At 41.5% G+C, this 144,179-nt stretch overlaps 1 protein-coding gene across 3 annotated transcripts; it reads right to left on the reverse strand.

The window, feature by feature from the left end:
* Window positions 1-39,576: 39,576 nt before the first annotated feature.
* TMEM260 (transmembrane protein 260) lies at window positions 39,577-107,089 on the reverse strand. 3 transcript variants are annotated; one of them, XM_021701485.2, is made up of 16 exons: window positions 106,830-107,089; window positions 101,901-101,932; window positions 101,024-101,175; window positions 83,558-83,735; window positions 82,267-82,380; window positions 70,880-71,059; window positions 69,313-69,353; window positions 66,364-66,447; window positions 64,763-64,784; window positions 63,219-63,388; window positions 60,438-60,609; window positions 56,671-56,819; window positions 49,169-49,345; window positions 47,617-47,670; window positions 45,809-45,899; window positions 39,577-41,885 (listed from the first exon to the last, which is right to left on the reverse strand). In XM_021701485.2, exons 1-16 carry the CDS (start codon window positions 106,987-106,989, stop codon window positions 41,631-41,633), a joined length of 2,031 nt encoding a protein of 676 aa, XP_021557160.1. In that variant the 5' UTR covers window positions 106,990-107,089; the 3' UTR covers window positions 39,577-41,630. The 3 variants fall into 3 exon arrangements, with proteins under 3 accessions (XP_021557160.1, XP_021557158.1, XP_021557159.1); XM_021701483.2 differs by having other exon boundaries at window positions 64,670-64,784; XM_021701484.2 differs by lacking the exon at window positions 47,617-47,670 and having other exon boundaries at window positions 64,670-64,784.
* Window positions 107,090-144,179: the final 37,090 nt, after the last annotated feature.

Below are 144,179 nucleotides of genomic sequence, written 5' to 3' on the forward strand. Positions count from 1 at the left end.
GCTTGTGAGTCACCTCCAGCCTGAGGCCTCAAGAGCACCTCACACTCTGCAGCATCCCCCCATGGCTGCTCCTCGTCCTGAGTTTCCATCTCTGTCTATGATTCCAGTCATCAAATCTAGAAACCTCAGCAAAGCCATCGACTCGCATCTCCCCGCTGCTCCTCCTCCATTCCATCACGTACTGAGTTCTGTTGATTCAGCCTCGCGTAGAGCCTTCTATCTACTAGTATCATTCAACAGGGCATAGTGGATACGACGGTTCTTCATTCTGTAGGGCTGTCCTCTGTATTGCAGGTCATTTAACATTTCTGGCCCTGCCCACCAAATGCGAGGAGTGCCTGCCTGTCACTGGGGCACAAACAGCCCTAGGTGTCCCCATGTGTCCCCCAGGCTCAGTGTCTCCCAGTTGAGAGACACAGGAACTTTTCTTCTGTCCCTACCTTGGATCCTGACAATTTGCTTTTCATCGGAGATGTTGGATTTTTGGATGATCTAATTGGCCTTCTCACTCCTAATCTCTCCCTTCTCCAAGCCATTTTGCACAAAGCTGTTAAGTAATGTTTCTAAAGCACAGCTCTGATCACATTACTCCCTGTTCAGATCACTTAGTATCTCTCTACTGCCCGTGAATAAAATCTAACTCCTTAGCCTGGAATTCAAGACTCTGTACAAACTGGTCTTAATACCTCTTCCTCTCTACTGCTCCCTTTTCAAGACCCTTATGTTCTCAAAGGAATGGTGAGTGACTGAATGAATATTTGACCAGAGTGCCGATGTCTTTTTGCAAAGGCGAGCTAACAGTGGATGATTTGTAGGTTGTCCTGTTAACTAATGCTGCATCATAAACCACTAAAAACTTAGTGGCTTACAACATCGACCGATTTTATTTTTATTATAAATTATTGGATCAAGAATTTGGGCAGGGTTCTGCTGGGTGATTTGTTTATGCCAGTGGTGTCAGCTGGGATATTTGGTGGTATCAGCTGGGCCGGTGGCTGGTCTGGTCCGAAGAATCCAAGACAGCATCACTTGGACGTCCCGGTACCTCAGTGTAGACATTGGGCAGGCTGGGCTCAGCTGGTTCCCTCTAGAGGGGGTGGGATTTCTTCCATGCTGGCTCAAGGCTCTAGGCTGGAGACTTAAAGGCTGGGCCCAGAACTGGGAGGGCAGTCAACGAGCCTGCCCAGACTCGAGGGGTGGGGTGCTGGGCGGGCCGGGGGCACAGACGCACCTTCTGATGGGAGGAGTCTTGAGGATTTGCCACTGGCTCGAATCCTCCACAACACGGTAGATTAAACTGTATATGGGTATAATAGCACAGATGTGAATCTGTGGCTTCCACTTCTACAGTTCTACGAATTTCTTTTAGACACTGCTGTTAGCCTAGCCTGAAATGGAACAAATCTTCACTTCACCTGCTTTACCTCTGTCCTCTATCTAGTCTCCCTTAGTCTGACTGGTTCCCATCTTCTGCTTTGGAAAGCCTTTAACCAACAAGGCATCATGGCCGCACCCAGGACCACCACTGGACAGCAGGGTCTAGAGCAGCTCTGTCCAACAGAAATAGAATGCAAGCCACTTGAACTTCACATTTCTTAGTAGCCACACTAAAAAATAAAAGGAGGGGCACCTGGGTGGCTCAGTTGGTTAAGCATCTGACTCTTGATCGAAGCTCAGGTCTTGATCTCAGGGTCATGAGTTGGGTCATGAGTTGGGTGCCATGCTGGGCATGGAGCCTACTTGATACAAAAAAAAAGGGGGGGAAAAAGAGGGGCGCTTGGCTGGCTCAGTGGGTAGAACGTGTGACTCTTGATCTCAGGGCTGTAAGTTCAAGCCCCAAGTTGGGTCTAGAGATTACTTAAAAATAAAATGCCAAAATAAATAAACAAACAAACAAACAAATAAAAAGTAAAAAGGAACAGGTGAAATTAATAATACATTTTATTTGCCCCAATGTATGAAGAAATGATCGTTTCAAGAAGTAATCATTACAGAATAATATTGAGATATTTTATATTCTTTTTTCATATAGAGTCTTCAAAATCCAGTGTGTATTTTTGTGTAAAATACACATTCAGTCCAATGCAGTTCAGTCCAATGCGGTCTGGCCACCTCTCAAGGGCTCCACAACCACATGTGGCTAGTGGCTACCACATTGGATAGCAGTGGCCTAAAGCTCTGTCACTCTTATTTGTCCTCTCCTCACTACCATCAAAAACGTAACAACAACAACAACAACAACAACAACAACTACTCTAGAATAAACTAGAATAAACACTCAGGCATCCCGGAAGGGGCCAAGCCACCCAAGGATCTCCAGGTGAAGGAAAATTCTCCACTGTCACTTAGCCGGGAGTGGGATAGAGAGAGCCCGGTTGGTACATTTTTCTGCCCTCTGCAGACCCATCCCCTTCTCAGCGGTTGTCTTTCCAAGTCAGATCCTCAGTCTCCCTATCTTGAGTAAAGCACGCTACATAAAAATTCAGATTTGCCAAGGAGCTAAGTGGCTATTCAATTTTAAGTAAGAGTCTGCTTTACCAAAGGATTCACTTCAGAATTGCTAAAGCTAGAGCATTTCTCTTGTGTATTCCAAATACATCCATTTAATTTTAAAAGATTTAATCACATTTTACTGACATCTATTGAATGAAATAAATTATCCCTACACATGAAGTCTTCCTGAAGGTTGATTTTGGGGATGAGCATGAGCAGAGAGGAAATACTCTAGAATGTTAGGGCTGTAAGAAAACTTCGAACTCACAGACTCTAGTCCACAGATGGCTGATGCAAGCGCCTGGGCCAACCCTTCTCGTGGGAGACAGCATGGCGGCCTGCCCTCATGACTGTCCAGTGTGGCCCCAGGCATCTTGTCCCCAGCTCTCTCTAGGCCCCTGCTACCAAGAGAACTGCAGCAGCACTGAGGTGAAATTGCTATCTCTGTTCTTACAGCAGATAGGACAGCTGTGGGATTACCTGCTGGGCCTCTTCCAGTATTCTGAAATTCAGCTGGGCTCCCATTCAGGGTTGCCTAGTTTGGATTGGGCACCTGACCTAATCTAGGCTGGGGAGGCCCTTCCCAAGAGTTCACATTTAGGAGACTGGGGGAACAAGTCAGTGAGTGTCTCTGGTGGTTGAAGCTATAAGACAGAAAACTGAGGAACGGTCTGGGCTCTGCTTTTTCACCAGGGTCGGTGATGGCCCCTTATTTGTTCAGCTCTCCCTTGGCTTCCATAATAACACAGTAACCGTCCACTAAGTTATCTTTCTGAGGTGTGAGTGTGACTTGGTTTCTCTCATTTGGAAGCCTAGAGTCATAACTGATGTATAGGACTAGCTTCATGGGTCTGAGACCTGCACCTTCGCACAGGGCTCTGTCCTTAGAAAGGCACTGTGCTTGGTTTAATGTTCTGCTGTCGCCATCTTGAAATTCTTAATTTTTGAATAAGGGGCCCTGCATTTTTATCTTGTATTGACCCCCCAAAATTATGTAGCTGGTCCTATGAATATACCTTTATTCCATAAGACGAGGTAATTAAGACTGAGATGATGCCAGTAATTCACCCAAAGTTGCAGAGCTGGGTACAGAATCCATGTTCAGTCCAGTGGAGTCCAGCTTGGGACCTGGAAACTGACATAAACAAGTGAGAAGGGGGAGAGGGAAATAATTTGATTTCTGTTGCTTTTTCCATGACGCAGAAGCTCCCTAACCCCAACCCCCCCTTTTTTTAAAGATTTTATTTATTTGTTTATTTGAGAGAGAAAGAGAGCACAAGTGGGGGGTGAGGAGGGGTAGAGGGAGAGGGAGAAGCAGACTCCCCAATGAGCAGGGAGCCCAACTTGGGGCTCGATCCCAGGACCCTGAGATCCTGACCTGAGCCGGAGGCAGACGCTGAACCGACTGAGCCACCCAGGCGCCCCCCTCACCCCAAACCTTAATGACTATCGTTTTGCTTCTCTGTTTCCCCATAAATAAGCAGGAGAAAGGGTAGGTAGGAAAAGGTGGCCAGTGTCACAGACCAGTTGTTCTGAGAGAAGGAAACATTTCCCAAGTTCCCAAAGACCCAATTTCCCCAGCTGCTTTGTTGACATAGCAACAGTGAACTCTGAAAGGGTTGTTATAATATTAATATAGATTTCATGGTGGGCTTGCCCTGTGTTCTTCCCTAACCTTGTGATCCAGGCCTGAAAAGAGGGGCTTTTGGCATCTGGCCACTGAAAGTCAGAAACCTGAGGCCCAATTCTCTGAGTGGGATGAGAAGTAAGTAAGGAGCAGGTGCTTCTGTCAGCACCTCAGAGAACTGGTGGAAAGGTGGGGTACCCCAGCCCCCCAGGCTTCCCAGCCTTCCCCAGAGTGAAGGGGCTGACTACGTAGATAGTTTAAGTTAAAGCTGCACCTTGGCATACACTTCCAGCCTCCTACTCAGGGTGTTAAATGTAGCACCTGTGAGTCCTTGTGTAGAAAATCAATCATACTTTGGGCCCAGTGATAAGAATTCATCCCCCTCTGAGCTCAATTTTCAAAAGGCTTCAAAAGGCCTCCCACCTCTTCCCTTTTTTCCAGTGCAAATGAGCAACACTCAGGAAATTTGCATGCCAAATTCCAACAAGGGTTTCAAGAGAGTAAATGGTCATATTTATTAGTAATAGCAGTAGCAGATGAGTAAGAGGTATTTAATAAATGTATGTTCAATGCGAAGCATTTTTGTAGCACTTAACAGTTTTCAAAGCATCTCCCCTCCCTGTGCATCATCCGTTTGATTCTTAAACAAGCAAACAAACAAACCTAAAAGCCCTGCGATGAGGATAGAAGGGGGAATTAAGAGCCTCATTTCCCCGATGAAGAAAATAAAGCTCGAGGAAGATTTTATCTTGCCTAACGTCACATAGCTGATTCATAATGGTCAGAGTTATGACTGGAAGTTGAGGGTGACTTCGGCTGGTACTGCGTCACCACTGTGCCGTCGCCCCATGGTATTTCAGGAGGGACAGAGGGACAAAACAGAAGTTGTATCAAGTGACTGTGGCAAGTGCAATCAAGAATAGCTAAAATCTGGGGCGCCTGGGTGGCTCAGTTGGTTAAGCGACTGCCTTCGGCTCAGGTCATGGTCCTGGAGTCCCGGGATCGAGTCCCGCATCGGGCTCCCTGCTCAGCGGGGGTCTGCTTCCCCCTCTCACCCTCTCCCCTCTCATGCTCTCTTTCTCTATCTCATTCTCTCTCAAATAAATAAATAAAATCTTTAAAAAAAAAGAATAGCTAAAATCTATTAAAGACATACTATGTGTCTGTCATGGATATCAACTCATTTAATTATTTTAAGTAAAGTTTTTAGTTGGAGATAATTGTAGCTTCCCATGTAATTGTAGGAAAAGAGAGAGAGAGCCTGTGTATCCTTTACCCAGTTTCTCCTGATGGTAATATCTTGCAGAACTATAGAACAGCATCAGACCCAGGATATCGACATTGATACAGTCCAGATACACAGTATTTCCATCACCACCGGGACCCACGTGTTGGCCTTTTACAAACACACCTACATCGCCCTCCCCCTAGCAACCACTAGTCTGTTCTCCGTTTCTATAAATTTGTCGTTCATATAAATGGAATTATGCAGCAGATAATCTTTTGTGGGTTTTTTCCCCACTCAGCATAATTTTCTGGAGATTCATCCAGATTGTTTAATGTGTCAATAGTTCACTCCTTTTTAGTGCTGAGTACTATTCCGCAGTATGGACGTGTCACTGTGTGTCTAACCATCCACCTGGGGAAGGACGTCTGGGTGGTTTCCAGCTTTGGGCTCTCACAAATAAAGCTTCTATAAACATTCCTGTGGGTGCCTGGGTGGCTCAGTTGGTTAAGCGACTGCCTTCGGCTCAAGTCATGATCCCGGGGTCCTGGGATCGAGTCCCACATCGGGTTCCCCCTGCTCTGCAGGGAGTCTGCTTCTCCCTCTGCCTCTGCCTGCCACTCCCCCTGCTTGTGCTCTCTCACTCTTTCTGTCAAATAGATAGGTAGAATCTTTAAAAACAACAACAACAACAACATTCCCGTAATGGTTTGTATGTGAACATAGGTCTTCATTTCTCTGGGGTGAATGCCCAGGAGTAATTATCAGGTTGTATGATAGTTGCATGTTTAGTTTCTGAAGCAATTGCCAGACTGTTTCACATTCCCATGAGGAGGTGTAGGAGTGATCCAATTTTTCAACATCCTCACCAGCATTTGGTGGTGTCACTATTTTTTTATGTTAGTCTTTCTGGTAGATGTGTACTGATATTTCATTGTTTTATTTTACATTTCCCTATTGATGGTGAACGTAATTTCATGAGCTTATTATCATTTCTACATACTTTTGGATGAAAAGTCTCTTCATTTTTTTTTATTTTAAAAGATTTTATTTATTTATTTGAGAGAGAGAATGAGATAGAGAGAGAGAGCATGAGAGGGGGAGGGTCAGAGAGAGAAGCAGACTCCCCGCCTAGCAGGGAGCCAAATGCAGGACTCGATCCAGGGACTCCAGGATCATGACCTGAGCCGAAGGCAAGTCGCTTAACCAACTGAGCCACCCAGGTGCCCCAAGTCTCTTCATGTTTTTTGTTCATTTTCTATTGGATTTTTTTTTTTTACTGTTGAGTTTTGAGTTTTTGAGTTTTATATATTGTAGATACTAGTCTTTTTTTGTTGTTTAAAGAAGTTTATTTACTTATTTTTTAAGTAATCTCTATACTCTATGTGGGACCTGAACCAACAACCTCAAGATCAAGAGTCACATGCTCTACCGACTGAGCCAGCCAGGTGCCCCGATACTAGTCTTTATTGGAATATTTTCTCCCACTCTATAACTTGTTCTTTCATTGTCTTAACAGGGTTTTGTGCAAAGCAAACTTTAAAAGTTTGATGAAGTCCAATTTATCAATTTTTCCTTTTATGGATCGTGCTTTTGGTGTCAAGTATAAGAACTCCTTGCCTAGCCTCAGGTCCTAAAGATTTTTTCCTTATGTTTGCTTCTAAAGATTTTATTTATTTATTTGAGAGAGAGAGAGACAGAGAACACGATTGTGGGGGGTGGGAAGAGGGAGAGGGAGAAGCAGACTCCCCGCTGAGCAGGGAGCCTGATGCGAGGCTCGATTCCAGCACCCTGGGATCATGACCTGAGCCAAAGGCAGATGCTTAACCAACTGAGCCACGCAGGTGCCCCTATGTTTGCTTCTAAAAGTTTTATAGCTTTCCATTTTCCATTTAAGGCCAAGGTCCATTTTGAGTTAATTTTTGTATGCAATGTGAAACTAAGGGAGGGCCTCCCCTGCACCCCACACCCAAAGGATGTCCAGTTGCTTCAGCACCAGCAAACTTGAAAAGACTATTTTCCTCTATTCAATTCCTCTTGCATCCTTGTCAAAATTCAGTGGGGCATATTTGTGTGGCTCTGTTGCTGGGTTCTCTGTTCTTTCTTGTTTCCTTTTTAACAACCTCTTGCAATAGATACTATTGTTATTTCCATTTCACAGATGAATAAACTGAGGTGGCAGCAAGGTTTCTGTCATCCAATACTTGCTACTGTAAGGGGCAAGCAATGAACATTAGCAAACACTTCTGCTTATAAAGGGAGAAAACTATATTAAACTGTATTAAAAATGGGCTCATTTGCATTAAAAGTCATTCTACAATAAGTCAAAGTGTCATTCAGAAGTGTCCATGCTTCCTTTGGAGACCTCCTCATCCAGCTTATCAGAAAAGCACCAAGAAACAAAATAACTAATCTTAGACACAATAAAGTGACTGCAAACTGGATTTATCATACTATTAGGTTCAATAAACATCACTTTGTTTTCCCTCACAAGCTAATGAGACCCGTTATTTGTTCAATAAGGTAACCATCAAGTGAAGAAAAAACAGTGTCCATAGGGGTCCCTCTACCTGTTGACAGGCTGTTGTGATGGGAAGCCTGGCACTGTGTCGTGACTGCTTGAGAGACTATAAAAATCCAGATTCCGGAGCCACATTCTACAGCTATTCAAGTGGAGTCTCCAAGCTGGAGCTGCTTCTATTTATACTTACTTATTTACCTCTTTCCCCCTGTTTGTGCAAGGCTTTAAAATTCTCCTGAGGAATTCGAATGCAGCTGGTCACTGGATGGGCAAGAGGGCTAAAAGAAGTTTTAAAAAAATGTGGCAGGTGCTACCTTTTAAAGAAGAGTTCAGTCCCAATTTGGGAAATTGAGGGGACATGACATACCCTTTTATGGTGTCCTAGGTTTAGTTTTGTAGGAAAAAAGAGCTTCCAAAAGTTGCCCACTCACTTCTTTCTCAGGTCCAGGACTGGATATGATTGCTAGAGATTTAATAGAGTTTTATTTTAACAGAGATTGCTCTGTAGGGTCCAAAAGCATATTTTATGGACTCTCAAATAGGCAGTTGTGAAGTGCAAATGAACACCGATGTCAAAAAATCTGTATCTCCTGATTCAAATTGTTTAGGCAGAAGGGAATTTTCAGGTAGAGGGTGGTGGTGTGTTTAGGTAAGATCCTAACACAGGTAACTGGAATTGTCATTCTTTTCTCTAATGATCAAATCGAAGATTGGGTAATCAACACATGGTCAATCCAGAATGACTTGCTCTTTGATTTCTGTGTCATTTTCAAGAATCTCAAAGGTTTATATTTGTTGTCTCGTTAGTGTTCAAACCACCTGGAATTATGGTTCAGTCCCTAACACCCATCTCACTCTAGATCAGCCTATAAACACTGCTCGCCTCTCTCCCACCCCCTCGCAAGCTGGGAACAGAGACTTTCCAGCATCCTCTGTATTTGGTTCTATAGTCCATCCCTAGGGCATGGGAAGATCACACTTCATCCCCTTGCAATTGGATGGGGCCATATAACTAATGGGCCATGAAGGAAAGTGACAAGTATGGCCCCAGGGTTCAGCATTAGATTGTTACACAAGACCTTCCACCACTCTCTTCCTCTGCCACAGTGATTGTGGAAGAATGTTTGGAGATGCAGGCGCCACAAGATTTCTGAGCGAACCCATGGAGATCACCATCCTGGAAAGTCTTTCAACTCACAGTAGACTTTGCATGAAGTGAAAAATAAATGTTTGCTGTGTGAAACCAGTGAAATTTGGGGATCCGTCCTCCCTCCCTTTTTTCCCTTCCTTCCTTCCTCCCTCCCTCCCTCCCTCCCTCTTCCTTTCTCCCTCCCTCTCCCTTTCTCTCTTTCTCTTTCTCTTTCTTTCTGAGAAAGGCAGGCTGCCACATGCAGCATCTCATTTGGATGTATCTGGAATCTTAGAAGCTTGACTGACCTCACCTTCTACAACTGGACCTTTAGAGCTTGTTTGGACGTTCTAGCAGGGGAGTTACCTGAATACCTTTGCAGAACAACCCTCCTCTATCAGATAAGATTGCCCTCTTCCACTGAGTGGGCTCCACACATGGAGCCATGAGGGAGAAAGGGGACACTCACCTAGGCAGCCAGATCAGCCAAATCAACCTTGGCCATCAATGGGGTGACAGATGTTACAACCAGGTCACCCTCACATCCTGGGGATTATTTCTTACTCGAGTATAATTTAGCTCAAGCTAAGACCCTTTTCTAGATATGAGATATGAAATGAAGTCAGATGGGGTATCTTTGGGAAATGTTTCCTTTCTCCTAAAAGAAACCACTGGATGGGTAGTCTTTCTTTTTCTCTGGATTCTGGGGTCTGGGTGTGAAGCTGGGACTGACTGCTACAACCTTCTCACTCCCAAAGGTGAGGCCAACACTTACCCTGGTGGAGTAAAGAGAACGTGGATCCTTGATGACATCTTTGAGCTGCTGACTCCACCAGCCTGGGGAACTTAACGTACCTCTTTTCTTTCTGTTATGTGAGGTAATAAATTTCTTATTGTTCAAATAGGCTTGATTTGGAGTTTCTGTTACTTGCAATCAAAAGCCTCCTAACTGATAAACCCTGGCTGTTAGCAAGGCAAGATGAACCTCACTTCAGTCTGCTACAACTACCACTCTCATAGCAGACGTTGCTATGAGCTCAATTTCTCATTTAAATGGGAAACTAAATTTAAAGTAAGATCATGTACAAACCTGCAGTTGTTTCAAATGCTTCATAGTAAGTAAGGCTCTAAGACTGCACTTAGGCTAGTGAGAGAATCTGCCTTCCTGCTGCGGGGACAAGGGTGCTGAGCCTTCCTGGCTACAGAGGGGAGCGTGGTCACTCCAGCTTCATTCTCCCATAGAGGTCCCGCCTCCGCACCTGCTGGGCTCTGCATCTCCCCAGGGGGAATACAGGTCGCAGAGAAAAATCATCACAGTGACACAGGAAGTTTCAGACAGAGGGTAAGGGAATCTGAACGGAGCTTGCTGGCACCCTGAGACGCCTTTCAAGATGAGTTTCTCTTCTTGGTGCCAGCTTCCCAAGATGGGGTGGTCTTTTATTATAGGGACCCAGGTAAAATATGGGGACTATGTGCCTTGTCACTCCAGTTCTGAGGGATCCTAAAAACTCATAGAAGATCTGAAATTCTTGATATGACTCCCTTATCCCCTAGAGGAATGTCTGAAGGAAAGTCTATGCAGAGCCAAATGATACCTAAAGGATCACCTGGAAAGGCAGAAAAAAGGGATCAAGTTGGGACCGGCTACTCAGTGGCTACAAAGCAAGAGGCTCAGGAATGATGACAAGGGAGGGGTACAAGTGATGACAAAGATGTTCTTTGTGTGTGTGAGTGTTTCTTCCTCTAAAATGTACCTTAATTCTGTGAGGTTATTTTTATGTTATGTTTGTATTTTGGGGGGATGTAGATGTGGTTAGGTAGGGTGAATTGCTAACTACGATAAGTGACATGGGGCCACCATGGGTCCCTTGCACTCACTCCTTCATTCATTCTTTCATCCGTTAAGAATATGTTTATTAAGTATCAACTCCATGTCAGACATGGTGTTGGGCACCTGGAGACAGAGGAGATACTGTCCCTGAATTCAGTATATTGGAGAGACAAACCAGTAAGCCGGTCATGACAATATAACATGACAAAAGCCATAAGAGATTATGCCTTGGTGACTATGGGTTAGGAAGAGCACTGCCCCCAACATGTATCCCACAGCACAGAAATTCTACCTGCAGAGGTGGACTGTCTTCGATGAAGAGAGTCTTCTCAAGAAGTCCTCTGTTAGAAAGGATGTTTTGCCTTGGGTTCTCCCAAAAAGGAGGGTCTGAGATAAGGGCCTATGTGCAGGCAGTTTATTTTGAGAAGTAAACTTGGGGATCTAGAGTGGGGGAACCAGAGAGAATAAAACAGGGAAGAAGGGAAAGGCAATCCAAGGGTGCATCTGGGAGCTGGCTACCATGGTGGGCAGGTGGATCAGTCCCCCAGGAGGAGCTTCCGAGGAACGGGAAGACACGGGAGAGGGGAGTTTTGCCCATGGGCTCCTGTCTCTGCTGGTCCAAGTGTGCTCGGGGGAGCGCCGAGTCTGGCACACCTGTAGGCTTGTGCGCGTGTGTGCGCGTGCCTGTGCAGACCTGCGTGTGTGTGAGCATGGCGGGCTGGCTCCCGCAGGCAGAGGGCTGAGAGGGGCCCGGGGGCAGGACGCAGAGGGAAGAATCACAGGTGAGAAAAGGGGCTCTGGGCTGCAGCAGAGCAAGGTGTTTCCGTAGTCACAGCGGGAGGAACAGGTGGCCTGAGTCCATGTGAGCCAGGGCACCAAACCTGTCTGGCATAAAAGAAATGTCATCTCTGGGGGAAGAAGTAACTATTACATTAGGCTAGCACCAACGGCTGAATGCAGGTATTCAATCCTAATCAAGCTTTTATTAAGCTTTCTCCTAGGGTGACGGAGGCTCATTCAGGGTCCTCCTAAGGAAATGGAGCAGGGGACAGGTAAAACTTGATACGTCAGTGGGAGGAGAACAATTTGGGGGCAGTGAGTGATGGTGGAGAGAGGAGACCCATGAGGCCGATTCAGGTCACCAACTGCCTGAGAAGAGCATGGCAAGAAGCCTAGGGTCTCCCGTGAAAAGCAGGAGAAAGCACCCAAAGCAAATCACTCCAACCTCACTCCAGAGGACTCCCTCTAGGAAGAGTTCAGATGAAGATGCTTAAAGACAGGACGGCGTTAGGGACTTCAAGGAGACGTAGGCTGACGTGTTTTTGAGAGGTCTGAGAAGCCTGCATCCTTAGCCTACTTTCTGAACGAACACCACATGCTTGAAACGTAAGACATGTTTCCCCAGAAGGCGAGGCCAGTTTCTATAAAGATTGGTCACGATGAATAGCCTTCTCATTGCTTCCCCAAACTTGGGTTTCATCGGAGTTGAGTTACTCCCCTGCTGCTTTCAACATACATAGCTGGAAGCTGACACACCATCTCTGTGGCCATAACTCTGCATTATAATAGAATGACTGTCAGAACCACTAGGCGTCAGTTCTGACTCGTCTTTCCTTATCGGTGTTAGAAAATACCTTAGATGTGTTTCAAAATAAATCCCTAGTGTTTTATCTTGGAAGGCTAAACTTAGTCTGGAATTCCTCAAGCAACCTGGGCCCCCCCCATACTCCCCTTCATGTGCAAACCTATAGTTACAACAATCTATGGCTGTAATTCCCAAACCAGGAGAGGATAAAAGAGAAAATGATCCACAAATAAGGAATCAGAGTTTCAAATCTCCCAAGCCATGGACATATTAGAGCTACTGTTTCTCGAACACTTACTCTGGGCCAGGCCCGCACAACTTGTACTCATCCCATTTGGCTCTCCCAAAACAGCACGAAGTAGGGTTAGTTTCCCTTTTTTTTTTTTTTTAAGATTTATTTATTTATTTTGAGACAGAGAGAGAAAGAGATAGCATGGGTGGGGGGTAGGGAGAGGGGCAGAGGAAGAGAATCTCAAGCAGACTGCCCACTGAGCGAGAAACCTGCCACGGGGCCACGGGGCTCGATCCCACAACCCATGAGATCATGACCTGAGCCGGAACCAAGAGTCAGACGCTTAACCAACTGAGCCGCCCAGGCACCTCATTTTCCCTATTTTACAATTAAGGAAATTCGATAAAGTAACTTGCCACAAATCACACAGTTTGAAGAGAAAGAACCAGGACTCACACTTGGGTCTGATTCTGAAGCCCAGGCTTTGGACATTGAGTTGGGAAAAAAGTGATTTTTATAAGCAAGAATAAAAATACAACCCATGAAAACACCCTCTCTCCAAAGGGATAGAGTTGAGACTTTTTTTTTTTTTAAGATTTTATTTATTTATCTGAGAGAGAGCACAAGCAAGGGAGGGGCAGAGGGAGAGGGAGAAGCAGACTCCCTGCTGAGCAGGAAGCCCGATGCAGGACTCGATCCCAGGACCCTGAGATCACAACCCAAGCTGAAGGCAGACGCTTAACCGACTGAGCCACCCAGGCGCCCCAGTTGAGACATTTCTAATAATCTGTCAAAACTGCTCCAGGTTCTTGGCTTCATGAGCAGAAATGTTAGTTACCCTTTCTCCTCCTTGATGATTTCTCTACAAAATGAGGCCACCCAGCCACCACCTCCCCCAGGGCTCCCCAAACTACAGCCAATTAGTTCTACACACTCCTGCTAATTACCCTGAATTATTCAGGTCCTTTTGGAGGCAGAGGGAGTGGTGGGGCCAGCTGGCCATAAAATATCTTTCTTCCATGAGGAATATTCCTCTCTGGGGCTGAAGACTCTTAGCTACCCAGAGCTGAGGACATAGTAATGTCGCTGAGCTGAGAGACTTTTCCTTCCTTTTTCGACTCTAAGGGATGTTTGATTGCATCCCATGGTGCTGAAAGGAGAACGCACCGGGTAGATCCGTTGTCAATTTTGACTCTCCCTGACAGGCTGTGGGACGATTGATTCGCCTCTCTTTATTACAGAGACTTCCTCTTTCACACACATGGATGCCTACTGAACCCTTTGGAGGCCACTTGTCAAGTAAAATGAGGCTCTTGAAAACGACTGAATGAACAACCTCCTTTTTCAAATTTTAATCGATTCTTTCATTTTGCCCTTGCTCTTGGTGGGGGACTTAGCATTTTAAATGCACACCTTTTCTCCATCCTACCCCCTTACCTGCTCTTGGTGCCTTTCACCTGCTTCTGGTGAAGCAGGATCAATAGTCTGTTATTCTCTGGCATTTGGATGTTACTTTGGCCGAGCAGTAGGGGTTTTTTGGTTGTTGTTGTTGTTTTAAATAACGTCAGGAGCTCTGCTCTCCACACAAATCAACAACAACGAGAAGCAAGAAGTGGATTACTACCGAAATCCTTTTTGTTCTAAATTGTAATCAACTATATTGGATGCGAGGGTTGTCCATTTTAAAAATTTAATAATGGGTTTTGGTCCTCTTGGTTCTATAAAAAGGGCATTTATAAATATTAATATGGAATACCAGGGAAAGAACAATACATAACAATAATGAGAATCACAAAATCCCATCACATTTGACACTGTCATATCACCAGCTTAAGGATTAGCAGGTTAACCTTAGAGTTAAAAATATTGCTTCGTGATTAAAAAAAAAAAAATCTCAGCATTAAAAAAGCTCCTTGTTGCATTATATATTCCTTTTGCCTTCCTTATTTTTCTTCAGGTTATGGGATCACTGCTTCAATTAACATTTTTGGGGAGAGTGGGCTTAGGGGAAGGTGGTGGGTTGAGTTATCTGCATTCTTTCTTGCCCACATCGTGCTCAGCTTAGCTTTTGTATAATTCTAACTCCTGACACTGCTTGAGTCAAAGGCCTGGCAACTAATACCCCCATTTTCGCGTTTTTTTTTTTTTTTTTATCCACCCGAAGCACCGTTTTAAATGATAAAGTTACCCAAGGTGTCAGTTTTCACCAGTATTTCTAAATACATCTAGTAAAAATGCAGCAATTTCATAGAAAATCCAAGCTATTGAGATCTAATCACGGCTTAAGCTGTGGCTTTATTCAAATCTGGATCACCAATATGGCTTAAGATGTAAATGAAGTGCAGAGAGAAATAAAGCAAGAAAATCTGTGATGGCCTTTCTCTCTGCTATTTGATGCCCAGCCCTTATCAGTCAATTAATGCCGCTCAACTTCAGTGGCAGCCTCAGCGGAACGGTCCCAATAGCAGCTGTCTTCCTCCAGCCCCAGCCAAACAAAACACACTTTCAGTAGCCTTAATATGAAACGGAAAAAAAAGGTCAAAATAGATGGGGTTTTGCCAAATAAATCCCGAAGATCCATTCTAATTTCCACCCGCGGATCTTTTAAGTCATCCTGGATGCTCTTTATGATACGTTGATCCACACTTAGTTTCATTAAAACTTTGTGTCTTGGTATTTTTCAACCTGATAGCTTCACTAAACTAGTTCTCAGAGTGTTGGCTAAGCCGCTATGCATAAAACTACTTTGCTGTCATGGTGGCTTCTAATATCACCTAAATGCAGGCAGCGGCCGTTCTGGAAATGAACCTGATCTACATGCATTCCATCTGAGCCTGGGAATTACTTTGCTTTTGCTTTTCCTGGATGTCTTATGAGGGAGAGGTGCTGGCCTCTGCAGCCCCCACCCTAAGCTCTCCTGAAACTGAATGCTAAATTATCTCCCACCCCGTATTTGTTCTGGAAGCAATCTACACGGAACACCACTTTTATCTGCTAAGGTTTCCAACTGGGATTAACAGATGCTAAAACATTTGGGGAGGAGGCAGAGAAGGAGGGGGCCACAGAAGAGAAAAGAATTAAAATGAAGGTCTCTTCCAACAATGGCACAGCAAATGTGGAGGAGATTCAGACTAAGCTTAAGAAGCAAGAGAGGGGTGCACCATGAACCTGGCTTCGCTGACATGAATTTTAAAAGGGCGAAAGGAAAAAAAAAACTGCTCTGGGCTCCCCTGAACATTACCTCTGGGCTGGTTGGGTGTCCCTCCTGATTAGTGCCACCTCGGCTTCCCTCTGCACCCTGACATCTGACAGAGGCCTTTATTTCTTTATCAATGGCCGTGGTCCATCTACGTCACTGCAGCTGACAGAACGATTGGCAAAGGGTTTCAAAAGAGGTGGAGATCATTTTTCTAGGGGGGAAGAGGGATTAAACATCAAATAAATAAATCAGCAAGGCAGGATAACAGAGTCCTGGCTCCAGGTGAGTGTGTCCTTGTCCTGTGTTCAGGTAACACAGTGTCCCCCAAAGTTCCACCCAGCACGACAGGAGGACGGCCTTGCTCGGCATCCCCTTGCTGGGATTAAGGGTGAGAAACCAGTCCTCACTTGAGTTGACCTGGCCTTCTTCCGTCAGCTTTGTCTCAGGCTGGGAAAGGTAGGGGCTAAGATCTGACACCAGGCCTGCATTTACACTGAGAAATTGTCAGGCTTTGCCATCAAATCAACCAGGATCGGAAACCTGACTCTTGGGGCAGCTAGCTTCTCCGAGAGACGACAAGAGCACCCTCTGCGAGGGGAGGTTAAATGAGATACTTTGCGGGAAGCACCTAGCCTGGTGGCTGGCACATGCTTGGTGCCTCTTACCTAACAGGTTATGTCATGAAAGTTCTTATTGTCCCAGTAGGACTCTGCAAGTACTGAGAGCTGGCCTGAGTGTGACTGTCCATGGGGCCTACTGAAGAAAACACACACACCCCGAGGCATAAAGCTCCACTTCGCCAAGGGTTGTGAAAGCCTCTCCCTGTAGCCACACCGCGCCCGTGTGCCCCCCTTGCTTGGAGCCCAGGACATTTAGTTCCCCACCTCGCCCATGCCCTGCCTCATGGCCGGATGGCATGTGGGAGAAGGAGAGAACAACCGCGGGGCGGGCTTGAGTGCCCAGGAGTCCCAGGACAGAGTGAACAGGCCCTTAGGGGAACTCCCAGAACACAGTACAGTGGGCTCTGCTGGGGAGACCGCGGCTCTGCCTGCCTTCTCCCCTCCGCTCTCCCCAGGGCGTTTTCCCAGATGGCCACAGGTGCGCGGCTCACAGGACCCCACGCGACCAACGGTTACGGACGATGCTCAGCTCTGCTTTCTTTGTCGAGAATCTGTAAGCTCTGGGAACCTGCTGCAGAAGAGCAAAGCCTTGCGACAAGAGACTGATGGGTGTGAAGGCCTGAGGGGGAGAGGAGGAATCAGCCGCAGGGTATGTTTCCTATAATCTGGAAGAATCCAGTTTGGAGCTATGACTTCAGGCTTCCAGAAAAGTGTGCTGATCACCTTTACTGATGCATGAGAAAGGAGTCAGTCCCCTCCTTGTTGGTGGCATCAAGAAGTTTCTGAAGACCTGGGGTGCTGCTAGAGGCCTCCTTCAAAGAGGAGTAGGTGGAAAGAGCACTGGGCCGAGGGGTCAGGGACCCCTGTCCTCGCTCTGCCACAGAATCACAGACTTCACCTCTCCGAACCCTAGTGTCCACATCTCGAAAATGAGGGATTATCTCTGAAGGGTAAGATTACACGAAGAGCTTGCACTCCCCACTTTGAACACCTCTACTTGTTTAAAAAAATTTCTTTTTAACAGCATATTTGTATTACTTTTACAATATAAACTTTTTTTGAAGGTTATTCATGTAATTTTTTAGTCACCTCTACACCCAGTGTGAGGCTCCAACTCATGACCCTGAGATCAAGAGTCACATGGTCTTCCGACTGAGCCAGCCAGGCGCCCCTACAATATAAACTTTCCATTGAAAATGAAACTAAAGTAAAAGGCTAGGACTAGAGGTTCTATGAGATCCAGGTTATGTGGTATGCATCATTTGCAGAGGTGGCCAAGTGGGACCGCTGAGGAAGCCATCTCTGAGCTCTTGTCAAGCTCAGGCAAGACAAGGTCTGGAATATTAGCACCAAGGTAATCAGATGAAATTGGGCCTATACAACCCAGGTCCTACTGAGACCCGCTTCTCGCAAGCTGGACAATCGTTTGACCAGTGCAGCCCCTCCCCTCAGTCTGCCAGTCCTTCCAAACATGCCCTGGCACCATGAAATGGGATTTTGGAAGGACGGGGAACAATAGGAGAGCAGCTGCCCGGCAGCCTCTCTTGGCTTGGAGAATTGCCCCTATTGCAGAGGCTGGGTTTCTAGGACGATCATTCAAGGTGAGGGTTTGCTTGTGCTTTGCAAAGACTGGCCCTGCTTCCCGGCAGCTTCAGTCTATACGCAGAGGCTGTGGGTCTAATACCCCGTGACAAGCCTTTTCTGGCCCCAGGTAATCTTCCTGGGTACCCCTGCCCTTCTCCCCACTTCATGCCCAGGCCTTTTCACTAAAAAGGTCACCTGGTGGTTTAGACCGGTCATTCTGCATATCAAACCTGGCCGAATAACAGAAGCACCTGGGTAGTGAGTTAATAGCATAGATTCCCGCCGAGTCCCATCCCAGGAGGTTCTGGTTCAGTGGGTCAGAGTGGGACCCAGACATCTGCATTTATTATGCAGTGTTCCAGGTATGTCTGATGCCACCAGGCCAGGACGGTAATATCCACTGTGACCCATTACCAGATGGTTTCTTTAGGGCTTCCCAGGTGCGGTGGTCTGGGCCTGAAAACACAGTCACCCATGGACAAACCATCTGGACAGGTGAACCTAAAGACTAATCCCAACCTGCCAACACACCACATACAGGTTGGTATTGGTGATGGGAACACCACACCGCCCACGGATGTTTTGACTCTCCTGAATACCTCTCCTCTACCCCCTCCACAGCGCATCACTCCCCCCCACCCCCACCTTTCCCCCTCCGCCCAATGGCAAGTTAACGCACAGATGGAACAAACCTCTGAAAGCAAGCTCTGCGTGAGGTGCCCTTGGCTTTGGAGAATTCAGTCCAATTTGCCACCAGTATCTAGGCTGGCTTTTGATTATGTTGATGATAAAGACTGTAAACAAAACAGCCTTTCTCTACTAATTAATTCCCTTCGAAGAACTCTGAAGATCTTTAATTACACAGTTTGAAAAGCAGCAGTTACCCGATTGGGCTGATGGGCCTCTGCCCTCCTCTCTCTGCCCACCTGAACGAAATATTTTCTTGTTTTCTCTGCTTCACACACCTAGGATGGGCTGGCAGTAAATCCTGTCAACTAAACGCCTGACAAAAGTGCTCTGCTGTCAAGTATAAAGAATGCCACCTACAGCTTAATGTCTGAAAAAAAAAAAAAAATCCCAAGGGCTGCAAACAATGAAGGTTTTTGTCTTCTTAATGCCCAGTATGCAATCGAGTGGAAATGCTACTTCCATCCGTAATTTACAAATGAAATTAAAGTTGTTGAAAGACACAGGGTAAACCAGAAGCTTTTGTTTCGCTGCAGAACAGGAAAAATTTAAACCACTAAATGTTTTAGCAGATTTACTAAATTTCCAATTAAATCATGAAATCTATTATTGCAGAGCTCTGAGAGGGCAGTGTGTCTTCGCGTAGCTCTCTCCCCTCCAACACTCACATATGGTATCAGCAAACCAAACTATGTCCCCCATAAACAACCTCATTCTGTTCTACCTGCGGGGAAACCGGGGTGCAGAGAGAGGCACACAAGCTCATAGGGGAGTGAGGCCGGTTCAGCAGTGGTTTGGGGGCACGGCCTCGGCCAGCTTTTGGAAAAAACCAGCAATGTGCCCAAGTGAGGGTTCCAGGGCCCCCAGCTGGTGGAGGCAGCCCCGCTGGAGCGGGAAAGCCCCGGGAACTCCTTCATGGGGAGGGAGTCAGATCTGCTATACAAGAGCACCCTCTGCCAGTTGGCACGGAGGGCTGGCTGGAGAGGCCGGTGGCCCAGAGGTGGGGGAAAGGGCACAGGACCCTGAGCGTACAAAGCCAGGCCCGAGAGAGAGAGTCCATCTTCCAAACTAGACAGAGCGACTCACCTCTGGAACAATAGCCAGTGCAGGCAGGGGGGACGCTGATTTTCCAAGGGCTCTCCACGTTAATCCACCCCACCAAATCCAGCCACTAGGAGCCTGAATGGTCCTCCAGACACCCATTCAGTAGAAAATGACGGGTGATTTTTGCCCTTGTCTCCCGAGATCTCTGGTGAGCACCGTGGCTCTGGCTGACATGTGTTTGTAAAGATAAAGCACCAGGCTACTTTGGGGGCCCTCCCAGGCTATTACAAAGAGGAAGTGGTGCCAACTCAGGCTCTGCATGGCTTTTCAGAATTGAGCTGTTAATTTTTTTTTTTTTAATACACACCTCTCTCTGAAAAGGATTTGAAGCAACTTACAATGAAGGCAAACACAATAAGGTCATTCGACTAAAATTAGAAAAGCAAAGCCATAGAAAGGAGAAAGAAGAAAGCATTGACTGTCAGGTGTAATAGAGTCACTGTGATTTAGCTTCAGATTAGGTACTGAGCTTCCTGGTAGCCAGGGCAAAAAAGGATACCCAATGAGATAGTCCACACAACCTACTGGAAGGAAGCAGAACAATTCTCCAGGAGAGTTATGCTTTTTTTTTCTGGCATTAAGTTTATTTGAGGGGACTTTGTATCCAAAAGCATCATACAGTGTGGGAACTCCAAAAGCATCATACAGTGTGTTTGACAATCAAGCAATTCTGATATAGCTATTTCTTGCTATAATCTTTTGGCAATTGTCAAGGGCACACATCAGTCACAACTCAATAATGGTAAATCTTGATGGGAGGAAACAAAGTGGGAAATGGGGAGTAGCTAGACAAATGTCTCAAATTTTGGCTCCTGAGTATTTCATTCACTCATTGATTCTTAGATATTTCTTTTTTTTTTTTAAAGATTTTATTTATTTATTTGACAGAGACAGAGTTAGTGAGAGCAGGAACACAAGCAGCGGGAGTGGGAGAGGAAGAAGCAGGCTTCCCCTCGAGGAGGGAGCCCGATGCGGGACTCGATCCCAGGACCCCGGGATCATGACCTGAGCCAAAGGCAGACGCTTAACGACTGAGCCACCCAGGCGCCCTCATTAGATATTTCTTAAATCAGGTTCAGATGTGGGGGTTAGAGCAGAAAACAAGCAGGCAAACTCTTACTCTCAGATACTAAGAAAAAACTTAGTATCCTCACAGGGATGGGTGGATAGCAGGCAAGCTTCCTGTAGCTTAGTTGCTGAATATGGGCAGTTTCAACAGATGGGTACTTTCAGATGTTCAGAAATCCCACCTCAAATTGCCTTAAACAATGAAGAGATGTGGTTTCCTTGACTCGGCAGCTCAGTGATGCTCTCTCTATGCTATCCCACCTTCACTGTTGGCTCCATCTTCCAGCTGATAGCAATATGGCTATTGAGTTCTGGGAGCCACAAAGATAGGACAACCTTCAGAGCAAATTACGAGACTATTTCTTCTCGTGGCTTTCACTTAGGATGGAGGAAATTTTTTTCAGCCTCTGTACCCACCCCATTCAGCAGACTCTCTCTTTTGTCTCATTGGCCAGAATTGGCCCCTTTGCACATTCCTGGTCAAGTCCTGGTGACATGGGTGAGGTCACCCTTAGACCAATTAAGCCACCCCTGGAGTTTGGGCTAGAGTAGGCTTCCCCTGTAGTACTTGGTAATGTGGGAAAAGAGGGTACTTGAGCAAAACTGGTATTGTGTTAGGCAGGAAAAGAGGCAGGGGATAAATGGATGTTGAGGCAGGCAGCGAACACTGCCATTTTGGTCTTTCAGTGTCACCTCCCTGGCATATCAAGATTAGTTTGGGTGAATAGTGATCAAGGCTGTTGGAAGGTCTGTCTGCTTGGTTTCCTCCAGAAAAGAAGATCCTTACTATTTGCCTTATTTCTTGAGCTAGACTAACCATTTCCCATACCTTTTGTCACTTCCTCGGTTTAGGTTTTTATTCTACTTGTACATGTTAAAAAAAAAAAACCCTCCTAAGTGGTCTTCCTATCTCCAGTTTTACTCAAATCAAATGTGTCTTCCATACTGTTAGTAGAACAGTCTTCTTAAACATAAATGTACAATACCACTCCCCTCCTTAGCAACTTCTTTCACTTCCTATCTTGTACAATATAATGTAAACGATCTTTGCATTAGCACACAAAAATGAAATATTTAGGTATTCATTTAACAAATATGAGGTATTCATTTAACAAATATGTACAAGATCTATAAGAAGGGAACTAAAACAACTCTAATAAAAGAAACCAAATAAGATCTAAATCAATGGAGAGATATTCCATGCTCATGGATAAGGAAGACTCAATATTGTTAAGATGTCAATTCTTCCTAACCTGATCTATAGACTTGATGCAATCCCAATCAAAATCCCAGCAAGTTATTTTGTGAATATTAACAAATTGATTATAAAGTTTATATGAAAGGCAGAAGATCCAGAAGAGCCAACACAATATTGAAGAAGAATGAAGTTGGAGGACTGATACTACTTGACTTCTAAGTTTACCATAAAGCTATAGTAAATTGAGACAGTATGGTATTGGCAAAAGACAAGGCAAATAGATCAATGGGACAGAATGGACCCACAGAAATAGACTCATACAAATATTGTCAATTGATCTTTGACAAAGGAGCAGAAGCAATTCACTGGAGAAAGGACAGTCTTTTCAATAAATGATGTTGGAACAAATGGATATCCATATGCAAAAAAAAATGAATCTAGACACTTTACACCATTCTCAAAAATTAACTCAAAATAGATCATTGTCCTAAGTGTTAAATGCAAAACTGTGAAACTTGTAGATGATAACATAGGAGAAAATCCAAACGACCTTGGGTTGGGTGATGACTTTTTAGATACAATACCATGGAAGAAAAAATTGGTAAGTTAAACTTTATTGAAATTAAAAACTTCTGCTCTGCCAAAGACATTGTTAAGAGAATGAGAAGGCAACCTACAGACTGGGAGAAATTTGCAAAACACATATCTGTTAAAGGACTTGTACCCAAACAAAGAGCTCTTAAAATTCAACAATAAAAACACATACAACTTGACTAAAAAATGGGCAAAAGTTCTGAACAGACATCTCACCAAAGAAGGTGTACAAATGACAAATAAGCATATGAAAAGATGATCAACATCATATACCATTAGAGAATTGCAAATTAAAACGAGCTACTAATACACACCTATTAGAGCGGCTAACCACTGACAACACGAAATGCTGACAAGGATGTGGAGCAAAGGAGGCGCCTGGGTGGCTCAGTCATTAAGCGTCTGCCTTCGGCTCAGGTCATGGTCCCAGGGTCCTAGGATCGAGCCCCACATGGGGCTCCCTGCTCGGCGGGGAGCCTGCTTTTCCCTCTCCCACTCCCCCTGCTTATGTTCCCTCTCTCGCTGTGTCTCTCTCTGTCAAACAAATAAATAAAATCTTAAAAAAAAAAAAGGATGTGGAGCAACAGGAATTCTTGTTCATTACTGGTGGGAATGCAAAATGGTACAGCCACTTTGGAAGACAGTTTGGCAGTTTCTTACAAAGCTAAACAAAGTCTTGACACATGATTCAGCAATTGTGCACCTTGGTATTTTACTCACATGTGCAGTACCATGTGAGTAGTGTGCCCATTCTACAGGGTAGCAAGTGAGGCTCCGGGAAATTCAGGAATGTAAGGACGGTTGCTAGAAGATGGCAGAATTGCTATTCAAATTCAGGTCTTTGGAAAAATAGAATTCCTAACATTTGTTGGTGGTTTCATCACAGACAGCCCAGAAAGTAGCCTGGTAGGGAGTTCATTTCAGACTGGAGGCTGGTCTGCCCAAAAAGGTGAGCTAAAACTCGTATGGACAGCCATAAAGAGAAGGATTGAAGAGACTCTCCAACCCTGTGAATAAATGGAGGCACTGGACCCACTCTCCTCAAAACCTTGATGTTGCAGAGGATGACGTTCTTAGGTTTCACACTATGGCAGCCTCTCTCCCTAGTATAGTGTCTGGCCCACAACAGATGCACTTTAAGTATCAGCTGACCAAAGAAAAATAAATGATATTTTATTTTCTAATATTTAGTAAGTGCTTATCTTTTTAAAGACACTTCCGCCTTCACTGTATCTGAGGTGCACATTAGCCGTAAGGACGGTGTCAAACAGAATTCACAGCTCTGTTGAGGCCAGAATCCAAGGCTCCTCCTGCCCAGGGCAGGGCACATTCCCTGTGTCTCAGAGCCACCCTTGAAGAAGCAAAGGCTCTGTGAGTAGAACAGGTCAAGGGAAGGAGGCTAACATTTCCTAAGCACCTGTTACTGTATTATATAATAACTGAGTCTCACCTCAAGTGATGACCTCCAATGAGACTCAGTTTTTGCATCTCTAAAATGGCGATATTGATATCTACCCCCCAGGATTGTGTGAATGTTAAATTATATAATACAATAACAACGTGCTTAGAGCCAATAAATATATGATTTCCTCTCACAATAAGGGCTATAAAGAAAATGAACTAGTTTCAACAAAGAAGAAAATATGAGAGAAATCTTCAATAATATGGCCAGGGAGGCCCTCCTAAGGAAGGGACAGGGCTGAGAAGGCCTTGGTGGTGTAAGGATGGGGTCTTCATTTCCTAGGGCTGCCATAGCAAATGACCACAAATGGGGTGGCTGAAGACACCAGAATTTTATTCTTATAGTTCTGGAGGCCAGAAGTCAGAAATCAAGATGTCAGCAGGGCCACGCTACCTCTGAAGGCTCTAGGGAAGCATTTTCCCTTGCCTCCTCCTAGCTGCTGTGGTTGTTGGCACTCCTTGGCTCCTTGGCTTGGAGAGGCACCCCTCCAATGTCTGCCTCCATCTTCACATGGCCTTCTTTGCTCTGTGTTTATATCTTTGTGTGTTCTCTCCTCTTCTTATAAGGACACCTGTCATTGGATTTAGAGCCCACCTGAATCCAGTATGACCTCATCTTAATTACATTTACAAAGACCCTACTTCCAAAGAAGTTCCCATTTCGGAGGTTCTGGGTGAATCTGATTATTTGGGAGCCACTATTCAACCGGTGCAAATGGCAAGATCTTTCTCTGGCAGGTGGAGTGGTTTTCACACAGGCCCTCAGGGAGGAAAGGGCTTGAAACAGTTGGGGCCAGTAAGGCTGAAATGTGGAAGGACCCAGAGGAGGGAGCTTGGAGAGAAAGGCAGAGCTGGATCCTGGAAGGAGGAGAAAGGGACAGAGACACAGAGACAGAGAGGGAATGAGACACCAGTGATGCAGAAGAGGCCCACAGGAGCGGAGTCCTTGAGAAGGCGGCCAGCACAGGATTTCAGGTCATCATGGGCTTGGTGTGTGATGGGAGGTCTTGGGAGCGCAAAAGGGCAAGAGAAGGGGCACAGAAGCAGGTGGGTCTGATGGTGAGGGAGAGAGAAACCCTTTCTAATGGCTTCTATTTTCTCAACTACACAGGAGACAGCTAAGAGGTGAGGGAAGGGGGCGGGAGTTGAGAGGAGAGAAGAAAGCTGGTTGTGTTGAGGGTGAGAGACCACACTTACGGGGGTTGCTGGGGGGCTTGTGGTTCTCCAGGACATGCGCCCTGCCATCCAGCACCATCACGCAGACACCTCTGCATGATGGCAACCTCCTCCCATGGGCTCCTTTTCTGCCCGCCCTGCCTCTGCTCCCAGGCTAGTCCCTCCACTGCTCTCACCCCATCACTAAACTCACAAGGCGTCCCACCCCAGTCTGCAACTTCCCAGAGTGCCCTTTGCCGTCAAGATACAATCCAAACTCTTTAATGTGGCTCCTAAGATCCTGCATGAGCCGGTCCATCACACTGCTTCCCAGCTTCATTTCTTGCCTCCTTCACATCCAATTCTGCCTCTCAACCAGCCAGAATTCTTTTAAGATCCTTAAAGGCGCCTTTCTCTCCCTCCCCTCCAAGGCTCTGCACTTGCTCTTTCCTCTTCTGGCAATGGCAATACTCTCGCTCCTGCTGCACGAGCCCCTCCCCTCCTCTGCCTGCTCACTCTCCTCCCTGTCCCCTGTCCCCTGTCCCCTCTCAGCCTGGCCTGCTCCCCAGGACAGTCTCCCACTTTGAGTCTGGGTAAGTGTTCTGCATAATCCTCTATGCTTCCCTTACTACCACAGTTACCACATTGTAATGTAATTGCTTCTTTACTGACCTGCGGCCCTCTAAAACTATAAACCCCCTAACGGACCCTACCTTTGTATTTCATATTACTTGACATATAGTGGATGCTCAAAAAAAAAAAAAACTGTTAAATAAGTAAAACAGTTCATGTCTATGATGAAGGTCATAAGTAACTCAGAGCCTTTTTTTTTTTTTAAGATTTTATTTATTTATTTGAGTCGGGGGAGAGCACGAGCAGGGGAGGGGCAGAGGGAGAAGCACACTCCCCACTGAGCAGGGAGCCCAATGCGGGGGCTCTTAATGGACGGAGCCACCCAAGGCGCCCCTAACTCCGAGCTTTAGAGCAGTTGATCTTGCTTCCCCTCCAGGCACAATGTGATTGCACTTTATACTGGTGACATCAGGGAACCCCACTCTGTGTGGCCGTCGGGACACTGCTGCCTGTTCGTGCTCTGGTTCTCAGTCAGACTTGTGACTGTCCATCTTAAATTGCATGAAGCTTTGTGAGGTTTTCCCCCAGGATAATTTCCGCTGTGTCTTGCTGCTCCCATCCACCTCCTGTCTCTTCTGCAATCCTTGGTCTCTTTTATTCGGTTGTATGTTATGCTTTTCTTTATAAGTGGCCTTCCAGCTTCTGAAAGCCTTGGGATGGTGTATTGTAGTCTCCTGGACATTTGAGTTCCCAGAAATTCTTTTTCTAAGCTGTTCTTTTGCTGCAGCACTGTCCAAGTTCTGACACGTGAGGGGCACTTCCTACTCTGCCTTCCAGCAACGTCTCAAGGATGGACTTCTGCTCACACCATGTTGTCCTAATATTGCTTCTCAAAGGACAGTGGAAAGTGGAAGGTGCTCCGGGTTCTGTTTTGTGTTTCTTTCCTATGGGCAGGCCCTCTGATCTTTCTGGAACCATGTTGATTCCATTGCTCATGCATGCACACCCAATTCCTACAGATGGCCATGACCACTTTATATCTTTTGCCTATTCCATTGATGATGCAGTCATTCCCTTTCTCACTTCTAGTCTTCACAGCAGGGAAGTTCCCACTAGCCTCCATGTCATTAGTGGGTAAAATCAGCTACCTCTTGCCCTTCTGCTCCGTGTTCTAATCATGTCCTGATTACCATCACAGAGAGACACAACACATTGATCTTGGCTAATTCCTCTATTCTATTGCTAGGACAGAGGAAATAAAATAATTCCCACCCTCCCCTGCCCTTTCTGTGTTGACCTCAGTACCTATAAATTCCTGTTGGAACAATCCTGCATTACTAATTTGCCCATTTCTGAATGCACATTTTTTTTTTTTTTGGTTAAAAAAACCTATTTATTCTTGTGTATGGTTTATAAATAAACTTCTTAAAAAAAAAGCAAAAAAATTGTTTGGAGTGTAGCAAATACAGTGTGTTAATGTTCCACATTTACTCCAACTACCTTCTAGAATGCTTTCTGTACTGTAGAGTTTGGGACATGAAAACTGCATTTCCCAGATGCCCTTGCAGCTGGAGTTTCAGATGTGAGCATGGCTCAGCCACTCAGATGCGCTCCATGGGATTTGTAAGGCAGGAGCGAGACCTAGCCCTCATTTCTGTTCATTTTCCTGGCAAGCTCATTCAGGTACATTAAGTTTCCTTGTGTCTGATCACTAGCTTTGCGAGTGTTGAAAGCAGTGGTGGGCCGGCCATTTGCTGGCATGGATTCCAGTGAGCACTTGGGTGGCTCTGGTTGGAGCAGGTGCAGGGACATCTTGAACACGGTGGCTTCCTGAGGATGACAGTGATGTTGAGGTTCTGGAGTTGCAGGCAGGGGTAGTAGCTTCCAATTTTGACAAAGAGCTTCCTGGTTGTAGAAGGCTATAGCTCTGATGGTGGTTAGGTTCTGCAGAGCAGTGCTGAGGTCATTCTGGAAGGTTAATGAGCCTGTCTCTTCAGACCTCCCTGCAATCCTGAGCGCCATTTAGTGCCTTGGAATTGTCCCCTTCTTGCTTCCCTAGGTGGCATAGATTCTGTCCTTTGCTAGGAGCCTGACTCATACACTGCGGGAGTACTTATTTGCAATATTAAATATGTTTCTGATTACAAAGATCTCAAGGCAGGAGAAGCAGCTGAGAAGATTTAGGCATTTTATTGGGCAGCTGCAGCTCTAAAAGAGCCAAATCAGGGCTCTTGCCATTTGGGGTGTGCATACGACTTGCTATGACAGCATCACCAATAGGATTTTGAGGCATGGATGGGAGGCAGAGCTCTGGAGACGCTAACCTTCACATTAACTTGAACTTGTCCTCAAACTCAACCCTAAATTGATAAGCCTGCAGGTCAAAATCTTCTGCCACTACCTTTCTAATGACGAATGGCTTCTCCCACTTTTCTCTCTGCTGTCTCTCTGTCCTTCCCTCCCCTCCTGCAGAAATCCTTCAGTGCCACCATCTATTGGCACAAGAAATACACACACACACACACACACACACACACGGGAGGAGTCCATTTGTAAAGAAACCTTGTGATATAAACGACACACCGATGATAACAAGATCTGCGGTAGAGCACATGCCTGGGAGAAAGGGCCAGTATTCCTATATGAAAAGCACAAGCAGGAGAAAGTACTTCCCATGGCAGGGGGGCGAGGCTGACAACAAGCACAGGTCTAGGAATGGGCAAGTCTCTCCTTATCTGTAGGTGTGGGTTGCATTTCGCTACAATTCTAAGATCAGGCAATTCTTGCTCAAGGTACAAAATTTACAGTTAAAAAGGACACACAGCAAGTCTTCTGCCACCCTTGAGCCTGTGTTCCTGATTCCCCCTCCAGAGGCTCGCTCTCTGGTGAGTTTCTTCCCCAGCCCATTTTCCCCGCAGAGCGCCTCTGCTCTGGGTTGGGTGTGGAAACCTCCAAAATGGTGGGGAAGAGCTCCGGAGGGAGAAGAGTCTTTGGCAGGGATTGGGGTGCTGACAATCAGGATTCCAGAACCACCGGCCGGTGCCTGGCCACGGATCGGGTCAGATCACGCATGTGGGCAGGACCCCGGCGCTTGTCCGCTCCTGGCCACCCCTCAAGAGATAGTGGATTTGCTGGCAGGAGGTGGGCCCACGCCCTTCCCCTTAGCACCATGTTCGGTTAGCTTCCATGATGCAGATCTTCATTCCCCCTGCCTTCCCTTCAGCTGCTGGGCCCTGGGCTTGTGGCGAGTGTTTGTTTATATATGTCATGTCGTTGTCCTTTTGGGTCGCAATACGTGCATCTGAGGCAGAAGGCTGTCTGGCTTTTAAACTAAGAGGGACTGCCAAACACCCTCTGCCTCCATCGTGGAACGCTGCCCTATTAGGAGTTTACACAAGAAAAATCTGTGCCAGTTATAACAGGTATTGAGAACGAGGGAGAAGAAGAGAAGAGGAAACCTGAATAATCCTTTGGCAATTCTGAGTGTGACACAAGATTCTCTTCCTTCTTAGCGATTCTGTGCCTCGTTCCTGATAATTTTAGGGTCTGCTATGTCTCTTGCTATGAGAATTAGCATCAGCAGCTTTCAAAATGACTTACCAGTTAACCCCTCCAGAAATCTTAAGACATTATTCTTTTCTTCTCCAAATTTCCCATCCCTAAGCCTTCTAATTCTCCTTCAAATTTCCATCTGTAAAGTTAATACAATCCAATAAGAAAATAATGTGCTCTTGAGACGCTGACATGCTCAGAGCCATTTTATCCTGCCCTAAAGCCTGGAAAGTTTGAATTTTCCTTAGGATAAAAAAGTAAGAAATAATAGAATAATTCACTGTACTGTAACAATTAAATCCAGCAATTTAACATTGCGCATTGGTAAATATAATGCTCGCAACAACCCAAAGTCTCCCATGTATTGACAGACAAAAACAAAGTTATAAATCTAAACCTCCTATTCCAAACCACATTCCTAAATGTAAATAAGCATCCAAGCATGTTGCTACATATCTTTACAGAAGCAATTACAAACAAGCCTTATCAGTCGCTAAGTCACCAACGCACACAACGCTTATCTGCTATGCCCTCTACTGGATAGAGTACACAAGGCAAGTCGCATTATTTCCAGTTAATTTTTGGCATCATCACACTGCATCTGCTTTAGGAATGCAAGGCGTGAAATTTATAGTAGCAGGTTTAATATTCCATCCAGCCAAAATTATTTCGCTACAAGGACTTACCTTTGGTGGAGTATTTTGGGTGGAATTTCTTTTTTAATACATAGATTGCTTCTCCCCTTCTTGCAACCCACTGTCCAAACTCTCAAGCTGTCACCAAACTCAGTACGTGGCAGGAATAATTTCATGCTGAGTAAAATGTGTTTCATTTCACATCCTGTAAGAATAATTACTTAGCATAATGCCACTTAAAATGTATTTCTATCTGCAAATGCTAATGAAGCTACAAAAACCTGAATCATCTTCGGAAAGAATTAGGGTATTAAGGGGGCTTCTCCTTCACTCCCTCTCCTCCTGTAAAGACTGCCTGAAGAGAGAAATGGGGACCACAGGAATAATCCTGACACTAGATCCTGCTGTCTTTAAACTGGGTGCAAGTCCAGTGGCTTGCGGGGAATTTAATCCCACAGACCTCTGCCGAGCCTCCCTAAGATGCTGGAAACAGAGCCAAAGGCTCCCTGGAGATGCCTCGTCCTCACCCAGGTCCCAATGGGTGGCCGCTAGGAGGGAACTCAGGTCCGGGGCCAACGAGGGCCACCTACACCAATGGCAGGGCTGGTGGCAGGCCTGTAACCTCTGGCCTTAAGGAACTTGCCTCTTGATCAGTGGTGTGCCCAAGTAGTAAAGACTACGGTTCTAACTACTGTTCATCTTGAGGCTTAAAACAGGCAACACAGAATGATGAGGAGCAAGAGGGAAAAGGAGTGTTTTGCCTTTAAAGAAGTTAAAAAAAACACACAAAACCCACAACCTTTTTATTTTGAAATAATTTTAGAATTACAGAAAAGTTGCAAAAATTGTTCGGGGCGCTCTTGAATATCCTTCGCCCAACTTCCCCTAATTTAAGATCTTACATGACCACAGTACGATGATCCAAACCAAGAAATTGTTAAGTACAATGCTGTTAACTACACTACAGACTTCAATTCAAATTTCACCAATGTTCCCCCTGATATCGTTCTTCTGTTCCAGGACCTGAGCCAGGATCCCATATTGCATGTAGTTGTCATGTCTCCTTGGTCTCCCTAATCCGGGACATTCTCCGTTTTTCCTTGCCTTTCATGACTTTGACACTTTTGAAGAGTACTGGTGAAATGTCCCTCCGTTGGGGTTTGTGTGATATTTTCTCACAAGGAAAGTGAGGGTATACATTTTGGGGAAGAATACTACAGAAGTGCCAATTTCTTCTCACTGCTCTGGAGAAGTGGGACCTGGTCCTTTCCTGCAGTGAAGTTCAGCGAGGGCCCGTGTGGAAGGCCTGAATGCATGTCTAGAACCCGAGTGGTGGGTCTCAGGAGAGGTAGGCACCGTGCCTAAGAGCACGTGACAGGCTTCTCACACCTGTCTACTCCTTTCTCTGTTACTATGGGTGGTGATGGGAGAAGTGAGAACATTTCTTTGCTATTGGTAGACAGCACTGTGTTTTGTTTTGTTTTGAAGTAATCTTCACACCCTACGTGGGGCTCAAACTCACAACCCTGAGATCAAGAGTCGCACGCTGTACCGACTGAGCCAGCCAAGCGCCCCGACACTAGTGTTTTTTTAATCCGGTGCCATTGAGATCTGTAGGACAAGGGGTAGGCAGGGAAGGCAGAGTATCATGGATGGTGGTGGGGAAAAGGGGGGGGGGGGGAAGACGTGGGTCCAGTGCAGCCCTTTGTGTACTCAACAGGGCTCTAGATAACCTGAAAATGAGATGCAGACCTCTCCATGGGTGGGAACTTGTTCATTTGGATGGAGGGAGTGGTGGCAAACAGTTTCCAATCAGCATTTGTAACAGTGAAGAAACAGGTGGGATACCCTCAGTGGGGTTAAAGAGTAGTAGTGGTGGCAAAAAGGACCCTTGGGCAGATTTGTAAGATTTGCATTTTGGCTTTCACCCCCTCTGAAAATGGAAACTCCACAGGGGACAGGCCCTTGTCTGTCTGGTTCCCTTCTTCCTCTGAAAACCTAAGACCCAGGCCTGGCACATTGTAGCAACTCACAAAATGTGTTTTGATGAAATGAATTAAAAAAAAAAAAAAACAGGTGAGTGGATGCAGTACTCATCTGCAGAACATACTGATGGGCACTCCACTCATCCCCACTGGGAAATCCGTGACTCTGTCCCAAGCGTGGTTTTAAAAGCCCAGCAGCGGTCCTGAGTTCAGGACTCCAAGCTTTCTAAAATTCTTTCCATGTCAGTCCTCTAAGTGCTCTGAGAAGCTGTGTCGAGGAGACCATTCTTCGAGAGGTCTCTGGGACCAACAGAATCCACGTTGTGTGGGGGAAGGTAGAACGAGATCCAGATCAAAATCTGGCAAAATCTAAGTTTGGGGAGAGAAGGCAAATGGTAGTAATGTTGAAGCTTCCTTCCAGGTGGACCATGCTTTGGGGAAGCCAACAGGAAGAGGGAAGGACCGTCATGGTACTGGGGTCACATGGAAGGGATCGTATTTGCGTGTGCGCGCGCAGGCGTGCATGTGCACGCGCTCGCAGACTGAGATGCTTTCCTTATTAAAGGGACTGCTTTCAGTTCATCTGCTCAGTGCTTCTTGGTTACTCTCTTCTAATGGCCAGTTCTCCGCATAAGTTAAGTAACACATTATTTATAATTATCATTGTAATTTAAATTGAACTATTTATTGAAGTTTTCCAGATGCGTATTTACCGAGGCCTTTTTTAAATATACAAGAGAGAGGCAAAGCAGCTGGCAGCAGGAGGCTCTTTAGACTTACTCAGGTGCATCAAATGGATGGGAGCTGGTTTTACTGGCATATTAATGAAAACAGCTTGCCCTGTGAGCAGTTGGTATGTTCAAAGCACTTTATACATAGCAACCTACTTCATCCTTCCAGACGTATCATCAGGCAAATCTCTTCTCTCCCCATTCTACAGAAAAGGAAATTAAGGCACAGAGACACTTGCTCCAAGTCATGCAGCTGGTAAATGGCAGAGCTGGGTGTCTAGCTCTGATCACGATACTATAGAGTGCTTCTAGTGCAATCCGCAAAAGGCCTGTGCTTTCTGGAACAGCCTGGAATCGGGGAGAGTGAATGGAAGAGCTGGAAAGGACTAAGTTCCTGCTCTTTGCTCTTTTAGGGACAAAATGAGCCCGGCAGGCACACATCCTTGCATGTTCTTCTCCATCCAGGCAATCGGCACTGGAACTGCCCTTTGCGGGAGGCCGTGGTGAGTTCCTGCAGGAGACCATGCACTGTGATGGGCACTTTCAGGGACGAGACAAAGGTTTTTGTTAGGGTATTTCTTTAATTCTGTAACAATCCTGCACTATAATAAAAAAGGAACATAGACTCTCCATCTTACCAAAATTTCATGAAATTGCTTTAAAACAAAGTTCTAGTTTTGTTTGATTCTTGCGTAGGTTCACACATTTTGCTTTGTTCACACATTACCTTGTTATTGGCTCATAATATTCAACAGCTTCAGGTTCTGTGGATCAACTGAGTGTTCACAAGGGACATGGAGAAGGAGAAAAGTACTGTCACATAAATGCTAACCCTGCGAAACGGGTCACCTTTACCTTTAGCCCAGAGTGTGTGCAGCATGGTTCGTGTGGTCTTTGTCTCAAGGGCTTTTGCCAGACGTATTTGCCTCCCAAAGATGAAGGGCCAAACTACTTCCAACTCTGACAGTAAATGCAGGACATTTAGGGGATTTCAGATCATTGAAGCCATTCAATGGCTACTAAATGGAATTAGTTGTTTTATCAACAACCATAATAGTTATTGATATTACCATTGTTATATATCTTTACAAATCATACATATGACTCAAGAACCAAATTTGGAAGTAATCACTATTACCTAAACACTGAATTGGTAATGTTCACAATTAGGAAACCAGACATTTAGGTCTCCAGAGAGGAATCTGCCTTTCTGGACACTTAAAAAATTTAATAGAGTGGCTGAACCGAACGGAAAAATCATGAACACTAGCTCTAGATGGCCTTGGTTTCTGGGAAGAAAAGTCTAATTCCAGTGGAGCTGGGACATATTTCCTTCTGTAAAACACAGAAATACTATTATGTTTTGAACCCCGCTTAGAAGGGGTAAGGAATATATAAATTAGTGCAACATTTTTCAAATGGAGTTTTCAGTAGCTGATTGAGCTGCAATATAATCTATGCCAGCAACTTCCAAGATTTCAATGTGACTTTTTCTTACCACACTTAAAGCGTTTTAATTTGGGTATATGTTCCTAAAACCAGAATGGGTAGGGAAATTCTCTGCCAAAGGCCAGGGATACAGGCTCTATCTAAAAGGGAAGGAAAAAAAGAAATTATATCCCTGAGGTTTGGAGAAGGGGAAGAAAGCAGCTCAGTGTATGGCTTTTAAACAATATCCTACAACATAGTTCTCGATTTTAGATACCATTTACCTCTAGAAAAGTCTATCATAATTTTAATATGGCCGTATTATTTGGGGACTTTAATGTGACACACAGTGGACAGTGGTATGTAGCTGGTTTTATTTAGCTATGATGTAAGTCACAGTTATTGAGCCAAACAGCTCATGCTCTGGTCCCAGTTCTGCTATTACCTAGCTATGTGACATAAATCAAGTCGCTTACTGAGTGTAGGCCCGTTTCCTCATTCACTAAACTGGAATCGTTGTGCTAGCTATACTAGATGATCCTTTACTAACTTTTTGGCATTCACGTTCAATAAAGTTGGAGAAAGTCTCCTCAGCCACTGGCTTTCCAATGTATTCTTTTCTGTGACCCACAATAAGAAATACATTTTATATGGGCACCTGGGTGGCTCAGTTGGTTAAGCGACTGCCTTCGGCTCAGGTCATGATCCTGGAGTCCCTGGATCGAGTCCCACATCGAGCTCCCTGCTTGGCAGGGAGTCTGCTTCTCCCTCTGACCCTCCCCCCTCTCATGTGCTCTCTCTCTCTCATTCTCTCTGTCTCAAATAAATAAATAAATATTAAAAAAAAAAAGAAATACATTTTATGTTATGACCTAGTTCACATACATGTATATATTTATATGCAAGTGTTTATATACACACACACACAAATACATCACACGATCTATGTGTTACACACGCAACCACACACACACGGAAGGAATGATACTGAAAGTCTCATGAAAGAGTACTTACCCCTGTTACCTCAGATGCATCTTGATATTTTTATTCTATTTCATTAAGAAAAAGATGGTCCCAATTTCCACTAAATTGACTCCATGACCCAGGCTGACAAACACCATAACCAGGCAAAATCCTGTACTCTGAGGAACAGCCTCAAGGGGAATGCAGGCGACTGTGTAGGTTAGTGGTTAGAATTCTGATCACTGGGGGCGCCTGGGTGGCTCAGTTGGTTAAGCGAGTGCCTTCGGCTCAGGTCATGATCCTGGAGTCCCGGGATCGAGTCCCGCATCGGGCTCCCTGCTCGGCGGGGAGTCTGCTTCTCCCTCTGACCCTCCTCCCTCTCATTCTCTCTGTCTCAGGTAAATAAATAAAATCTAAAAAAAAAAAAAAAAAAATTCTGATCACTGAGGGGGCACTTGGGTGGCTCAGTTGGTTAAGCATGTCTGCCTTTGGCTCAGGTGGTGATCCTGGAGTCCTGGGATCAAGCCCCGTGTCAGGCTCCTTGCTCAGCGGGGAGTCTGATTCTCCCTCTCCCTCTGTGCTCTCTCTCTCTCTTTCTCTCTCTGAAGTAAATAAATTAAAAAATCTTAAAAAAAAAGAATTCTGATCACTGAAAGAAAAATATAAAAACTGTGTAGCTATATAGTTGAAGGAATATTGAAGGAATGTATTCTAATTGTAGCAAACAAATTATGACACACTAAATAAAAACAACCGCTAAGTACAAGTGCTCTCCATCAGTGAACTTTCCCATTTTAAGTGCTGCATAGTTGAACTTTGGGTTTTCATTCTTTTATGAACAAAACTTTTGAAACTTCCTCTCACCTATTAGACTGTCTTTTAACTCTTCAGTCACAGGAACCCTAGTGTTCTGATAAATTAATCATCTTCCATTTATAAACAACCCCTTTTAAAGTTTCTGTAGCTTTTGCCAGAGTATTTTTTTAAAGATTTTATTTATTTATTTATTTATTTATTTATTTATTTATTTATTTATTTATTTATTTATTTGAGAGAGGGAGAGACAGCACGAGTGGGGGAAGGGTCAGAGGGACAAGCACACTCCCTGCTGGGTAGGGAGCCCCGGATGTGGGGCTCTGTCCCTCCACCCCAAGATCATGACCTGAGCTGAAGTCAGACGCTTAACCAACTGAGCCACCCAGGTGCCCTTGCTTGAATATTTTAAAAGAGCCCTTGTTTTTTGTATATTAACTTTTAAAAGCACTGTTAATAAATAATACAATTATATAATGTTTTCCTTCCACTTCTGGAACCTATTTTGAGGGGAGATACTGCAAGAAGATTCTAGTCCTTGCATCTTTTACCCTGTCCTCAGATCCTAGATGGCCCTCTGTTGCAGTTCTTGAGTTCACATCTTGGCATGCCAGGGTATCACTGGGATTTCTTGTGTCTTGAACGACACTCAAGGATCTAGGGTACCAGGTGACCCATGTAGGTCCCATCCCACCATAAGCCCACAATGAGCAAACTGGGTCTCACTTCCCAAGCAGTGTTCCCTTTGGGGTTCAATGGCTCACACTTTTCCATAGAAGCAACAACCACAGGTAGAAGGGTATTTCCAATGGTTCAACCATCCAGGGAATATTTCATTGAGATGAGAGAAATCTCAAAATATCTTCTTTAAAACGTTCCATTACAAAATCACCTCCTTTTAGGTAACACTTCTACATAGAAGATGATTGTGGTGTGCATATTTTCAAAAACAGGACATAATGTCTATTTATCAGTTTATAATCTAGAATACATAGAGATTATACTCCATCTATTGTACTTCTTTCCCCGATACTACTTATACAGATTTACAGCAAATTATAAACAATTGAAATTATGAAAGGGTTAAATCTTAGATTTGGATTTCTATTTATCTTTCATTAGAATGTTATTTAACATCCTCCTCACCTAATGGTGACTATGGACAAGGCAAGACTACTGGGTTGCTGGAGGAGCTCCATCCCTGGGATGGAAACCTGGGCCAGTTATGTGTTCGATCCGTATCTTGCAAGTTTCTCCACCTTATCAACTTGACTTCTCTAAAATCATCACAATACCTACGTCACTGAAAATTAACCCTAACCAATAACACTTGGGATCCTAGGAAAAGATCCAGGTGACTCCATTTATAGGTCAATAATTGAGGGCTTCCTATTTATAGTTTGGGAACTTCTACCCATCTCTCCCCCACTTTTTTCTTTTCGCAATATGACAAACGCTAACCCTTCTTGTACATATCCTTTGCACCAGATGTACATTACAGTGTTGAAGAGCAATCAGAATTTTTTTTTTTTCAGAAAAATCCCTTTCTCAAGATATATTCCTATTAGTTTGCTTTCCTATATCCAGGTAAGCACATTGTGTTATTCCTGAGGCTTTTTTTACACCGTCCTATGCTGATCCAAATCAAACAGACCTTTCGAGGGTACTGACAATGACATCTTTATTGAATATGATTGCTGCTAAAGCTGTAGCTCCCTGTTTGCTCTCTAATGTTGTGCCAAGATCTTGGCCTTTAGATGTTCCCAGAATCCCTGGAAACATTACTTATTTGTTTGTGAGTATAAGCTCTAGAATGCTTTTGCATCCACAACAAAATATGAGGATGAATAAAGCGTGTGAATCTTTTCCTGGGCTGGAATTTCTTTTCTTCACCTAACCATAGGACTCGGAGCCACTTAGAAGACCAGTAATACTCTACATTGGTGCATTTACAAAATATACCAGCATCAAAACAGAGTAAAAGGATTTGTTGTAACAGGATCCTTTTTTTTTTAACCTTTGGTATTAAAACTTTTTTCTGAATATTAAAAGTATTAACATTTCTTTTTTTTTTTTTAAGATTTTATTTATTTATTTGACAGAGCGAGACACAGTGAGAGCAGGATCACAAGCAGGAGAGGGAGAGGGAGAAACAGGCTTCCCGCGGAGCAGGGAGCCCGATGTGGGGCTCGATCCCAGGACCCTGGGATCATGACCTGAGCCGAAGGCAGACTCTTAACGACTGAACCACCCAGGCGCCCCAAAAGTATTAACATTTCTAAATTCCAAGGGATATTGGTAGGTACTGTGGTTAAGGACTCACATTGTTTAACTTTTAAAATATAAATTAAAAAAACTAGTCTTCATATATCCTAGCCTGATGACTTAAAGAAATCAGCTGGGTATCAAAAACTCACCCTAACACTCAATTGTTTAGATATCATAAAGGCTAAGTAAACATAACGGTTTTATCATCAGAAAATACTAGGAAGATGGACAGAGATAACATTTCACAATGTCTATCAGAAGATCTCAAGAAAGTGTACTAGTAATGATGCCTGTCCATTTGAGCTTTATTTTGAGTCATAGGACAAAAGCATTTGTTAAAATGGGACCTTTGAAAGCCACAAAGAGAAGAGTAGAGTCAACAGTAAGAACGGAGCATAGCTCCCATCATGGGCGTGGGGCTGAGGGTGTGTGTGGGGGGGTTGTCAGAGGGCACGGAGCCTCGGTCCCTGCACTCGTGTGCGCCAGCCTTGGGGCCCGGCAGGAGGGCACCGCAGCTCAGGGAGAGTGGCTGGCTTTGCCGGCTCCCACTTGCTCCTCAGGCCAAAGTCCAGGCAGAAGTTGGCCTTGTGGGGTTCCTGTCGTCCTGCCAACCCGCGGCACTCCGGGGACATTGCTAGGAGAATCCTGGCCAAATCCTGCATGAGAAGTCACCTCCTTCACATGTTCTCCCATGTCAGGGGGTTAGACTAGAGGAGACCCCTTCTGTCAGCGTTTGTGGTGTTCGTGCACCAGCCAAGGAAAAGGAAGAGAAAGAAAGAGAAAGCAACCTCTTTAACCACACACAAGAGAAAGGAAAGAATGCTTCAGAATAGCTGATCTGGGAATGAAGCCCAACGTGCCCAAGTCAGCTCAGCTTGCTGTTTTTTGCATGTACTGAAGGTTTTCAGCAATTTAAATAATTACGATCCTATTGACTTCGGGCCATCATATATGTATCAGTGCTTTCTCAAACAGAGAGTGGTCCAAAGCCACTGTTCACAAAGTACCATACAGAAGAATCTATGCAACCTTTGACCACAGTCAATACACGAAGTATATTCAGACATATATACAGAGCGCCTCCATATAGACACAAATGTAATAGGCAGGTACCCTCAAAAAGAGGCCTTCACTTGCCATCCTCAAGGCCATCAATAGGAAATCTTCCTTTCCATAAGGTCCTTCCGACGCCACGTGTATACAGATGCCCAAATGCATATTCACGCCCACGTACCTACTGATGCTCCGTCACCTCACCCATGCACGCAATCTCTCCTGAACCAAGAAAAACAACACATGTCCCGGGAATGTTCACTTGAATTTTATTGTACTTTTCCTCTTTAAGAAAAGTGGAAATCCAAATCCAAAGAAATCTCACACGATTTCTTTCAAATGGATAAGCTTAGACAATTTATCAACGCTTCCTTAAATTTTTACACCACCCCGAACTCAACAGGTTTTTGTTTTAAGGTAAACCAGGTTTTTGGTTCTTCCCTGTGGAGAAGTTACTTTCAAGTCAGTGAAAGTTCTTGGCCCATGATGAAAAGTCTTTGCCAATTAGTACTCAACAACTCCAATTCATTTTTTTCTGGTTCAAGATGAGTAGGAGCCTAATAAGGCTGTGATAAAAGGGCAAAAGGCACCGAGAGCCAAAAGCGGATTAATGAGCTCCTCCATTTATTTGTCTTCCTAACAGCTGAACTGTTACAACTATTGACACTCTTCAAAAGGTTCCGCTCTGAACCCTGTCCAGGCGCTGCAGGCTCCAATGGACATCTTCAAATCCAGAGAATGGAAGGGCAAGGGCTTCCCCTGTGTGATGCCAAAACCAACAAAGCCCCATGGATCAGGTAATGAAACTTCAGCTTTTCCCCCTTTGAGATTTATTTACTGGCAGCTGACAAGGGGCAAATTCAGCTCGAATTGTGCAGTCAAGGCCCTGTCAAGCTTTGAGAGGCACCCTTGTCTTGAAGCACCTTCATGACTGGCATTTCACTCAAAAGCCCTCGGCACTGGTCCTTAACAGCTTATGACATCACAAAGGACACTCCAGACAGATGCCTACATGGCATCCTGCAGCATTTTAAAAGAGAATTAGTGGTTTTAATTATGGTCGTGGTATGAAAGGGAACCATGCAAGCTCCGCAGGAGACCTTTGATCAGACCCTTTTGCTAGTACAATGCCACGGAACTGTGACTATTCCTGGTAAGGGGCCTTTTCTTGCTGAATGACTCACCAGTGATCTTTGAATGCAGACAAGCTTCTAGCCCTCCCTCTTCATTAGTGAGCATTTCTATACAGGGGCCTATATAGCGCTTGGAGTCTAGGAACTATACAATTGGGGGGAAAAGAATCCCTACAGATTCTGGCCTCTACTTAGGAAGTGCTGAAGGACTCGGAGTGACTTTATTCATTAAAACAGGTTGCTATTAATTAACTGTCATAATAAAATAAAGAACTATTATTTGCATTTCTTACTATGTTCTCTTTAGTAATATGTATAAAAGATGCTTGTAACAGAAATGAATTTATTGAACCACTTCCCCATCCCCCCCCCCCCCCCCCTTTTTTTTTTCCTCTTTTTTTTTGCATTTTGGCAGCAGGAGCCTACTAATTATTGGGCCTGGATTTATGAGCCCAAACAGAAGTAAAACATAAATATAAAATTAACTAAGGAAATACAAAATCCTTTTTATTTGCCACTTTATGCAACTGAAAGAAAGCAAATTAGCAGCTTTATTTTTTAACGATTTCAGAGAATTATCAAAGACAATAAAACTCCCAACTTTTTTCAAAATATTCACTGGGTTGGTGTTTAGCTTAAAGTGTGAGATTATGTAACAACCAAAGCTACTTAAAAAAAAAAAGTATTTTAATTTGAAGCAGAGCAAGGTTCACTTTTTAAAAAAAAAAATCGCTTTTGAGAAACAGAAAATGTGTCTTTGGTCTGGTATTAATATTTTATGAATTTAATCTTCAAAACTAATCCCAATAAGCAATAAGCAATCTTCAAAACTGATCCCAATAAACGATTCACAATCGATATTTAAAGTACATGAAAATAGCCCATTCTCTTCTAGCATCTATTCAAGCAAAGTCATTAGGTGAAAGACAGAAGAAGTAGGAGGGTTTTCTGGAAGGTTCTCACTGAAATGCTAAGTGACAAGGGATACATAGAATTTGCATATGTAGCACATCGCAATCACTCAAACACCCCACTGAATAGTACTGCTGTACCCTATCTGGGAAATGACTGAGTCTTCAATTTTTTTTTTTTTTTTTACAATTTTTTTTCTTGGAGGAAAAACTTTTGGACTTTGGAATTCTGGAAGCTGAACGATGAGCAGGTTTTTTCACATCCTGCTGCCTCAGACATTTTTCCTATTTCTCAGACTTTGCAATTCCTTTCTCAGGTGCTTTAGAACAACGAAAATATCAGGCAGCTGTGGATCATTCCGTGCTTTCTGAGTGTAGAGACGGAAGTGTCTGATGGTTTCAGATAACAAGACTTCAGGGTCTGCACCTCTTTCCCGAAGGCGTAACATCCGCTCACAAGCGATAGCATAGTTCTTGTGCCAATTCACTGGGTGTTCCTTTTGTAAAGAGACGATCTCCTTATAAAGCTGAAAAACAGCAAAGATGTTGGTATTCCATTGTTATCCCCTGACTTTTTTTTAAAACACAGAAAACACAGAGGAATTAATCACACAAGAAGGAAAATCCACACAGCCTATAGTAAAAATCGAATCGTTGCTAGGCCATGCAGAAAATGCAAGAATGTGACTGTAACTATTACAGTGGCAGGAGGCAAATGTGCTTCATCTAAAACTGCTTCTGGGGTTTTTCGGATGTTGCAGAGGGAACCTAAGACACACTGTGTCAGGACAAAATGCTCTTCCTCCAGAAAGATGTTCTGGGAAAGGGATTTAGTTCTAATTCATGGAAAGCTATTTACTCAACAGGCAGAAAGGCTGAAACTCTAAATTTAGCCGTTGGAGAAAAAAAAAATAGCTTTCTTTAGAAAACTGCATGGAAAAAGAACTGGAAGGAATTTAAATTTTGACCCTCCTTTTCACATAAATTTCTCTCTTCATTAAAAACAGCAGCAGTAACAATGGCAACCATAAGCCAGCTCAAACAAGTCCATCATCAAATAGGCTGGGCGTAAAAGAATTTAAGAGACATCCTTAGAGCGAGATATTAAAAATCTTCAGGGCGCCCTATAATTACAATTTCGATAGTTAACATTTTGCCCACAGAAATCAGGAATTTTGTTTTGCAACATCAGAGGTCGTATGAATTTGGACAGAGTTTGAGTCTTTGATACTGAGTTTTCCAGGGAGAAACATTAAAATTTAACAAATAAAGCAGAGCCAAATCTGCACAGTGGAATACTAGACTTGCTTATGTGGAAATTCCACAGCCTTCTTGGGGGCTGGCAAATTGGGAGTCGGATCTGCAGGAACGTGAGGTTGTCCACAGACTCGGCGAGCGCACAGAACAAGGAACGATGCTTTCTCGAGGGACAAAGGGCTTCTGCGGTTAGAACTGTATCCATCACATCATTCAGTTGAAAGGGACCCAAGCTACTAGCTATTGCCCCAACTTCTACTCCAGGGCAGATAAATGCATCCCTACCTAACCTACTTTTAAATAGCATCCACAGGAAAAATCCCAGAATTCATGTTCCATGTCTCATTTCAGTATTTAATAAGTGTCAGTCTTCAAGCTGGCTTTTAAAGCAGTTTCCCCCTTCGCTTCTTTCCCTCCAGAACCAAGGGAACAGTCACCTCGCGCTTGCATGTACATCAAAGCTCTGAAGCTAGCCTCCTACTCTTCCGTTCTCTCAGTCAAATATCCAGTGTTTCTCTACCTTTCCTCGTGGTCTGTTTACTCTACTATTGCTTCCCTTCCCGAGCGCCCCTCCGATGAGGGATGTGTGTGAAGTGCACGGCGCGCTGCCAGGCACAGAGCAGGCACTCAGGACTGTTCAGGTTCTTTACTTTCCCAAGTGTTCGAAGTCCTACCAAGTTCTGGAGTTCAACACAGAGGCCAGCCCTTCCCCAATGGCTCAAGAGAATGAGAGGCTCAGTCGTGTCCTCCCCATTTTATAGTCTCTAGCTATCGGAACAAGCATACTAGCCGTTTCTAGAACACTTTGTTACTGACACATCGTCAACTTATTCGGGGTAGCCCATTAAGCCACGTGTGCTGTATCTTAAGAAGCCGGTCATTTCTCATCACGTGGCACTGTATTTCCTCCTCTATGGGTTACTGTGACATTTGTCTTAGCAGACTCTATCCTATTTACTGGGGACACCCATTTATCAAATGTATTCCTAAAGAAATAGGGGTATTCCCTGCTCCCCCACTACACCTGAACTTAAGGTCCCCCGAACTTAAAGTTCTGTATGAGCTATTGAGTGGAATACTATAAATAACAACAAAAATGTCTTACACCTAACAAGAATGTTCTTGAAAAACCAGTACCAGGGAGTGGATTTGTGTGGACCCATCAAGTATTTGACCTTATATGTCTTGCAAGCAAGGTCACACCTCTGGAGACACATGCAAAGAAGAGACCTATGGACTTGTGTCCACTGAAAAGAGTAAAGTTTACAGGCCCAAAGGGACAATAAATCCGTGAATCAGCTTCAGTACTGGCCTGGCAAATGACCACGGAATGGGTCACTGACGAGAATATGAAATAACAGTAAGCCTCAGATTTCTCCCCACTAAATACTGCTTGTTGTTCACACAGTCACAGGGTATTAGAGATGAACGGGCTATGACATGACAAGGACATGAGAGATAATCGATAAAGCTTAAAGTCTACTTTTATTTTTAGAAGAAATCGAGGCCTGGAAAGATGAACTGACTTACAGTTGGCAATTAATGGTGCAGCAGGCCTTGCACCTGGATCTGCCAACTGCCAGACAGAACTCCAGCTTGCGGTCTCCCATAATCCATCCCTTGCTGTCCCCGAGTGGGCACCTCGGAGGGTTCTGCCCTTGTCCCTGTGGACTGTCCTCCCTGGCCCACTCTCTCACTACTCTGCCCCACCAGCTCCTTCCGATCTTTCAAGATGACACTCCAGGGACGTCTCCTCCGAAGGCTCCCCTCCCGTCCTCACCGGCCCCTCTCCAGGAGGTGGATGCATGTACAGCCTGCTGTTCCTCACGGTTCCTCTGCAAACCCTTTATGTCTCTTACAAGACTAATGTAATTGATGACTCTATCTCCTGTCTCCCTCTGTAGCTGCTACCTCTTGGGTAGCAGGGACAATGCTTGGTTGTCTCCACCACAGTACTGGGTACAGACTGGGTGCTCAAGAAATGCTCTGTGAGTAAGTGAATACATGAATAAACAATGAGCCCATGACCACAACATTCAGGAGTAAGATGAGTCGTACTGATGGGACACAGTGCGATGTGGACTTAGCACTAAACCAGCGCTGGGTGAGTAGCCCCATAGCAGTCTAGCGGTGGCAGGGACACCTCAGTTGCTCACAGAGATGGCTCCGGGGCTCGGGGCTCACTGGTCCTTGCCAGGACATCTGTTTCTTAGACAGTAGGCTCCCAGACGGTCTCCGAAGGTGTTTGAAGAGCCCAGGACTATGAATCGCAGAAAAGCAGGGGCTCGTTACAACAAGGCAACAGCAAGCCTCTGCTCCATCCTCCTGTTCCCCACCAGCGAGGACCACCTGCACCAGAGCCACTCTCCAAGACCCTTTATCTTTCTCAGGAAATCCCAACCAGCCACGAACCCATCGCTTCAAGTGAGGCGAGGAGCAGGACGTTTGCATGGAGGGCAACCTGTTAGAACTTGTTTGGTGGGGGCTGTGTCCTGTTCCAATGGTTCCCTATGGGTTTCCTGTTGTTGTTGTAACAAATCACCACCAACACAGTGGCTTAAAACAACATACACATATTATCTTACACTTCTGGAGGTCAAAATACATAAAATCAAGGTTTTTGTAAAACCAGCAGGGCTGTGTTCTTTCTTGAGGCTCCAGAATCTGTTTCTTTGCCCTTTGCAGCTTCCAGAGGCTGCCTGGACTCCCCCACTTGTGGCCCCTTCCTCCACCTTCCAGGCCAGCCACCCAGCACCTTTGAATCTTTCTCTCTGCCCTCTGCTTGCATTATCACCTCTCCTTCTCTGCCTTGGACTCTCCTTCCCTCCTTCTTAGAAGGGCCATGTGATTACACTGGGTCCACCTGGACGATCCAGGATAATCTTCCTACCACAAGATCCTTAACTTAATCACACGTGCAAAGTCTCCTTCAGCATGTAAGGCTATCCGTCCATTCACAGACTGTGGAGATGAAGATGTGGGCATCTTGAGGGAGGGGGTATCATCAGCCAACCACACCATTTACTTTAGACATTATTTGTGGTACACAAGTAGTTTTCCATTTATACTGCTTTATAAAGCCAAATAAGACTAGAAACGACAAAGTAAAAACTCTACTGTGATACACACTCCCCATTCCAATCACCACCACCTTCCCACCAAACATATTTATAGATACAAAAGTGTAACGTACGTTATACGCGTGAGTGTAGAGTTGAGCCTTCACATTTGAAGGTATGTTCGCGGTTTCTGCCAGGTTAAAGATGAAGAACGGTGTTTTCATCCTGGGAATTGGGGCGGGGGGGGGGGGGAACCTTCATTAAAATCATGTTGTCAAATTCCACATTTAAAGCTATATCTGCCAGATTTCCCACCGATAAAGAACATACAAAACCCTTTATTATATACTTTTTCCTCTCTCATATTCATAGAAGTGTCCCCGCTGCCAACATGCTGCATTCACACTGCTTGCCAAAGCTTTTAGGAAAAAGCTTAAGTTCATCGTCACGATTATACATCAGATCTCCACCAGATGTACGTCACTGTCATGCGAGAGCAGCTGGGAAGGGGGGTACTTGCTGAGTTTGTCAGCACAGCCCTGGAGGTACCCATTACAATGGCTCATGCCATGTGTGACTGGTTCCTCAAAGGTAGCTAGACTCTTTGACCACATGAACACATCCAAATTGTCTTCAGCAAACCCATTAAATCAATACCTGCCTGAATAATGACCTGCTTTCTTCTTTTATGTGATTTCTTCCCCAGCTTTCCTACATTCAATCGCAGTGAAGAATTGTGCAAACATACGGCGCATCTTTGATCAGTTCTTCAAAGCAAGTGTTTGTCCCTATAACTAGGCTGATCACTTGCAATATGCTGTTTTCTGACTTTTTCAAGAACACTGCTGCATAAACCGCAGTACGGCTATTTTTGTAATTGCTATTTTGAAGCTCTATTTCTTGGCAACTTTTTAAAAACCTCCTTAAACTTACGTAAATCCCTTATATCATAACTCAATCCTCACTGCAAAGCAGTCTCTGGCTCAGAGTGGGCCCCCTTCCTTCCCTGAAGGAGGTGCTTCCCTTGTACTTGGTCTCCCCGTCTATATGCCACTGAGGACTTTTATATTATATTTAGGCCAAAGTCTGTGAGTGTTAGATATTTTAAATATTTTATTTATTTTTTTTGAAGATTTACTTATTTATTTGGGAGAGAGATTGAGAGAGAGTAGTGGGGAGAGGCAGAGGGAGAGGGAGGGAGTCAGACTCCCTGCTGAGGGTGGAGCCCCACGTGGGGCTCGATCCCATGACCCTGAGATCACCACCCCAGCTGAAACCAAGAGTCAGATGCCTAACTGACTGCACCACCCGGGTGCCCCAGTATTTTGAATATTTTAAAATAATGACAGGAACCAAGAGCATCCACAGCGTCCCTGTGAAGTGTTCCATACAGGAACAACAGGAAAGTATAGCATCTAGCACACCTGTATTCAAATCTCTTTTAACAAGTCCGTCTGCTCCATTAGACTGTGAGCTCCTTGAGGGTAGGAATTGTGTTGTATTCATAGGTGTAGCTTCCAAACGCGGCATGGTGTCTGGCCTCTAGGAAACACTGAGTAAGTGCTTACATAATTAACTAGCACATTACCCATGGATTCGGGGCCTTATCAACTTCTCCTCAATCACTTTGGTTTAGTTGAGGCAGGAGAGCATCGGAGCAGAGCAGTGTTCCTGGGTGGGGCAGACGCAAGTTCCAGACTCTCTCACGTGTCGCTATTTGGCTTTGGACAAGTAACTTCTCTACCTCCAGTTTGTCCTTTTGTAAAACGGGGATAATAGCGACTTCTTGATAGGTTTACAGGTTGTTTTGAGGGCAAAATGAGATTATGAATGTACAGCAATCAGCACAATGCCTCAAACAAAAAGACTGCTCGTCAATGCTATTTTATTATCACCACTGACCCCAAAACAGACTGCAAACACAAAAGTGTGGGCTAGTCACCTTGCTTGCCACATCTCTTCGTCGGCCACAGATTCCCAAGAAGATGGATCAAACCTGCAGTTACAAGAAAACAGTGACATTTTTCTGCTGGCTACGTTTATTGCTACGGACATGTAATCCCTGTTTATAATCTTACAAGGCAAATAAAATAGGTTGGATCTTGAAGGACTGATAGGGACCGAAATAATAAACTTATTCTCCTAGAGAAATCTGATCGCTAGGAATTTGAGCATTTGGTAAATGTGTTCTTAATCTGCATAATGAGCCCCAGCGCTCCATGGGAGTGGACGAAGGATGAGTGGGAAGAGGCTGGAGGCATCTGAAGAACCTGCTGTCCCTTAACAAGTGCTAGATGGGCAATGGGACAGAGGCGAGGCCTGGGTCGCTCTACGGACATGGCCAAGAGCCAAAGAGCTGGGAAGCAAGGCGGTAAGCCTGAGAGAAGGGGCTCCTGGCTTTGCTGACATCATTGCTGGAGCAAGGATGCCATCACAGGGCACTGGCTGAACCATCTGCTGAATTTTTCTTTCTCTTAATTAGACTTTCTTATTATGTGTCTCTTTTGATAGAATGGACATAGTGAGTGGTGCTGGGTACTTGTACTTTGGTCAGCTGCTTGCAGAAAAGGTTATATTCTTTCTTTTCTTTATTTTTTTAAGTGAGTTCTATGCCCAACATGGGGCTCAAACTCACAACCCCGGGATCAAGAGTTGCATGCTCCAATGACTGAGCCAGCTGGGTGCCCACAATAGATTATTTTCTAACTTTTCCTCACCATGGTCACCGAGTGCTTTGATATAGACCTACTTATCCATCTCTGGTTGGTGCAATGTGGTCTGTTTGCTCACGAATGGATCCAAAACCCCTTTGTAGCATTTTTCATATCATCTTGCCTGTTCTTGAATTATAAGCAATAATTATCGAATCTTTAAATAATCCATAACTTAAAAATAGGCAAGGGAGGCACATTTCTATAGATGGTGACTCAGTTTCCATATGGGAGAGAATCAGCTCTGTAGAGATGCCTATTGGAAGACTGATCATGCCCCAAACAACATGAGCAGGCTAATGACGAACAACTGTGAAGAACGAGTTACTCATCACAGGCCAGTGTCCCCCAGAGAGAAGTTATCTGCCATTCCTGAAGAACAACAAATAGGGTAAGTTCATGCATTGTGCAAATTATCATGGGACACAGTACCTCGTAAAGCTCTACTGCAGTTAATAGATGTCTTCCACTTTCAGGGTGCAAGACAGAGGATGACAGACAATACGGCATCACGAGAGTTGGAAGTGGAAGGTGCCATGCCCCAAATTGTTTGGAAGCCTACTCAACCACAGCCCCCCTTGCCCTCCCATCTCCCTACTGTTCTTCAAACACGAGGACAAGAAATACATGTTCTCTATTTAATGATTTGCATGGGCAGCAAATAACTAGTATTATAGTATTAATAACTAATACAAAAAAATCAAAAATATGCAGGGCATCTCAAAATTTAGTAAGCACACAAAACCGCTATGCTCTGATGAAAAATACAGCTGCTGTTCATACCTTCCATATTCTGCAGTCCAGTTATAGATATTTCTTGTAAGTTTAATCCACTCCTCAGGGTTGAATACAATCTCTGAAGGAACTAATTTGTCACAAGAGCCCCAAGGCCACAGTGAATAGTTCTTTTTCCAGGTTGGGTCACCTTCATGAATTCCTATGCAAACAAATGTTTTTTTTCTATTGAAAACAGAAAAATACATATATTTTTAATTCCAAGTTCTAAATGTTAATAAATACAATTCACGAAGGGTCATTTTTGACTCCTTAAACTGTTACCAATAAACCATTTGCAAAACCTTCTGGTTTATTTAAATCTTTCCTAAACGTGCTGTTTAGAATTTATATTAGTGTAAAAAAGCTATCTGGGGAGATTTGGGGGGGGAAGTTAACAGACATAAACGATAAAAACCGATTTGTTCATAACATTGTAAGAAATCACTTGGGGACAAGCATTGTCAGAGTGACGGTTTCTGTGGTCCTGTCTCACATGTAAACAGACACTTTATTTGACACCTTTTTTTTTTTTCATTTTACAGGTGGAAATATAAGGCTGCATTTGTTTCCCTACTTAGAAGTAATGTCTCCTTCCTCAATTCCCATTGCACTTTATTTTTTGTCTCTTTTATCATTATTGTATTGTGCTTATTGTTTCCATTCACAAATCTCCCCGAGTAGCCCAGAAGCATCCTGAGGATAGGCTCTCTATCTCTGAATTCACTCTGAATCGCAAATAGCACAATGCTTAGCTAATTCACAATATTTGCTGAATCAAATTAGTTAGGTTGAATAAACTATTAGGAGCTTTGAATCCTGCAAAAATTAGGAATAGAAATGGTTTAAATAAGCTTGGTTCAAACTCACTATAATTGAATAGTTCTATTCCAATTTGTGGTGTATGCCTGAGTAGCAATAGCTAAGTGGGGAGGTCAGGGAAGCATATTAGAAGAAATTACTTGAAAGTAAAAAACTTCATGAACTTTGAAACAAGATACTTTTGGCTTAGATTTTAGATTTTCCCCCCTCATTTATGACCTCTATGATTTGGAGGAAATTACTTCACTACCTGTGTCTAGTCTCCTCGTCTGTGAAATGGGTATAACCCATTTAAGATTAAATGAGGCATCTGGTACAAAGTACAGTATTCGAACATTAGAAGAGTTCTGGTTCTGGGGAAGATGGAGTAAGCACACTCTCCCCTGTCTCTCCCACTGCATACCAGATTTCCTGGACAGAATGCATGGAATCTGAGGACTCTGAAAAGTAAATGGTGTAAAGAAGGATGGGGAGAGACACCAGAATTCTAAGTTCTACCAAACCTGTGGTGAGTTTTCCATTTTTCCCCTTCCAGTATTGCCTTGCCTGGACTCAAGGGAAGCATAAAACCCGGAAGTACATACCAAGTGAGGACAAAAAGAGCTCCAAGAAAAGCCTGGGGAGGAGGAAAGGGAACTCTGTGGAGAGCAGAGGAAATGCCCTGGCTTGCCCCCATTCTCTTCTTCCCCAGGCCCCAGGCAGTACTGTGCCGGCAACAAGGCAGCAGTACGACGTGGGCTGGTTCCCACAGTTTGGAGGGAAAGGAACATTGCTCTCTAATCAGAGGAGCTATGGTTGCAAGAGCTGGGAGCAAATCCTCAGGGCTCTTTACCTCTCTGTGTCCTCTGGCAGCCTGGTCCCACATATAGACAGTCACAGGAAGTACATGGCAGAAGAGGGAAATTAAAGAGCCAGTTTTCTGCCCAGAGAGCCAGAAAGAAAGCTCCAAGGAGGGGGAAGGGCCAGGGTGAAGACAGAAAGGAGGGAGGTCAAGAGAGCCATCCCATAAAGTTGTGTATGAACTCCTGGCTTATCTCTGAGCTCAGCATGCATGGATCTGACCCTTAGTAGACTTTGAGAAATGAGCCACTGGACAGATGGCCACCCAGGTCCCAGACTGGGTAATGGGCAGCACACACAGGGATTGATTCAGATAGCACTGCAAATGCTTTGAAAACAGAACCAACACTGGAACTGTAGGCCTCAGACAGCAGGTCAGAACTTGCAGCCTGAGATTTACCTGACTGAAGGTCCGTTAAACAAACACAACAAACAAAATACCATTCTCCCTAGGATTTAAATAAGGCCCAAATGTTCAAAATGTCCAGGATACAATCCACAATTATTTGGCATATGAGGAACCAGGAAAATGTCAACTCACAATGGAAAATGCAATCAATAGATGTCAATTCCAAGATGACACAGATGTGAGAATTGTCAGACAAAGACTTTAAAATACCTATTATAAGCAGGCACCAACAAGTAAAGGCAAGTACTACTCTTGAAATGAATGGAAAAATAGAAAATCTCAACAAAGAAATAAAAGATATAAAAAGGACCCGAATGGAAATCATAGACCTGAAAAATACAATGATGGAAATTAAAAATTTGCCAGATGGGCTTAATATTAAGTCTGGAGAGAGAGAGAAAGAGACAGACAGCTGGCAGGCAGTGAACTTGAAGACAGATCAAGAGAAATGATATAATTTAAACCAAGAGCAAAAAGACTGAAAAAAAATGTACAGTCTCAGGCACCTGTGGTCTAATGTTCAAGTCATCAGAATCCCAGATGGAGAAGAGAAAAAATGTGAAGCAGAAAAAGTGAAGAAATAATGTCTAAAAAGCTCCCAAATTTTGTGAAAGACACCATCTTACAGATTTAAGAAGCTCAGTGAACCCCAAACAGATTAGATTCAAATCCATGCCCAGATACACTGTAATCAAACTGCTAAAAACTGAAGACAAATACTCTTGAAAGCAGCCAGAGAAAAACAACACGTTGCACACAGAGAGCAATGATTTGAATGACTGTGGGCTTCTCCAATAGAAACCATGTAGGTTAAAAGGATGCAAAATAACATTTTTGAAGTGCTGGTGGGGAAAAACAAAACAAAACAAAACAAAACGAACAACCCAGAACTTCCTATCTGGAAATACTCTTCAAAAATGAGGAAGAAATAAAGACATTTTCAGATAAAGGAAAACTAAGAGAATTCACTGCTAACAGTCTTGCCCTAAAAGAAACGTTACAGAAATATCTTCAGACAGAAGAGAAATGATACGAAAGGACAAATGGACTATCAAGATCAAAAGAAAGGCGACGGATCTGGTAAATATCTGCATAAGTATCTTGGACTATTTTTTTCTCTTAAATTTAAAAATGTATGTATGACAGTTGAAAACAAAAATTATCGCATGTCTGATATAAGATATGTGACAACACAACCAAAAGTGGGGAGGTTAAAGGGACTTATATGGCAGCAAATTTTCTATATTCCACTTGAAGTAGCAAAATATCAATCCTGAGTAGACTGTGAAGAGTTCAGTATGTATACCGTGATTCCCAAGATCAACTGTAAAAAAAAAAATTTACCAAAAGACATAGTAAAAATCTCAATAAATAATTTAAAATGCAGTACTAAAAAACCCAAATTTTCCAAAATAAGGCAGGAAAGGGGGAGCAGTGGGCTAAAAACCAGAGGGAACAAATTGGGAGCAAATCGTAAAATAGTAGACATATATCTAAATATGTCAGTATTTACATTAAATGCAAATGGTCTAAATACACCAATGAAATGATAGTGTCAGAATGGATAATAAATATGCTATCTACAAGAAACCCACTTTAAATATGATATAGGGCGTTAAAAACAAAAGGATAAAAAAAGATACACTATGAAAACACTAATCAAATTAAAACCAATAAAAAACCCAGAAGAATTCTTTTTTTGTAAATACAAAGAAAGATGCAAATGCCACTCAATGGCATTTTCAGCAACTATGAGGACAACTTGACATTTATATGCCAAAAAGAAACAACAATAAAAAATCCCCAAGAACCTTGTCTTAATCCCCTGCCCCTTATGAAAAGTAACTCAAAGTAGATCATTGATCTGAAATGTAAAACATAAAACTATTAAACTCCTAGAAGAAAACATGAGAAAATCTTTGTGACCCGACATTAGGCAAAGAGTTCTTGGATGTGACACCAAAAAGTATGATCCAAAAAAGAAAATAAGTATGATCCGTAAAAGAAAAAACTGATAACCAGATTTCATCAAAATCAGAAAACTTTTATCTGCAAAAGACACCTCAAAGAGAATAAAAAGTCAAGCTACAAACTTCATGAATCACATATTTGACAAAGAATTTCTACCTAGAATAAAGAACTCTTAAAACCCAAGAGTTAAGAAAACAAACAATCCAATAATCCCATCCATATTCACACACAAACTTGTACATGAATGTTTATAGCAGCTCTGTCCCCAAACTGAAAATAACCCAAATGTCAAATGTCTCTCAACAGGTGAATGGATAAAGAAGCTGTGGTACTACACCTCTACAATGGAACACTACTCAGCAACGACAAGGAATAGACTATCGGTACACACGACTTGGATGGATGTCAAAGGCATTATGCTAAGTGCAATATGCTGGCGTCAAAAGGTTACATACTTTATAAGTCCATTACATGACATTCTGGAAAAGGTAAAACTATAGCAATGGAGAATAGACCACACACAAGGGAGTTTCTGGGGTCATGGCTCTGTTCTGTATCCTGACTGTTGTGGGGGTTACACAAGTGTATACATGTGTTAAAATTCATAGAACTATACATCAAAAAAAGATAAATTTTACTTCATGTTAAAATAAAATAAAATAAAATAGTAAGTGTTAATATTAGCTTCCTTCCTTTTAAAAAGTACCCATTTAGAGAGCTTTCATATGATGCTGATGGTTCAATGCTTGGGGAAAAAAAATCTCTATCAAGTGCCTTTCAATTGTTCATGTCCTCTGACTTAGTAATTTCATGTCTGAGAATCTATCCTAAGAATTCAAACTTCTAGGGCGCCTGGGTGGCTCAGTTGGTTAAACGACTGCCTTCGGCTCAGGTCATGATCCTGGAGTCCCTGGATCGAGTCCCGCATCGGGCTCCCTGCTCGGCAGGGAGTCTGCTTTGCCCTCTGACCCTATCCCCTCTCATTTGTTCTCTCTCATTCTCTCTCTCTCAAAAAAAAAAAAAAAAAATTTAAAAAAAAAAAAAAAAAAAAAAAAAAAAAAAAGAATTCAAACTTCTACTTCCTCCAAAGAAAAACTATACACACAAAAGTCATTTAATGTAGTCTATAATTTTATGACAGTTAAAAATTAAGATATGTTAAATATCTACTAATAGTTCCATTCCTCTATGATTAAAATATAGTACATGTACCTACGAAAAATATTTACAAAAAGTGTGTAAAAACATTAAAAAATGGTTTTATGATATTTACTGAAAAAACAGGATTCTTCTGCTTTATGCTTTCAATTTTGTAAAAATATGCACTTTTGATTTATTTGTATTTCTGAGTGATAGAACCCATATTTTTTCTAGTTTAAAAAAATAATTTCTTATTCTATAATGAACAATGTTACTTTTTAAACTAAAAATTTTATTTAAAAAACTGATACCAATAAGCAACATTAATCTTGAGGCCTTGGTTAATCAGATTAATAAAAACTGATGGCCCAGAAAGTTTATCACCATGCTATATTATAATAGCCAAAGTCTAGAAACAACAAAAATGTCCAAAAATAGAATATTTGTTAAGTCATCGTGCATCTATGTAAGAATATTAAATAGTCAAGAAGTGACGGTAATAAAGGCACTTTTCGGAGTACATGGGGAAATGTTTATGACATGATATTAGGTGAAAAGAAACTGAACAGGAAACTAAGTATGATCCCAGCTAGCGCAGTATGAGTGTGTGAGAATGTATGTGTTCGTGTAAGTAAATAATTGATGGTACTGAATGGAATTCCAAAAATTTTACCAAAATGTTAAGACTATGACAGCTGTCTTAAAGACAGATGCTGCTCTTCTTTACACCAGAGTTTCCAAGGAGCATTCAGCATTTCCATAACGAGGCCAGGCCTCAACCCCGTCTATGGGATAACGCCCTTGACAATCTGGGCCCCGCCCTCCCTGCGCATCGTCCCTTCACCTAGCCCTCTAAGCCCTGTGCTCCACACTTACTGGGCCACCCCCAGTTTCCCTAGAGCTCAGCCAGCCCTTTCCAGGACTTCACACAAGCACTTCCCTTGAATCAGCCTTCTCCCGCCCACTTGGCAAATTCCTACCTCGTCCTTAAGTCTCTAACATTTTGTCCATACCAACACTGCCATGCTTCCCGGATGACAATGTAATTATCCGCTTCATACGTCAGGCACCGCCCAAAACCCTCCCTGAAAGACTGCAACAGCAAGAGGCCATGCCCAAGCAGCCGTAGCTTGTATAGTTGTTGGGGCATCTTGGCCACTCAATATTTATTAAGTAAATGTGGAGTGAATGCCCCCAGGCAGAATTAATTGCTTCTTCATCCATGCTCCCAGTTAAATCATCCATTCAGTAAACACATATTGAGCTGGGTATCACACTTGACAAAGCTTGGCTAATATAGAGCCCATTATATTATAGCGAGTTAAACGCATATCTCTGTATAGATGCAACTAGATTGTGGTCTCTTTGAATTTGGAACTGAGTCTCACTTTACTGCCAAGGCCTAACATGAGCTGGAACATAGTAAATCCAATAAATGTTTGTGGGGTTGAATTAAATAAAATTCACCCAAAAAAATGCCTCTTTACAGATGTTAATGGCTCTCGATATTTTATTCCAAAATAGAACAATTAAATGTTACTCTCATAACACATTGATATTGATTACTTATTACTTCATGAGCCACAGTAAACTTCAGCCTCTGAACACCACAAGTACCACATTACCATATTCTTAGTAAGGGATAATTTAACTTTGGAATTTAGAAAGAATTTTTCAAGTTCCCTTTATAAGAGAATAGAAATTACAAAACAAGTCTTCTTCACACTCTGGACAATCCAAAGCACTTCATGGCTAGGAAAAATGTTCAACACTATACCACTGAAGGAGTTATTCATTCTTGACCTTAACTATGAATAATTTTATATTCTTAAGTACAGAATTCACAATTCTCATACGTTATCTCGGCCAGCGTTAACTGTAGGTGTTTTTCTTATTTACAAAAATGCCTTATCCTTTATAAAAAAAAAATCCTTAAGCTATTTTTATATAGTGATTATTCCTGGAAAACATTTGCTTTACACTTAAAAGGGGGCCCTGGTGTTGATCGGGGGAAGCTATAATTGCTTGCGATCCACCTGCAATGATTTCAAGTAGACAGGCACATCTCCAATTTCTCTGAGTTGTACTAAGATCTTATTTGCCATTCTTGTTAATCTGTCTTTATTTTTCCTTTACCCAGAACAATAACATTTATTTCTGCCTGGCCTCATTTATGCACAGATATTCAATTTAATTACAAAGATAATCTCACCGGTGACAGGGAAATAGGTGTAGAAAATTGGTCTTTGGATGAGGCACAGCTGCTACATAAATAATTTTAGAAAAGCTTAAGATTTTAGAAAAGCTATTATATGAAAAGAATGCTTACTGTTTATTTATTTCAAGAAAATGATAAAGATTAAATGTGACCATTCCACCAGGTAATATTCCTTCCACAGGATTCCACCGGTCTCCAGGAAAGTTGACACCTGGTAAATGCTTTGCCATCTTGGGTAAATACCACTCATAAGTCATCATCTATCAGAAAAATAACAAATGATGTCATATTTTTTATATACTTCTTAAAAAAAAATCAGGTTTATCGAGTACAATGAAAAAGTTCTACGACGTGGATATACTCATTAAACATTAACATCACAACTCACATCCGTGGCACTGACTTCTCCTCTAATGACTTAAACCTTGGATTTCATTTCTTAAGCTGTGACTATTATTGGTAACGTAAGCACCTGGTTTGATCTCACCTCCGTGCATCTGGCGGACTACCCAGGATGACCTTTCCCCATTCTCCTAGCTAGAGAATGTGTACCCAACTTTCAGACCAAGCTGAAGTATCACTTCCTCTGTGATGCCCCCCCCCCGTCCCCCGCCCCCACCCCGGTCCCACAGCAGAATGATATGCTCCTACAGCACTTTGCACCTCACCTCTGCCACAGCTCTGACCCTACTCCTCGCTAGCCTGTGAGCTTCTAGAAGGAAGGGACTGTATGTTTTCAGCTCTGTGCCTCTGCACCTGGCACGGTGCCTGGCATTGAATGGTTCGCAAATTCTGTTTGCTGAAGTGAAATGTCTAAGGTGGCCAGACTAGAAGACCTGCGTGAGATACAAAGATGTGTCATTATTCTTTCGCTCACCATTTACTCAAGAAACAAGTATTGCTCACCTGCAGTGAAGAAGATAAAGTCTCTGCCCTTGAGAAGCTCAATGTATGATCATCTAGACCTCAAAGAGAAAACCCCTTTTGGCTAAATTATCTGAATTTACTAGTATGTCCAAATTAACTACATATCCTCACATGTTCTTTTGGTTAAAATAAATCATTAATATCCGGAAAAATCACTTTTTCTTAATTCTATACTTATCTATACTTTTATATGTACAGATTTACTTTTTTTTTTAAGAAAAGACTCCTATTTACATTTTCAAAGCTTTGTTAGTTTAGATAACATCTTTTGAACAATTATGCTTATGTTTTACTTGCTTTATATAAGTAATTTAACTAGGAATGACAAATTACTTTTAATCTAGGTGTACATTATAAATACTCAAAGATAATTACTGCATTAGATTTTATTAACCAACAGTTTCAATTCTTGGGGATATTAACATTAATTCTATACCTTCTATATGCTATGACCTCAATATTTCTCATATAATTCTCATAGTAACTGTACTGTGTGAGAATAATTACATTAGACACTGCTGATTGTCCACTGAACAGCTAATACCCTCCTCTTCCTCACTCACACAATCCTGACTTTGATCAGGTCCCCCAGGGCAGCTATATGCTTGCGTCTGGTCTTTCTCCTTTGCTAGAGTGTAGTTTAGGAATGGGCATATGACCCAATACTGGTTAGGGGGACCCGAGGGGAGGTCTGCTAGGGGATTCTGGGACACATGTTAGTCTCAACAGAGAGAGAGAGAGAGAGAGAGGACGGTGGGGGGAGAGAGAGAGAGAGAAGAGAATGGGAGGGGGGGGGGAAGGGGGGGGAAGGGAGGGGAAGGGAGAGAAGGAGAGAGGCACTTTGCTTCACTTTAGGCTGTGATGTTTGGAACTGGGCATTCAGCAGTTCAAGATGGATGTAGAAAAGTGGCCCCAGAGCACTGACATCATTGAACTGCTTATATTATCCATCCTAAAACCTCCTATCTTCAGACTACTTCTTATGTGAGATTAAAAACCCCATAGTTTAAGCTACTCTCAGGTATTTTGTTTCTTGCATTCAAAAGCAACCTAACTTATATGATGATCATTTCCATTTTATAGATCAGGAAACAGAAGCTCTGAGAGGAAAAATCATTAGCCCCGCGTCACACATCCTGCAAGTGACAGAATGAGGACTTGAATTTAGGTCTAATTAACTTTGAAATCCAGCCTTCTCAATGATAGTTGCTGCCATCCTAAACAGTATTTAAAATCACGGTGGGATACCATATTATCAACTAACAGCCTAGCTTTTGTCAGAAACTAGACTGAAGATCAAATTAATCAATTTGTATAGATGACACAAACGCAAACTGCTTATAAAAATGTGTAATTTGCAAATTTCCCTGTATTTACAAATCCGTTTATATGGTTTTCTTCCAAAAATTCGAATTACTCATTCATTCAACAAAATTTATTAAATATTGTGCTTAATAATTTGCTCAAACTATAGTATTAAGATTAGTATCAAGATGAGGAATTTCTCTTTCCCTGATGATTGCTCTAAAAACACCAGAGATAGATTTGTTCCCTTTTAGGTATTTTGGTTTAAATTATAAATCTTATAGCTTAAGTACATTTCTTCTTTTCCAGAAGACCGTTTTAATAGACCCGGAAATTTTCACAAGTCCTCTCCAAACATATTTTTGTCGTAAGACCAAAAAGTTTACAAAACACAAATTCTATAGCAGAATTGTGGTTAATAATTTGTTTTGAGTGAAATGTTTCCTCACCTGCAGTATGACTTATTTTATATTCAACCTAATGTATTTTAATCCTGGGACCAGTGGGCAGTATTAATTTGAATGGCTGGGTTGAAAGAACGTCAACGAACTATTTAAAAATAAATTTACAATACAGTACTTTCATGGTTTGTCATGTGAACTAGAGACCTAGATTATTATTTGATTCTAACACAAAAAACACCAATTCTTAAAACATTCAGTTTAGATGAGAAGGAAGCAATTCATATGGCTTATACTATTAGTTAAAGTAAACAAAAGAACATGATATATATTCTATCTACGAGTAACTGGGAAACCTGTACCAATCTGCCATTAAAAATTCGTTTAGGGCGCCTGGGTGGCTCAGTTGGTTAAGTGACTGCCTTCGGCTCAGGTCATGATCCTGGAGTCCCGGGATCAAGTCCCGCGTCAGGCTCCCTGCTCAGCAGGGAGTCTGCTTCTCCCTCTGACCCTCCTCCCTCTCATGCTCTCTGTCTCTCATTCTCTCTCTCTCAAATAAATAAATAAAATCTTTGAAAAAAAAAAAAGAAATGCAAAGTTCCCAGCCTCAGACACTCTGGGGTTAGGGCTCAACAGTCTGTATTTTTAACAAGCCCTCCAGATTGTGATGCTCAGTAAAGTCTGAGAACTATCCATCTGGTCTAAAAGTATGTGCCACTTAGATGGGAACAGCAGCAGCAAAAATAAAGACACATGCATTTAAAAAAAAAAATCAGGGGCGCCTGGGTGGCTCAGTCATTAAGCGTCTGTCTTCGGCTCAGGTCATGATCCCGGGGTCCTGGGATCGAGCCCCGCATCGGGCTCCCTGCTCGGCAGGGAGTCTGCTTCTCCCTCTGACCCTCCTCCCTCTCATGCTCTCTGTCTCTCATTCTCTCCCTCAAATAAATAAATAAAATCTTTAAAAAAAAAAATTCGTTTAGGGGCGCCTGGGTGGCTCAGTCGTTAAGCGTCTGCCTTCCGCTCTGGTCATGATCCCAGGGTCCTGGGATCGAGCCCCGCATCGGGCTCCCTGCTCGGCGGGAAGCCTGCTTCTCCCTCTCCCACTCCCCCTGCTTGTGTTCCCTCTCTCGCTGTGTCTCACCCTGTCAAATAAATAAATAAAATAAAAAATAAATTCGTTTAAAAAATAATTGTTTTAAAGTGATTACTGTTACTATAGTCTAAGTATATTTCTTATATACTTACTTCCTGATCCACTAGTGAAATATCTGGTCTCAGTCCCTCACAATAATGCATGTAACGGAGAGAATTGCCTGGCAAATCTCCTCTGAGTAAGATAATTGCATCACGAGGCATAGAGGCTAGAAGGTTCTTCGCAAATTTATCAATCACATAGTTGGTCCTTTGGTCACAAATGCTAAATAAAAGGATATGGAAACATTAAAATAGCAACATACTGCTACAGTTTTAACAAGAATGGGTTTATTTTCTGCTGCAGTCTTTTCCCATCACACACTCTACATGTAGTGCTTCAAAGTATTCTAATTTGTATCTTCTAAGAAGATGCATATATTTGAAAAAAGAATGCTATCATCTGAAAGAAAAAGAGAAGGGACTAATTGTGCAACTAAATAAAAATCAGTGTACTGCTTTATTTCTGGAATTTAACATCATTTCTATAAAAAGGGAATTGGTTAGTGCTCAAAAATAAGTCCTTTTTTTCCCCACCTAAAAGGACATCTAATTTCACTAAAAAGAAGTAAGGCTTCTGATTTCACTTGAAATTCAAGGTAATTGCATGTCAATTCCATTTAGACCAAAGGGATTTTCAGATGCGAAAGGAAATCTGCCAGTTTCTAGCATAACTTTGTATAGCATGGGTCTGACTCTCTGGCATGCAAGCCTGAGCCTTTCCACCACTTCCCCAAACCAGAGGCTCCCTGTGGTCCTCTCTCCCTTCTAGACGGAGAAATCATTAGGGAATGAGACCAATAAGAAGGAAGGGAAGGAAGAGTCGGCTGAGTTGTTTACTTCTCTCCAGGCATTTTTTCCTATTGCCAACAGCAGTGTACAACTCCTTTCAATGACAGAGTGGACGTTCTGACTTCAAAGAAAACTGGCATGAACTCTGAGAGCTTCCCACGAAAAAAGAAAAAGAGTACAAGAGAGTAAAAGCATCAAAAAACGGAACAGGCATTGTCCTTCCTGTTATTATCAGGTCTGTTACATGTAATGGTTCTGAGAAACAGTCTAAAGTTGAATCACTGGGCTAGCATCACAAAGCATCACAAAGCAAATGAACACTGCTAGGAACAGAATATTCACCCCGGTCCCTGTGATTGATGCAACTGCTTCCTACTGTGATTCCCTGCTTTGCAGGGTGGTGCCCCACATCCTGCCACCTAGCAAAGTTGCTCTCTATTCCCCTGGGACAAATACAGGCATCAAAACAAAATAAAACAGCCCAGCCTGTACAAGCATCCCTGGTGTTGAACCTGGGTTGCCCTAAAGACCCAAGTCAGAAGACTGGGATAAAACGAGCTTGGGAAACACGGTGGGCTTTGCAGGCCCTTGTTGAGCCAGCTATGGAGTTGCATCTCGGACATGTATCCCCTTTCCAACAGACCTCCTGGTGATACAGGCATCCTAACATGGGCTCTACCCTGCTATTATAAAGCACATCCGGGGGCGCGTGGGTGGCTCAGTTGGTTAAGTGACTGCCTTCGGCTCAGGTCATGATCCTGGAGTCCCGGGATCGAGTCCCACATCGGGCTCCCTGCTCAGCGGGGGGTCTGCTTCCCCTTCTGCCCTCTTCCCTCTCGTGCTCTCTGTCTCTCATTCTCTCTCTCTCAAATAAATAAATAAAATCTTTAAAAAAAAAATTAAAAAAGCACATCCGTTTTGGGCGCCTGGGTGGCTCAGCTGGTTAAGCGACTGCCTTCGGCTCAGGTCATGATCCCAGGGTCCTGGAATCGAGTCCCACATCAGGCTCCCGGCTCAGCGGGAAGCCTGCTTCTCCCTCTCCCACTCCCCCTGCTTGTGTTCCTGCTCTCGCTGTCTCTGTCTCTGTCAAATAAAATCTTTAAAAAAAAAAAAAAAAGCACATCAGTTTTTAAAGTTAAGTTGAAAGGGGAAATTCAAGCGCCTGGGTGGCTCAGTAGGTTAAGTATCCGAATCTTGGTGTCTGCTCAGGTCATGATCTCAGGGTCCTGCGATTGAGTCCCTGCATCGGGTTCCCTGCTGAGTGCAGAGTCTGCTTGGAATTCTCTCTCTCCCTCTGCCCCTCCTCCCGCTTGTGCTCTCTCTCTCCCTCAAATAAATAAAAAATCTTAAAAAAAAGGGGGGGTTATTGAACCTTTTAAAATACCAATAAAATCTCACTACAGTGAAACTCCAGTGGACTCTTCCGCTGCTGTAATGTTTACTCAATACTGCAGGAAATGAATGAACTATCATCTAAAACTTGGATATGTTTTATGCCAGACCGAGATTTTCATTGGCAAGGTTATTCAACAGATTTTGAAAAATATATATAATACTCATAATGCATAAGCGTTAAGAAACCTTTAGAACTTTAATTATTTCAAAATAATTAATATTCACTGCTATGGAGGGAACTAGATAAGGGCCAGGTGTCACTCAAAAGATGAAATCTTCGAAGCATAAAGGAGAAGTATTTTAGGACATACAAAAAGGCCCAAATGTCTTTACTCTCCATCTAAGTGGTATTTTAGATCATGGACTTTTATTATATCCTCCAGATCCTACCAAGTATCTCTAGGGTTCCTTAGAGGAAAATACACAAATAGTTTATGTGTCCCACCCAAGCCCTTGTTTGCAATGCCCTGAAACCACACATCGCTCATGCTGAGATTCTGTTCAAAAGTTTAAGCAGCGCTGCATTCAGACTCAGCTGTCTCACTCTGAAAACCAGGGGAGGTTAAAGGTGAAATAAAGCCCAAGACTCTAAATATCTAAGTGTTTCTTGCTTGAGTGCTACTTTTCATAAAAATAAGCATGAGTTACCTGAAATTAGAATATATTTGGTAAATTATAAAAAGAGTTGCTGAAAGCCATTCCAGACACTGAAGCCCACTGGTGTTCAGCACTCGGTTACTCTCAGAAGCCAGCGTTGCCAAACCGAGGCCAGCGAGGACGGCCACCACCGCGTTGCTCTGCATCCAGAATCTCTCCACCTGTGACAGAGACGTGCAGACAGGACATCCAGCTGACAGGCTGAGGCAGTCAATCGGGTACTTGTCTATTTAACAAATACATCGTGTACCCCTAGCCGCTCAGGCCCGCGATCACTCAGCTCTCGTTTCCGGACTTCCCTAATCCAACTCCATGTCACTTTATTTTTCAATTTTCAAATACTTCTCCTTTCCAGTTTGACACACGAACCTCCCTTTTTTGGATCCACACATTCTTTTCAATGCTATGGCGTGCACCTTGAACTCCTGCCACTTGAGAGGAGGAGGAGATGGAGAGACGGTTTTACTTTACTCCTGAGGTCTCCTCCCATGTGGGGAAGCTCCCCTGGTATAACAGCCCTCACTTCTTCCGGTAAGACTGCAGGAACTGAGCGGAAGGGGAGTCTGCGAGCTGGGAGTGGGCCTGCATGGCCGGGCCCTTTCCCCCTCTCTTCCTCTGGGAAGTGATCCGCCCACAGGACGCACACATCCAGCGGCCCACCCCGTCCCTGTGGCCAGGGGTGGGGTGGGGAGGGGCCCCCTGTGCAGCCCTGCCTGTGACCAGGGGTGCGGGTGGGGGGTAAGTCCGTCCATTCCGGGATGCAGCACGAGGAAGCCCCCTTGCCCACAGATAGAAACTACCTTCTCCATTCTCAGCATTCTCAGTATAAAGGGGATTCACCTGTTGTAGTTGTCCCGGTGTATCTCGTTTCTCAACTGACTCAGAACTCACATGATCAAGAAGGGTGTTATTATTTACTAGGCCTCTTGAACATACACATAGAAAAGAGCTGGCTTTAGCCATTGAAAAGGAGCTGTCTACATTTATAGCTTCTACTACAAAGAGAAGAAATACTCTAATCTCAGAAGTGGCAGCCAGGTGGTCATTCTTGCACAGGCCTGAGACTGCTGAGGTCAAAACCAGGGGAGTGTGTGGGTAAGAGGCCCAGCTATCACCTTTATTTCTTTATTGTTGTTTTAAAAAATTCCAGGAGATCTGCAGGAGTACTTATATCTGTAAGCACACACATGAAATAACTAACTTAAAACTACCTGACGTGTATTTTTCTCCCTAACTATTGTGTTAACTAAATGTTGCATTTCTTCCCCCTAAAAAAAGGCCTCGGTCTTACTGGTTCAAGAATTTAACTTCCGATCTGTAAAAATGTATACACAATGTTAGTTATTTCTGTGATCAGTTGCTCTTCTACAAGATTCATGAGGACAAATTTGTACACTCTTCACCAACTTTCTGGTCAAAGGATAAATCTAAGTAAAACTTACCACACCCATGAAAAGTGGTTTTGAAATATCTAAATTCGCCCTCCAAGCAAAGAACAATGAATAAATGCAAAACATTCCAGTAAAAAGCCATACCAATGATGGATTCTGTCTGTCCCTATAAAAAAATTAAATATGTCCAAATTATTTATGTGCATGAATATCAATAATAATATTACATAGGAAAATAATTAGATCTATAAAACTTTTTTTTTTTTAAAGATTTTATTTATTTATTCGACAGAGAAAGACACAGTGAGAGAGGGAACACAAGCAGGGGGAGTGGGAGAGGGAGAAGCAGGCTCCCCGTGGAGCAGGGAGCCCGATGCGGGGCTGGATCCCGGGACCCTGAGATCATGACCTGAGCCGAAGGCAGACGCTTAACGACTGAGCCACCCAGGCGCCCCAGAACTTTCCATTTTTAACTAGGGACAAAGAAAGATTTCCATTTAAAAAAATCTGAGCTGGAATAAATAACTGAAATGTAGGAATCAACTACACACTGTGCCATATTACAGACAACTTCACTTGGAACTATGCAGCAAGAGATAGAACGTTAAAATTCAGAGAAGAAATACAAATGATCAATCTTGTTAAATTTAAGATGTAATTAAACATATGCAAAACAAAAGAATACTTTCATGCCTCAAAATAATAAAGATTTTAAAACAGCAATTTCAATATTGGTGAGGATGCAACATAATGAGCACATATGTGGGTATAATACTCAAGAAAAATTAATTTGATAATATATATCAAGAGCCTTAAAAATAATCACACTCGGGGTGCTGAGTGGCTCAGTCGGTTAAGCAACTGCCTTCGGCTCAGGTCATGATCCCGGGGTCCTGGGATCGAGCCCCGCATCGGGGAATCTGCTTCTCGCTCTCCCTCTGCTCCTCCCCCCTCCCCCTACTTGTGCTCTTTCTCTCTCAAATAAATAAATAAAAATCTTAAAAAAAAAAAATCACACTCATTGACCCAGTAATTTGACATGGAGGCATAAATCTTTAAGCAAAACCAGAAATGTGGATAAAGATTAATCCATAAAAATGCTTTAATATTATTTATAATAGAAGTGGAAGCAATCTGAAGATTCCCAAACAGAAAAACACTTCAGTTAATTCTCCTAGGTCAGAGAATGGAATTTTATACAGACATTTAAATGACCTTCCGTCTTTTTATGATAAGGGTGAATGCTCATAATATAAAGTGTCAAGGAAACAGAACTATAAATGTGTGTACATATATAAATTTACATAAAACACTCAGGTTAGAGGGTAAATGGATAAAAAATAATTAATGGAGGTTAAGAGTGCTATATTTTCTAGGTTTTCTTTTATCATCAGAGGTAACTTTCTTCTTCCGAGGAATTCAAATAGTTGTTTACTTCTTGTGCAATGCAATAATAATGAGTAGCTGTGGGCACAGTTAGGGATCAAACCAGAAGTTTAAGACATCAAATGACTTGCTTACTTAGATTGTAATATACTGCTCAATCTTCCAAAATCATTAATTTATTATCAGGAAAAAAAAAAACCTAGGAAGAAAGCAATACACATTTGCTGTAACAGAAGTGATTAGAGTCATTAATTTGGAATATAAAATAATACTGGCAATGTTCTTCAATGGCATATTAAAAATATGAATCAAATTAACGAATATGGGAAAAGAATAGGAAAAGAAATTATATTACTCACTTTCTTGCTGAACATATATTTGCCCAAACTGCAAGGGCTTGAATGTTGAGTGAGAGTTGGGTCCTCATACTTGTTACTTGAGAACTGTAAAAAACAATCTAACTTATCATGGGTAGAAAACAAACTTGGTTAGATCCAAATACAACATTCTTTGTAAAATACATCTGATTATGCACTGAGTAGTTTTAAGGGCTGGAGGCAGATGTTAAAATTATTTTGTCTTCTTTTAAATTTGGGAGAAAAAGTACAATAAGAAAGAGTTAAACGGTTCTAAGATGTTTTCCAATTGTAATATTTGGTTACCAATTTATATTATTTGGGATAGGATCAGAGCAAGTAATTCTTCTGTATTTGTAATGCTGGTAGGCTGTATTGATAACATTTTGGATCCCCCGATTGGTTTGGTAAGAAGACATGTGAAATGAGTTTCTGAACTTCTGTCAGTACTGTAGACACGGCCTCCTGTGATTTAGCAATTGAAAACAAAATTAATGCAGGGGCTTGGGTGGCTTAGCTGGTTGAGCATTCATCTCTTGATTTCGGCTTAGGTCATGATCTCGGGGTTGTGGGATCGAGCCTTCTTGGGATTCTCTCTCTCCCTCTCCCTCTGCCCGTCTTCCCCAGTGTGCGAGTGGGCATGTGCTCTCTCTCTCTCAAAAAAAGGGCTTCCTTGTTTTCTATATTATTTGGTTCAAAAATGTTTAAGCCATCTCTGAGAAATGTATTTTTTTCCTATAATTAAACTAAATTCTTCCATTAACTAATAAGCATTTCCCAAGTGTTATCTGAGTTCTGAAATAGCTCTAGCAGTCTCCAATTTTTTAAAAAAGAAATGACTCTATACACCCTCTCGAAGAACTTTCTTCTCCCTGCTGGCAATTTTACTGGAGAAAATGTGATGCCATAATTATGGAAACCACACAATGTGTATTTTACTAATGGAGACTCATCTACTATGAGAAGATATTCTTACTCATTTTCAAATACACTTGAAAAATTGATTCCAGCATGAGGTCCATTTCAAACCATTCTTCAAAAGGAATGAAGTCAGTTTCAAAATTAATTCTTGGAGATCCGTTGCTTAAATGTAAGCTCTAAAACATGGTCACTGCCTAGGGTTAGATTCAATAATTTCCTTGTACAGGATTGCAATTTAGAGATATGTATGGGAAAAGAATTTAATTTGCTTGACTGGAAAAGGAGAGATGATTAGGTCCCATCATTTTGAAGGATTTTCTAGTAAGTTAATTATAAGTTGCTTTTCTCAACACTCCTGTCCTCCTGAAACAATTAAAGACTAGAAATTCTCTCACTCAGTCAGAGAGTGCTAGGATTATGCCTCCATTCTACGTTATGATTTGGTTCGAACAAATAGTGTGAGTGTGAGTGGTCATCACTTTTGTCAAGTCTTTTTTCTAGGCATATCACCTAACTGCTATTACTTCAATATAAAGGAGGCTTTTATGTTCCCCAATAGATGAGTTTTATGTGCAACTTATAATTGAGAATTCTTGAGAGTTCTTTGGAGTTCATGTGGGATTACTTAAGGCAAAATATACTGCCAATGTCAAATGTGATCACAACCCTATAAGGTAGGTTGAAAAGAATAGGCAGTGAGTCTTCTGGCCTGGAGCAGAGCAGAATAAAATAAAAGCCCACAGACATTGGTAAAGCTGTCTTTGTAACTGAGCTTCTTGATAATTTTCCCCAACCAAAAAGAAAAAGGAGCCACAAAAGTTTCAGTCAGACATTAAAAAAAAAAAAAAACAACAACATTTAAAATCAGTTGTGAGAACCAACAAAAGGTTACATAATAATTGGTGGCAGGAAAATATTTTCAAGATACAGTAAAAAATGAAAACCAGCGGGCTAATAAAAAAGTCTGCATATTATGATCCCATTTTTCAAAACAAAAATATGAAAAACATTGAAAGACACAGGCAGAAATGTTAATGGATTAACAAGAGTGGTTATCTCTACACATTGGAATTATAGTAATTTTAATTTTCTTATTTTTGCTTACCTGGATTTTCTAAACTTTCTATAATGATTATGTATCACATATAGGGAGCAGGGGAAAGGGACATTTAAAAAGAAAAGGAGGAAGGATGGAAGGAAGCAAACAAGCTAGCAAATTAACAAGACAGAAACTGTGAGAACCTATGAACTGCCTCATGTACAGAGTTGAAATATTCTCCCCATATTTTAAAAATGGTTTTCAAATAGTCCTGGGAATCCTAAATTAATAATCAGTTAGGAGATCACTTTAGTGTTATAGAAGACTATTCTTCCATAATTTTATATTGAAAATATTATAAAAATAGTACAGGATTGGTATGGATATTTTTCAAGTTGTCTTAATCTGTGTGGGTTTTAAAGCAAATAGTAACCCATTTTTCAAAGAACCCTAGTAGGTAATACAGATGAAATATATTTGCTTAACCGGCTCTAAAAAGATTGGATATTAGAAATATTTAAGTCAAAAATAGAGCTTAAGAACAGCCTAAAGAAAAAGTCTTAAGAGACATTAAATAAATGAAGCTCTAAAGACTTTAAGAACAGAGCTCAATCCTAAAAAGAAAAGAATCGAATTGCTAAATGCAATGTTCTAAAATGTCTCTAGAAAAAAGAGTCGAAACCAGAACAAAGGATAAATGATGTATAAAGCAACACTGCATCGGGTCATTTTGTATCCAAATGGAAGTGGAAACTTTCTAGTTTGACAGTCTACTAACTCACTGTTGTATTTATCCCTCACTCTCAGCTTTCTCTTCCTGGAGGAATGCTAGAATGTTTGACAGTCCACACAAACAACTAGTGACCATACCCGTGAGAGCCACTTCTGACACACTGCTTCACAAAGAAACAATCCCAGAAGCCCCCAAATCACTTAGTCTAGGAACTAATAGCAAATTCACTTAAAACCAGTTTCAAATATTTCATACTCACAGCAAAATTTTAGACATACTGGATCCTGTTTCAGATTTGGCCTAAACATAAAAGAGAGAAGTTTATTTGCGTAAGCCTTCAACTGCAGCTGTGTTAGGCTATTGCATTTTAACTATCCTGAGAATATACATGTTTTAAGTAGACAATGCAACATCTCTCCTCATTCAGTCTTTGCTTCAGAGCCTTACTGAGTTTTTGAAGTGAAGTCAGTGGAAATTAAACACAGACATCCCGGAGGAAGAACTGCAGAAATAATGATGGGCTAAAAATCAGTTAAACTAGTTCTGGCAGGAACAATTAACACACTGATGAATTAACAGACTTTACACTTTTGTCGTAGACTGTCTTTAAGGCACTTTGATTAGAGCTCATTATCACATGTTAGTCTATAATTTCACAATTATGTGTGAATTATACAAATTTCAAATCTGGAGTGGCCCTCAAGCAATATTGTAACGGAATAACCAATATAAGCCAGAGTATAAACTGAAAGTATCAAACTATTTAATTCAAAAAGTAATTAATAATTATCCTTTCATTAAGCTAGTTTATTATGAAATATCTCCTACAAACAACACATATAATGTACATTTAAGGGATAAAGAGTTTTTAAAAATCCACAGAGCCACCAAAAGAGTTTTTAAAAATCTACAGAGCCGCCATTCACTTAAGAACAGAACTGCATGAATACCATAAAGTATCTCACAAAGCATTCACAGACCTCCCTTTTCTCACCCCCTAGTGATAACTATTACCTTGAATTCTGTGTTAATTACTCCCCTACTTTCTAAAAATATATAGTTCTACTTCTTTTGTATGTACCTTGAGCAATAGATTGTTTACTTTTTGCGTGGTTTAGAATTTTGTATCAATGGTGTCATATAATACATAGTCTTCAGAGATTTGCCTTCTTGCATAAGACACAAAAAGCACAAACCATGAGAGAAAAATCTGATACAACTGTCTTTATTAAGGTAAAAAAAAAAATGTTTGTCCTTTTATTTTTCAGATAACCTTTACTCTAACCACATTCAGTGTTTTTTCCCTAATTTACGTTTCAGGGAAAACAAGGCCTTTTGAACTTAAAAAAAACACTTCTAGTGAAATTATATCTTATAAAGTATTTACACATATGTATTACACTAAATACTATCATGAACACTATTTGTCAAATATGAAAAAAGAAAGTGTTTTGGTCAAGGTAAATTAAAAATTTTGAGGGTTTTTTTTTTCTTTTCTGATTCTTCAATCTTTTCCAAATATTTAAAAGCACAGACCAAGGGACCAAAGTGATACCCAATACTAAGAGGAATGAAATGTTTTAAATGCTGGCAAAAGAGTCTTTTTAATGTTTGTTATCCTGAAAAACATACTTAGGATATCCAACATTATGATGTCAGGTTAAGTGATTCCACGTTTATAAGGAGGAAGTCTGTTACACAGATAACGAAAATGAAAATTCTATGTACTGTCATTGATAGACATTGTTTTTTTTCAGTCAAGGCCCAGGCAGAACACTGAAGTTTCACCGCTTCCTTCCTTAAAAGGGCTTTAAATATAAATTTACCAGACTGAATGTTCCATATTCTGCCCTGAGCAAATGCGTCAAAAATCCTAGCAACGTTGTCTGGTCTCCCCAGGTCCAACGGGCTTGATTGAGGTAGGATGAAACAGGAAGGTAGACGTAAGGCAATAAACCAGCAGAGAAGTACAGACTCAACTTCAACAGAGAGCCCAGGGAGAGTTCCTGCACAAAGCATATTGTGTTTTGTAACAATGTTTATTTTTAGTCCATTCATCCTGGAACTTCAAGAACACATCAAGGAAAACATCAAAATGTTTACTCAGAGCTGATCTCTCAATTTCTATTAAGTCACCACAGAATACTATGTTAAACCTTCTGAGTACTGTGGATTACTAGAAAATTGCATCAGCCTGAACTCCTTTGCATGGCAGGTGAAATCTGAGCGAAGCAAATAATATTAGGGGACACTCTGGAGTATCATGTTTATATTTAAAACCATGTCATGACATGCAGCATTACACGGCTGGGATAACACATGTGGGAGTGATTGTTTGGCTGATTTTGAATATACCCCAAATATTGTTCCAGTACAATTCCCTTCATCACCATCACCAGGAGTAGACTTCAACTATATTCTCTATTATGATTACACACTGACAATATGATTCTTTCCCCAAGGGTTTTGGATATTTCATGGAAATATGTGTCACAAATGAAGCTAGCTTTTAAATAACCTCCCAGTTCATCCAAATGCTCTCTTTCCTCAATGTACATATAGGAAGGAGTACTGATAGAAATTTGCTCTGTATAACAATGTTGCCTCTTAAGAGTGTATTTCTTATCTGCGTGTATCTTTTTTTCTTTTTTAAGATTTATTTATTTATTTGAGAGAGAGAGAGAGAGCAAGGAGGAGGCAAAGAGGGAGAGGGACAAGCAGACTCCCTGCTGAGTGCGGAGCCCGACACAGGGATCAATCGCACGACTCTGAGATCATGACCTGAGCTGAAATCAAGAGCTGGACGCTTAACTAACTGAGCCACCCAGACACCCCTTCATCTGCACATTTCTAAAATAAAGGACAATGTTGACAAAGTCTTATAAAGATTACACCCAAAAGAATTCTGGTATACTAAAAGATTCAAATAGTGGTTGCTTTAGTAAGTGGGAAAGGGGGTCTCTTCCAAATATCATAATTGGCAATTGCCAACTTTTCCTTTACAAAAAAGGAAAATTCATATGTGACAATGAATACAAGAACCAAGGTTCACATTCACCAGAAGGAGAACAAGCAGTTGACTTATATTAGCCTTTTCAAATAAACACTCTTAATTGAAAATCGAGTGTTTTTACTATAGTACGGATTTCATTTGATATTTCTAAAGTGGTAATGAGATGCAGAAAAATAATGGCATGAAAAGAGTATAAGAAATAACTAATCGAGCAACATGCCTTTGCTATTCTTAAAAGTAGTTTTAAATAAAGCAAATGTTTATATTTTGACAGTTTCTGCATGTTATAAAGTTCAAGTTAGAGTGGCACGATGCAATTGCCAGAGAATTTTCCTTTTGTGTGAGAAATCAACAGGGAGACAATTACATGAGAGTTTTTTCAGAGAGTGCAAGAAAGTGGCTCTGAGTCCTAGCTGTACATACATTAGAATCACCTGCAGAGCTTTTTGAAAATATCAATGTCTGGGCCTCATCCCAGACCAATTAAATCAGAATTATTTTGGAGCGGGGTCAGCATAAATATACATACCTATATACAAATATATGTATGTATACATGCATTCACAAATGCACACACATACACATACTTTTTAAAAGCTTCCCAGATCATCTGAGTAGCCAGGGTTGCAACCACCTGACTCAGGACTTCTTACTCTGCCTCAACTCATCTGACCAGTGAGATCCAATTACTCTGTCACTTCAATGGTAGGCCTCACTTTCTAGCCTCTGCTATTTAACTAGAGAAAATAAAATGTCCTTTGAAGAGTCATACTTCCCCAAATTGCATCATTCATCAGTAGCTGACCTAAGTACAGAATAAACAGGCTCTCAGACCAGGCTCCTACCTTGTCCACTCTGAGTCCCGCATGTTTTATAAAAAGCATATGGCTCTTCTTTCAATTAACTAACACAAAATATTCACTTTTTAAGTTCTTGTCAGTCAGTGCACCTCTCTATTATCTGAATGAACCTTCTCTGATGTCAGAAGCCTGTCTAGGAGTAAGGTCATCAAGATGGCAACATAGATCATTCCTGACTTCAGTCTTCCTCACAAGACCAGCTAGCAACTATCTATAGACAAGACATCACTGTGAAGAATCCCAGAATCCAGGGGTGAGGATAAAGTACACCTTGGACCATACAGACTGAGAAGAACCACATTAGAAATAAGAAGGAGCACTCTGACTGCATCACTCCTCCCCCACACCAGCCCAGCTCTGCACTAACAGAGCTCCCCTGAGGTGACAGTTTTTCCAGTGGGAAAAGAGACTCCAAGGTGGACAACCAGCTCCCCCAGCATGGCAGGACACTTCCCAGGAGGCTCATTTGGTTCTCACCTCTTGACGACCATGGTGGGAGGAAGGGGTCGGCTCAACCACTGGGGATCACGCAGGAGAAGGGGAGCAGGGCTTTCGGCAACCAGTGCTCAGATCTGGAGGACTGTGTTCTTGCTTGCAGCTGTGCCCAAGCAGAGATCCCAGCCAGCTACTCTGCCCATCTGCTGAACTGAGCCGGTAGCTGATCCCACCCTAAACTAATTCTGATTTACTTGATCTGGGGCATACTTTAACATAATAAAGTCCACATATGACGAGTCCATAGCTAACATCATACTCAATAGTGAAAGACTGAAAGCTTCTCCTCCAAGATCAGGAATCAGACAAGGGTGCCTACTCGGTATTACCAACTCCTGTTCAACACAGTCCTGGAAATCCTAGTCAAAGTATTCAGGCAAGAAAAAGAAATAAAAGGCATCCAAATATGAAAAGAAGTAGTAAAACTGTCTCTATTTGCAGATGACATGATCTTATATAGAGAAAAGCCTAGACTCTACCAAAAAACTGTTAGACTAATAAATGAATTCAGTAAAGTTGCACAAAATTAGTTGTGTTTCTACACACTAACAATAAACTATAAACTGTCTGAAAAAAAAACCAGAAAATGATCTCATTTATAATAGCATCAAAAACAATAAAATACCTAGCAATAAATTTAACCAAGGAGGTGAAAAATCTGTACACTAGAAACTACAAAGCATTAATGAAAGAAATTGAAGAAGAAACAAATAAATGGAAAGATACCCCTTATTCACAAATTGGAAGAATTAATATTTTTTAAGTGTTTGTATCACACAAAGCCATTTATAGATTCAATGAAACCCCTATCAAGATTCCAATGGCATTTTTTTTAATGTTTTATTTATTTATTCATGAGAGTCAGAGAGAGAGAGAGAGAGGCAGAGGCAGAGGGAGAAGCAGGCTTCCCCGCGGAGCAGGGAGCCCGATGTGGGACTCGATCCCAGGACCCTGGGATCATGGCCTGAGCCAAAGGCAGACGCTTAACCACCTGAGCCACCCAGGTGCCCCTCCAATGGCATTTTTAACAGAAATAGAAAAACAAATCCTAAAATTGGTATGGAACCACAAAAGACCCCAAATAGCCAAATTAATCTTGCAGAAGAGGAATAAAGCTGGAGGCATCACACTTCCTAATTCAAACTACATTATGAAGCCATCATAATTAGGAGTTCAAGGTGGTGGGATAGGAAGATTCTGAACTCACCTCCTCCACAGACACGACAAATCTACAAAGACCTAAAAACTATCTGAACAAGTGCCTCCATAACAAAGAATAAAAGGGCCACATGAAAATGTGTGGAAGAAACAGAGACACGGTCTCACCGAAAACCCCATCCCAGTGCTGCAACCCACAGTTAGGAGGGATCTCATAAATATAGGACTTCTTCCTGAGGAGCAAGGGGTTTGTGCCCCCACGTAAGGCACCCCAACCTTTGGGTCCTGCACCAGAGAGATGATCCCCCACGAAATGTCTGGTTTTGAAAGCCAATAGGTCAAATGTTCAGGAAAATTATAGGGCTGTTGGGGACAGAGACTCTGCTCTTAAGGACTTACAGACAGACTCGCTTACCCAGAACCTGGTACAGAAGCAGCAGTCTGGCAAGTGCTAGACCATAAGTGAAGAAGATTCATTTGCTAATCTTAAAATGTCTGCTGTAAGGGCAGAAGCCTGGTAGAACTCTCCCTGGGGACAGAGATGCTGGAGGGTGCCATTTCTGGCGTTCTTCCTCTATCTTGCTAGTGCCAGTGAGTGTGCCCACTCCTGTGTACCACTCCATCGCAGCTCTGTCAAAGCCAGCCAGGCAAATGCCCAACCTCACATAACACTCCACCACAGCTCCACCAGAGTCAGCCAGGGTGCACAGCCCACACAGGGGATGCCCCATAAGTGCCTGGATCTGGTGGTCAAGGGGAATTGCATTTTTGGGTCCTATGGGTCTAAAACAACTGGAAAGATAGTTCTTGGCAGGTTACCATCCCCAAGGGACTGCACTGACAATAGACTGAAACAACAACCCATGGTCTTCCCATGAAAAAACTTCAGCTTGAACGGTAGGTTTCAGGTTTACCACACATCTAAAGGATAGAGAAGTGCTCTCAGGGTACACAGGCTGAAGGATACCATCTTTGAGCTCTCATCTGGCCTCACCACAGCTTGCTGGCACCTCCCAGAAAGAAACTTGTACACTCATCTGGAACCCTGACTTTGCAACAGTCCCTAAGGGGAGACCCCCCCGCCCCAGATCACTTGGTCTGGAGGCTAGTATGGTCTATGATTGCAGTCTCCCAGGACTGTATCTATTTGCATACCTTAAAGATGCTGACTGAGGGGCTAGCTTCCAATCAGTCTAAAACTAGGTGCTGATGAGATCCCTCCCTCTGGGACACTCACAAGTCTTGACACAATAACTAGAACCTACCAAGAGAATCTCAGGCTGCTTAGACAATCATAAAGGTTTGAGAGACAGCCAAGAGCTACAGCAAAGTAGCTGTAGCTACTTTGATGTGAGGTTCATCTCCTACACAGGGCCACTCCTGCAAGACTGGGAGAGACAGCTATTTTGCCTAATACACAGAAACCACCACAGAGAGTCAAGCAAAGTGAGGAGACAGAGGAGTATATTTCAAATGAAAGAACAAGATAAAACCCTGGAAAAAAATCTTAATGAAACAGAGATAAGTAATTTGCCTGACAAAGAGTTAAAAGTAATGGTCATAAAGATGCTGACTACACTTGGGAGAAGAATAGATGAACACAGTGAGAAGTTCAACGAAGACACAGAAAATGAAAGACAGTACCAAACAGAAGACACAGAACTGAAGACTACAATAACTGAACTGAAAAATACACTATAGGAGTTCAACAGCAGACTAGATGAAGCAGATAGAATCAATGAGCTAAATAAAACACAGGGCAATGGCACTCACCCAAACCAAGCAGCAAAAAGAAAAAAATTTAAAAACTGAAGATAGCTTAAGCTATTTATGGGACAATATCAAGCAGAATAACATGTATATTATAGGAGTCCCAGAAAGGGAAGAGAGGATGGGGCAGAACGCTTATTTCAAGAAATAATTGCCAAAAGCTTCCCTTACCTGGGAAAAGAAACAGACAACCAGATCCAAGAAGCCCAGAATTCCAAAGAAGATGAGCCCAAAGAGACCCAAACCAAGACACATAATTAAAATGTCAAAAGTTAAGGATAAAGAGAGAAATTAAAAGCAAGAGAAAAAACAACTTGCTACACACAAGGAAATCCCCATAAGGCTATCAGCAGATTTCTCAGCAGAAACTTTGCAGGTCAGAAGAGAATGGCATGATATATTCAAAGTGCTGAAAGGAAAAACTCCCAAACAAGAATACTACCTGGCAAAGTTATCACTCAGAGAGGTAAGAGCTTTCCAGATAAACAAAAGTTAAAGGAATTCACGGACACTAAACTAGCCTTATAAGAAATGTTAAAAGAATTCTTTAAGCTAAAAGGAAAGGGCATTAATTAGTAATAAGAAAACAATATTTTAAAAATATCACTGGTAAAGGTAAATATGTAGTAGTGGTTTAATCACTTATAAAGCTAGTATGAAGGTTGAAAGATAAAAGTAGTAAAAATAACTACAAATACAGTAATTAGTTAAGGGATACACAAAATAAAAAGATGTAAAATATGACATCAATAAACCACAGGGCAAGAGGAATAAAAATACAGTTTTGAATGCATTCAAACATAACTTGTTACCAACTTAAAACAGCTTGTTATATATATACAGGCTGTTATATACGAGCCTCATGGTAACCATAAAGCAAAACCCATAGTAGATAGACAAAAGATAATGAGAAAGGAATCTAAGTGTAACACCACAGAGTCATCAAACCACAAGGTAAGAAACCAAGAGAAGAAAGGAACAGAGAGGAATTACAAAACAATTAATAAAATGGTAATAAGTACATACCCATCAATTTCTTTAAATGTAAATGGGTCAAATTCTCCAATCAAAAGGCAGAAAGTGGCTGAATGGATAAAGAAACAAGACCCATCTATCTGCTGCCTGTAAGAGACTCACTTCAGATATAGGTACACACATGGACTGAAAATGAAGGATGGAAAAAGATGTTTCAAGCAAATGGAAACCAAAAGAAAGCACGGGTAACTATACTGACATCAGACAAAACAGATTCAAAGCAAAGACTATAGTAACAGACAAAGAGGGGCATTAAATAATGATAAAGAGGTAAATCCAGCAGAAGATATAACATTTGTCAGTATTTATGTACCCAGTGGAGAAACACCTAAATACATAAAGCTAACACCAACAGACCTAAAGGGAGATAATGACAGGAATAAAATAATACTAGGGGACTTTAATACCTCACTTATATCAATGGATAGATCAGCCAGACAGGAAATAATAAGGAAACATCAAACTTAAACAACATATTAGATGGAATAATGGATATATATAGAACATTCCATCCAAAAACAGCAGAATACACTTTCTTCTCAAGTACACATGGAACATTTTCCAGGATAGATCATATGTTAGGCCACAAAACATGTCTCAGTAAATTAAAGACTGAAATCATATCAAGCATCTTTTCTGAACACAATATGAAACTAGGAATCAATTACAAGAGGATAACTGCAAGAATCACAAATATGTGAAGATGAAACAACATACTACTGAACAACCAATGGGTCAATGAAGACATCAAAAAAGAAATTAAAAAATACCTTGAGACAAATGAAAATGGAAATACAACACACCAAAAAAAAAGAAAATAAATACAACACACCAAAATCTATTGGATGCAGCAAAAGCAGTTCTAAGAGAAAAGTTCATAGAGATAGCTAAGAAGAAAAATCTCAGATTAACAATCTAACGTTACACCTAAAGGAACTAGGAAAATATGAACAGATGAAGCCCCAAATTAGTAGAAAAAAGGAAATAATAAAGATCAGAGTGAAAAGAAATGAAGTAGAGACTGAAAAGAAATAGAAAAGACCAATGAAACTATGAGCTGATTCTTTGAAAAGATTAACAAAATTGACAAACCTTTAGCTAAACTAAGAAAAAGAGAGGGCTCAAATAAATAAAATCAGAAATTAAAGAGAAGTTACAATTGATACCAAAGAAATCCAAAGGATCATAACAGACTACTATAAACAATTATACACCAAAAAATTGAACAATTTAGAAGAAATGGATAAATTCCTAAAAACATACAATCTTCCAAGAGTGAATCATGAAGAAATAGAAAATCTGAATAGATTGATTACTAGTAAGGAGATGGAATCAGTAACTTAAAAACTCCCAACAAAAGTCCTAGACCAGACAGCTTCACTGGTGAATCCTACCAAACATTTAAAGATTTAATATCCATCCTCCTTATACTCTTCCAAAAAACTGAAGAATAGGGAATGCTTCCAGACATGTTTTATGAAGCCAACATTACCCTGATATCAAAACCAGAGAAGGACACCAAAAAAATAAATTAATTTTAAAAATTATAGGCCATATCAGATATCCCTGATGAACATACATGCAAAAATCCTCAAAAAATATTAATAAACTGAATTTGACAATACATTATAAGGATTATACACCATGATCAAGTGGTGTTTATTCCAGGGATGCAAGGACGGTTCAACATCTGCAAATCAATCAACATGATATACCACATTAACATAATGAAAGATAAAAATCATATGATCATCTCAATAGATACAGAAAAAGCATTTACAAAATTCTTTTATGATAAAAACTCTCAACAAAGCAGGTATATGGCCACTGAAAGGACATATATGACAAGCCCACAGCTAACATCATACTCGACAGCGAGAAGCTAAAAGCTTTCCCTCTCAGTAATATGACCAGGATGCCCACTCTCACCGCTCTTAGCCAGAGCAATCAGGCAGGAAAAAATATAAAAAGCATACAATTGGAAAGGAAGAAGTGAAACTGTCACTATTTGTAAGTGACATGATTTTATATAATGAAAACCCTAAAGACTCCACCAAAAACTGTTGGAACTATTAACTGAATCCAGTAAAGTTGCAGGGTACACAATCAATATAAAATCAATATAAAAAAGTATGCTGCCTTTTTTATACACTAATACCTACAAATAAATTTAGCCAAGGAGGTGAAAGACTTATACACTGAAAACTCTAAGATGCTTATTAAAGAAATTGAAGATGTAAATAAATGGAAAGATATTCCATGTTCATGGATTGAAGAATTAATATTGTTAAAACAGCCAAAGCAATCTATAGATCCAATGCAATCTCTAACAAAGTTCCACTGTCATTTTAGAGATAGAACAAACAATCCATTTGAATGAAACCACAAAAGATCCCAAATAGCCCAAGCCATTTTGAAAAAGAACAACAAAGCTGCAGGCATCATGCTCCCTGATTTCAAACTATCCTACAAAGCTATAGTATTCAAAACATTGGCATAAAAACAGATATATAAATCAATGGAACAAAGTAGAGAGCCCAGGAATAAACCCATGCATATATGGTTAATTAATTTATGGCAAAGAGGCAAAACTATTCAAGGGGAAAAGGCCAATAAATGGTGTTAGGAAAACTGGACAGTCACATGCAAAAGAATGAAAATGGACCACTATCTTACACCACATATAAAAATTAACTCAAAATGGATTAAAGACCTGATTGTAAGACCTGAAACCATAAAACTCCTAAGAGATAACATAGAAAACAGATAGGCATACATACATACTATGGAGTATTATTCGGCCACAAAAAGAAGAAGATCCTGCCATTTGCAACAACATGGATAAAACTTGAGGGTATTATGCTAAATGAAATGAGTCAGATAAAGACATATACTGTATGACCTTACCTATAGTGGGATCTAAAAAAAACTGAACTCACAGAAACAGAGAGTTGACTGGTGATCACTAGAGACAGGGAAAGGCAGCACTAGAGGGAAATGGGTGATGGTGGTCTAAGTGTGCAAACTTCCATTTATAATATGAATAAGTTCTGGGGAATGTAATGTACAGTATGGGGACTATGTACTGTAGCTTATATTTGAAAGATGCTAAGAAAGTAGATCTTAAAAGTTTTCAAGACACAGAACTGTAACTGTGTGAGGTGTTAGATATGTTAACTAACCTCATTGTGGCAATCACATTTTACAATATATCCATATATCAAATCATCATGTTGTACACCTTAAACTTACACAATGTTATATGTCAACTGTATCTCAATAAGCTGGAAAAAAAAAAGAGAAAGAAATGAAGACTGGTTTAAAAAAAAAAAAAATGCCTGGCCAAGGTAACCGACAGCTGGATGTTAATGCATCCCCATCTATGCATCCATCAATTCACAAGAAAAATATCTGGGCCTCTTCAGGTTTGTAATCTATAGAAAAGTCTTCACTGAATTTATGTTTTTTATGTTCTATCTCCTTTATTTATAATCAAAAATAAAATATTTTATTATTTTATATAATAAAAGACCAGATAAAGAACCTTCTGTATATTCTATAAAACCACTGTTAGACACGACCTGTTATACTGTTTAATATTCCTCATATAAGGGTGGACATGACTGACTTAACAGAATTCAGTTCCAAGAAAAAGTTGATCTTCCCTTTGATTGTTATTTCCCTTTAACACATAATAAGAATTTTATAACCTCCATGTTATACTTTTTCCTTTGTTGCCAGAAGCTAAAAACAAAAAATATATTCAAGTACAGTAAATACAATAGTTACCTAAAGTTTTGTTATAATTTCCCTATTTCTGTATAATAATTTTACTGAACATGTGTTTTCTAATATAATCCTGACTAGAGCAACAAATAATGAAATGATAAATAAATAAATGTAGCTGAGGTATGATTAACAAACAATAAATTCAGCAAAATGACTCTAGTACTGGCTTTGTATTTACATTGTTTCAACCTCTAGGAGGAGGACTGACAGCATAAAGGGCTTCCATCTTTCCAAAACCTCATGTCTAACTCAGCTCCCTGCCTTCTTCAGTCCATCTCACAATGCCTTACACAGCATAGTAATTTTCTTACATTGACCGCCATTTAAATCAATAATCATTTTTCCTTTGAGGGAAAGGGAAAACTAAAATAAATCATTTTTAATTCTAGAGACATCTGTTCTGAGAAAACAGGTTGTTATTTTCCAGAGATGTGGTTCCTCGGCTCACGGTGATGCTGTCTGTTCTGTCGGGAGAGCTGAATCTCTAGCACCTAGAGCGGCATCTGCGCAGCGCAGGCCCTCAACAAACAGCTGGATGAATGAATAAACTATTATTAATACACTACCCTTTGTTTTAGGACATATAATAAAACAATCAAGGAAATCTGTTATTTCATTTTAACTCCTTTTTAGCCTATTATTATCAAGGTGCTGCTCAGAATCAGTAAGGAAATTATGAATCAGACCAGATGCCACTGCAATCAATACTGTATAATTTTTGGGGCGCCTGGGTGGCTCAGTCGTTAAGCGTCTGCCTTCGGCTCAGGTCATGATCCCAGGGTCCTGGGATCGAGCCCCCCCATCGAGCTCCCTGCTCAGCGAGAAGCCTGCTTCTCCCTCTCCCACTCCTCCTGCCTGTGTTCCCTCTCTCGCTGTCTCTCTCTGTCAAATAAATAAATAAAACCTTAAAAAAAAAATACTGTATAATTTTTGTAAATCCTATTTTTTTTCAATGTTGTTAGAGCCTCGGGTCATTTATACTTTATATAAAACTAAAAAAAAAAAATGAAAGCCCCATGTTTTATGCCATAAATGTTATATCGGGCCTTACTAAAACATTATGAATTTTCATTAAAAACACCCAAAAACCTACCTTCTCTTTTAAAAGTCGAAAGAGAATCCATGGTATTATGCACAAAACATAGAGTACTATTGTATGCTGATTACATAAACTAAGGCCACAGCAGAAAGCACCAATTTTAGCTATCTGAAAAAAGAAAAAAAGAAAAAACCTAAGTTAAAAATTTACCTAAAACTCTTAAGTAAGCACAATAGTAAAAAGTTATTCTTTATATGAGAACCAAGCATTTGTACCATAGGTCAGGCTAAAGTCAACCTCTTAGACACAGGCTCGCTTCCACAGACACTAATATTTAGCACCATTACTTTTTTTTTATAATATTGTCCATTCTCATCACATCACTGCAGTTTGACCTGAAATGACTGCCTTCAAAGTGAGTTTTAGAAAGTCCTGCATGATAACTGGGTAAGTCCTACCAGTAATAAGATATTGTGTAATTCTTACTAAAGTCTGTAACTAAAACTCAGGCACTCTTTCCATTTTACTTTTTCTCCTATTAAATTAAATACATAAAATAGAACACTTTTTATTTAAAAACCAGGTTATGGGTGCTGTTTTTGCTCTTTTGAACATGTGCAATTTTCATAATCAGAAAAAAGTTTACTTCAGATAAAAAATGAACTCTAATAGCAGCACAGATCTGTTTATAGGCACCACTGATAAACCCTGGTATTCTTCTGTCTGTATATTCTTCAACAACAAAAGGCTGCCTTTACTAAAATGGTTTGGTACCTCCCAATGTTTAGATTGTAAGCTCTTAGAAGACAGGGTTCCTTCACGTTTCAAATTATCTTGATATTAGTGTTTGCCTTATAATTCACTGGAAACTCTTCCGAACTACTTCATTTATATATTTGATACTCTTAGTTTAAAAAAAAAGTACAAATTTGGTCTTTTTTTCAATTAGAGAGTAAGTCAATGTACCATAATGGTATATAATTTAAGGTGGTCAATCCAGAGCTTGGCATCTAACGATCACACTAACACACACACATACACACACACATGCACGATGGTGAAATTAACCAACAAGCCCATCTTTCCCATAGGACTCAGAGGGGATTTCAATCCTCTCATTCTCCAAAAAACTTTTGAACTCTGGGAGAAAAAGAAAAAGCTCCATGGTTTATAAAGGCTATCATGGTTCACAGTAAAAGAACTCAGAATATTTTCTCTCTCAACACGCCTAAATTACCTTGACAGTAATCAAGACAGATAAACAGCATCCAAAGTTAAAAAGAAATACAGCATCTGTCTAAAAATTAAAACAAAAAGTGATTTCACTTTGATCAAAATAGGTTACCTTTGATCTTTCTTTTGCAGTTGCTGCCTCCTCAAAATGTACAGTAAGAGCCATAAGCAGCCCCACAAACAGATTGTTTAAGCTAAAAACCTCTGCTGCAATGGACCACTGCCATGTTAGACGAGAAAATGAAAACACCCCCGCAGCAAGGATTCCTCCAGCATGTGAGCCAGAAAGCCTGCAAATACAGATAACATGAAATCTTCTTTCCCAACAAAAAGAACTGACTTTCTTTTCCTTTTTAGAAACTGTAGCAGCAGAAATTATGAGTCACCCAGCACTATCCCAACACATTATATGGCTAATACATTACTTCGTATAATAATTTCTTCCAACAGATTTTAATTAGCAAGTCCATATGTTAACTTATTAACAAACAAAGGAACAAACCTCCTCAGTCTCCTGTGGACTGAATGAGGTTTAGTTCTCAGATGGAACCTCTAGGATTCAAGCCAATTCAGAAAGCCTGAAGAGACAGTAGCTAGAGAGATTACAAACCTGTATCACTTCTCTTGCTCTATCCACAAATCAGAATGGTCTGGTTTGGGGGCGCCTGGGTGGCTCAGTAGTTAAGCGTCTGCCTTCGGCTCAGGTCATGATCCCAGGGTCCTGGGATCGAGCCCCCCCATCGAGCCATTTAAATCAATAATCATTTTTGAGACGGAAATATGTTGAATTGTAAGAATTAATGAAATGGCAAAATATCCGTTCAGGAACATTCATTCTCACTTCTCGTGGAATGTTTGGGCCTAGGCACTTTCCACACGATCACATATGGCAAACATGTCTTTGTCACGATACCTGGTGATTTTAAGATCTTGAAAACTGAGTTCTTAGTTTCTAGTGATTCCTTCTTTATACAAAGTTGACGTTGAAAACAATGTATTTCTTTAAAGAGAGGGACGGGAATGTGAACTTCAATAGCACAAAAAGAATCAAACGCCACACTTGGAAACAAATTTCTCAACCCCAACGCCAAGGAGAGCCAGACATTTCAAATCAATCAGGAATCTGGATCTCAGTTCCGAGATTTGATCTGAGACTAGTAATGTGGTGGACAGAGCATATCAAAGCAAAACAACTTCCTATTTCCCCATAAATCTAAAATTATGAAGAAGCTATTACCAAATATCTCTAACAAGTGTTATGATTCAGCAAGCATTACGGTGTCTAATAGTTAATGATAGTATATGGCCCTAAATCATCACTGTTAAACTAAACTATATTGTTTTGGATAAAAAGCTGTGGAGTCATTCTGTGGCTTTTAATCAAGCATCACAGAAAAAAAAAGTTAAAATAAAATTTTGATATCACCGAACTTCTTTTGGAGTTCCTCTTTGCAATATATTTGTTTTCTTTCCATTATAAAAATCATCAGTTTCCTATTTCTTTCAGAGTTCCCCGTTCTCCCAGTGACCCTGATTCATCACATTGAGGGCTTTTCTTCCCTCTAAATTACTTTCCAAATTCCTTTCTACTTGTATTCCTACTACCTTAGACTCAATTAAGCTTCCTAAGTGGTCTTGTGTTTTCCAAACCATTCTGCAATATAACATCACATTAAACTTCTGAAAACATACTCTTTATGAATACCTAGCCCCCCCACTTTAAGGACTCTTCACTGCCTGTAGGAAATATTCTAAGTGAGCCAGGCTGGAACTGAAGCTCCTAATAAACGGTACCTAGGCACTAATCACCAACATTATCATCTCCACCAACCAATTAGGCTCCCCAAAATTCCCTGATAAGACATGCCCATTCCCAGCACCATACCTTTGCTCATGCTATACCCATGAACCCAATGTGTTCTTGGATTCCTTCTACTTATTCAAACTCTACTCTTTTCTCAAATTTCTCTTCAATTCCCAGGTTCTAGCTCATCTTGGAACATGTATAGCATGGAGTTGCCTCTAATAATTACTTTGACTTTGTTTTTGAAATGTGAACTGGAGTTAAGCTTCATTTATATTGGAAGTCATTCGCCCAAAGCACAGAAAGGAAACTTTGTGAGTGAGAATGAATTAATCTTAAATAATGGGTAACATTTTTAAAGGAATTTCTATGTTTTGTCTGTCAATATTACTTTGGAAAGTCAGCATAAGATACAAGATTCTTTCCTCTACTTAAAACATAAATTAGAGGGGTGCCTGGGTGGCTCAGTTGGTTAAGCAACTGCCTTCGGCTCAGGTCATGATCCCAGGGTCCTGGGATCGAGCCCCGCATCGGGCTCTCTGCTCGGTGGGAAGCCTGCTTCTCCCTCCCCCACTCCCCCTCCTTGTGTTCCCTCTCTCGCTGTCTCTCTCTCTCCCTCTGTCAATTAAACAAACAAACAAACAAACAAACAAGCTTCCTTGGAAAAATGGCCGATTCCAGGTCTGGGGCAGGTCGAGTACAAAATGAATCTGAAATATCTTGTACCAGAAAACAAGGAAGGATTCAAAAGAGGATATGACAAAAGGACAAGGAGCCAGCTTAAAGGGGTCAAATCAGGGATAATGTGAACATCAATAATTACAGTAATAGATTATTACCCAATGAATAAATAATCTATGAATCTATAGTGATATAAATAAATAGGGGAAGAGAAAATCCACAGAAAGTCAACAATAACTGTAGAAGAAATGATGGAGTTTGGCAGCCAATATCATCATAATAATGGATACCAAAATTAGTGAATAAAAGTTTTACAGAAATATGTACGTAGTCTAAAGATATCTCCCTATAAACAGAGTAATTACAGAGGGAAAAATGGTAACTTTACAGGGGCAAACCCAGCAGACACAATCTTAACCACATGATCAAAGATAAAGCCCAGTAATGGGACAAACCTCATATGCTTTCTGATCTATTCCAATGAAAAGAACAGAGCATCGTTTCTACGGTATTCTTGCCAAAATGTATTACCTGAACCCACAAACTCAAATTGAAGAACATTCTACAAAGTAACTGGCTGATACAGATCAAAGAAAATGTCAAGGTCTTGAAAGACAAAAACAAAAAGCACAAGACCACGAGTCCATATGAAAGAGGCTAAAGGGATATAATGGAATAAAATTCATGATCTCGAATTTCCTTCTGCCAAATAGGATATTATTGGAACAACTGGCAAAATCTGAATCACCTCCATAGATAACAATGTTGTATCAGTGATAATTTCCTGACTTTGAGAACTGCACTGTGGATATGTAAGAGAATGTGCTTGTTTTTAAGAAACATACCTTGAAGCATTTAAGGGTAAAAGGATAGCATCTATGCAGCTTACTCTTAAATGGTTAAAAACAAAACAATACACACATATTGTTTGTGGCTAATGATATCGAGCATCTTTTCAAGTGTTTATTGGCTATTTGTAGGTCTTCCTTGGAGAAGTTTATTCAGATCCATTGCCCATTTAAAAATTAGGTTGTGCTCTGTATTATTGTAGAGTTCTTCTCAACTTCCTTTTAATACATTTCTTTCCTGCTAAACACTGCCAGAGTCCATTGCTTGCACCCAAGAGCCCTGACTGAAACACACTGCCTTCCCTTTTTGTTATTCTTATTAAGGTTTCAAGGCAAACTGTGTGAGCAAATTCTGAAAATAAATGCTGAAGAGGTCATAGCTTTGTGAAAAACAGAAGAGAGGGCAGTATGTCTAAGAACAAAAGTTATGTGTGCATCCATATATAGGATATGTAGAATAGAAAATTTTTTGGAGGCCTCATCATTTTACTATTCAGTTTGGGGTTTACGTAGTGCTGTACATAAGCTAAGCCTGTATGAATTTCATCGATTTCAGCAGCCTTTACTCAACTATGAATGTCCATTGAAACACACGTATTTTAACATACTGCCTTTAAGTTTGCTTTATGCTAAGATTCAGAATCAATTAACATTTACTGACCATGTAACATGTATCGACTGGTAGACTACGAAAAACAGAGAAGATGCAAAACATCTGTTGTAGAAAAACTCCGCAAGTTGAAGGATACATACAAGGATTTGTAGGTAGCAGTACTGTTCAGCTGAGGCTGCAGAGACCGTGGATATGGAGTGGCAGGATCTGTCAGCATGGCTGTGGAAAGGTCTGAAGCAGCCTAAGCTGGCCTGGAAAGACTGGAGAGAGCCAGGGTTAGCGGCTTTACGACGCAGGTAGGACAGAAGGACAAGAGGGAAGGGAGTTTGTAATAAGCCATGGGGCCTAGATTGGATAGGGAAGAAAGCAAAGCAGCAGGGGGCTGATGAAGGCAATAAAGAGTATGAGCAAAGCGTTCTAGGTCTCAGTCAAACGGAAGACAAGGGTAGAAGCATCAAGGAAATGAGTGAACTGAAAGCTAAAGTCATGCCAGGTAGTGCAAAGTGGGTTGGGGAAGGGGACTGGAACCGTTAAAGGGAGGAACAGGCCAGTTAAACAAGACTGGACTCTGTTGTTGAGGGCAGCCTGTGATGGAAAAGCGTTTAATAAAGCGGTTTTCAAAATCATAAGATTTTCATTAAAACTAAGTATTTGTCCTAAAAGACAAGCAGTGCAGCATACACGAATAAGTCTGCAGGCTGAATGCTCTGTAGGAAGACAGGTGTGCAGCCCAGGGCCACGGCACCATATGCAAGCTAACAAGGAGAGGTGAGGGCCCACATCAGCACACTGTGAGCTAAGTCTGTGATCTGCTGACAAGCAAAGGATGATGTCAGCAGTGGTAAGCATGAGGACTTTCTTTTTTCCTTTTTTTTAAGATTTTATTTATTTGAGAGAGAGAGACAGAGCACGAGCAGAGGGGAGGAGCAAAAGGGGAGGAAGAAGGAAACTCCCTGCTGAACGAGGAGCCCGACGCGGGGCTCGATCCCAAGACCCTGGGATCCCAACCTGAGCCAAAGTCAGCTGCTTAACCGACTGAGCCACCCAGGTACCCCAAGCCATGAGGACTTTCTGAAGACTCTGGAGGTCTTCAATTCATTCACTGACTCTGTAGATAGGCAGTCTCATTATATTGTGCAAGGCATATTACATTATCTGAGCTTGCTTCATTTCACCCTAATGAGACAGAGATAAATGACTAAAGAGCAGCTGAATTCAAAGATGACTTCACAAAGACAGTTCAGGATTATGGCAAGGCTCAGTATTAGCTTCCTGCTGTCCACATCTGTAGCCTCTATGCTCCATTGTCACCCGAGCATTCTATTCAAATAGCACCCAATTGCCATCTAACTGCTAAATACAACAGGCTCTCAGGACCTCTCTGCTGGATTGATCCCAGCCCCAAGCACACTCTACTGAGTTGAGCCTGGCTCCACATCCCTCCGGTGTTCCTTCTGTGGTTCTGGATCTTCCTTCTGTTTTCTCTGAATGGCTCCTCTTCTTCCATCATCTCCTTTAAAGCTGGTGTTGCCAAGATTTCATTCTCACGTAATTCTTCTCACTCTTACATACTCCACCTGGGTGGCCTTATCCACTATCCTGATGTCAGCTGCCAACCACAAACTGAAGTAACCGAATCTGTCTCTAGCGCGACCTCCCCCTTAGTCTCAAATGGACAGATCTCCAACTGACTGTTCTACGCCTCACCACAAAGCCACTCCAACTCTTGGCATCCCACTGAACCTTAGTATCAACAGGTGCAAAATTAATTTCTCATCCTCTTCCTTAAATGATTCCTGTTCCTGTATTCTGTCTTAGTGACTGTCATTACCTACCAAGTTAAATTACCCAAGAAACCTAAGAATCATCATCAGAGCTCCTGGCCCCTCTCCCTGTCGAACATACCACATCCTGCCAATTTTACTTCATAAACATTTTAAAAACTCATCCTCCTCTCCATCCATACTGCCACTGCCCTACCTCAGAATTCAACAGTGGTCTGCCTCCAGCCCTAGGCCCACCATTGCCACCAGAGTGAAGATCTTGTACTTTTCTGCCTTCAACCCCATGACTCCTCTTTGATTATAAAACATAATACAGGGACGCCTGGGTGATCAATCGGTTAAGCTTCTGACTCTTGGTTTCGGCTCAGGTCATGATCTCGCAGTGGTGAGATCAAGCCCCATGTTGGGCTTTGTGCTCAGGGTGGAGTCTGCTTCAGATTCTCTCACCCTCTCCCTCCCCTTCATACACACACTTTTTCTCTCAAATAAATAAAATCTTAAAAAAAAAAAAGCCTATTACAAGCTCCTCATGACAACAGACAAGACCTTTTATGATCTGGTCTCAGCCTACCTGCAGCTTCATTTTTTGATACAACCCATCTCATAGTTTGTGTTCTAGCAACACTAAATGAGCTGTAAGTTCCTGCACTTACAAGCTGTCTCTCCTCCATCGCAGCATTTTTTTTGCGGATGAGGTATACTGTTTTGCCTTTATGGGGGTGACTCCCACTGAGATGGTGTTTCCAACTCAGCATAGGCATACCTTTCCAACAAGTTTTTTTTTTTTTTTAAGATTTTATTTATTTATGAGAGAGAGAGAGGGAGAGCGCCCGTCTGCATGAGCTGAGGGAGAAGCAGACTCCTTGCTGAGCAAGGAGCCGACGCAGGACTCGGGGTTCTCCAGGATCATGACCTGAGCTGAAGGCAGCCGCTTAACCGACTGAGCCACTCTGGGACCCCACAAGAAGTTTTGCCTAAAGTATTTTCACTAAGACCAGGGTGTTTGCCCCTTCTCTAGACTCTATTAAATGTATTAAATGGGTACTGAATAGACAGGTTTTTCTATATTTCTAAAACTTTGCAAACCTGAGGAATAGAATTTTTTAACTATAACCTAATCTAAACACAGTAAGGAAATCAGATTTAGGGAACTTAAAATCCTCTAAATAATGAATTACAAAGCCAACAGAATTATTTTTGGACTACTGATATAGCCATTTCAGCATATTCATGCATCTTAAAAATAAGTCTATTTCACTTCACATACATATGTGTGTGTGTCCCTACAAAAGCCTGTTGATTTTTTTGAAAATTAACTGTTTTTCCATCTATATATTTCAGGCATACTTTATCTTTAGTTTTTAATGCTTTTCAAATAACAAAGGTTTCTAATTATCTGACCCAAGTCCAAGCATTTCCAAATAATGCTTTATTATAAAGTTACTTACGCCACTATTTAGAATTTATTCTTTGTTTTTTTAATTGCAAAAAAATTGAAAGAAAAGATGGTTTGGTATTGGGATAAATTTTAAGAACCATGTCCTTTATTGTTGCTGTGCTTTACTATTATAAAAATGGTGTCTTAGTAACCAATGAAATTGAGGGAAAAATTAAAGGATTTGTTTAGATTTTGTTACATTAATTTTTATTACATTAATTTTTGTTACATTGATTTTTTAAAAATAAAGTGATGTCCATATGGATATATCTTACAGAAACTAAGGAATAATCATTTTTCTACCCCATACTTTTTTTTTTTAAGATTTGAGAGAAAGAGAAAGAGAGAGAGTGCAGGAGAGGGGGCAGAAGGAGAGGGAGAGTCTCAAGCACACCACAGTGATCAGGATCTGAGCCACCAAGAGTTGGAGGCTTAACCAACTTTGCCACCCAGGCACCTCTCCACCCTGTACTTTAATTCAAGTGGTTAAATATTCTTTTGGCAAGAGTATAGAAATCATAATTTATTTAAAATAATTTTGTATTACTTTATTCCTTGTCTATAAAATACATATTTCAAAGGAAATGAGAAAATACAGGTTTATACTCATATTGCCTTTTGCATACTGACGTGTAAATAAAGTCCCTTACATTTTCTCATGTTTTTCTGAAATTTCAAACAAAACACCTCAAATTTTTCCTCTTATGTCTTACTGAGCCAAATATCAATGAGCCACCCATATCAATAAGTCACTGCAAGTCTGAGATAGAAGACATTAAATGTTCAGAAGATTTACCTAAGTGATATTGTAAAAATCACATTGATGAATATGTCTGAAGGCAAATCTAATTTTTAAACATGTTAAGCAAACAAGATGACTGAACAAATCCTTCTATTATCTGTTTATGTGTATCTTTAAAAAAGTGTTTTGTATGAATCCACAGAATATCTTTAGAGCCTCCAATGAGTCCATTGTCTATTCTGATTGCTGGGGTCTTTGTTATTTTATGAGACTGGCCAAATATCCCTCTCAATGAAGGGTGTTCCAGAGTGAATGATTAGACAAGTTAGTTGTAATCTCTTTTGGGGAGTAATTCTAACCAGAACAACACATACTCCACAATTTTTTTTTTTTCCCTGAAAAGGCTATAACAGATATTTATAATTTCGGGGGGTGAGGGGATGCAGAGTTAAATTATGTAAGTAGAAGGAAACACTATTTATATACTTTACTGAATGCAATACTGTTAAGTGAATTGGTAATCCAAATTTCTGGCTAAGTAATCTTTCTTTTAAAAACATATGGAAGGAATGTCCAATCTGACATTATTCCTTAAGCATGAGTTTTAAATGAAATGGTTGTTCTGAGCCCACAAAATGAGCTGTTCGGCATCATCCAGAAAGTCAGATATACAGATGGACTATAAATATAAGTAGCTCCAAAATAAGGCAAAACAATTGTCATCTGCCCATAGACTCAGTCTGATTTTTTTTCTAAATGAAAATGACATAATCAAAAACACCATTGTGTTTTCACTTGGCAATCCAAGAGTCCTACTTTTCATTTTCATTGTATTCTTTTGAATAAACATGCTTATTATTATTATTTTTTTATTTTTTATTTTTATTTATTTATTTGAGAGAGAGAGAGCACATGAGAGGAGGAAGGGTCAGAGGGAGAAGCAGGCTCCCCGCTGAGCAGGGAGCCCGATGCGGGACTCGATCCAGGGACTCCAGGATCATGACCTGAGCCGAAGGCAGTCGCTTAACCAACTGAGCCACCCAGGCGCCCCCATGCTTATTATTTTTTACAAAGCAACTAAGGAGTTAGTGAATTTAATTTTTATCTACACTTAACGTGCTAAAGTGACATCTTAAAATGAGCTCACTAAATTAAAAGATACACATTTTTCTACTGACACTGATGAAACTACTTCAACAAAAAAGAGAAGAGAAATTCAAATGAGGTTATGAACAAAAATAAGAAGTCTTTTCACCAGAACTCAAGAATAAATGGCAAAATAGTCTCAACTGTTTTCCATTTTAACTTAAGGACAACTTATGATGAATTAGATACAATATGAGAAAAAATGTTTTCCATTCTTAATTTGATTCTCATAAAGCCTCATAGAAGGAGATCAAAAAAGACATTTCCTTGACTGAAATACATGTTTAGAATCTAACCTAGGGACACCTGGATGGCTCGGCTGGTTAAGCATCTGTCTGCCTTTGCCTCAGGTCGTGATCCCGGGGTCCTGGGATCGAGCCCCGCATCACGCTCTCTGCTCAGTGGGGAACCTGCTTCTCCCTCTACTCCCCACTCGTGCCCTCTGTCGCTATCTCTGTCTCTCTGTCTCTCTCTCTCTCAAATAAATAAATAAAATCTTACAAAAAACCAGAATCTAACCTGACTTATAGAAGATAATATCTTATGAGGCTATATGAAGAAATGATCGCATACTTACAACACCATCACTGTGATCATTTTAATAACACAACCACTATATTGTAAAAGATAGTTATATCTCAGTACTAACAATCAAAATCAAGTTTTCACACTGTGAGAGAGGTATGCTGAATTTAAGGGCTCATACTAATGGCGTAAAGCAACGACACAGATGATTCATAACATCAAATAATCTAAAAATCATTGAAGTATGTTTTATGTAAATAAAAATATTTTTATGTGACACGTAAAATATATTTCCCAGTGTATCTGCAGTAAGTAAATCTTCCTAATTGCTTTTTGCTTGGGTTAACACTAACATCATGTAGTTCACATTCTAGTAAAGCACAGTGGTTAGTCAACAGAGAAAGATACACCAAGAGTATGACAGACAGCACGGGACGGGTGGTAAAGTATTTAAAATTTCACCCAGATAACACAAATAACAAAAATTCTCCACGGAGGTAAGGAATATGGGGTAAGGATTAAGATCATCCTAAAGAATGTGAAGCTCAGAATTCTATGGTTGATACATAACTGCCTTCTTTTTGGTCCACAAAATCCATGAAACCTAGATGAGATTCCTAGGAAAGGGACTGATTGTGCAGGAGTTTTCTCATTGATGCAATACTCTTCATCTGTTGACACAATGGATAAATCGGGAGGTTACACTTTGTACCATTGACACAGGTTTGCTATTGATGATAAGGTGTATTTTTCTTTCCACTACGTGGTATTCGATTTTCATGTGTAGTCACATGTTTGTCTAACCCTCAATCAAAAGGCAAGTAACAGAAACCTGAAATTCTTTCAGAACACACATTTGACGTGCCTCATAAAATTCACGAATGTATTTGTCTTCAGTGTTACTTGCATGCAAAGGGCCCAACATGGAGGGTACACCGCCCTCCTTCTATGCTGCAAACTCCTGCTTGAAGGCAGTAGGATCGAGTAAGCAGGCCACAATGCAGCCTCTGAGACTGATTATTAAATAAATTACTATTAGTGTCAACTCATATTGATGACTAAAAAAAAATGTAATGGATTACGGGGAGGAAGTAAGGTAAAGCAGGACACAACAGCAAATCTACCACCCCCATCCTCCCGGAGTTCTTATCTTTCTGGGTCTTGTTCATGAAAATATACAAATGTTACCTTCTGGCTCAATCACATAATCAACACCCATATATTTATCTCTTCTGTGTACCTGGAAAAAGTTCAAACTGGGAAGCTAGCTACTGCCAAGCCTCTCTTTCCATGGCAGTTCACTCAACCCAGTGGCAGCAAATACGCATTAAGCATCTAATATGTTCCAGATACTCTGTGGGCAAATTATAGCCAGTAGCCATTTAGAAAACAGTAGAACCTAAACTTTCCTGTTCATTTTAAAGCTTGGACCTAATCAACATAAGTCAATCATTTAGGGCATGGTATATTAAAGTTACATCTTGGAAGCTGCCACCACTGCACCTAAAGAAATGTAAAACACTTCCACCTTTAATAAACTTGCAAATAATCCCTTTTCCCACATTTTATAAAAATTTACTTCCACTCCAGATAAAATTCTCCCAAGATGTGTTCTATTTCACGAGATTCAATCAAAAGTAAAACTGGTTCCGGCCTGAAGTTTCAGCTACATAAATACCAACTACCAGTACACTAAAAGGAAAAGTACAAAGTATTATTCCTGATTTTAAACCACTAAATAACACTGGGAAAAAAAAAAACTGTAGTCTTAAAAAAAAAAAAAAAAAAAAAACCCAAACTGACACAGAGGGAGTAAGATTATGAATAGCTTCCGAAAATAAGATAAAATCACACAATTCCCATTAAAATTCAGATTTATGCATTAACCAATAAATAATAAAGTTACTCAAGGTTTAGAACAACTCCTTTTATTATATCTCATCAGCTTCTACCTAATTATCCAAAAGAAAAAACCCTGGGCTTTCTAAGAATCAACATCATACACCTTACTTTTTTTACTAAGTTCTCATGGTATGCCAAATAACTTGCACAATGGGAGCCAATTTCTTCTGAAAGCACAGCCTGGTTTAAAATAACTCCCAAATTACAAATTTTCATATTTTGTTCGAAATGTTTAAAGACACAGAAGACCTCAAATTACCTTGTGACTCAAGCTTGACAGTGTTATTTTGTATTCAACAGCAAACCTGAATGGTTAAAAAGTACATTCCAGCATATTGTTCTCAAAGGCCCTGGCCTTGGCTTGTCATCACACTAAGTCCCTTTTCACTCAAAACTTAGAAGATGCTGCATACATTTTGAAACATTAAGATACTAAACGTATGGGAGGTAAACTTAAAAGATCCAAATAACTAAAATCAGCCGAATGAGGGTATGAAACTGTTTTCATCGGCAACACTAACCAACTCAATAAACAATAGAGATTTAATATTAAGTAGTCTTATCATGCAAAGTTATGAAAGCATATCTTAATACTTCAATTCCTGAAGACCACTTTCTGTTTTTATGGCTTTGAAAAGTAGCACATCTATCGGAGTTACGATCTAGAATTTTATTTGTAATTTTAAGAAATACATGCATTTATTATTACAGCCGTAATGACTGATGACTAGTTCCAGTGGCAAAATCTCGGCAGGAAACAGATTTAGCAATTTGAATGTTTTATAAGTTTTTGTAATTGAGGAAACTTTTCATAATCTGACATTTGTTAAAACCACTTATTAGAAATTATGCAGCACAGTAGCTGTGGAAATATGAGCTAGCTTCACAATTATAAAGTCAGCCTATGTAGCCCTTTCCTATTGTATATAGTGGCATAAACCCCACAGCGGCCTATCAGCTAACTGGCAGGCAGGGGGCTGCTCTATTCAAAGTGAGAGATACAAGCTGCAGGGCAAAAACCTGGCAGCTCCCATCTGACCCCACAATCCCCTACTGGTGACAGCTCCAAGCTCCATGGCAAATTAGGCCTTCTCATATTACAATTGGAGAAGACAGATTCCATTAGCAGTATCTGAAATTGAGTGGAGAGCTGCACTGTTATCAGACTTGACTCATAAGCACTGCTATTAATCAGAGCTATGATAGCATTTATATATTTCAAGCTATCTGCTGCCTCTGTGATATTCTGCTACAAAGGGTTGATGGGACTTAGGAAAGTGAACAATAGAGCTTTCTGGGAAAAGCAGAGTAAATCAAGAAAGTCTATGACTTCCGCACATTCTGAAGGGATTGTGGTTTACATAAATTTTCTCCCAATTGGAGATTGAGCTCTTCCTCATCTTACACATGGGATTTAGTTGTCACTCAATGGTAACAGCTGTGAAAAGGTGAAGCGGCCCACCGCTCAGAATATTGCCTTCGCTTTTAAAGCAATTAACCCATGAACAGGAGGATACCTGGTGATATCAAAGGGATTAGGCCAGGCAGTGCATTATTAACATTTCCTTGAACTAATTCTAACTCTGACTAGCTGTCAGAAAAGACTCTACAGTCTTAAAAAAGAGTTTTTGCCCTGCTTTTTTCCCCTTCAAAATGAAGTGCTGCTATTTGAGCCTAATATGTCCCTCTACTTAGAAGAAAATGCAAATGAACCAAGCTCTTAATATGCTTAAGCAGTCTGAGTCTATGCAATTTTTATACAAGTATGAGAGAAATATATGATCAATTAACCAGGGATCAAGACAGATATTCTCCTGAATGGAAATTAATGCTCCAGTACTTTCCATTCTTCTTCAACTACAAAAACTTGGTGACTATTTGTTACTTCTGCATAGTTACCTCTGAAATTAGGAAGAGCTTGACATTCTTCTCTATGGCAATAATCTAAAATACTCTGTGAGCTGGAAAATCCAAATGTCCCTTAAGCAGGAGATTCTACATTCTCTAAGGTATGGCATTTTAATTTCCTATTCTTTATTGAATGGAATCTTAGCTGGAGCTATAAGAATCGCAGACACAGTGCTCCGAATCAAGTATTCCTCCTCCAAAAGTTTAATCAAATTAATTTTTAGCAGCAGCATAACATTTAGAATTGTATCACTTACAAAAAATAAAATACTGGCACAAAAGGATCTGCCAGAAGATATTTAAATATCACTGAAATTGGTTGTCGGTTGTTTGTAGTGAGCAGGCACGGTTTCACTATACCTTCAATTATCATTAATATTCATGTATTCTAGGTAACCTGGTTGACATGAAGAGATCTGATTTCTTACTGTACAATGTTAATGGTGTTAGAAAGTTTTTTAATGCAAGTTTCCTAAGACAGTACCTTCTAGAAAAAAATATTTGCAAAACTCTTTATTCAATGGTTAGTGACTTTGTCTTAATTTCTTTAAGTAAACACTGAATTTTGATTATAAAAACTAAAATAGTTTTACTTTCGATTCACAAGAGTCCTCAACAAACACTGTTGAATGAATTCTTCCATACTTCCATTTGGCCCACAATAGTTTGGAAAGGATATGCTGACTCTCAAGCCTACTGAGAGTAGATTTCCTGCCCTGGACCCTACTAAAATACATGATACAAGATATGCCCTCATCTGAGATCATAAGCAATTAAAATCTTCCCTGAGGGAAAGAATTTTTATACAATGCTATCAACATACTCCATTCTCTTTTAGTGATACCAGAGCATAAGAAATGTAAGCATGTTGATGTTGCGAGACAGTGATTTCAGGGCTCCTTCCTTATTAAGTATATAGGACCTAGTTTGAGGTTGCTTAGAAAATAAGTTTGAAATTCAAGTACTAAGCAATGCTAAATCCCATTCATATTAGTGACTTACCTGAGCTGTAACTTTTTAAATTCTGTATTAATAGGATTTGCGAATTTCAAAGGTGACACTTTAGATATCGTACCATCAAAACTTAAAAATCATTTACTTCAATGGCCTTGAAAGAGAAAAATCCCAGTTCCTACAAATCCCTGTGTTATGTAGTCTTAAAAACACAGATGTACACATTAATAAAATGAATACTGTTTCATAGAAATGAAATGTATTAAACTCCCTTCACATAGTGAATGCTGAAAAATACCCCTGAAGGGGACAATACATAAATACATACAGAAACAACTGCCACAATCTTACTATTTTTAATTCAATAAAGTATAGTGACGCATACAGCTTTCAAAGTGCTCTTTTACTCCCATGCTTTCTACATTAGGGCGAAGCGAATATACATGAGTTCTTGTCAACCATTAGGAAAGACTGACCAAAAAATGCAGTGTTAATGACATCTTACGGCTCTTAAAAGCAAGAGAAAGATGCAAGGAAAGCAAAAATTACATAGTAATTGGAAACAACGAATAAATTGTTCTTTCAATCTAAGTCATGTTTACTGAAAAAAATGGAGCTTTTTACATCAACACATTTAAACAGAAATTTGCTTTTAAAATACAATCTTTGTTTAAAAGGTTCAGAAGGTCTTTATGTCCACCCCAAGAGCTAAATATAGTGAATGCCATGTGAACAATTACCTGAAAAAAACCTAAACCTGTTAAAAGAATTAATTTACTGCGCACCAGTCAGCGCTAATCCTACGTGTACAGTAATGTTCTCTGAAGTGATGGGGGGAGAGAAAGAATAAAACTGTTTCCTGGATCAAAACCCTCCAATATTCCACAACAAAACAGAATGACGATTTGGCCTGTCGATGAATAAAGTAGTCAAATGTCTCCTCAACAAATTCTGATAAAGGAGGCAACCTGTAAAGGAACACATTTACCGGACGCTGGGCTGGAAAAAAAGCTGTCACTGTACTGGCTGCACAGGAACTGTGTCCTGCTGTTGGGTTTATATTCACAGAAGAAAGGTTTTAAAGGTTAAGTTCAGGTCATACAACAAATGAAATTGTAACAAGCCAGCTGACATTGTATAATGTCTTCTTCCACTCAATCAATAGGCTACTGTTAGTCCTATTACCATAGAGATGGCTTGCTCTCTCCTGAAGGGTGTCTATTGTTTGACAAAACAGATTTGCCACTTGAACTAGGTTGTTCCCAGAGGACGTGTACCTTGTCAATTATTTGTATTCAAAATAATGAAGTATTTTCATATTAAAATGTATGTAGGAGATAATATTGTGGGATCCCTTTTCTGAAAGAAAGCAACTTTCCCAAGTACAATATTACCAAAACATTCTGAAAACCACTCAAATATCCAGTTTAGTCATATTAAGGGTTTTTGATTTAAAGCCTATTCAGCAAATATACAAATTTACCATTAAGACTGTATTTAAAAAAAAAAAGGATCACAGGTTAAGTGTGCTAATCTAAAACCCATTATAATCAAGCATGATAATAAAAGCTATTTTAAAATGTAGACAACTCAAAGGAAAATTATTGTCCAAAGCTATTTGGATTCTGTAAATATTTTTATGTATGATTTTTACAGTGGTTTTCATGTGGAATGGTATCACCAATTAATATATTGAAAAGCATGGAAAAGTTTTAGAGAACAAATCACTTTATTTGCATAAGAGCTTTTTATAGCCACATAGCATTTAAATATATGTTATAGAAATGATCTTCTAAAATATAAATAAAAAATAAATAAAATAAAATAAATTACAGATGAACTACTAAAATAAATACAGGTATTAATTTTCTTTAAATGCCTTTGTCTTAAATGTCTTGTGAAGATTATTAATTCATACATTCAATACAAGACAAGTAGTTCTACCTTTCAACCTAGATATTTAAAAATGTTAAAGATCAGTTTTTTCTCTCAATAAAAATAACGATAAATTCTTAATTATAAAAGACTCAGGAGAAACAATTCTAAAGAAGATTACTCTAATCATTTAGAAAAAGAAAGTATTCATAATACTAATCAATCCAAGCACAGATGTTATTTTCAACATTTCATTCTGAAAGATTGGCTATCACTGAAAAGCTGTAACTGAAATAAAAATGAATTAAATAATGTAGATACAAATGTAGTAAATGATCAACAGTTACAACATCTGAATCTGAAAGCTTTCCACAAATAAATTTAAAAGTAAGCTTTAGGGTTATAATTATGTTAACTTTTACCTTTCCATAAATAATTAAAGAGGAAATTTAGAAAGAATTTAGTCAAAGGGCAATTTTATGACTAACGCAAATAAAAACATTAGTCTCCAAAAACGGCGTTTGAAATTGTCTATTCAAATTATACTATATTTACATACAAAAATTTGTTTTTATAATAAAAACTGCAGCAGTTTTTGAAAGAAGTGTTTTAATTTGCTTCTCCCTTTGCAGGAAGTGTAACTTGTATTTTTTAACTATAATCTCCTTAGGCATAGGTTAGACTGGTTAAGAATGAAGGAGTCAGAAGCAGCAAAGACAAATTAAGTTTACCAACATCCTAAACTAATGACCCATTTTTTAAAAGCAAGGTAGCCTTCCAAACGAAGAAAACCTTCCATCAGTGAAGTATGTGGGGTCTAATTTGCCTACCTTATTAGGAACAACGTGAAACCTTACCAAAACCATATCCCAAACTGATTTCCTTAGTTAACAGCCTCATTTCAAAGAGTATACAACATGTGCATATTTAGGATACAGTATAATTAGGTATTAGCTCTGGACCTGATAGGCAGCTGCCCATCAGCAACACTGTAATTAAATGATATTTATCATTTACCAAAAGATGACCTTCATATTGTTGAATTAAACTGGCCCATCTGCATCTTCATAAAATGACAAACCTTATTAGTTCTGCCTAACCCGAGAACTGTGATAATGAACTGGTGACACCTTGACTCCATTGTAGGAAGCACAACCAACTGTGTAATCACCTGAGGGGTCAAGTGCGTATGGAATTACTGGAAATTAAGAAAGTGTAATCACAGGAGTGATTAGGAAAACCATTCAAGCAACGTAAGAGTTTTGGTTTTGGGGTTTTATTTAATGCCTGCACTTAGGCCATCAGAACGCTCCATCTCCAATTAGCCAAAATTAATTTTAACTCATCAACTACTTTACCTGAAAACGGTGAAAAAAAGTAACGACGCAGCTACTGCTCCAAACAAGCCACACAGAAGATTGACGCGGTAGGCAACTGAACCAAAAGGAAAGAGCATAATTGCCAGTTTAGCCACCAGCGTGAACAAAGGATAGCCAGGAGGATGGGCAACCTATGGAAAAATCAGCGAGTTAGAAGGTTTTCACCTCCTACTAAAGAGTCACACTGGCTTTAATTGCAAAGTAGCCCTTTGCTCGGGCAAGTATAAAGATTAAGAGGCAATGTCTACATGTTTGAACAGTGGTTTTCTATTGTAATCCTTTTGTGCCAATACAAATAAATATTTTCTTTAGCGGATTTGGCAGCGTCTATCACATGGTGTGTCACCTAGAGAAAGGGTGACATATTTCATTGTCAGTTCTTAAGCAGTTTGTTCTCTGGGTTCACAGTACATTAGGGTCATTTAAAAGGCTACTGAAAAAAAGCAGGTTCTGAAATTTCGTATTGGTTAGGAAGTTGAAAGACCACACTGCTATCGGATTACCACCATGCTGACAGTCCTAAGGTCTTGCCTAAAGGGATCATGCACCATAATAAAGTTTATTAAATAATAAACTTATTAAAACTGTTAACCCGATTTATTTTATTCTCCATAGCTTATACAAAATTTGGGGTGATAATAAGCCAGCTACTGTATATATAGTAAAGGCTTTGCTTTATAATTTAGCTTAATTGGATTTAAAACTTAAAGTAAATTGTCACGTACTGTACTTATAAGTTACTAAAAACTGGGGTTTGAAAATAAATTAATCTACTTTACTCCATGCTTAATTAAACTTTCTTAATTCCTAAAACTGTTAATGAGAGCATTGATTAAACAATAAAACTAATACTTACTCCAAGCTCATGTGCAGCTGTGATCAGTTCCCCTGTGAAAAAATAATGTAAAACCAATAATTACTATTAGAAAATGACACTCCTCCAAAGTTTTCAAAATCCAAATGCTTGCACTGGGGTTTTGCATTAATTTGACTGGATAAAACTGTAAATCTGTAGAGATTTAACAGCATGAAATAGTCTAAGGATATTTTCTCCCTTAGGTCTTACTGAACAAATGATCTTTGATAGTTTTTAATAACTGGTCAGTGGAAACATAGGTGAATTCTGGTTTTTAAAAAGTGCTTATTTTCCTTCCTAAAAGTTGTGCACACTTGCAAATATACAAAAACTCTTATAGAATATAAGTGTAATATGCTGTAATGTCCCTCAAGAATTTAGTATAAAAATATCTACAAAGATGCAACTTTATGATAATGTAAAATGTGCAGACCTCTGAGGCTTGGACACTCCATAACATGTACCATTCTGCTCTAAACTGGCATTTGAAAACCTTCTCTACATTAATTATGTCGGGTATCTTCAAATAATTGCCGAGTACTTATTAGCTCCAGGCTATTTTGGTAAGCTCTGACTACCGTAATACATTTCTGCAAACCACTAAATCATTATGTTATTTACATAGTCCTTTGTAATTCCTCACCATCAGCGATTATTTCTAAAATTATGATGCAGTAATTCAATGTCTATTTGTTAATATTTTAAGTATTCAGAGCACAGGTACTATTTCTGATTCATTCCTGTGCACTGTAATACAGGACAATGTAAGAAGTCAATGTTGATGGTTTATGAAAGTTACTAGTATCTATTAGGAAATGTATTAATGTCCATTTTCTATCCTTCGATGGATATCAATGCTTCTTTAATTTCTATTGTCCCAGCCGCAACGTAGATCTTTACCCTCTGGCTAGGGCGACAGCAAGAGCTTTGACCAGTTTTCTACTTCATCTTCATACCGAAATCACCTCTTGCCACCCCACCTCCCCAAAACAGGTTGGATTGTATCGCTAATCCAAAATTTCTCAATGGCTGCTCTCTGCTTACTAAATGAAGTTCAGATTCCTCAGCACAACAGGCTAACCCTCTAAAGGCTTCAAGGTCCCTTTACAAGGCATTTATCAATGAAACCTATGCTCGCCTCAGTCAAATCTGATTACCCACTGTTCCTCTGGAATGGTTCTTTTGCACCTCTTATCACTCATTTTCTCACCCAGTGTTCTCTCCTAAATCCTTCAAGGCCTAGTTCAATTGCCACCTTCTCAGTGACACCTTTATACATACCCCTCCCTAGCCTCCCCCACCAGAATTAATCACTTCTTCCTCCTCCATAGAACCTGCTCTATTTAGCACTTATTTAGATTGCTTTATATTCTAGTTAGTTGTTTTCATTTCTGTCTTTTCTACTAAGTTGAAAATATTATCCTATCCATTTCAGGGGTCTTCAAGACACCACCACCCTTCCCTCCTCTGGTCCCACAAAGAAACTAATTCAAGTCCTGCACACAGAAGTTGACAATAAGACAAATCATACTGTCATCCTTGCTACTCAGACACCCCCATCTTAGGGTGAATGACTGCTTGCCTCATGGAAGCCCCATGAGGGCACCCAAAGACAGATACTGCTTTCCTAAGTCAGTTACTTAGGGATACCTTTTGAGTTTTCTGGAGATATTCAAGAGCAATTTGGAAACCAAAGGCACTTTTTCCATCTTAGGGACTTTTTTAAAGAAATAGTTTATGGTCTAAAAATATTTAAACTAACTTCCCTTTGTAACTACTGTTGACACTTGATAGTTTTACTCCAGAATGGATTAGGCTTGTCTTCAGTCCCAAACCGTTTTAATCAGCTTTTTTGGTATTTCTATAGGTATGATGAAACACAATTAAGTTCAAATTTTCAAAGTCACTATTTATTCTCCTCCACGTAAAATGTATTTAGAATTGCATTTAACATTAAGAAAAATAGCCTACTTTCGCTAACTGCTTTTTACCATTAAAAAATCATGTTATTCTTAAGTTCTGTAGGTACAAAAATTGGGGGAATGTGACAAATTTCCATCACCTACTCTTATCAAACGTTAAACTAAAATCTAAATAGGAAAGATAGCTATTATTCAAAGTCTATAAATGCATCCTTGAAAAAAGCTAAAGGGAAACATTACTCTTAAAATGGACTATGATAAAGAGAAAAGAGAAATGTGACTAGGGGGGAACAAAAGAGCCTCCTGGATGCTCGGTTACTCCCAACCCTTTACCCTAGGGCTTCTTCAAATTTAAGTTCTACTACAACTGCACCAGAATTATCTGGATGCTTTTTAAAAATGAAGATTCCTTGACCAAACCTACCTATATTAAGACCCTCTGGCACTGGGGCTCAAGTTTTGCAGACAATTCTGAGGTACATTCAAGTTTGAGAATTACAGCTTTTCTGTCTGAGATGCAAATGGGTGGCAAGCTCAGAATTGTTAGTGGATGCTTATCCTTTACAAAAACCAGCTCCCTCTGCGTTATACTTTTTATATTAATTATGCAGTTATATGCTCATCTATCAAGTCTGTTACAGACAGTATCCTTAAAATATATGAACACATAAATAAGCTTTGTTTTTCCCAAGAATAACAAATAGATGTGAAGGCAAGATTCCCACACTCTCCTCCAGAGGATCACGAGTATTCCCGCCCATAAATCAACTGAGTATCAAACAGTGCAAGAAATAATTTTGGCAAGGCTACACAATTTGATAGATTTATGGAGTATAATTTAAGGCTTATCAAGAAAAAAAATACATACTTTATACTGGTTTTGAGATGTGTTCTGTTTATTGATAAAAATATATTTCATAAACACAACATTCAAGGAGGACAGTACTTTCAACATATAAACAATATTATCAAAGATATGATTATACAAATTTTACTGGCAAGACTTGGAAAAGTTTATTTATCATTCCCAAAAATGAACACCAAAATATTAGAAGCAACCACTATTTGGCATCAAACTAAACAAATCAGAACACCTAAAAAGTTTGGTAACTCAATGTAAATGGGTAACTTTATTCTACTGGGAAAAAATAACAGTATTAATAAAGACACCAATCAGAGATTTTAAATAGACTTTAAATAACACTATATATGTGATGACGGATTTAACAAAGAACTTAGAGCAGAGGTTAAGAGAGTCTGTTCTAAAGTCAATCTACTTGAGTTCTTTCCTTGACTGCCCCCTGCTTTCTAGCTGTGTGAATTCTGGACACAGCTGAGCCTTAGTTTTGTCAGCTATAAAAGGAAGATACTGATAGTTCCTATCTCACAGGGGTAGTTAACAAAGGACAATCCACGTAAAGCACTTGGAACAGTGCCTGGCATATAGTAAGTGCTCAGTAAGAGTTATTTTTATTCATCCTATCTGAAAACTTCAGGTTCAAAGAACTAGGGTTAAGTATCTGTCAATGTTTTCTTTCTTTTTTTTTAAGGTACAGAACTACTCAATCTTTAAGTAATGCTCTCCCCATTGTCAAAACTCTCACAACTATAGTTATTTCTATTATTCAACGTAAGCCTTGGAAACATGGTAACTCCATTCCCAACTATACTACTGAAACACTGCTCCTATTTGTTCAATAGGACTTGAAAGAATGAAGGCAATGATTTGTATGTAAAAAGAACATCAAGGATCCTCAACGTGGAAGGCAGCCCGGAAGATGGCCCCCACTGATCCCCAACTCCTGCTGTTCTCACTATATAATCCTCTCCCCCGTGAGCGTGGGCTGCATTTACAGACTGTCAAGAATAAAACAGGGCAGTGGTCTATCAATCACTTCCACGACTAGGTTTAGGAAATGACAGCCGTGTCAGTCGAGGATGCCGTCTCTTTCTCTTCACAAGAGTCGGCTTCCCGAGAGACCCACGTGGCGAAGAACCGGACTGAGGTGAGAAGCGAATCCTCTCCCAAGATGAGCCCTGAGAAGACTGCAGCTCCCGCCCACCCCGTGACAACAACCCTGTCCTGAGGAAAGGCACCCAGCCAACCTGCACGGAGATTCCTGATGCACAGGGAAGGCGAGATAATAAACACCTGTTGTTTCAAGCCACTAACTTTGGGGTCATCTTGTTAAGCAGCAAGACGTAACTGTAACTAGTACACTCCTTTTTTTTTTTTTTTCAACCTATAGATTCACCTCGAGAAGTTACAGCACTACCGGCATTATCGGATGGTCACTTAATCTGGCATCAAGACAAAAGCAAACAAAACCAAGCTCTTGCTCCTCTTCCCAAATAGGTAACAAGCCTGTAACAAACACGTAACAATGGCTCATGTGATTTCCGTGGTCCGTACTTTTCTTTTTAATAGAAGCAGCTTGCTTGAAGCCACAGCTGGCTTCCGCTCTTGTAAGCGTTCTCCCTCAAATAGTGTGCGGGGCCGGTTCCTTTTCAACATTCAGGTTTCAACTAAACACCCTGTTCGGAGGCCTTTCCTGGCCAGCCATTCTGAAGGAGGCCCGGGCTGCCCCACGCCCCCACCTATCCCACATTTCCCTCCCACGGGCTGTCGCTGTGCAGTCGGTAGTGTGTGTACTGTCTCTGACCGCCCGAGAACACTCCCCAGGGTACTTGGTCACCACCGCCGTGACTCCTTTTGTCTGGAACACAATAAGGACTCAGGAATGTTTGTGGGCTGAGAAGGAATGGAAAGGGAAAACTCGGGTCCCGAAAAATGACCTGGCCAGGGGCAGGGGTCAGCTAAGTGCCACCAGGCGAAACCAGCAAGCCCCTTCTCCAGAGCCGGAGAACGACAGACACCAGTTACAGGAATGGAAACAGAAGTTGGCCTGGCACGCAGAACCCCGCACGGAGCACGGGCAGGCGGACCGGGGGGCGCGAGCTGACCCACCACGGAGAGGGGTGGGAAGGCGGCCCTGAGATACTTTACCCGAGTCTCCCCCCGGCACCGAGGGGGGCAGCGTGAGGGTGAACACGGCGGCCACGCCGGCGAACACGGCCACGCCGCCGCGGAGGCCCCCGGAGCGCCGCGGCCCCACCCGGGCTGCCCGCCCCCCGGCCGGGCCCCCGCCGTCGCCATGGAGACCCATGGGCCCCCGTGGGGCCGGGGGAAGGAGGCCGCGGCAGGCCCAAGGACTCGGGCGGCCCGGAGCTTTCCCGGCGAGAGGCGAGCACAGCCCGCGCGGAGGCTTCCGGGTCGGGCCTCGGCCCGCTCCCCGGACCGCACCTTCCTCCGCCGGGCGCGGGGAGAGGACGCGGCCCGCCTGGCGTCATCCTGCCGGGGGTTCGGTGGTAGCGCGCCACGCGCTGGGACCCACGGGAGTATAATGTGCTTTACAGTCGCCCACCACGAGCAAGAGCCTTCTCTTAAGAAAGCAAGCCTGGGCGCGGGACTACCATCTCTACGCCCCCCACACACACTGACTTGGTCGGGTCTGACAGAGACGGAGCGGGGTCGCAAACCGGGGTGCGCCAGGGCCGCCTCTGCCCCCGCTGGTGTGGGGTGGAACTACACCGGAGGGCCGCGGACGCCCGCCCAAGCCGCCCGGTGCCAGAGCCCGGGAAAGTGTGCGCGCAGCGTGCGCGAAGCCCGCCAATACATCGCGTCAACCGCATGTTTACTACGATTAATTACAAGCCCGTGTGCGAATTATTAAATCGCTGAGTTACTTTCAGAGAGATTAAAATACGCTGGTTGGTCTATTTTTTTCCTTATACCACGAGGAAAACTCAACCGGTGAGTTGAGAAACTTGAGTTTCTGTGTTAATACCAATAATTCGTATCCTGCTAAAGTTGTCTCCTGCTTTGATGAACGGGTATTGCGGTGGAGCTTTGACACAACATGACAAATGAAACGGAGACGCGGTACGCTGTACACGGGTAGCTGCGATGCAAGAAAGAACGGGGACTACAGGACAACCACGTAGCACGGCTCTTAGTAAGATTTTTAAGCTTACATTTTACATTATTATAGTAATTATTCTGAAGTGGGAGGGGGGAGGGCATCCTCTGTGGAATGCATCTCAAAATACACCAAAGATTAGTGACAATCTAAAACGTGTCACAAGTACTCTGAGTGGAACACTTGGTCTCAACTGTGGAGTAACATCCACCTACATAGGCTGCCAGTTGCGCCAGCAATACCTTAGTCTTCCTCAGGTACTTAAATAATACTTTCTCGGCCATATTGGGGGTTCCTGGAGAGCATGGCCGTGTGGTAGGCAGCTTCTAAAATAGCTCCCAGGGCGCCTGGGTGGCTCAGTTGGTTAAGCGACTGCCCTCGGCTCAGGTCATGATCCTGGAGTCCCTGGATCGAGTCCCGCATCGGGCTCCCTGCTCAGCGGGGAGTCTGCTTCTCCCTCTGACCCTCCCCCCTCTCATGCTCTCTCTATCTCATTCTCTCTCTCAAATAAATAAATAAAATCTTTAAGAAAAATAAATAAAATAAAATAAAGTAGCTCCCAATGATCCCCTGACCGCGGGTATTCTTTCCTTTATGTAATCCTTTCTCTGGTGTGGGGGCCAGAGCTCTCAGTATGGTAAGGCATGAGTGATGGATTAGGTTTATAAAATACTGACTTCCATCGTGCTGACACAGGCTGCTTTCTGTTTCTTTTCTGAAAGAGCACGCCAGTGATTCATGCTGACTGAGCCAAGCATGTCCCTTTCATCTTTTGCTTCTGAGCTCTGTAAAAAGATACATTTTTATCATGGCAAATTATTTTCAAAAGGGCATAATTCTTTGCCCATGTATGGGTAGTAGAGATCAGTGTTGGAAGTAGGAATTTGGGAGTTCTCACGTAGGGATGAGAAGGATGAGTAAGTTCACCGAGGCATAGTGTATCGAGAACAAGGAAGGTCAAGTATTAGCCCCTATTTTCGTTTCGGGAATGGCAGGAGAGGAGGAGAGAACAGTGGCAGAGGGTCATGTGTCCCAAGAAGCTAAGGAAGAAATGATGTCGGTGAAGGATATGTGGTCAGGTTGTCACAGAGGGGGGAAGGACGGTGAGGAGGGCCAGATCGAGGTTTTGTGGGGCTTGAGTTTATACAATTTGGAGAATCATCTGAGCAAAAGAATACAAAACTGCAGATACAAAATTAGATACAGGTATTGGAAGGAGCCTGTGCTAGTGACAGGCCGTGAAACTTAAGCTTCGTTAGCTTCACAGTTAATCTCCTTTGACGATGAAGTAGGGCCAGTGCTCTGTGCCTGACTCTGCCTCTCAGGACGTGTGTTGATGCTTTGCTCCCACCTGGAGCCCTGTCTCCTCCAGGCTTCCCTGAGAGGACGCTGCTTTGGCTCTCCTTCTATCACTGGCCTCTCTGCCCTGGCTTCGCTTCTGTCAGACCTCCAAATACTAGAGTGTGCCAGGGCTCACTTGCAGACTTATTTTTTCTCTTTCTGCCTCCTTTCCCAAAATAATTTTATTGAAATTTTAAGTAGCAACTAGAGTCTAATAAATTCCAAAACTACACGCTGCCATTCTTTCCTTTAAGCGACTGCTTTTAAAAGAAAATAACTGCACTGTGATTTCCCTATTTATATATCTAAACAACATCTCAAACCTGGCAGTCTTTGCCTGTCTTATTTGCACCATATACCATTCCTAAAATGGTGACTGGCACAAAATAGTACTTAACAAATATTGGCGTAATGGATGGATACGTGCACAATGAGAGACCACTGGTGTACCTGTTAGGGATTGCATTTAGCTCCTGGTAACAGAGACTCTGCTACAGTGTCTTCAACATGCAAGCATTTATTTTCTTATGTAGAGGTCTCAAAGCAGTCAGTCCAACATTGATTTGGCAACTCTCTCATGTCCTCAAGGAAAAAACAGCTCCTTATATCTCCCTGCCCCATCCTACTCACCTTACGTCCTCAAGGTCATCTCTTGATGATGCTAATGCTCCATCTGTATTTGAGGAAGAAAGAGAAAGGATAGGAAGTGATGGGAATGTCCCAGCCTTTTAAAGAAGGTTATGGAAATGCCATTCCACAATTATGCTATATTTCATTGGTCACAGCTGATTAACAGGCCACTCCTAGGGGCAGAGGCAGTTGAGAAATGTACCTTTGCGGCTAGATGGCTTTTCAGGATTTTTTTTTAAAAATATTTTATTTATTTATTTGAGAGAGAGAGAGCACATGAGAGGGGGGAGGGTCAGAGGGAGAAGCAGACTCCCTGCCAAGCAGGGAGCCCGATGCGGGACTCGATCCAGGGACTCCAGGATCATGACCTGAGCCGAAGGCAGTCACTTAACCAACTGAGCCACCCAGGCGCCCGGCTTTTCAGGATTTTATCACCAAGGAAGAAGGGGAGAATGGATATCGGAATGCAACTAGCAGGTGCTGCTGTTGTTAGATTTGGTGAGTTGGAAGTATTTGAACCTTGAAAGTTCAAGGGGTGAGTTTCAGTAGAGTAGTAGATATGGAAACCAGGCAGTAGTGGGTAGGAAATGAGGAAATGGAAGAAGAGAAAATAGAACACATTGATAAGAAGTGTGTCAGTGAAGGGAAAGAGAGAGGTAGTATGGGAATTCATAGGGACTGAAGTGTCAGATGAGGGTTTTTTTGTAATCCAAGAGAGTATCTGGAGAGAGACAGTAATGAAGTAAAGATGTACAGGAGGCTGGAGGGAATGGAACCAAGGAAGAAAGAACAGGAAGGATGAAGATAGAAAATATTAGAGTTTAGGAGGGAAATTAAGGGAATGCATGACCGTCGAACTTGATCCTTGGGGAGACTAGTGAAATATATAAGGAACATGTACCTATGCTCTGGTTCATTCCACAGTGGGTTAGAGAGAGCTACTATAATACATACTATAAATTAGAAAAATATGTGTACTACTGAGGATTCAGCCAGAGAAACAAAAGTAGTAGGAGATATATGGGTGCTATGAAATTTATTGCAAGAAATTGTCTCTCGTGTTTGTGGAAGCTGGCTAGGCAAGTACAAAATCCCTAGGGCAGGCCGTCAGGAAGGGCAGGCTGGAAGTCTTGGGCATGGGGTGAAGCTGCTGTCCACAGGTGGAATTTCTTCTTCATCAGGGAATCCTCAGCTCTGCTCTGAAGGCCTTTCAACTGATTGAATCATGTCTACCCAGATTATTTAGGATAATCTCCCTGTCTTAAAGTCAACTGATCACAGACTTTAATCACAGCTATAAAATACCTTCACAAAAACACCTAGATTAGTGTTTGATTGAAAAACTGAAGAATGTTGTCAAGCCAAGGTGACTCATCCAAAGACCATCACAGTATACATAATGCAAATTCAAGGTCAGAGAACATGTGAATTAGAAATAGAATATCAGATTGAAGGAAAGTAAATATATGAATGTATGGGCCTATGGTGTACCAAAGTTGGCTCTGGGAGTCTTGAAAGCAAAACAAAAGGGAAATAAGATCATTTGTGTGGCCTCTTAGATCCCCAGGGAAAGTGAAGTCTTCCTGGCACCTATGGCCAGCACCTAGCCATTCTGAGGAATGGCTCCTCAATACAGCTGGGCAGATATGGGCATTCCAGCTCTTCACTAGGCCTCCATTGATACCTCCTAGCTGGGTGGCGGGGTGGGGGGGGGGTGTGGGGTGGCAAGTAGCATCTTATTACTGTTTCCCTGTGGCTTCCGATGATACCACAGTGAGGAGGAGGAGGCAGGGCAGGGACATGGCCTCCTTTTTTGGGCTGCTGGTGAAAATCATGACTCTCCTTTAGGCTCCATCTGACACCACCTTATCAGAGAGGGGTGGGCAGCTCATTACTGCTGGGTGAGGGTGGAAGTCTAGGCTCCCCATGTGGACTTCGCTGACACTGTGGAGAAGAGAGGCCCCATTTCTACCCAGCCAGGATGAAAGTTCTGGCTCCTTCCTCAGCCTTCAACATCACCCTGGTGGGTATTTGGGGACATCTGGAGAGGGTGGAAGTTTAGGTCCCTACTCAGCCTTCTCTAGAATGGGTAGGGCCTGGGGCCACTGTTTTTTCCTTTGGTTTTTGGCTATAGTAGAGATGTTACTTTCTTAATGTATCTGTGCTGATGCTTTCCCTGTCTTTTGACCAGAAAGAACATGCTTTTGTTGGGGCTTTTTTGGTCTGTGCCCATCGGCATCTCTGGGTTGTCAGCTGCTCTAGCATCCAATCTAGGATCTATGAGGCAAAAAGAAAACCCAGGGAACTCACTATCATGTTGTTCTTCAACTTCTGAGGCTCCTATTTGGTCTGCCTTCTTCCCTCCACCTTTAGTTTTCTTATCATTGTCTTACATATAATGTTTAGCTGCACTTAGCAGGAGGAATAGGGAAAAGTGTCTATTCCATCTTTCTGGAAGCAGGAGTCACTCCCCTTTGTTTTATTCTTTCCGAACATTTACAGCAGCTTCACAGACATTAATGCACTGAAATCTGCCTTAAAAATTGTCATTTAGAAGCCATTATTACCACTAAATCCCACTTAAAATAAAGTCAAATGTGTCTTAATCTTACCAACACCTGTAAAATTTTAGATTCGGTACTTTAGATTAGAAATCAGCTACCTGGAATATCATCCCATAAACCACCTACAACAGGACAGTGCAAGAAGACACAAATGTCCCTGTACAGTACCTTAGAAAAATAATTTCAAACACTCAAATGTACTAGTAACCAAAAGAATTTGAAATAAATACCAAAGAAGTCATTTTCGATCTTTCCAGTTGTTGAAGGTATTTAATATCTATAGAGTGTTAGTGATGAAGTAATTTGATATAACATTTTAGAGGGCAATTTAGCTACATGTATCAAAAATCTATAAGATATTTATATAATGTGACCTAGAATTGTCAGTGAAAGTATGAAAATGTGTTCAACTTGATTAGTCATCAGAGAAATGCAAAATAAAACCCCTGTGGGATACTACACACCTACCAGTTTAGCAAACGTAGAAGTCCAACTATATTTAATGTCAGCAAGTGTGTAGAACAATGGAAATTCTAGCAGGAGTGTAAATTGGTACAACCACTTTGGAAAGCACACGTTTTTCAAGGAAAGACAAAGATATGCAGAGCCTGGATCCTAGCAATTCCATTGCCACATTTGTACCTAGAGAAGCCAGAGACAGTTACAAAAAATGTTCATGGCATTATAGTTCATAAGAGCCCCAAAATAGGAACAACCCCAAGCACCCCTCAACAGTGGAACAGAGAAACAAATCCTGGTATATTTATACAATAACCTGCTACACAACAAAGAGAATGAACAAACTACAGTTAACCACCATGGAAAAGTATGGATGCCTCTCATAAAAAATACCAAGCAAAAGAAATAGTTATAAAATAGTACAGATAGAATGATTCTAGTTATTTAAAGTTAAAAGATGGTGAAACTAAGCTAAATTGTTTGGAGATCTATCCGTAAAGTTTTAAGCTATAAAGAAAATAAAAAATCGTCACTGATGTTGGGATAATGGTAATTACCTCGGGGGTTGGTGGGGGCTGTGATGGGGATGGGTACCTGTGGGCTTTACTGTGCTGTCAGTGCTTCTGTTCTTGACCTGGGCAGTGGCTACTTGGATATTTTCTTTATAATTATTCTTTAAACTATTTATAAACGTTTTTAAGCACTCTCCTATCTATATGTGATACATCTCAATGAAAAAACGGGAAGGAAGGGAGATTGTGGAGCAGTTATTTAGAAGATAGTTTTGTAATGAATGCTAAGCAGAATATTACCCTGAGTTGGCATGTGATAACTCATTATTGTCCCTGCATCTTTTTACTTCGGTGTAATCTAAGGGATTATAGGGAGGTGTTTTATACTCAAGGAAGATAGATTTCAGCATGAAAGTAAATTTCCTTTCAAAATCCCTTCTGGTGATCTACTGTAATTGCATACTAAACTCGCTCCTGAAACCAATTTACTTTCGAACATAAATTTTGTGAATTATGCTCCAGACCTTTGGCAAAAACAAATACTTGGTTTTATAGTGTGATGTCTATCAGGAGTCTTCAAAATGTCAATGAACCAATTTCTTTAAACAAAACTCTAAAATAGCACATAAAAGGAATATTATTTAAAGGCACAAAAGCAAAAATTAGACAAGGTACCCTGACAACTCTCAAAATTAGAAGCGGAGGTAAGGATTGTGGTGATGAGCCACATCCTCATTCTGTCTGTCTGTCTATCCTCCTCATTCATCAAGAGATAATGTTTTAAATTGATAAATCAACAGGTAGCTTTGGAGGCCTATTATTGAGAGAGGTAGTCATGAGAAGGACCCAAATCAGACAAGGCTGAAAGTGGTTGCCCCTGAAAAAGACTAGTGGGAGGGGAGAAGCAGGAGGGAAGGTACTGCTTTCATTATAAGTTGTTCTGTACTATTATACATTTTGCCATGTGCATTCTATTACTTTGATAAAGAATAAGAAAATATTTGTAGGGGCGCCTGGGTGGCTCAGTCGTTAAGCGTCTGCCTTCGGCTCAGGTCATGGTCCCAGGGTCCTGGGACCGAGCCCCGCGTCAGGCTCCCTGCTCGGCGGGAAGCCTGCTTCTCCCTCTCCCACTCCCGCTGCTTGTGTTCCTGCTCTCGCTATCTCTCTCTCTGTCAAATAAATAAATAAAATCTTTAAAAAAAAAAAAGAAAAGAAAATATTTGTAAAGGAACAAATGAGAATGAAAAAAAGCCAAAACCACAGCTGTTTTGAATTGCAGATTATATGAAGAGCCTGAAATACAGGAGCCATATAAATGTTTGCCCTAAATCAGTTGTTTCCTGTTTGAATTACATTTTAAAAATTCTCTCATTTAGCCTTTCTACTTTGATTTGCAAGTATAATTGTATCCATATTAGAGAAATTAATTTTTCATAAAGTATTTTGAAAATCTTTGTTCCAGTTATCTGCTTTTGTGTTAAAAACTACCCTAGGAGCACGTGGGTGGCTCAGTCAGTTGCGCATCCGACTCTTGGTTTCCACTCAGGTCATGATCTCAGGGTCGTGAGATCGAACCCCCATCCCCTCTGGCTCGGCACTCAGTGGGGAGTTTGCTTGAGATCCTCTCCCTCTCCTTCTGCCCCTCCCCCCACTCGCATGTGCGTCCTCTCTCTCTCTCTCAAATAAATAAATAAATCTTAAAAAAAAACAAAAGCAAGAACAAAACTACTCTAAAACTTAGGGCATGTAACAAAACCATTTATTATATTTCATAATTTCGTGAGTCAGAAATGTGGACAGGGCTCAGCTATAAGTTTCTCCTGTTCTGTATGGCATAACTGAGGTCAGTCGGTGATGTTCAGCAGGTAGATGGTCTGCAAGGTTCAGGCTGCCTTCATTACGTGTCTGATGGCTAGGTGGAGATGGCCGGAATGCTGGGCTCAGCTGAAACTTTTGCTCTGAGTGGTCACATGTGGCTTCTCCAGCATTGCACTCTCAGGGTACTTGACCTGCTCAAGTTTCCTAGAGAATTATGAGAGGCCAGGATGGAAACTGCAAGGGTTTTTGTTTTGTTCAGTTTTGTTTAATGTCTTGGCCTCAGAAGACCCAGAATGTCACTTTTGCTGTATTCCGTTGGTCAGACAAGTTACTAAGACCATCCCAGATTCAAGGGAAGGGGAGTTAGGCTCTACGTATAAAAGGGAATAGGAAAGAAATCACAGCCGTCTTTAATAGTCCCTCCAATAAGACCCTTGAGACAAAAACTAAGAAAATGTATGGGGCAAATATTATTTTGTTTTTCTGCCTGACCAAAGAAAATGCATTTGAGGCAGGATGGCTGGAAAAGTCAGACCATTAACACAATATGGATTTAAGAAAAGAAATGTCTGGCCCCCACACAGAAGAGTCTCATAACAAATATTATGGTACTACTATTTCAAAATCTGGTAGCCTTATACCTGAATAATTCAACTAGAGTTTTTTAAATCTTTGTTCTAATTCAGAGTCAAATAATGAGGTTTTTTACACTCAGATGTAAAAGATGTAAAGATAGTATTAAAATGTACCTATCAGATTGAATATGGATATTGAATACTAAAACTATGGATTTATCCCAGTGCCTGTCATAGTACCTACATAATAAGTACTCAAAAAGTATTTGATGATTGGCAGTAGAAAGGTTGTAGAGAGGATATCTAACTTTACCAATTGTTTTCAGAAGAGATTATATCTAAACCACCCACTCTAAGGAAGATCTTTCCTAAACCAGACTTAAAAAGATATAAATCAAATGACAAAAGAAATTTAAGAGACATATAACTATGCAGGTAATTTAGAAAGTAATTATAGCACCTATGTGACATTAAGCATTTTCTTACTAATAGTTCAGGGAGCAGCTTGTGTTAAATCCCGGCTCTACTAATTATCCTTGTGAATTTTAACAAGTTTCTTAACTTTTATGGCCTTAGATTATTCATTTAAAAAATGAGAATGATAAAAAAATAAAATAAAAAATGAGAATGACAATAGTGCCATCCTCATAAGTTTGGTCTGAATAATAAGTAAAATAATAAAAAGAACAAAACTTCATTCATTGTGAGCTGCAATAAATATTTGCTATCATTACTATTATCTAACATTTGGAAGAAACACTCGAGGATATGATTTTAAAATAGGGCAAGCAAAACTTACACTTTTCTACTTCCATTTCAAAGTTAATTTGAAAGAGTTACAAAAGAATGCAAAAGAAAGCATTCATTTGCAGCCTAGATGTGATCTGGGAAGCTCCTTGCTCCCTGGAGACTTGGTCTACCTTGGATAAACACCCAATTCCATGGTCTGTGGAAGTCCAAACCCCTTCCTAATATTTCAGGGTGGGAAATTCTGCCACCGTATTCTCCTCTGCCTCTAGCTCTTTGGTCATGATGCATCAGCCCAGACTCAGCCCTTTTTCCAGTTTCCATGGAAATCCACTCGTGCCAAAGGAGTTGGTTCTACTAGAATGGAAAGAAATATTCCACCAACAACCATCACCTCAGCTTCCTACTCGCTCTCCTCCTCATCCCCCTCTCTCCCAAAGTTGCCTCTGCAAACTCCCAAGTTCTTCCCCCTTTTTCTGTACAGCATGTTAGGTTGCCCAAACTAACATACCCAAAGTCATCAAAGGCATTTAGTTAGTAGAATAAAGGACTTTCCAAGTGACAGGGTTTACAAGCTCCTAATCACTGGAATAATGATCTAGTACCTGACTCTCAGCCTGATATATTTTCTTTCTCTCCAGATTCCTGCATTGATGCTTTCAACATCTAAAGAAAAATTACTGAAGTATAGATATGTAACATCTTGATGAATTTAACATAGTTGATAAAATGAATTAAATATTTTCATTTATACACATATAAGTAGTGATTCTACATACAATTAAAACTACAATGAAATATCACCTCACAGCTGTCAGAATGGCTAAAATTAACAGCACAGGTGTTGGTGAGGGTGTGGAGAAAGGGGAACCCTCTTACACTGTGGATAGGAATGCAAACTGATGTAGCCACTCTGGAAAACAGTATGGAAATTCCTCAAAAATTTAAAAATAGGGGCCCCCCAGTGGCTCAGTCGGTTAGGCATCTGACTCTTGATTTTGGTTCAGGTCATGATCTCAGCGTCATGGGATTGAGCCCCACATCCAGCTCCACTCTGGGTCAGAGTCTGCTTATCCTTCTCCCTCTGCTCCTCCCCCTATTGTCTCTCTCTTTCCTCCCCCACCTCTCTCTCTCAAATAAATAAATAAATTTTTTTTTAAGTTAAAAATAGAACTACTCTACGATCCAGCAATTGCACTACTAGGTATTTACCCAAAGGATACATAAATACTAATTTGAAGGGATACATGCACCCCAATGTTTATAGCAGCATTGTCTACAATAGCCAAATGATGGAAAGAGCCCAAATGTCCATCAACTGATGAATGGATAAAGATGTGGTACATATAAACAATGAAATATTACTCAGCCATTTGCGATGACGTGGATGGAACTAGAGAGTATTATGCTAAGCAAAACAAGTCAGTCAGAGAAGGACAAATACCATATGATTTCACGCATACATGGAATTTAAGAAACAAAACAAATGATCATAGGGGAAAAAAAGAGAGAGACAAACCATAAAATAGACTCTTAACTATAGAGAACAAACTGATGGTAACCAGAGAGGAGGTGGGGGGGTTAAATAGGGAATGGGGAATGGGGGCTGTGCTTGTTGTGATGAGTGCCCGGTGTTGTATGTAAGTGTTGAATCACTAAATTGTACACCTGAAACTAATATTACACTGTATGTTAACTGGAATTTGAATAAAAACTTTAAAAATTTTAAAAAATAAATAAAGTCTATTTATCATGGACTATGCAATGGTCTCTCTGAGTGTAGGCAATGGAGTCCCTGGGTGGTGCTCTTGGAGGATCAATACCCCAAGACCCTGTTGGCCAGTTAGGCTGTGACCCTGCTCTTTACTTCTCCCTGACCTGAAATTCTATGATTAGTCATTCAGCCACACTAAACATCAAAGTTGGGGATGTTGCCTTTACAAGTGTCAGTTTGCTTGTGATGATCTAATCTTGGAAGTTAGGGAGAAAAAAATGTAAAATAGGTGTCAGACTGTATTTTAATGATTTTCTGAGACTGATACTTTTCTTTCCTGTTAGAAAATATCAATATAGTAGTAGCTGGGATTTAGAAGAAGGCAAACATTGGCTCAAAATGTTTTGAGAGTCAAAAGACAGCTTAGTGTTTCACAACCCATTGGAAGAGTGTCTCATTAAATTTATCTACATAAGTAAGATAAGATGGAGGATCTTTCTTCTTTTTGGACCTTAGGAATAAAATAAGACGAGTGAGGGAGAAGCCCCTTACTTCTCAGTTAACAGAACACAGTAGGAAACTGCTTTTCTCTGAAGGATGGGAGCTCCAATAAAGATGAGAGCTTAAGCACAATAGGGAGAGGGGGCAGTTCTGGAATCTGAGCCCCACGTATTCTGGGGCTGGCTTTACATCCTGTTAGATGATGCCCAAGATCTATCCCTACTGCTTGTCTAAGATGGGAAAGGTGAGGATGCTGAGTTGAATCCTCACCTTGGAAGGATAGTAACAGCAAGTCCAAGGGAAGCCCAAGATAAGCTGAGATGAAAAATACCTGAACACATGAGACTTCTGTCAGGCATCAGGAGAAGGGATATGGCAGACTGGGCAGTTAATGCCTTTCCTGATGTTTTATTTTTCCACAAACCCAGTAAAAGGGCTTTGTTTTCTTGTGGGAATAAATACACCATGTTGAGTGTATCATTTGATTGAATCACAAGATTGGGCTCAGGATTTGCAATAAGCTGACTGTAAATGAGTGGAGTCGGGCGAGGTACTGTTCATTACATGTTATCATTTGGATTCAAATATGCTATCTGAGGGACAAATGGGAACTTCCTTCCTCCCCCATGCACATGAAAGAAGATGGGCTTAGTAGGTTTTCACCTCAGAAGGCAACATCCTAGACACGAAGGTAGGACATAAGCACACATGCTTGAAGAAATGAAGGAAGGTTGCAAGAGCAGAAGAGGTGGAGGGTGTAGAGTGAGCAGACAGCATGCACAGATTGCCGGAAGCGGTCATGAACGGTGAGATGGGCCTCTCAGCAGAGTGGTAGTCTTGCTGGAGTCCAGAAGCATGTGGTACCTGGCCTACCAGGATCCATGCTCCTTTCAGGACTAGAAAGCAATGGTTAACTCCATGGGCTTTGGTGTTAGACTGCCTGAGTTCAAACCCACCACAATCACTTACTAGCTGAGCAAGTTGCTTAATTTCTCTTACCTTATTTTTCCTATTTGTAAAATGAGAATATTATGAGAATTAAAAAAAATCTAGGGTAAGTGCTTAGCAGCCAGCCTGGCACAGAGTAAAGACTCCAACAAATGTTTGTAACAACATTTTTATTATATTAATAGTAATTATATATTACTAACAATATTATTATTAGTCACCTCAAAAATATCAACTGGGATTCTCTCTACTGTGTGCCAGGCTTTGTGCATTGGTAAACAATTAAAAGTATGGCAGGCATTATTTCTTCCTCCCAGAGTTCACAGACCTTATTGTGAAAGACAATATAAATAATCTGGTGTGATGAGGGCTATGACTGGGGACATCCAGGATGTTACAGGATCACAGGAGGCTTTGAAGAAGCTGAGACTTGAAGTTTGGAGTTTGGAGTTTGCCAGATAAGGGCTGCCTGAAGGAAGGAGTGAATGGGGTGTGGGAACACCTGGAGTTGAAGAGGACATAGTGTATCCAAGCGAACAGATCTGTGGGCCTAGAGTGCAGAACATGGGGTAGGCTGTAAGGGTGAGGCTAGGTAGGTCTGGGGGTGGGGGATGGGGGCTCTATCGTGCAGAGATGGTAACCCAAGTGGAGCAGAGAGGAATTTTAATTTACACCATAAGGGTACATTGACTTTATTTCAATAAATCAAACTTAATCTGTTTTGAGTCTCTATCCCACTTGGTTGTCAGGGAATTTTCCCAGTTGTTACTGGGGCTCCTTCCCACTTTATCCAGGTCATATGAGAGTCTTGAGGCTTACACAGCCACAACATTCTGGGCTTAATCTGGATGGTGGCCTCTACTGGTGTGCCCATTGTCCAAGTCCACATTCTCCCTTGAAGGCAGATGTCATCAACGCCAATGCCAAGTTTGGGTCTGCAGAAATATTCCCCTTGGATACAAAAGAGACGTCTCTGTATGTATGTAGTCCCACCCTTGTTCCCTTGACCTGACTTCAGCATTCTCCACCAGTGCTTAGTCTCAAGTGTTGCTAACAAGGGAACCTGGGTATCTACTTGCTTGAAAACCTTCAAGAATCTGATCTCTTATCTCTGGAAATCTCTCTCACCCCTCTAGTTTGGCTATTTCTGTGTCTTAAATCCTCAGCTCTTCTGCCCTTCCTCTCCCTCTCTGGGACAGGCCAACATTCATGATCCCAAATGTCACAAATGAAAGCTGAGCCTGGAGTTGTCTTCCTCCTGAGAACCTCTCCTTTTAGTTCTCCAACACAGAGCCAAGTGAACACAGAGATCTAACTTCCTTCCTGGGATGGAGAAGGAAAAAGTATCTAGAGCAACAAAAACAAAACTCAAGCTGGCATCATATTTTATCTGCTCACACATGTAATTCTAAGACCTCTTTCCTAAAAACCTTAGGAAACTGTCAAAGGGTTGTATGATTTATGCTGTAGAGAGTTCCCTCTGGCTGCAGAATGGAGAAGAAAGACAAGTAAGACTAGAGGCAGGGAAAGGGGTTAGCAGTAACCAAACTAGTAATCTAGGTGAGAGCTGATTTCGGTCCTAAGGAGTAATGGTAGTGAAGACAGGGAAAAATGTAATCAAACACCTTATAGTATTTATATTTAAATAAAGCGCTTTCAGGTTGCCTGGGTGGCTCAGGTCATGATCCCAGGGTCCTTGGATCCATTCCCACATCGGCTCCTTGCTCAGTGGGGAGCCTACTTCTCCCTCTGCCTGCCTCCCCTCCCCTACCCACCCTTGTGCACTGGCTCTCTCTTTCTCCCTCTCTCTCTCTGACAAGCAAATAAAATCTTTAAAAAAAATAAATAAAGTGCTTTCTCAGGCCATACTTACATTTACCAGCATGTTTCTCATTTTTTTCCCATTATTTCTTCTTTCATTATGCTATTCCTTCTGGGTTCATCTTTTTTTTTTTTTTTAATATATCTTTTAGTAGTTTCTGAATCTCTGTAGATCTATGCTTGTCTTTTGTTTCACCCTGATTCTGAATGATAATTTAGCTGGGTATAGAATTTTAGATTCATCATTTTCCCCTCAGCACTTTTATCATTTGGTTTTTTTTCCTGTCATCTACTGCCAAGAAGTCCATCAATGTAATTGTCATTCTTTTACCTATTTTGCCTTTTTTTCCCCCCTTGGCAGCTTTTGGGATTTTGTTTTCTGCACCTTTATTGTTTTTAAATTTTCTGTGATCTATCTGGACATAGAACTTTCTACATAGAACTTTCTTATTCTTCTTGGTACTCACTTGTTCTTTTGGTTTTGGAAAATTATTAGCTATTATATTTTCAAAGATTGCTTCTTTATTATACAATCTTTCCTTTTCTTCTGGAACTCCAATTGGATTTCTCCTTGTTTCTACATCTCTTTTATAGTCTCCATTTCTTATCTCTCTGAGCTACATTTTGAGAGATTTTTTTTTTTTTTGAGAGAGAGAGAATGAGAGAGAGCACATGAGATGGGGGAGGGTCAGAGGGAGAAGCAGACTCCCTGCCGAGCAGGGAGCCTGATGCGGGACTCGATCCAGGGACTCCAGGATCATGACCTGAGCCGAAGGCAGTCGCTTAACCAACTGAGCCACCCAGGCGCCCCATTTTGAGAGATTTACTTAATTCTTTCTTCCAATTTACTAAATATCTCTTCAGTTATAAATAGGCTACTGGCAAACTCATCTAATGAATTTTTTTAATAGTATATATAATCAACTGTATTTTTCACTTCATGATTTCTAATTCTTTTTTTTTTTAAGACTTTATTTAGTTATTTGACAGAGAGAGACACAGTGAGAGAGGGAACACAAGCAGGGGGAGTGGGAGAGGGAGAAGCAGGCTTCCCGCTGAGCAGGGAGCCTGATGTAGGGCTTGATCCCAGGACCCTGGGATCATGACCTGAGCCGAAGGCAGATGCCTAACGACTGAGCCACCCAGGCACCCCATGATTCTTATTCTTTATCATCCTACTCCTATTTCATAATTATAAGTTTTTTCTTGTAATGTCCAGTTTTTGTTTTATGCTTGCTATTTTCTTCTTAATGTCCTGAGACTTGCTCTATTGTATTTATTTCCTTGGATGTGGATCCTGCCATTTCTTAGATCTGTTGACTATTAGACCCTCATTGACTTGAGATTATTGTTTGCATGCATATTCTATTGTGAGTTTTTCCTCAGATATATTCTAAGACTATATCATAGTTGCTTCCCTTTTAACATGGAAGGATCCACAGCTTCAAATTAGGTCTTAATAGCTTAACTTGGGGTTCTACCATAAGTGACACTGGTGGCAAGTCTTTAGTTCTGATCTTATTTCGTGACTCATCATTTGTCCTTGCAGTTTGTTCATGTTCTTCTCTTCCTTTCTCTCTCCCTCCCTCCCTTCTTTCTTTCCTTTCTTTTTTATAATGGAGATTTTCTTTTTTTTTTTAAGATTTACTTACTTATTTGAGAGAGAGAGAGCACAAGTGGGAGGGGCAGAGGGAGAGGGAGGGAGAGAATCTCAAGCAAACTCCATGCTGAGCCTGGAAACTGACATGGGGCTCAATCCCACAACCCTAGATCAAGACCCAAGTGAAAACCAAGAGTCTAACACCTAACCCACTGCACCACCCAGGTGCCCCTATAAGATGAACCATGAGAGACTATGGACTCTGAGAAACAAACTGAGGGTGTTAGAGGGGAGGGGGGTGGGGGGCTGGGTTAGCCTGGTGATGGGTATTAAGGAGGGCACGTACTGCCTGGAGCACTGGGTGTTATACGAAAACAATGAAATGAGGATCACTACATCAAAAACTAATGATGTAATGTATGGTGACTAACATAATATAATAAAATTAAATTTAAAAATTTTTGAAACATACACAGAACTATGGAGAATAGTATAATGATCTCTAGTACCCATCACCCAGCTTCAGCACTTACCAATATATGGCTAATCTTGTTTCACCAATAACTCTCCCCTACTTTCTGCCTCACTAGATTATTTTAAAGAAAATTCCAGACATTATATCATTTCATCCATAAATGTTTCAGTATGTGTCTCTCAGAGATACGGTTTCTTTAAAAAAAAAAAAATAACTATGGGGCGCCTGGGTGGCTCAGTTGTTAAGCATCTGCCTCTGGCTCAGGTCATGGTCCCAGGTTCCTGGGATCGAGCCCCACATCACGCTTCCTGCTCAGTGGGGAGCCTGCTTCTCCCTCTCCCACTCCCCCTGCTTGTATTCCCTCTCTTGCTGTCTCTCTCTATCAAATAAATAAAATCTTTTAAAAAAATAACTATATTACCATTATAACACCTAAAATTTAACAGTAATTTCTTAATATTAGCATTAGTGTTCAATTTCCCTGGTGGTCTCATAAATTTTTTTTTAAGATTTTTTATTCATTTGAGATACAGAGAGAGAGAAAAAGCATGAGCAGGGGGGGGAGGCAGAGGGAGAGGGAGAAGCAGGCTCCCCGCTGAGCCAGAAGCCTGATGTGGGGCTCGATCCAAGACCCTGGGATCATGACCAGAGCCGAAGGCAGACGTTTAACCATTTGAGCCACCGAGGTGCCCTCATAAATGTTTTTTAATAGCAAATTTATTTGAATGAGGTTCACATAAGATCCAGATATTGTCCTTGGCTCATATGTTTCTCAAGTTTCCTTTCATCTATAACATTTCTCCCTTCAGAATGTGGGGAATTCTACAGGACAAGAGAAGAAACTGGATTATTTATCCTGTAGGATTCCCCACATTCTGGCTTTTATTATTGCATCCATGTGATATCACTTAACAATTATGTACCAGTCATCTATTGCTTCAATAATGCTGTGTAAGAAAACACCACAAAACCTCAGTGGCATACAACAATAAGGGTTTATGTTTGCCCATGGGGAAGTCAGCATGGTGACTGCTGATCTTGGCTGAATTTGCTCACGGGTCTGAGGATCTGCTGGCTGCTAACTGGTCTAGGATGGCCTTGGCTGGGAGGACCCGTGTGACATAAGTCTCCTCTGTGTGTCTCCCATCTTCCATCAGGCTAGCAGTCATGTCCTTCTCATGGTAATGGCAGAAGAGCAGAGAGACCATGTGGGGTTAAAGACAAAGAGGTCAGGAAGGAAGGCCTTATAAGAGGAAGCTCTTAGGGGGTGACTGAGTCCTGGGGGACCTGGGTAAGTAGACAAGGTGGGAAGATGGAGTCTCAGATAGAGAATAATGAAGAGTCTGGCTGAAATTGGACTATAAAAGAATAGTCACAGTGTACAAAGCAAGAGCCCAGATTCTGGATTTTCTTTAAATATTTATTCAATTCTTACCGTATGCTAGGCACTTCAGCAAGTACATTACATGAATTATAGAGTAGTGGCTGAGACTGTGGATTTTGAGCTTCCCTGCCTGGGTTTGGACTGCCCTCCACCACTGAAATGTATTGATGCATATACAATGCTTACAATACTGCCTGATGCATAATAAACACTCAAAAAACATTAGCTATGAAACATGATCTCATTTTACATTCCCAGTAACCTGTGAGCTAGAAACCATTTATATTCCCATTTTACAGATGAGGAAAGGGCGTTATGGAGAGGTTAGGTAACTTGCCCACGTCACACAACCAGCAAGTGGTGGAGCAAGAGTTCAGACCCCCACATTTCATCTCAGGGCCCCCACTTTAACCACAATGGGAATCTTGTCTGTACCCCTTGATTTGACACTGAATCCTTGAGTTAATTTTTGAAGTGCCCTTGTCTTGGGCTAGTGTTGGCCCTGGAGCTTGAGTGGATGTGTGAGGGGTAGGGGTGGGGTGAGAGGGGCTGGGTTCATCCTGGTAGGAGACTTCACCCACTGGGATTAGTCAGCTGCAGGGACAGGAACCCAAGCAGTAGAGACAGTGTGGGGCTCCCAGTGGAGGAGGGAGCCGAGGACACAGGAGGAGCAGAGGTGTGTGTTTAAGGCCACAGATGCAAAGGAGTGTGTCATGAAATCCCAGAGCAGGGAGCAGGAAGGTAATGGCGGAAACCAGGTAAAATTGAGAGACATGTTTTTAAGCAGGGTGAGAAAAGAGGTGGGTTAAAGAAAGGCCAAATGTGGCCAGCTTTCTAACGAGGCATTCCTTAAACCCATGGATCATCAGAAACATGTGACAGAACTTTTTAAAAATGTGGATTCCTGAGCCCACACCTGGAGATTCTAATTAACAATTCCAGGTAGAGAGAGAATGGATAGCTGCACGTTTTCAAAGCTCCCCCAGATGATCCTGTTGATTAGTGTGCTCTGGGGCTCACTGATCTAAAGTTACAACTCCTCATTTGACTGATAGAGAAGCAGACACCTGGAAGGTTAAGGGTCTCACCTGAGCCACACAACTGGTTGACGGCAGAACTGGAACTTGGCTTTATTATTCAATGTTCTTCCACAATATTCTATTCCTGCCATGATGCTGAAAGGGTAAAGCGCTTTAGGGGGAAATACTCCCAAGTAGTGCATTTGTATTGGTATGAGATTATCAAATAGTGTTCATCATCATAAACTGTAACTATAATTATGCACAATAAATTCTATTTAACAGTCTCTTTTTACAGTTCCTAGGTGTGTGGTTCTATCCCCAGGTGGCATGAGAGAAGCTCATTGGAGCCACCGAGGTTTTGGTTTTGTTTTTTCACTTTTATATCTCCAACTTCTCCTATGGCACATTTAATAAATTTCAGTTAAGTAATCGCAGTGACTTTTAAAAGCCAACATATTATGGCATGGTGAAAACTCAATATTGTGGTAGGAAAATATTTATTTTTGTGCAACTCTCAGAATTCTCTTTCTCTTTTCAAGTCTGGCAAAACTTTGTTCCTTTGAAATTACAGCTTGTCCTGTAAGTAATAGAAACCCAAGAAGGAGTAACAGATGACTTCCTTTTTAAAGGCATTTCGGACAAATGTGATCCAGTGAACCACCATGTGCAGATGAGCTGATCAGTTACGTGCGCAGCTGACCCCATTCTCTGCTTGAGGCAGTAGCACCAATTTGCACTTTTGGGGTAGCAGTATACCACACTAAGCCTCGTTCCCATTGCACCTCTCCGGTATAAAAACGGAAACTGAGGCTTAGGAAGTTGGAGCAAACTCCTTCAATCACACAACTGACAAGCTGAAGGATTTGGGGAAAGAGCATAGGCTCTTTCCATACACAGGATCATGCTGTTGTCGTTTTTAACTGACCAAAGATTGTCTGCAAGTCATACAAACACGGAGGCCGAGGGAACTTCAAGAGAGCAAGAGAAGAGTCAGGGTCGGCTTGGAGACTTTGTCATCACATGGTATATCTCCATGAATGTCCTTAGAAGCCTATGGAGTGTCCAAAAGTGGCATCTAGGGGGCTCCTGGTCCTGGTAGAATCTTGGGATCAGTAGCAGGACAGACGGCCCTCATTTGCCACAGGAGGCTTAGAGTCCAGGAGGGACTGGCTACCCTGGGTTTCTGGGAAGGGAGTCTGCGGGACTCACTGCCCAGGAGCCACATCAGAGGAAAGATGGCTCCTGGACGTCCAATCCATATGGATGGGGCTCTGGATGGAAGCTGGAGAGGCCTCTCATGACATGACTTGGCCTAAAGTTGTACTTACATAGCAAGTGCACTATTTTTATTTAGATTCTGCTTTTATTTGGAGTGGCTTTGAGAGGGGCTAGGTGGACATTAGTGTGCACAGGGGTAGGAGGTGTCCCTGAAATCTCCCAAGCTACCTCCTTGTGTTCCTGTTGTATAAGAGAAACCTTCAACTGAAGAGAAGCACCACCACTGCCACGTTGAAAAGGGTTCTGGGATGCTGTCTGTTCCCAAGCTAAATTGGGTTCATACGGAGAGGGGAGCACAAAGTCCCACACAGGTGCTGGGGTCCCTCCATGCCCATCCGGGGGCAAAGGAAGCCGGGCACACTGGGCCCCCTCAAATGGCTCCCTGGGCTGTGGTCCCTCTAGGGCCGATCTGCTTCAGGGTGGCCTCCAGAGCTGGACCTGAGCTGAACCTCCATCCATCCAGGCAGACCCGGGGACATACTTCTGTGAAAGTGGTCTTGGGCTACCTTCTGGTCAGAGCTGGTGGTCACTGAAGCCTGAGCAGTGAGTCTTAGACATCTCAGGGAGACGAGTAGTCCCAGCTACCAGGACCTCGCAGACTCTGCTGGAGCAACCGTGGCCGACCCCAGGAGAAGGAAGTGACATTGGGTCTGAAGTTACTGAAGGGACCAAGAGCAAAAGGACTGTGGGTCACTGGGAACTGAGGGGCTACAGTGCCTGAAGAGAGTCCCAGTCATCTGCTTTCCCGGGGGGGTGGGGGGGTGAAGTAAAGCAAAAGATGGTGCTGAAGGACGGGGAGGTGCTGCTAACAGGTGCTGGAAGCACACTGAGGAGCACGACCAGCCTCCAGCGCGGACACCCACGGAGATTGTGCTTTCATCACCACCCTGCGGCCAAGGTTCTGCCAGGGGCTTCTGCCGGGGACTTGCGACAAGGGCCACTGTCACTCAGGAATCCCTTCTTCCCAGGTCACCCTAGCGTACATCCAGGCCCTGGGGCCACAGCGACACTATTTTATAAATAAGGTGAAAGAGTTACTGCCTGAAGACAGAGCTCGTGGATGGAGGGGAAATACTATTTCTTACCACCACCCCACTGGAACTAAGTGGAGCTAATTCAAATCCGAAAATGAACTCTCGCCGAATACTGTCATGTGTCAGTATTGAAGGTAAAGTCTTCAGTTCTACCTTAATCAAATCCATGAACATAATCCAGTCTTACCAAGACACTTAAAGGGACACTTCTGCGGTTAGATGGAAAGAATTTTTCGAAGCCTTTCAACCATGTACCTTGCTGACCCGCGGAAGAAAACCTTCTGAATCTTACGGCACCAGAGCACACTCTAGTGGTGGTGAGCTAAGCAGCCACTTCCAAACCGCTCAGTTCATCCTTGCACAGGGAGCCCTAGATAAATATTCCTTGTTTGGGCAAAAGGTTAGGTAGGCTTGCCTGAAGGCAGCAAAGGAAATGAATAGAACATTATACGAGGACTCCAAGCCGTATAATTCTCCACTAAGAATAAGGCAAGTTCTGTGTCATTGAATGTTCAATGCCAAGGGCAAACAAACAAGAATTATTAAAAATCTTAAAACAATCTAAAATAACATCCTACTCAGTGAGGTTTTAGGAAAGCTTTTGATTTATCGTTCGTTCTTAAATCCATGCCACATGCAGACTTTCTCCTTGGAGATTCTATTTAAAGAAGGGAGAGGAAGCAGATAATAGTTATAATACCTAAAACAAACTCCCTTCAGCCATGACAGTGTTATTACAAACTTGAGGGAGTGCCATTATTGCATATAAATAAAAACAATGAACCAGAACCAATTTTGCATAAGGAAATATCGTTCAATTTTGTTGTGAGCCTTGGTTTAGACTTTCCTCTGGTTTAACAAGTGATAGTTAATATAAATAAGAATGTCTGTCTTTGCTTAAAGATAGCACTCTTGTGAAAGCACACGTATCTATTTAACCAAGTAAAAATGTTGCCATCTTTTGTGTATGTGTCTCCAAACCGAAGGAAATATATTCGTTTGGTTTGAAGTGTAAATTATACTCTTAAAATCTAACTAACACAAACTGGAAGGAAAAAAAAAATCCAACAACACACATAAAAAAAAAATAAACTTTTTTTAAAAGCTAGAAGCTTTGTGTTCTATTGTGTTTAGACTTAAAATATGGAACTATTTAGAAAGAATTAAAGAGATTATGTTTATTTGATTTCAAGTTATCTCAGCAAGAAACACATTTTTCATACCTCTTTGGAAGAACAGCAGGTCAAATGACACATTTGTGAGTGACTGTTTGAAATATTTCAGCCACGCCGCAGGGTCCACCTGACCTGAGCACCATAGATTGAGGGAACAAAGACTTGTGTTTTAAATGTTCCTTTAAGAACCTTTCTGGAGAGCTGGGGGGGGGGGTTGTAGGAAGCTGTCACAGGCCTTGCTTTTTATTTTTATCCTATGACACTAATCAGTTTAATTATATTTCTGACCGATGACTTAGGATTATGATTAATTTTCCCAAATGCAAACATTATATTGCATCATTCTGCAACTTTGCAGGAATAATACAATTTGTTTCAAAGTCACCCACAATCCTGAACCTCCAAAGTTTCCCAATATCTGTAAATTCATTCCTCTCTTTGAGTAGATTTTGTTTTTTAATCTGTTCAGTAGCGAAGGTAGGTCTTTATTTGTGATGCTAAAACGAGGAGCACAGGTTTGTAAAAGAGGCGATCTAGGACCTAAGAATGATTCGCTTTATTACTTGACTAGATGAAAATCATACATCCATGAAAGGTTAAATGGGGCTGTGGTTTGCTTATTAAATGGAGCAATTAATATTACAAGTGCCTGAAGACTGTGCTTGAGAGGACCTCACTGACCATTTCTGAGAGTAATTAAACATAGAGCAGACCACAATCCCTGTTGAGGGTGTAACTCAATATAAGGACTTTGAGTCAAATGTGGAGCCTCTTAGAACTACAAACCTTTGTCTGTGGCCTTATTAAAGAAATTCTCCCATCTGCATTTAAAGGGATAGATTGCCCAGGCCTCAAGAAAACGCCAGGACCTAAGATGGAAATGGTCTGACCTCGCTGCTGCACCTGATACTTCCAATACTGATTTCCTCCAAGCTCCCCTTCCTTCACCTCCTTTGCCCCAGGCTTTCATAAGCCAGAGACAGAAAAATGAATTTCACTTCCCAAATGCTAGAATTGCTGGTGCAGAACGTCACTAAATATCAGCAGCTGTGCCAGGGCACCTGGGGCCATCGAGAGAAACCTGACAAAAGACTTCGTTATGAACAGGATCCACGTTCCCTGTTCATCTTGGTTTCATGTACTTTAAGAAGGGCAGGGAGAATTGCAACAATGCTCAAAAAAGCGTGTGTGAGCACGGGGGAGATTCGTAGGAGAAAGGAAATAAAACAGATATTCCTAAAGCAACAACATGGGACAGAAGTAATGCCAATATTTTTCATGACCACTGTTTCCAAACATTACTATAGAAATGTATCACTTGGGGATGGTTTAAGATGCAGATTCCGAATCACTAGGTCTGGGTTGGGGGCCTGAGAGTCTGCATTTCTGACACGCTCCCATAGGCTGTGGGTGCCATTGGTTCACAGATCACATTTATTTTTTTATTTTTTTTTAAGATTTATTTATTTATTTGGGGGGAGGGGCAGAAGGAGAGGGAGAGAGAGGGCCTTAAGCAGGCTCCACACCCAGTGTGGAGTCCAACCTGGGGCTTGACCTCATGACCCTGAGATCACGACCTGAGCCAAAACCAGGAGTCAGACGCCTAACCGACTGAGCCACCCAGGTGCCCCAGAGGACCACCAATTGCTAGAGCAATTCTCTGCCTTTCAAATAATCCCCCTTACCCCAGATTACTAGTCCAAAGTGGTTTCATTGAATAGTTGTTGCTCAGCTCAACAAAAGATTTCCCGAAGACAGGCACTGGGTATCCTGTCTCTCTGACACACCCCCTAGCACCTGGCATGACACTGTTATCAGAACGAGAACGGTGAAGTCCTAACAGGCACAGAGGCAAACATTTTTCAGAGGTCACGGCAGCTCCGCTGGGAGGAAGGACCCAGGCTCAAGGGCAATCACGCGGCACTGGCGGAAGAGGTGTCAGAGGTCTCTCTTGGTGTGTTTATGATCTCTCGTGAAGAGTGTTCACGAAGATAATCTCTGGTGTCTTTCCACCTCTCTTGTCAGAGTTCGCAGTGGCGGTCCTGTCCTGCCGGGACATAGAGCAGGAAAGGATTGGGCTTGGGGGCAGGCAGATGGGATAGAGCCTCTGTGACCTCGGTTTAGCTGCGAGCAAGGCTTAGTTTACTCACTTCTCAAAATGAGAGGAGCATACCTCCCGGCAAGTTGATTTTAAGGATCAGAAAGGATCCAAATAAAGCACCCAGCACAGTGCCTGGGAATAGTAGCTGCTCAATAAATATTAGGTGCCATCAACTCTCCTTCATCTGGGCTTGCCCTAACCCAGGGGTTTTCAACCAAGACAACTGCACATTAAAATCACCTGGAGGATCTCTGTGCCTCCTGGATTTTGATGCCTGTTTCCTTCCCCAAATTAGGGCATGGAGCACTGGGTATTATACACAAACAATGAATCATGGAACACTACATCAAAAACTAAGGATGTAATGTGTGGTGATTAACATAACAATAAAATTTTTAAAAAAATCACCTGGGGGAGCTTTGAAAAACCCTGATCCACCCCTCCAGGCCACACCTCAGCCCAGGGAATGATAATCTCTGAGCCAGTAAGTGGGGCCGTTTCTAAAGCCCCCAGGTGGGTCCAGCATTCAGCGTAGGTTGAGAACCACTGGTCTAAGTGTAAGGAGCAGTCACTTCTTTTTGGCCTAGGAACTGGCACTGGCTAATTAGCCTCCTCCAGGGGTGGTGGGGAGGGAAGGGGGGAGGGAAGGGGGGAGGGAAGGGGGAGGGGACGAGACTTCCCGCTTCCCTCCCATGCACACCCCCAAGGCTTGCTCCTCTTCAAGCTCCTGCATCCCAGACCAGCCCTCCGGATATTTGAGCCCAGACTATTTTGTTTATCTGTAATTCCTGGTTATCTACCTTCTCCTTCAGCCGGTATGATTATTGTATTATTGTCACCCACATTTTCTGGGTTTTCACTAACAGTGACATCAAATGTGGTCACATGAATAAAATAGCCACCAGAAAAACTCACCCCAATATTCAGCCCCTGGAGAGCTCACCCCACAAGCATGTCTGATGTTTCCTGGGCGGTGCCTCACATGTGTTCTTGAACAAAACCAGTCACCTACCATCCTGGTTCTGTCACATCATATCCATGAGATCAAACTACCTCAAAGGACTGTGAAGAGTAAATAAATAATATACATAAAGTACCTTAGCCTAGTGTTTGCAACAAGTTGTGTTTTCAATAAATGTTAGGGTTTTTTTTTTTTTTTAATTTATTTATTTGAGAAAGAGAGCACAGGGGGAGAGGGAGAGAGAGAAGTAGAATCCCCACTCAGCAAGGAGCCCGATGCGAGACTCAATCCCAGGACCCTGGGATCATGACCTGAGCTGAAGGCAGACGCTTAACTGACTGAGCCACCCAGGCGCCCCTAAAAGTTAGGGTTTTTATAATGAGGAGGTGGCACCCTTGCCAGGCACCACTCTCCTTTCTGATGCTATTCTTTCCCCATCACACTGCTCTCTCATGGAGCTCCTACCATTGTTTGGAGACCACACAGGGATTTATGGCAAAGTTGGGCAGAGTCCTACCCTTCGGAAGACACATTCTGTTACCCAGGTTCCAGACAGTATTGCTTGGGCCTCAAGGTCTCACTAAGATTTGCCTGACCTTTCTTTTCTCTTTCTGACTCTGGCATAAGTCCCCATCTTGCACTTCAGCAGCCTTCTGCCCTTTATTCCTGGAATGTCGCTACTAGGTGAGTTGCCCGGCTTGGTGGCTCTTCCCCCAGTGGGCTAGCTGCACTGGATCATGAGACGAAGCTGAGTCTCTGCAGGAAGCACAGTTTGGGCCCAGCTGGGACACTGATGTGCTTCCCTACTATGAGAGGAACCAGGGGGTCCCTGGTTTAGGGGGATGGTGGTTTGCACAAAGCCATCCATATCCTCTTTGCTACCTGCTGATAAAACAATTACTGCGCACCTATCATTTGGTGGGTAATGGATACCAGACCCAGTCCTGTCCTCATTATGTTAAGTCTGAGAAGATAAAGGATGTGCAGGAAGGAGTAATTCACACACTCCGGATTGCATTTAAATAACGGCTAATTAAGAGAAACGGATTGTAATGGCTGGAGAAGATCATGGAAGAAACAGGTATTAGGAGCCAGCTTGATATAGGTTGGTTAAAAAGACTCTATAGATGAGATGAATCTAAGAAAATGTTTGAAGGAAGAACAGTGGTGTCCCCAAGGGTAGGGGATGATCAGGGTGGTCAGCCCAGGGTACAGGCAAAATGGCAGTGCAATGTCTGAAGAGAGTCTAAAAACAATAACATCAACTAAAATCGAGTCCACTTTTTATTATCACAGTGCATGAGGAATTCTAGACAATAAAAGACTATTCTGGTAGTAGTCCTTTATTGCCTTAGTAATTCTTACAAAACACTGAGCTGGGTGCTTTCTATATACTCTCAGAGATATCAATAGTCTTTTTGTCTTAAGCGTTTGAACTTCCATTTCTTCTGTCAAATTAAGATTTATATTTTAAATCTCCCACTTTATACCATTCCTAAGAGTCTGATACTTTGGGGGTCCTTTCTGGGAAGTGCAGTGTTCGATAAAAGGTCATTATCCACTTTAGAATGAAAATGGGACATGAGAGAGGGGATTATGGACATAAACAATATTTGGGGAATGGACAGTGGGGCTAGAATCTTAGACTTCTGCCTTCAGCCTTTATGTTTATGACTCCCCTATATAAACCTGCTGTTCCATATCCAAAATCAGTCAGGCTGTGGGGCACCTGGGTGGCTCAGTCGTTAAGCGTCTGCGTTCGGCTCAGGTCATGATCCCAGGGTCCTGGGATCAAGCCCCGCATCGGGCTCCCGCTTCTCCCTCTCCCACTCCCCCTGCTTGTGTTCCCTTTCTCGCTGTGTCTCTCTCTGTCAAAAAAAAAAAAAAAAAATCAGGCTGTGGTTTGGTGGATAGTTGGAATGTGGACCCCATGAGGGCAGGGGTCTTTTCACTGATGTACCCGAAGCAATGAGATTAGTGCTGGGCCAGAGGAAATACTCCCTAAATATTTGTTGTGTCAGAGAAAAAGAAATAGTTCAAGTATTTCTAACAGAGGTTAAAGGCTTTATTCAGCCGTTGGAAATCTGGATCTGAAGACACATTGACTATCCAAGATGATGCAGTCTGGGATCTTATCGACTGAGAAGGGAGGGATGTGGGATCTTGTGGTCTGCTAGGTTACAATTTCTTTATCTCTAACTGCTGCAATATTTGCAGATAGTTGGAGATGGCTCTGGGTTTTCGTGACTCTTAGTGGAGATCACTGGATCAATCTCATCCCAGGAACTGTCAGAACAGTTCTTCCAAAAGCTGTTTTTGTAAACTTGGAGGTTGTCCGTTAATCAAGGTTCATGGGAGGGGAGGTAGGAAAAAAGGGGGTGTGGAGAGAAAATAATAGGGAAAAAGAGAAAGGAGGCAAGGGTTGAAGCAAGGAGAATGAGGTCTAGTTTCATCTTTTTATAGTTGAATGAATGAATGAATGAATGGATAAATGAATGTGCAAATTACATTTTCTCCCCCTCCCCCCAGTCATACATCTGCACTTGGAAAATGTCCAGAAATACTTCAGTCATGTTAATTTTTTTGGATACACACACATATCCAAGGAAGCTGCCACAAAATGTCCCCCTTAGAGCTCTGATCTCACACAGGAGATTTGCTACTCCTTTCGTTTCCAAAGCTCCTGTTCTAGCAGGGTGAATTAAAGTCAGAATCACCAGAGGCATTTTAACATTTCTTAAGCGATGAGATCAGGACTTGGGGTCCCCACTGAACACTTCAAACGTATAGCTGAGAGAGCAAATCAGCCAAGTTCTACCAAGTTTTAAATCCCATAATTCTGTGCTTGTATGTAACTTTGATCTGTTCTGGGAACACAGCCCCTGCTTCTAATCTGGGCCCATCATCTTGGAAATGCGTGTCCTGTTCATAAGAGATGCTGAGAAAGAAAGGGTACATAGATCAGGGTGAGACCATCACCACCCCTGGGACAGCACCTCCAAGGCACTGCTGGTGTTAGATCACTATTGTCACCTTTTTTTTTTTTTAAAGATTTTATTTATTTATTTGAGACAGAGAGAATGAGATAGAGCATGAGAGGGAGGAGGGTCAGAGGGAGAAGCAGACTCCCTGCCGAGCAGGGAGCCCGATGCGGGACTCGATCCCGGGACTCCAGGATCATGACCTGAGCCGAAGGCAGTCGCTTAACCAACTGAGCCACCCAGGCGCCCTATTGTCACCTTTAATAGGAAAGGTCCTGAACGTAGTTTTCAAAAGTAACCGATTCATAATTAGGACTGAGCTTGAATTTGGGATTGATGAGGGGGTGGGGGCGGGCGGGGGTGGGGGAGATAAGGCAAAAATGCTATCTTGCTTCTAGGAAGACCTAAAACCATGCCATCCTCTCTTTTTCTTCAAAGCACTTGTTGAACTGAATGAATCTTCGTCACTTAAAAATCTCCCGTTCAGTGGTGTTGGAGTCAGATTACACTGGCTCACAATAGCCAATTGTGAGCGTCTCTCTCCCATTTCATGATCCATGATGTTAACTCAGTAGCTTTAAATCGGCCACGGTGGAAGTACTTTGGGAAATTGCAAAACCTACAAATCAAGCTCCCCCAGCCCAAGAACTGGGGGGTTTTAGCACTCTATGGCCCCTATCCATCTTTCAGGAGCCAGGTTAATACCCATTTCTTTTTTTTTTTTTAAAGATTTTATTTATTTATTTGAGAGAGAGAATGAGATAGAGAGAGCACAAGGTGGGGAGCGGGAGAGGGAGAAGTAGGCTCCCCACTGAGCAGGGGAGCCCAACGCAGGACTTGATCCCGGGACTCCAGGATCATGACCTGAGCCAAAGGCAGTCGCTTAACCAACTGAGCCACCCAGGCGCCCGATACCCATTTCCTCATAAAGCTTCAACTGACTATTCCAGCCCAACAATGATTTCCTGCCCGCCACAGCAGAGGGCCCTTATATGATTGATTCTACTTAAGCAATATATTGTGGCTTCGAGCACTGATCTTGTGTTATTTAAATATGCCACCATTTAACCTTTAATGATTCTTCATGTAGATTTTAAGTTCCATGAGAGCAGGAACAATATACTATGCATCTAAATGCCCCATGGGTTTTGTCAGAATGAAAACAAATGGCAGGAGATCAAAATAAAATGCGTTAAAGAAATGAGTGATAATTAGGTGTTGGAAAAACCTAGGCAATTGGATAGAAATGAGATACATTTTGCAATATGTAAAATTGTATTTTCAGAAAATAATTTAAATTAACTACATCTGTAGTTGTATGTAATGCCACTTCCAATTTGTTGATAATTGTACTGTTTATGGTTTTTGAAGACTTTGACATGCCTTTTGTTCTAACAACAGCAGTTTAGTTGTGAGATCTGAACACTGATGTGTTGTTTGCTCATGGCAGACGTCCTTCAACACTGAGGTTGGACAAAGGCAGAGAAGCAAAATATGTCACAGAGTATCTTCTTTTTATTTTTTTTTAATTTTTTTTAAAGATTTATTTTAGAGACGGGGGAGGGGCAGAGGGGGAGAATCTTCAAGAAGACTCCCAACTGAGCATGGAGCCCATCACGGGGCTCCATCTCATGACTCGTGAGATCATGACCTGAGCCGAAACCAAGAGCGGGGTGCTCAACTGACTGAGCCACCCAGGTGCCCCAAGGTGCCATCTTTTTCATCTGCTGCCTCACTAATCAATTCTTCAACGGCCATCATTCTTGACTCAAAAAAGTGATGTAAGTCATAATCTGTATTCCCAACCCAACTTCACATATAGTCATGATTTCTACAAAATATTTTTGGGGTCAAGATATATCTTAATACCAAGAAATAAAGCCCCATACCTAATGTTCCAGTAATGGATACATTGTTTTTAAATATTTGTTTTAATACTAATGTCAGATTAGTTAGCGCCTAATCCATCCTGTTGACGGGACCTAGTATAAGTAGAAGGATAAAGATTTCTATCCCACATTAATACATTTTATGGGATGCAAAGCCACTTTTTCTCCACTAAAACATAAGGTCACGAACTAATAGAATCCTCACTTTCTGAGCGTTTCATTTGGCTTAAAACAAAACAAAACAAAACAAAAACCAGTTTTAGAAAAGATTAATCCACAGGATAGGCTTGTAGAAGTACTGGGGAAATAAGACATCGGAATTTTGTGAAATGTTGCTCTCAAACCAGTATCTGCTCTTCAAAACATTTATGTTAAATGGACTAGAAGTAAATGTTAAGAAGCACTCTGCGCAAAGCTATTTATATAAGTGTGCTGTCACAGATTAAAATTAAGTGACCTGTGGCAATCTCCCAAAAAACAAACAAAAAGACTAAAAGGAAAGACGTTTTGGTCTCTTCTTATCCTTTCTCCCCCTTTAACTTACGGCCATTAATAGTTGTAATGCTCTATGACTTACTGCAACTGGATTTCATCCTTTGGTTAATTTTCCCCCCTATCACTTGAGTCTTCTCTGTGCATCTATTTTTATATCAGTAAATGACAATTTTATGGATTAAAAAAAAGCAGGACAATATGATTAGCACTCTGTTTTTAAAAAATAAGATGGTCTCCTCTCCTTTATGTTCACTGACTGCCAATCTCCTGCCTTACCCTAAAGAAAATTTTCTTTTTTTCTTTTTGTTCTCCTAATTTCCAGGGTTCTGCTGTATTCTACTGATTTCTTGCTTTCCCAGAATAGCCCATTTACTCTTTTTTGCCCATTGGGACAGAATGGGATGAGGAGAGGGTGGAGACTGTCTGAACCAGGTGACCTGACCCTATTTTCCCCACCTGTCCTTCCTATTTGCTGCTCAGGCTCCTGGCAGCTGATTCAGGACTCATGGCCTTGAACCAAATAGATGGAGTCCATCTCCCCCCAGAAAACACCTGGGACCAGCAGTCTCTTTGTTATATTTGCTCTGACTGTACCAGGATGAATATACTGCAAACGTAACATCCTGAGTAAGAAAAGGCTACTACAGGGACATTACCAGAGCTGTGACAAGTTTCACGTGCCTAAGAAATTGTATTTGCCGGGCGCCTGGGTGGCTCAGTTGGTTAAGCGACTGCCTTCAGCTCAGGTCATGATCCTGGAGTCCCGGGATCGAGTCCCGCATCGGGCTCCCTGCTAGGCGGGGAGCCTGCTTCTCCCTCTGCCTCTGCCTCTCTCTCTCTCTCTCTCTCTGACTCTCATGAATAAATAAATAAAACATTAAAAAAAAAAAAAAGAAATTGTATTTGCCTAGCAGGAACATAGTAAACACTGGATTTTAGTTTTCAAAGAAAGGGAAACTTCAAAATTTCATGGTTTTCCCCAGTGAAACACTGGAGATAAGGCATGCTTGATTTGTCTAAGTAGCTTGGTATCGTCACTTGTTTTTGAATTGTTATGTAGCCCAAGTTTCCCCTGTCTGCGCCTATGGCATCTCTTAGCTGTCCATTCCTCGCCATTCTCATTCCTGGGGCATTTTCTTGCCTCTGCTGCTACTGACCCATCTGTATCCAGTCTCGCCACCTTCAAAACCATCCTCCACATAGCCACCCAAGGGGTCTCCCCCAAACAGAAATTGTGTTATGTCATTCCACTTTGTAAAACTCTTCAACATTGTAGTCCTAGCTCCTTAAAAGGCAATCAAGGGCCTGGACCCTTGAAAAGGAAAAATCATCCCTGGCAGCTAGCCTGTGAGGTTCCCAACTGAACACGAACTGTGCTCACAGAACAAGGATGAGACAACTTTGCTCTGCAACCATGTCTGAAACACAGACAAAGATACGCTGCAACCACAAAATGACTAACTATCCCCCTTTCCCAATTAACATGGAAGACCTCACAGTGGATGATGCTAGCCGCACTGCGATCCTTCTATCTCCTGGATAAAATGATTAAACACCCAATTACTGAATTAACCCTGCTCTTAATGGCCCTAAATACAGAACACATTCTCAGAATGCTGTCTCCACTTTCTCAGACACTCCTCCCGAATCCTGTAATGAGCCTCTCCCAACTCTCTGTTACGGAGCTGTTCCACAGACCTTCTGCTGATGGTTCTCTCTTGCTACAACAAGCTAAATAAAATTGCCTTTCTGGCCTAGGAGAGGTTATGGATGGTTTTGGGCCATTGATTTTAACATACCTCTGCCCTCTACAGTGTGTCCTGTAGTCAGAGCAAGACCACATGCAGTTTCCCACACACGTGTCTTTTAGCACATTGGCTTTTAGGACCTTTTCTCTTTCTCCACATAGAAAACTATCTTAGTTTCAGAATCCAACTCACCTGACAACTCATGTGTGAACACTTCTAAAACCCTAACATTTTCTTGGGCCAAGTTCCCATTGTCTTGGATTAATTCTGAGCCAGATCCTATGAAGGAGAGGCTCACCTCTGGGGACACTGAAATGAGAGAAGACCAGATTCAAGTTCTGGCTTTGGCAATGTATGACCTTGAGAAATTTACTTCGGACTCAAATCAGGGCTAAGCTGGCAGATGCAATTCCCCCAACTAATTCTATTTAATCATTAGGACTCACTGACACTTACGAAATGACCCTGAAACCAACTGTGCACATACTAACATCCTGGGACTTAGAACAATACATCTTTTCCTTATTTGGAGCTTAATAAGACAATGTCCAAGACTGCCAAATAAATCACGTTCATTTCCTTCGCTTCTTTGCTTCCCTAGTTTGCAAACTAGGACGTCTCAATTTGATTTATTCTAGAGTATGGTTGTAATAGATTTATGAGGCATTGTCCCTTAAGACCTGGCAGCAGAGGGTCTGAGGACTGGATCCAGGTCCTGACCACTCGAACAAGCCAGAGGGTCTCTATATGGAAATTTATGATAATACCCTCTTTCTCTTAGGGTTAATGGAGTGGGAGGCATAGACTTTCTAAAGCAGCAGTTCTCAACCTGTGATGCACATTAGAATCACCTAAAGAGCTTTTTAAAACATACTCATGCCTAGATCCCACCCCCTTAAAATTCTGGAGGGGGCCTGGGTGCTGGTAATTTTTTTAAGTTCTTTTTTTAAAAAAGATTTTATTTATTTATTTGACAGAGAGAGAGAGCACAAGCAGGGGGAGTGGCAGAGGGAGAGGGAGAAGTAGAATCCCCGAGGAGCAGGGAGCCCGATGTAGGGCTCTATCCCAGGACCCTGGGATCATGACCTGAGCTGAAGGCAGTCACTTAACCAACTGAGCCACCCAGGCGCCCAATTTTTTAAAGTTCTGTAGGTCTAATTGACAGTCCAGGCTGAGCATCGCTGATCTAGATCTGGGCAGAAAAGTTCCTCTAAAAACATAAAGCCTTTCCCAGCACCACGGAATAGAAAGCATGGAAATCTAAAACTACTAAGTGATGATTGACAAATGATCAAATTCTATGAAGACCCCAAGCAAACCTTCACGAGACCAAGACTCCTCCAACCGAAAAGGAAGCAAGTGATGGATAAATTCAGGCTGTAGAAATTTAAAACATTAACAAATTTGGAAATGTATACTGTTGCACAGATCAGGAAATATTGAAATGAAATGGGGCCAGAAGCTAATTATATGGAAATATTTCTATTTGCACATTTCTTCAGAAGGCAAAGTAGAGATTGCAACCAATATATCTATACAAGTGACAAGAATATTAAGTTTTCTTTCATTCCTCTAATACGCTACCTTTCTCAGCATGTATTCTGTCCCAGTTCTTGTGAAGGTGAGAATAATATCAAACTCATTAATTGTCTACATTTTAGATACGATAAGACTTTAGTGAATGGTGTTAATTAAACTACAAAACAACTCCTCTTGCAGTGGTGTGCATTCCAAGTTAAAGCAATTAATTCACTCACTTAAACTGATCAAGATTTAATTACCATCACTCTGTGCAATTACTCCATAATTAAAGTAATTTGGTTCATTCCACTTGCTGACAGTGTCATTGAACAGCCATTCACAGAACCAAAAGAAGTGATAATTAACTTAAAGAATAGCTCAGGGCAGTTTTACACAGACAAGTTCACTGTTAGTTATTCCTAAAATACCTAGAATGAAGGAAGGTGCAGGGAGAAAATCCTGGCAGAATTTTAAAACAAAAATAATGACAAACAACACGTTAGGGTTTTTTTTCTCTCCCCCAAATAAGGTCTCTAGCAATTTAAATGGTAGCCATTGTTATAACCTACCCATGAATTAGAGTCATGGGCAAAACAAACAGAACTAGAAAAAAATTAAGCACTTAAATATTGGTTAGGGCTAATCACTGTGGGGGGTTAGTGCTTGCTTGAGGGTTGGTAGGTATGATACCATATACTGGTACAAAAAGAACTCTCAGGAGTCTCCAGAGAAGAACCAAAAAGGTGGTTAAGGATTACAAAACTCAAGTCTGGAAGAAGTTTTGGGAAACACACACACACACACAGAGGCCACAGACAGGAATGGTTGTCTCTTTACCTGTAGAATTGTGTTATAGAGCAGTTAACCGACTAGTTCTCCAATCACAAAAACACGGTAAGATTAGCTTAGGAATTGGGATAGAGCATTACTGGGAAGTGCTAGGACAGATTACAGGGAATGGGGCTTGTCTAAGATCACAGGTCTAGAACAGAGTGGGAGAGCTGGGGCCAGACCTCTCCTCCCTCAGAAGGCACACCCAGAGGTGGATTATATTGAACGAACAGAACCGAATTAAAGTTAATTTCTGGGAAAGGACCAGATGGACTCTAAAGTGGCCTCCTCACCAAAGGGCCAAGTGAATCAAAATACACGTGTAATAGGGGCTGTGCAAGGATTTAGTGAAAATTGAGAATTATTTCTGAGAGCCCTGCTTCTAAGGTAACTAGTCACAGAGACAATAGCCTTCTATTACACTCTGAGGAAAACATGAGCTTTGGAGGGTGGTCCTTTAGAGTCTACCTACTGGGTATGACACGTGGGGCAGCTTCTGGATCCCATGCTCTGAGCCGGGGAGAAGGAAAGGGGCACTCATCCTTCTGTTCTTTTCTCAAATTATTTTGACACAACTTTGAAACTCCCACCTTTAACCATATATCCAATGGAGCCTGTGAGAGATGCCAAGAGTGAGACTTCCTTTCGGGTGCAGTTGCCTTAGGTGGTCCACACTAGGAGCATGGCCCCAGAACTGAGCCCTCCGGGGAGGCCTCGCCCATGTCTTCACCATTGTACCCACAAGGAAATTAGTTGAACTAAACAGCTCCCTTTAAATACTGAGATCCAGAAGCAAGGAGACAACCAAGATCACAGGTGTAGGTGGTGCCAGACCTAGAGCTGGATTCCCTGTCTCAAGTCTTCCTAGACCATGTTCTTTTGCTGGACAATGGCTAATGCAAACTATGCACAAGGGACTCTCTATTAATGAAACCGTTGTGCATTTCCCCATTCATGACATGTCCATGTATATTTAGAACATTTACCTTAATGCACATCTCAGCCTTGTGTCCTAAAAAAAAATTCCTTCAGAAATCCTTTTTCTTTCCTGATCCCATTTGAAAATACTAGAAGGTGCATGGTGTTAAAATATCATTCAAAAGATAAGACACGTACCCTCTGAAGATTTTTACTCACAAATTAGCAAGTCATCTATATATTATTAAAGTTATTTCCTGAGTATAACTAAAAAGAGTACAATAAGAATCTATATAACGATAGTCTCCAAGTATAACCTCAGAGCGATTAGGATCCTAGAACTTCATAGGTAGATGTGATTGTCAGAATTCACCCAGCAACATAATTCGTATATGAGGAAATGGATGCCTAGAAGCGAGGGTGTGACTTGCCAAAGGCAGGAGGCTAATTAGTGACAGAGCTAGGACTAACACAGATTTCCTCGCCCTCATTCAGGAAGCAGTATTAGGAGGTCAGAAGATTTCTCGGCACATATACTTGAATAGAACCTACGACTTTATGAGTTTCCAGAGGAAATGTTCAGGCTTCTACACGTGAGGGGTGGTATGGTGTTAAGGGCACCAATCTGGAGCTGGACACCTGAGCTGGATCCTGGACCCTCCACTTTCTAACCTCCCTCTACCTCAGTATCACTGTGTGCAGAAAGGGTATGATAATGACAGCAACTCTTCATAGAGTTCCTGTTGGATTATGTGAGCTAACTCAAGATTTAGAAGAGTGCCCGGCCCATTGCACTCAGTAAATACTGGCTACTGCTGTTCTCATTCCATCTTGGCAACAAGAGGCTATCTCGGTGGCTGTGTTCTGGGACCTCCAGCTCACTCTAGCTGAGCGTGACCCCTAGCTTCTCAAGGTTCTGATACTTCTGGGTTGGAATGCACTGTAGCAAGAAATGTGCCAAACAGAAACCTCAAATCTCAATTTGCTTATTCATGAAATCATCGACCCAGATCTGCAGGCAGAGCCAAAACCCCGGACAGCTTTTTCCATCCTTACTGAAAAGCTATGGCTGTCATCTCTTCAAACTTCTTACTGCCAACCTCATTTGTACCCTGAGCTAATGAATTCTATCCATGTAACCCTGATGGACTTCTCACCATGATTTACTTGAGTTCCATATCCTTCCCTGTTGGATACAAAAACAGAATTCTCATTTAAGTAGGCCATTTTTTTTTTAAAGTGTGTGTGTGTGCATGCACACACATGTGCACACCAGTGGTACTGTGCATGTGGTACAGTGTGCAAGAGCACTAACATAGGAATTCAAGGACTTA

The sequence above is a fragment of the Neomonachus schauinslandi genome, chromosome 9, assembly GCF_002201575.2.
Source record: "Neomonachus schauinslandi chromosome 9, ASM220157v2, whole genome shotgun sequence".
NCBI lineage: Eukaryota > Metazoa > Chordata > Mammalia > Carnivora > Phocidae > Neomonachus > Neomonachus schauinslandi.

What these genes read in the sequence shown, in the direction of transcription:
- TMEM260 (XM_021701483.2), bottom strand. Translation starts at nt 106,989, where the DNA reads ATGGGTCTCCATGGCGACGGCGGGGGCCCGGCCGGGGGGCGGGCAGCC. An exon ending in AATATGGAACATTCAGTCTG is followed by an intron (nt 69,354 to 70,879) that starts GTAAATTTATAT and finishes TTTTATGTTTAG; the next exon opens with GCCAAATCTGAAACAGGATC. An exon ending in AACCACTTTTCATGGGTGTG is followed by an intron (nt 63,389 to 64,669) that starts GTAAGTTTTACT and finishes TCTCTGTCACAG; the next exon opens with GTGGAGAGATTCTGGATGCA.